Genomic DNA, 119,612 nt, shown 5'->3' on the forward strand with positions numbered 1-119,612 from the left:
GTATTGTCATACACAAGTAGATGAATGAAGCCCTTTAAACAGACCAATTCATTTCATTGCATGTATAGGTGCAGACAGATTTGGAAAAATTCCATAACAGAACCAACTACATGTTTCCAGTGAATGTTCTATTAGAGTAGTTAGCTGACTGCTCTATTAGAGTATTTCGATCTTGTAAACCTCCAATGCTGATTCGGGTCCTTGTTGCATAAATTTTAGCATAAATCCACTGATAATACCTTGGAAAGACGTTTATAAGGTGCTTTTATGAGTATTTGTATTATTAGTGATCATATAATTATGCTAAGACAAAATTTCATTATAATACTCAGCATATTGATCAAGTAAGGCCTAAATATGAAGGGGGGGAGGCTTCAGCCCCCAAAGCCCCCCCTCCCCTCTGGATCCGCCCCTGAGGTTTTTACAAGAAGTACATAACCTGGATCACGTAATACAGGATTATTTCACATTCATAATGAACTTTGCACCATAACTTCCGCATATTACATCGTACCACAAAAATTTTAGCAAGGGGGTGTCACTCAGGCTCTTGCTGTAGGTAGATCTGCGACCGCGGTCAAACTCTAAGTCAACGGTCAAGGCCACAAAATAGCTCTTACAGTGGGTCAAGGGTCAAGACGATACAGAAGGTTCGAAACCCACAATCGAAAAGTATACTTAGCTATTATCAAGTTTACGGAATTATACGTAACTTACAAGAAGTAAGGATCTCCAAGAAGATGTTTTAAAGCTCCAACAGGCATTTCTCCGTAATTATAATGATTTTCTCTCACAGCTGCTGGTAGCACGCACTAAGAAAATATTATACTAGGTTACAAGCGCAGGTGCGTATAGGAAAATAGAGAAATAAGTGGAGGTCAAAAGTTCGACAAGAAACGCTCAAGTCACAGGTCAAAGACGATAAACGCTGCAAGTCAAGGGTCAAGGTGAAATTTTCCCCGGTCAAGACCTTGACCGCGGTCGCAGATCTACCTACAGCGTAAGCCGACGTGACACCCCCTTGTTTTAGCGCCATTCAACTCAGCTCGTAAATCCGCTTAGTGTGGTACCAATGTTTTGCGATACGATTATTTCGTCATCATTGCCATGGTAACCGTCGTGTGAACTAACTGAGATTATCCAGTAAGTCACCTTAACAGTTTGTAATAACTTTCTGATTGTATGGATAAGTTTTATAAATTTGTACAGCAGCTTTTTTCTGAGGCTGAACACTGTTTTGGTTGATATCTAATTAATGCTCACCACCTAGATTTTTTGTGCTTATTTGTCCACAATGAGTGAAGCAAAGACTTGGAAAAGAAAACAGAGGTATTCAGCAAGTGTTTCTGCAGCAAGAGCGGCTAAACAACGAAAATTGCAACTTGATTCTGATGCAATGTCAGCCTCATCATCTGGTGATGTGCCGCTTTATGAATCTTTGGTTTTACCAAGGGTTGAACCTGAGATTGATGAACAGGTGGACAGTGAAAATGAAGAATTTTCTGAGAACACTGCTCAAGAATTCTACAAGGAATGGATTGAATGTCAGCCTAAATACACCATTAAAATAATGGCTGTTGTTTTAATGGACACTTTTAGAATACGCTGTTGCTGCTGCTAAGGAAGCTGGTCTGGTGGTTGGGTTCAATGAGAAAACTATTCGTATGTAGCGTAATAACTTTTATGAATGCAAAGGTGGATTCTCTGACTCAGTTCAAGGGAAACATAACCGTCCATATGTATTGGATGATGAAGACTGCCGGAAAAAAGCACTAGTCTGGTTGCGTGATAATGCATACAAGAAGAACCAACCTAACTTGACTGCAGCCACATTTGCAGCTTGGGTAAATGAAGATCTGCTTCCTAACTCCCATCTTCCTCCAGGTTTTCCACGGTGGATTACCCCACGTACAGCAAGAAAATGGCTTCACGATTTAGGCTTCCACCCCCAATCCTACAAAAAAGGTATGTACTTTGATGGCCATGAAAGGGAGGATGTAGTGGAATATCGTAAAATTTACCTCCGTAAACTTGAGATACTTCAATTATCTCACTTACCACCACCCAGTTGTGCTAATGGGGAAACGCAGGAAGTTTTGGGAAATGCTGATGCACAAAAGCGACTTGTTTTGATATACCATGACGAATCAAGTTTTCATGCAAATGAAAGCCAGTCATGGCAGTGGGCTGAAGAAGATAAATTAGCACTTCGCCCTAAAAGTCAGGGTCGAGGATTGATGGTGAGTGACTTTATTGATGAACATAGTGGATTCTTATGCCTAACCTCTGAAGAGCATGAACTGGCGAAGTTATCCCAGCCTAACCTTTCACGAAATGCTAGGATTTTGTTCAAATTTGGTGCTCAAGGTGATGGATATTGGAACAATGAGCATTTTATAGCCCAGGTTGAGACTGCTATCAAAATTGCTGAGTTTAAATATCCACCATCAGATAATACTCTGGTTTTTCTATTTGATAAAAGTCCTGGGCACTGTGCTTTTGCCGACAATGCACTTCTTGCACACAAGATGAATGTGTCAGATGGTGGAAAGCAACCATTTCAAAGAGATACTGTGTGGGATGGCTAGCCCCAAAAAATGGTGACAGCCAGTGGTATGCAAAAAGGCCTAAAAACTGTATTGGAAGAGCGAGGAGTGAATGTGACGAATAAGCAGCATAAGGGTGATATGATAAAGATACTCCAGGAAATGAGAGATTTTAAGTTTCAGAAGACAAGAGTAGAGGAGTTAATTTTGAAGAGGGGTCACAGAGTCATGTTTATTCCTAAATTTCATTGCGAAATTAACCCTATAGAACGTGTATGGTGTCATGCCAAACGATACACTTGGGCTCATTGTGATTATTCTTTCGCAGGACTTGAAAAGATCATTGATATAGCCCCTGACTCTGTCACTGTGGAAATGATGAGAAAATTTTACATAGATGTAACAATAATATATATTTCCTGCTACAATATATAGCTATATTTGGGGATTTGAACTCTTCTCAGAGTATGGATGTTCAATAGAATAACCACGCATAAAAATGTTGGCTTAAGCTTGACAATGAAGAAAGACAGTAGCATAACAATGAAGACGGTAACCATAACAATTAACAAAGAGTATATACAGTAAGCCAAACCATCAACCTCTTTTGTTTTCTGTAAACAAACAGTGAGATTACATAATAATGATGATAGTGAAATATGCCACAGTATAAATATTCGATGTTACATCATTTGTCCCACTAGTGGCTGTGAATACAGGGACTGGGAATCTTAAAAGTAATGTGTATAGATTATCTTTTGTTTCACTACTATTTATTGCTAGAACCCTACTTCCATTTTTAAATTTCACTAGCGCCATTAATAATTGCTGTCTCACTTCCTCTGGTAACTTCTTCTTACACAACTACCACAGTATGAGAGCACATAAAGTCTATTCACTACCATAATTTTTCTGCATACAAATGAATGTACTTGCATAAACTAAAGAAAACTATTCATACACACACTACAGTTTGTATGTAGAAGTTTAGATATTACATGCAAAAGTTATGCAGCTGCTGCTATCGCAATCCATATTATCCAGATGACAACCCAAGAAACGATAGCACCAATGTTGAGGTAGAGAGCTATCCTTGCGTGTTGAAGAGCTATGTCCTGTTCACCACGTGCTGCTTCGTCCTTAGCCTGTAGAGAAAAGAAATCACAAATAATCCAGATAGAAAGCACACTTTACGTCACACACACTCTACTCCACACATGCAGAATTATGATAATACACCATTCTCTTATCTTGAATTTTCACACAACTTTAATACAATTATCATCATCATAAATGCCCTGCAACCAAATTCTGGGCACAATAGTATTGAGCACAACTCTAGCATAACAGCCTCAGATGGAGACTTTACATTCCCGAGTCAGCAACATATCACATTTGTATGACAAAGACTAAAATACAATACCGCTCAAATGCAACGTCGTCTCGCAAGAGTGCAAGCAACTAAAAAACTTGCTAATTAACGGGTATGGCACCCATTTCACTCACAAATCTTCATCTCGAATGAAACAGGATGAATACTCATAAGCGAAATGGGTGTCACGCCCTTTAACTAGCAAGTTTTTTTTATTTACTTGCACTCTCATGAGACGACGTTGTGTTTGAGCGCAGTACTGTACTCCAACAGTCAATGCATAATGAAAATGTCATATTATAGTCTGTTCATATCCCTTGTTTTTTTGTAAATAACTCAATTTTATCAAAAAGCGCATTGATACCAGCAAGGTGGAGGCATGCAAACATGTTTACAACATAAAAACATGCTTGTTCCAGTACAAAACCATTGTGAATGCAAATTGACTATGAACAATCACTCAAAACCAACTTGGTACAGTGGAACTTCTCTTATGTGAGTACCTCCATTGTCTAGATAAGGTCCTGTACACCTTCTTTTAAAACAGCAAAGGGAAAAGGAAACAAACACAACCCTAGAAAAAGTTATATCAAGCCAAGAAATTGCTGCAATTATATTAATGATTTAACAATGGCTGTGCACTAGTTACCATCTTTGAGTTCATAATAACAATCATGTATTGAATTTGGTAACAATGAGAGAAAAGCTTCTTTTTGTATCTTTAATAAATTCTTCAGGTATTACATTGACTTTTACTTAACATTTTTGTAACACTCTAATAGAGCACACATTTTGAAGACTTTGAATACAACACATAGAATGTTCTAGAACAATTATTGGTAGATCAGTGTAATCCAGATTTAACTAGAGCTTTCATTTACAAGGTAGAAACTTAAGTGAGGTGAACAGCTGTGACAACAGTGGCTCAGTGATTAAGGATATGGGAGTTAGGTATGAAGGTCCCTGGTTTAAATTTAAGACTGGGCAGATCATTTATTTGACATTTTTGTACACTTTTTAACTGTCGTTCTGCTACAACATAGCTATGTACAAAAGTACCTATTTATGCATTGAACCAGAGCCGGAGCCCACGGTCCAGTCGGTCTGGCATTGGCCGGACCACTTTTCAGCTACTTAAATTTGTAAAATATCAAGATACTCTAATAGAGCAGTCATCATAATATACTCTAATAGAACAGTCACCGCAATACTCTAATAGAGTATTTGGTATAGAATATAGCCACTGTTCTATTTAGTCTAAGCCATTACATCTATATTAATTGTTGTCAAATCACTCAAAAGTTCCAGCAAGTCATCTGCATGGCACTGCATTGGGCTAATTGATCATGCATATCATGCATGCATTAGCAATTACAATCCCAATGGCTTCTGTATCTCAAGAACTAAGCTTTCACTGAAATTTTGAAAGTAAAAGTAGATATGAAATTGAATTAATTGGTACTGTAGTACAAAATTACCTGGATACGTATATCCTAATCAATATTAACAAAAAAAGAGAAAGGAGCTTTGCAAGTAAAATAGCTTCCAGATGCCATTTCAGAGTATCTATTTTCAAAAATTTTCCTGGGGGAGCATGCCTCTAGCTTGGCATGCTGTGTGTGCTTAGCACATGCAATCGAGTATCACATGAAAGCAGATAATCTAAAAATCACATCAGATCAATAAAAAGTAGTGTGCATGACTATGACCTCCATTGCAGTTCATGAGTGGCTTGATTTTTTCACTGGTTGACATTGCTTCATCCCTTTTTACCATACACAGTACATACAATACACACATCACGGACTTACCTTTGTCCTCCTCTGTGTCTTGCTGACAATGAAAGGTGTCAGTCGATATGGCTTCCCTATGGCTGCGGTGGTAGCTATTATGCTTATCACCTGTATTTTCCATAGTGATTGCAGAGACACTTCTTGTACTGTTCTTCATTTGTATCATTGTGTAACAGGTGGAACAGGTGGAACAGAGCTGAAGATGAAGCATAATGGCCATTCCACTTTCAGTAATTGATTTTTGGGGTGCATGTTTTGTGGCATGTCTGTGCCATTCTTTCTTTAGATGCAGTATGCACGGGTTCATTATCATAAGTAAATAAACAAGTATAGGTATAGAATGATTAGAAATGTTATGTTGGATTAGGGATCAAAGAATAAAAAGTAGTGAAACAAGGGAATGGCAAACTTGTAGTGAAACAAGAGAGGTTCCCAATACCTGCAGATACTAATGGACATTTATTCTCTAATTCAGTCATGGTTTATATAAACAGAAGTATAGGGATTAAATGTTCATTAGTATATCTGCATGTATAGACAACTTCTCTTGTTATTCCCTTGTTTCACTTTTTTTATATTCTTTGATCACTAAAATTTCTAAATTTGTATTAATTATAAATACATTATAGAGCTATGTACATAATCAAACATCCTAATAACTACAATGTACCTGAGCAGCAAGGAAAATGGCAGGAATGGTGCAGGCGAGGGCAAAAATGTTACAGAAGACGCACAATATGGTCAACACAATTGATAGGATAGTGTAGTCAGGAACATTGGATGAGACATGGACAACTGTCGAGGCCACCTGGGGCTGGTCTGTCACAACAACAACATTGTTCTAATGAAAGGAAAAAGATAACACAATACAATGACAAGATACATGTTGAATTCTCATACACAAGGAAGAAAAGAGATATGGTTTAATACCTTGCAAACTATCAGTCACATGACAGTGCATGCATGGGTGTGTGAGCATGTAATCTATATCCATGTGTGTGATTTATACTGTAGTGCATTCATGTGTGCACGCGCATGTGTGTGTGTGTGTGTTGTACGTGCACACATAACATAAGTAATTAACATTTTATACTTAGGCCATGTCTTAATTAGTTGTTTCACAAATGCAACTGACCCACCTTTTCCATAGAATGGAAAATTAAATAAATTTTCATAAGTAAAAATTAAGCAAAAATATCCTGACCATGAGCCTCATATTCTTTCCTATGCATACAACTACTGTTCCAGCTGTTCACTTGCAAATATCTGTGAACAAGTTTCATCAAGCTAGTGCAGACCATGCCCCCAGATTTCTGTTAATATTGTTATTTATATGCCGACCCTACATATTCTACGTATACTAGCTCACTTGAGCCTGTTGCTGTGGTGGTGGTCCTTTGTTATCAAAGTAAGGAGGTGGCTGTTGGGCATACCCCTGGGGTGGTGGCGGCTGAGGATACCCTCCCTGTGGTGGATATCCTGCTGCATCTGGTGGAGGGTACCCTGCCTGGGGTGGGGGATATCCTGCATCCCCTTGAGGGGGATATCCCACATCTCCTTGAGGGGGATATCCCCCAGTTGGTGGAGGGTATCCTTCTTGAGCTGGAGGATATGCAACATCTTGAGGGGGATACCCTGTTCCTGGTGGTGGATATTGCTGGTCTAGATAATGAAATGTTAACATAAATACATTCTGTGTATACATTCTCACATTCATACATTCTTAATTCTGTGTATATATGAACTACCATTTCACTGAACAACAAAATAATAGTGTCTTAAATTTCTATATGTATGTATGTATGTATGTATGTATGTATGTATGTATGTATGTATGTATGTATGTATGTATGTATGTATGTATGTATGTATGTATGTATGTATGTATGTATGTATGTATGTATGTATGTATGTATGTATGTATGTATGTATGTATGTATGTATGTATGTATGTATGTATGTATGTATGTATGTATGTATGTATGTATGTATGTATGTATGTATGTATGTATGTATGTATGTATGTATGTATGTATGTATGTATGTATGTATGTATGTATGTATGTATGTATGTATGTATGTATGTATGTATGTATGTATGTATGTATGTATGTATGTATGTATGCATGTATGTATGTATTTATGACATGCAAATGCACAATAATGCTAATAATACCTCATTTTGCATGCTTGCACAAATTTAGTGTATTTTTGTTGTGAATGTGTAGTGTGTATGTGTGTGTATCAGCTGGGTCTTGCATAGCCAGATTGATTTTTCTTGGAGGGGAGAACAGGGGCATAGCCAAGGGTGGGCATGGGCGGGCATTTGCCCAACCATCACAAGTAGCTTAAGATTAACGCAAGGATTCACAGCAGCACACACAACAACCCTACTTTAATACTGTATAGTGTAAATGTGTACCTCATTATGTAGAATTTAAATGGAGTCGAAGCGTGGTGTATCTCTAAGTCACAATGAGTGATAATCGTCAGTAGGATTCAGTGTGGATGGTGCTGGCAGCAAACAATTTCATTTCAGTGGACTTGTCAAGCATATTTTTTGATAAGGAAAGTACTGTATAGCCTAACTTACTGCTGATGAAAGAAAACGGGAAAACGTACTCTTCTAGATAACAATAATGGCATGTGCAAATGGAGCTGGAAATTGAGAAAAGGTCAAGTGTCATGTGCACAATTTGTACTGATTAGTTTGTACTGATTAATTTGTACTGATTAATTTGTACTGATTAACCGAGTTCACCGTTTACACCACTACACCAGATTCATGCAAAATGTACATTGGCTGCTATAGGTCTGGGATGAAGCTTTCTTGGCATGGTGATATTTATGATATTCATAAATTAGCACCCCCAGCCTTCATTTGGGGTCATGTGGCATTTCAAATACTTGAAAAAGCATTACATTTACATATCGCTGTGGTGTTTGTAGGCACATAGCTGCTATAGGTCTATCGCTGGCTGCTATAGGTCTACAGTCTGTAAGCTATATTGCCAGTTGATTGTAGTAAATATGTGATGAACTGTTTACACTGTTGGTTCTTGTAGGTTCAGCAGTTTGATATCACGTGAGGCTCGGCTACGACTAGGCCCCGGCCGATTATGCCGGCATAATTTAAAGCATAATAGGAGACCAAAAGCATCAAGCATAATGCCAGCATAATAGGGATGATATTTGAAGTTTTAATTAAAATGTGGAATACTCGCACCTGAAAGAATGCAAATAATCACTGCCAATAGTATTATTAGTGCATTTCACATTTAAAAACACTTAATATAACTTATTAAACTGTTTCTTTGTTGGTTATTCACACTTTGCAGAAATAAGATAGAAATACTCTAATACAGCAGTCACTTACTCTAATACAGCAGTCAGAAGACAATAATATACTCTAATAAAACAGTCAGTTCTAGAACATAATCTTGATTTTGAAAGCATAATTTTGAGTATAATAGGCTTAATTTTTGAGCAATGCTCAAAAGCATAATAGGTAAAATTTTGGGCATAATAGGCCGGGGCCTAGCTACGACAATCGTCAGTGGATGTCTGCCCTACAAGTTTAATAGAATAGCATATAGCTAGTAAATGTTTGCATGCATGCAAGCAGCATTTGTTTACACTATACCATAGGTAGCTGTAGGCCTTGTGTGCATACACTTTCATATTTTTCTTTGATAATGTCTCACATAAAAGTGAGCATATTTCTTGTGTGTGTATATAATTAAGTTGATGTTATGCCCAACCATCAAATATTGGCTGGTTACGCCCCTAGGGGAGAAAGATTTAGGGGATTCTCAATAGCTGATGCCATTCTGATGACGATTTGTACAAACTTTTACAAAGGCTTTGTTAACAGATGACATTAACTTACATCTGCTATGATTGCTGAGTAGATAGCTGGCTTGCACAGTCAGCGCTGTTCAGAATGGCTTTATCACGTACCAATCAACGAAATCAGATTTTGGATATAAAATAAATACTGCACAAGTGAACACACCAGAACAAAACTGCAGCAAAAAGCAGTCTGGTCGGTGTAGGCATCTCTCAGTGTATGCAGATGTTTGTGCATGACAAACTCTAAATCCACAGTCGGTACTGACTAACCTTATTTGCATATTAACTGTTAAGCTAGTGAATCACTTCCTTTTCCATCTTAGACTTGAACCGATCTGGTTCAATGTGTATAATGTCCTTCATTTCTGTTAATATGAACACCTTCAGGTCCTGCTTCTGCACTTCAGGTCTTCTCAAACACGCAAGTATTTAACAAACTATTGATTGTGGGTTGTAATTAACACTATTCAATTAATTGTGGGTTTGAGTTTCTGCAAGAGACTAGCTGCAAGTCCATTCTAGCCAAGACTCTAGCCATAGATAGTGGTGAAGATTCAAGATTGAGCATTAATAATGCTGTCATAAATGACGTTATTTTTGCACCTATTAAAAAACTTTGTGGTTGGTATTGCTGCACCAAGAGTCAGATGAAGTCACTGTGTTAGCAGAAATAGGGGTACCTTCAATGTGTGCGAAGTGGGCAGTGGACCTGCAGGATTCTACACCACCTACAAGCTACTTAAGGTAATGCTGTAAGTCTTGTTCAGCCAAGGTTGCTTCAGATGTCACAGTGCATCTACCAGTGTTTAGGCCAACAGTTGTAAATTCCTTGTTTCCCGTATTAGTCAAACAAAAAAAACCATGCAGGCGGGCGGAAAGCTATTATTATTGTTAAAATCTGTTATCTAGGACCGGGTCACATACAACCAAGTACATACACCAATGCGACAACCCCTGGTGAGGCTATGCATGCAACTAGGTGATGAAGGCACAAACAAAATAATTATGATCTCAATATGTCACAATAGTGACAGATATAGCACAATAGTGGCATCATAACTAGAGGCCACCAGTAGCCAAGTACCGGTACATCAATGGCACAGTGATGTGTACACAGTATATAGGCATACAAAACATAGAGGAGAGATACATTATATACATTATTGGCAACATCACCAAAGATGAATATGTAGCCAATATACAGCACAGTATCAACATCAACTAGAGGTCACCAGTAGCTAAATATGGTTCATCAGTGGCGTGGCAATGGGCGCAGGGATTGGTACACACTATATGCATACAAAACTTGCAGGAGATACACAATATGTATACTGTAGGAGTATGCAAGCCAGGTGAACAGATAAAGACAGCCAAACCAGCCAGAGCCTAGTAAGCCAGGAAAAGGCATAAATACAATACAAGTAAACAATACAAGAAAACACACCACGCTCTTTGCAATACGTTAGTTACAGCCAGCCAAGCCAACCAGAGCCTAGAAATATACAAAATACAAGTAAACAATGGAAACAAACATACCGCTTTAATCCTGTTATTATGCAGCTGGCATGGCAAACTTCCTTCGTTGGTGTCGGGCGTGGCTGCCTTAATTAGCTACCTGCTTCACAGAGGACATCCACTGGCAGCTGGCATGGCAACTTGACACTTAGTGTGCCAACTGGCAACACTTTCAAAACCAAAGGAACAGTAGTTCGCTCATCTAAATAGGTAATTGAATCCGCCTACTTTGTAGTGGGTGTCACGTACTAACTGTTTTGATCAGCATTAAATATAACCATCGTATCATTTCTATCACCTCCACGAAAACACCCGCCCACTATACAATTGTCTCTTCATACACTATTCCCGGTGAGTGCGAAGCCTTAGGCCATGTACTTTTCTCAAACATTATTTATACATTTTTATTTTATGACGTAATTTTAACCGCATTTCTTATTATTCCTAGTATTTGGTTGTATAATTATTGTTAATGTTATTATTGTTACAAGGAAAGACAAAGTCTTATAAAAACCAAACTCAGAAAAGTAAAGTACAAATAGCATTAGCTAACTATATACCTAAATAAAACAAGTATAAGAAAAAATTAGGAATTTTAAACTTGAGTAGGGACAAAGTAGTACCACAATAAAAAGTACTGAAACAAGCTGGACTGGAGTAGTATGTAATGTCCAATTGTTGTAAAACAATAAGAAGCAAATATCCCTACTGTGCATTTCATCTCTACAGCACAGTAGGGATATTTGCTTCTTAATGTTTTACAAAAATTGGACATTACATACTATAATACTCCAGTCCAGCTTGTTTCAGTACTTTTTACCGTGGTACTACTCTAGTTTAAAATTCCTAATACTAGTTTGTGAACTTTTTCTGCAAGCTCTTGACCACTAAACACACTGTACAATAATCTAACTGGATTTCTGAAATAGATCTTTAACCATATTAGGAGAGGTATATAGCTATCCCTATGAAACTTTTCATCCATTTAGCAATGTCGGTGCTAACTATTGACCAGATTTGAAGTCATTAGTTTCCTTCAATCTGTCTGAAGTTAGCTATGAATCGTTAAAGTTTGCAAATTGGATGTGAGCATGGAAAGACTGCTTTTCACAAAACCACACAACTATAGTTAATGACAGCACCAATTATACAAGTATATGTGAGTAGTCAGCAAATCTTTGCTAATTAGTTACAACTATACAGCACACCACAATTATTGCTTAACTGTATTCACTTAGAAGTAACTTAACACAAGGTCCACTCACTAAAATAATTTGTTTACATGGTATTAGTAGCACTTATGTAGCTATAGCTATATGTGACCTAATTTTAGAAAACGCACATTTATCAAAATTCATTTTATTGGTTCTTTGTTGTCTACAGGGACAGAGGAATGGACTAGCTAAGTTTCAGCTTCATAAGTTAAGCAGTGCGGGTAATGCAGCAGTAGACAGCCAGACGAGCAAATAAATCAATATGTACAAAAGATATCAAAAAATAATCTACAGACGCTTACATAAACCATCATAACTTACTAATACAATGGCGTACAGAGTTGAATCTTTAGTAATTGTATTTGCCATGAATTTGTGAATCCATCAAGGTATAGTTTTTGCCAAAGGTATTCTTCTGTGATCCGGAAGGAAGGAAAATTCATTGAAGAAAGATCATCGTAAATTCTTTCGTCACCACAACATAAACAAACGTCTGTAACTCAGAAACCCACCTGTGTATGAAGGACTTTTGAACTCCTTATGAATAGGGGAGCACGATGATGTCCAGGATTTAACCACTGGAGTGTCAATTCACTGACCAGCAAGGCGATGTAAATTTTTTTCCGGAGCTTGCATTTTTACCCATTGTTTTTAAATACAAAAGTACTATTGTGCATAGATCAACAGTTTTCTAAAATTAGGTCACATATGTGGTTTGCTTGACACACCATGTGAAGAAACGCAAAGAAAGTTATGAAGGAAAGCATGCTACCAGTCTGGATAATGATGAAGCAAAGAAGAGAAGCAGCAAGTGCAGGGGCGGATCTGATGGGGGAGAGGGGGAGGGGGGCTCAAAGGATTCCATGGAACCCCTCTTTAACTGAAAAATCAGTGTATCAGTCAAAGAAACACTTATTACAATGACAAAACAGTGAAAACACTTACTGTTTACAGCAACAATACTTCAAATATCACTTGAAACCGCTATCTTTCTGTGATAGGCGCCTCTAAAAATAATTATCGTCTTAATCTACAGCTATTACAGCAACTGTTAAAGATTTCAGTTGCATTTCTACAGGCCTAAGGTAAGATTTAACAGTGAAACATTGCTGGGGAGTTTACCATTAAGAGTGGAACTTCTCCTTTTAGAAGCCTGGATCTGTGCCTGTAGTGAACAGTGTTGGTCACAGCAAACGTTCAGAAATGCAAGTAGTTAACACTTTGCTAAAAACAAACACTTAACTCTAGATATTGGACAGCTCACTCAGCACTGCAACATCTACAACATGTGTCCATGGGTGTACACATTATGCAATACTATATTGTATAATGTGTAGCTGCGCCCGTGGATGGAAGCCCTACTACCAATGAAAAACTTTCACTGGTATAGAAGGATAAAAGGCAATGCAATAGCGCACACGTTGTATGTTTACCAATATGCCAAAGGTTTCTTCTTAAGTGAATTTGAAACATTTTCGTGAAAGAAGTAGGGCTGTAGCTGTACACAGTTTTCTGCTATGCTTGACTGAATGCATTGGGCAGGCAGTAGAAAATTCCATCAAATAAAAAAAAAATTAAATTCTGTAGCAACTTGACAAAATGTTTGTGGCCAATCTGAAGGTACATTTGGGCTTGATTTTACCCAACCAATGCTGTCATGTCATTGTGAGGAAAATTGAGGCTGGTTTTATAGGTGATATTTTATCACTGGCCAATTCATTGTCCCTACTATACAGCATTATCGTACTGTATGATAAAATCGGTGGTCATACAAAACAAATCTTAAAAATAAGTACATTAGGTGCGAATACAATATATCAGGAGGTAAAGTGTTCCAACCGTTAATGATTCTCTGTGAAAATAAGTCATCTAACAGTAGCATTAGAATTATTTTTGTAAATTTTGAGTCCACTTGATCAGGTAGGGTTGGTATTTAAAGTAAAAAAGAATCGTTGTCCACTGATACTAAGTTATTAAGAATTTTAAAAGTCATAATCAGGTCCAATCTAGTGTGGCGGCAAAGTGAACTGGGTAGGTTAAATTATTGGAGTCTTTGGGAATAAGTCATATCATGCAAGGAAGGTATAAGTTTTGTGGCTCTTCTTTGAACTGCTTCTAATTTACGAATGTCTTTCATAAAATAAGGATTCCAAACTAACACTCTATTGGCTTTTAGTACTGGCAATTTGATTAGCATGAGATGTAAAGGTGTAAATTTCAAATTCTTATCAAATACAACACCCCTTCAGTAACCATAGAAATAATGTTTGCTTCATTTTCAGAAGGAAAATAATACTCTCTACTTGATGAGGAACAACCAATTGTGTTGTAATGGCATTTAGGAAAGTTGAGAAAAGATAGCCAAGTATCACACCACTGCAGAACAGAGTAAATGTCATTTTGCAAAGTCAAAGAGTCATCAGGGGAGCAAATGGGACGATAAGGTTTTGTGTCATCAGCAAAGATACCCGCGTAGCTTTGTGTATAGTCAGGTAAATCATTAATATAATATGAATAAGGTGGGACCAAGCACACTACCTTGTGGGACCCAACTAGTAACAGTAGACCACTCAGAAAATATCCCACAAACAACAACTCATTGCTTCCTGTTTGATAAAAATGTAGCATGCCATTCACTCCATATGCCTGTAACTTAGTCAACAGACATCCGATTAGTGCAGAACTTTATCAAAAGTTTTTTGGAAATCAAGGTACACTACATCAATACTAGTGCCGTCATCAATACACCTGGTTCAATGTTCCATAACAGTTAAAAGCTGTGTCTCACAAGATCTCACGCTTTGAAATCCATGTTGCTCATTACAAAAAAGGTCATTTGCTTGAAAGTAAGACATAATTCTATTTTTAATAATGGATTCAACCATTCTGCAAAATATTGAAATGAGGCTGATAGGATAATAATTGCTAGGAAGTTCTATATCACAATGGCAGTGACAGCTGCTAGTTTGTTTAAGCATGATTGTGCGATAAAAATCTTGCAACATAATATCCATGCAAAAACATCTACGCTGTAAAAAAGGGTGCATCCTTCAAAACCCTGGGTGAATAAAGTTGTGAAATCAAAGATGGCGACCAAGAAATGCCTGCGATGATGTTAATTTTAATAATGCACTGATCACTGTTAACATTGACAGGCATTTCTTGGCCGCCACTTGTGCAATTTTAAAAAATTGTAATTCCCTTTATGTTGATGTCTTCTTCCTATATATCCATTGAGCAAAAACCCAACTATGCATTCTTAAAAAGAAATAACGGTTTGAAATTTTTTGGTGACTGTAACTCTCTACTGGATTAAACTAATGCATGCACACAAGAATTATACAAGCTATATACTAACCGGTTATTTGTACACCAAGAGTCACCTTGCATGCAGTAGGCTGCTTATGTGTGTCCAGAGTAGACAGTATAAGGCACCCACAAATATTTAAGTGATAAATGTCATATGAGCCAATGTAGCGTGAAATCATCCATAGCTAAAATATTTTCGTGGGCAGGAAGGTTCACAACAATTGATCACACAAAAAATTTTTAAAGTAACTACTGTGTTTACACTCTGCACCAGTAAGTATTGAAGTGCAAGTGTTACTACATCACAAGCCTCTGTTAGTGCTTGTGGTATCTTGTTTCACTGTAAAGTCATCATTGTGTTTCAATTGAAGCTTAATTCAGAGTGATAGCAATTCAACTGATGCGTTCTCGCAAGTTTCTTGTCCAATGTAAGATGTGTGTTCAGCACAATTTCAGGAAACTAAGCACACACTTGGTTTTAAAATTGTTCAGAAAGTTTTTACAGTCCAACTACAAAAATATTTAAACACTTGCATGTGTGCGTGCATGCGTGTGTGTGTGTGTGTGTGTGTGTGTGTGTGTGTGTGTGTGTGTGTGTGTGTGTGTGTGCACACATGCATGTGCATGTCACTCTGTGTGAGGCAGCAAAGACAAGTAGTTAGAACACCGGCCTAGTAATTGTATAGTTCCAGGTTTGATGCTCTGTGCATTTCTAAGCATTACCATCAATTAACAGGTATGCACTAATGATGATTCAAAGTTACAGGTTATTTTATATTTTATTGCTACTAGGCAGACAGTGCAGCTGGAAAAAAGAATTTACAGAATTTAGCTGAGAGATGCCATTTATATATTAAGGATGCAAACACACGCAAAAGAACTCTCACTTTCAAATGATCCAACAGGGAATAATGATCAGTTTTCGTCCACTCAAATTAAAGTATGCAGTAACCATGCGCTGTGCTTCACTAAGACATGCAACAGATTCTGGTGTCCCTGATGCATGCTAACTCCTGTACCAAGACTTGAGAAACTTTCAATTGTGCCACACTCATAATATACACACAGCAGAAGGTAGATATCATGATTGTAATCGTAGACAAGGATTCTATACAGTTTGAGGATGGATACAGTTGGCCTAAAACCTAGTTAGTAGACCAGGCACATGTGGAATGACTGGCTATGTAGCTTTATTCCAAAAAGCAGACAGATTTCCTATAGGAAAGACAACAATAACTATACAATCTGAAAAAATATGGACATGCAAAATAATACCATTTTGTACCAAGAAGTTCCTTGTATAATAACAATCATCTAAAGGTTGCTTTAAAGTCAAGGATGCTTATTATGAATGTTCTCTATTAGGATTTTGATCAATATAAGTAATTCAATCTGCTAAACATATTGGCAGGTCTTATTATCATTCATGTAGGTTCTCTTTGAAGAGCTGATAAGTGATAATTATCTTGAGTTTCCTAGGCACATAGCCCAAATGTAGTGAAGTATAGGTATACACAGAGAAGTGCTTTGCTCAAGTTAGCTATATATATACATATATATGATTATCAACAATTTACTTTTCACTGATTGTACAAAGAACAAAGACTTATTACTACTTACTACATATGTGTTGATACTTAATACAAAAGTGCTAATTGCAAAAAAATAACTGAAACATCTGTTACAGTAATATTACATAAGCCTCTATACAAAGCACTTTATAACAACTACTTCTTTAGCTCAGGTTATGTTGGGGATTGAAAATGTAAGTGCCAGGTGTTTCATGGATGATCAAACAAGTCATGGTAATGATCTCACTCAAAAAGGAAGTTCCTGTGGTTCACTGAATAATCCCCTGTAACCTCTTTCCCAGTCATGCATATATAATAGATTACATGCAAAGAAAAGGATTTTTGTACTGCTTGTTAATGGTATCAAGAGTCCATAATAAAGAAGAGAGTGTCTAACTCAGTATTGGTCCATCAAAAATGAGCCCGGTAAGTACATAGTGGTAATTGTCCCTTGTGACCATATTTTAGCCATATTCATATTAAAGAAGCCTAGTGAGTTTTGATAGAAGCCCTTTAAACACTTTGACACCCATTCATAGAGAGGCTTCTTTGAAATGAATTTGGATATAATGTGGCCAAACAGGAACAATTATCACTATGTACTTACCGGGCTCATTTTTGATGGTACAATACTGAGTTGGACACTCTCCTCTTTATTATGGACTCTTGATGGTATGGTATAGCTTTCAGGCCCTAATTGCAGTGCTCAAAAAGTAATAGGGTAGGGTCAAGAGATTAATAATGTGGGAAAAGAGAGTAGGCGACAATTAATCATGTATAGTTAAATGGCTTCCTTTCCATTATGTTAAAGGTGACAATTAATTATGAGGAGTAAATAGCTTTTGGCCAAATGCATCAGTTTTAGAGACAAGACAAGACTCCAGAGATAATAATTATGTACACAAAGTACTTAACAATATATCTAGTGGTTTTCAAGATGCTAGCTACCAATAGTTTTCCAAAATTTGTCCAGTTTTCCATAAAATATTGTGGCCATTCACATGATGTCGTGGCATCACGTAAATATACACACTTTCAGATTTTCTGAAGATCTCTATACAGCATTGGTACTTTTCGCATATTTATTAACTCTTAGTAGCATTTTTAGACAACACATATGTAAGTGCTTATTGCATGTTTATTAAGTGCTTATTGTAAGTGCTTATTGTTGGTATTAAAATACAAGAAGAAATATAGGATGTTGTGACATCAATATAAACTGCACGTTAGCTGAGTGCAAACATTTTTCATCTTACAACTTACTATTCTCTTTTCCACATTATTTGTGATCAATGTTTTTTGTAATTAAAATTCCATGCTCAATGTTACGGACTCTTTTCTCATACTCATGCTTTTTTCTCTCTCTCTCATTCTTTTTGTATAACTCTTTGCCAGGGGTTAAAAACTGTCACATTAAAATGCCAATTCATGATAATAGTAGCTAAGTATCCCTTACCAGAGATATCCTATATAATGTGGATTTTATGTGACTCAGAGCATTAAATGTCATAAAGCATTCCACTTTATATTGAGCAAACTGGTGCAGCTGTGCTGGGTAAATATTTGTATAAATTCTGACAAGCTGCACTATAAACAAAATTAATGGTCATGCATTACTGATTCAAAACACAAAAGCATGCACTATTATATACAAGCCTATACGGAAATGTTTTCATTTTACTGTAAGCTGATCATGTGTATAGGTGTGACATATGGGTAATAATTTGTAAAGCAATAATAATTATAAACAGCATCATGTATGTGCACATAAATGTCAAGTCAGCAAAAGGGGGCTATTATATAGTTTTCCCAGGGCAGGGACAATCTGCAATAGCTATAGACAAAGCTATAGTAAGTGAGATTTGTAACACGCACTTGTAACTTGATCAGAACTTGTCACAGGGCTAGTTTTCGCCACCTCAGTCTGCTCAAGGTGGCCTGGGACAGGACAGTTGCATAATTATAAATCGAGTAGTCTATAAGTACGCGCCAAAGACATTTCTTCTCTTTTCGGCAAAGCCTGCCACGCAGTTAGTTCATGCAGTAGTGATCTTCCTATACGTACACTGTATAACACAAGCAAGCTGATTGCGTGGCTACGAAGGTTTTGAAAATGAAGGAACGCGCACAGTACGGAAGTAGCTAGCTAGTATAGCTACCTATACCGCAACATATAGCTAACCGTATAAGCATACAGCTAATATAAACTAGTAAGCTAACCTGTCATCCTTCACGTTCGCATACAGAATCAACCGCGCTCAACCAACACTCAACCAACACTGCAAGAGGGTGCCACACAAATTCTGATCTGCGTCTTAGGTCAAAGTCGAAGACAAAACACTTACATCCTGTTGAATGCGGTTGAGTCAGGTGATCTTGTATTCTACAAGTATCGGTAAGGTTTGCGGAATGTTTGCAACAAAACCGTAAAGCCCCAACCGAAAAACGTGATCCATATAGGTCACGTTTCTGGTGACTTCCTGTCCACTGTACCATGATATCATGGGACACTCAGAATAGCCTTGTGGGGGGAAGTCCAGAGATTCATCGAGAGCATACTGTAATTTGATTATAAAGTTTGTAAGGTTTCCGTCTGCCGGTCGCCCACCAGCTAATATGAATAGAATTAAATAAATAGCTAAATAATAAAAAACAAAACAGTATAGCCTATGATGCTATTTTAGCATCAAAATTATAGCATATAGCCATAAAATTTTTGTGACTATATATATATTTGAAACTATATAATTCCTGATTTGATTTGATTATTTGTTTAACCTCGTGCATGATAGTCAGCAAAAGCCGTTCTCCCCTACCTATCTATTTTAGTGTCAAAATTATAGCATAATTATATAAAAATTTTGTAACTATAATTCCAATTTTGTGTTTAGTTTAAAATCGTGCTAATACTTTTACTTTAAGTATATAGATCTACTCATAAAATTTATTACTGCATTTTATTTTTGAGTGGTAATTATTTTTATTTCTCTGAATTCATACAAGTGCCTAATGGAATGTGCAATCATGCACTTCCTCAATGACTATATTCTATTGGCATCTCAATTAAAAGTCTGTTGTGTCCACTGTTCTGCTGTATCCTCTGTATCTGTGATTGTCAGTGTTAGGAGTAACGCGTTACTTATGTAACGCATATGTAACGCGTTACTTATGTAACGCGTTACGTAATATTATTACTTTTGTGGTAACTAAGTAATATAACGAAATACGCTATAAAAACAGGTTATATAACTCAAGTTACTTTACTTACTAATGTAACGCGTTACCTAAGTAATATAGTTACTGTAACGAATCTAATATTATAGTCCAGGCTATACCTCAGATGACCTTGTTTTAGAGTATAAAGTAATTTTGTAAACATTTTCTAAACCAAAGGTTTGTGCTGGTTCCAAATCTGGTGAGTGCCAGATGTCAAAAATTGAGCATCTTGAGAAAATCTAATGTGGCACTCAAAAATCTATAGATGCATCGGTATTTTAAACATTACAAAGGTAATGCAGAAGCCGAGATGATTACATCACAAATAAAAATATAGGTATCCCATGGTTTGCATGCTCAGTTCTTCCTTGCTTGGCTATGCAGATCCTTCATTGCCACTGTCATAACTGTCTGGTATTACTGCTTAACCTTTCATTGGGTTTTGGCAGCTAGCTTGTCCCATACATTTGCAAAACACTGAGCAGGTAAGGGTGAATGACAAGAGCAGAGTGCCACTTTGCATCCAGTTTTGCAGCCACAACTGAAGAGGTTGAGTATCTCATCCAGTGCAGCTAACTATCCTGGTAGGGAAAAAACTGTTCAAAGTTCTGACCCATTCATCTCCCAATCATACTGCAATTGGTCCAAATCTCAGGGGAAAAGACATGCCTGCAGCCTTCCACAATGCTGTTTGCAGTGGAATTTGAATGTGGCCATAGTGGGTGGTGGGCAGCTCAGCTTGGGTGGTATATGGCACTAGCCGCAGTTTCCCTTTTGAAGATGTCTGCATGCATGCTGTTCAATGATGTCCCTTGTTCCTTGGTGGCTACAAATCTGAGACATGAGTCTGTGACCTCATCTAGTGATGCAGATAGGTCACCTAGACTGAGATTATCTGTGAATGTCATCAGCCTTTTCAGTACAGTTGCCTTGCCTATACCAATGACATTGTCACATCCACTCAAAGCGTGTGCTCCAAGGGAATTCAGAAATACTGCATGGCTTCCAGAACATCCTTCCATTGTCACTTTAATGCGATGTGGCAAGCTATTGACATGAGAGCATGCAGGTGATGAACTAGAATGAGGAGCACATCCATATCATCAGATACCACGCTAATGAAATGTCCCGCTGCAACTTCTTGGATCAAGTGGTATGTCCTAGCTTCTTCATGAATTATTGGTGTTTGCCATTCACTTATGCCAACTTGTACCAGATGTGGCTCAGACAAGATGCTTTGCATGTGGGATCCGACAATCGATCAACAATTATTTTTCTTTTTGTTGACACTCACATTCAACAACATGGTTTGCTTGGGTAGAATCAACTCTTCTGTTAGCTTGTAAACACAACTAAATCATGTTGTCTGACACCCTGACTTGTACTCATGTTGTAGTATCTGTCAAAAACCACATGTAAAATTGTCAGGTTTCTATTCTTTCCATGATACTAGTCACTGATAACCCTTGATTTCCCACCAATAGTTTTTTCCACGCATTTTTTGACTTTGTGATAATGTTTATTTTTAGATGAATGACAGCTTCAATATAGGCATACACTTTTATTGGATCAGTAACCTCTAAGCAAACTTTAGAAATAAAAATTTCCTTATAAGGATCTAATACAGCAAGGCATTGATATATATTCCCACATCTACATCATGACAGTATTTCCTTTGTAAAACCATCATACAATAATGTTTTGTCCTGAAATTTTTCTGCTTGTGCCTAAATGATAGCTACCCAGCAAACTTCTAAAAGTTGTAAATAAACAGACTGAATCTATTGTAATGAAATCTTACACATTTATTAACCCATTTTGCAACTTTAATTACATCATACTTCTAATTAGATTTTTCAATGACCATCCCATTGATATCACTGGTGCATAGCTATGTAGAGAAATGCTGCTAAAAAATTTGTGTTGCTATCTGCAAGAATACTAGAGTTATAAGGTTATAAAGCAAAGAGTGTAATTGTTTGGTTAAAGGAATTTGGGATATTTGGGATACCAAAGGATAAGGCAGACACTTTTGCTGGTAAAGCTGGCCAATAAACAGTCCAAAGCAAAGCACAGCCATCCAGGATAACTACCTTGGGAAGTTTCCTGTTCCACACTCCACACATGAGAGAATAAGTCTCTACAGAAACAGTCTCTCTCGACGACGCCATAATTCCAATGACACGTGCATAAATGAATTCAGTATCCACAATATGCATGTCCTTGCCACGTTCAGTAGCCTTATAAGGGAAAACTGAAACTGATTCTTCATTTTAGGAGTTAGTAGGTCCTATTCTATCTATTCATAGCTACAAATACTACTGTGAAAGGATTGATGTAGATGGCTTGCTCTACAGCTATGAAAAAATCGGTACGGTCATATTTGATTCTATTTATAGAAAAATGCTCAAGGTTTAGCAACTGGCACTCATCAGATTTGGATTCAGCAGGTACAAATTGACTTAGAACAGCTTAAACAATTACTTTATCTTGAAAAACAAGGATGACCTGAAAATCTAAGTTTCTAGCCTGGACTATTACGTTATATTATTACTACAAGTAATGAAGTTACTAATCTCGTTAGTAATCCACTGAGTAACGCCTAGATAATGCAGCCTACTGAATGAAACTTATTCACCAGCTTCTTACTTATAACCAGGATTTGAATATTGTCCAACAACGCAATCATGTCACGTGATAAGGTGGTAGTTTCACATGTGACAGCTTAAGGCTGTGGACACAAAGTAATATAATATGTAATATAATATGTAATATTATTATAGTTTATTTTATGGGTAATATGTAACTGTAACTAAATAGTTCAGTTGCAAGTAATATGTAATATATAACTAGTTACTTTTAAAAAGTAACTTGCCCAACACTGGTGACTGTTGATTGATTGATTGATTGTTAATTATACTCGCAGCATTTGGACTAGCCATTCTTCCATGCTGGAGTGTTACATATACAACATACACAACAACAACAACAACAATTACATACACATAGTACAATACACTGACCACACCCACAAAAAAAAGAAAAAATATAATTAGTAAACAAACATACAAAATTATCCAAAAAAAACTAATTAACCAGCAATCAAAGAAACAAACAAACGGTTCATGAAATCGGATAGGGTAGACTCTAGCCAGGACAGTGTTGAGTGCCAAACTGGATATTTGGATTTAATAATAAGTAGTGATCATCCTGATGCATTGCTAATAAAATTCAGTACTGAACAGTAGATTCAAATGGTATAGTTGTGTCCACTGTTCTGCTGTCTCCTCTGTATCTCTTGTGTCCACATCCTCTGTGTCTGTTGGCTTGTGTCCACCATTCTGCTGTATCCTCTGTGTCTGTTGTGTCCACTGTTCTGCTGTATCCTCTTTGTCTGTTGTCAGTTTCCACTGTTCTGCTGTATCCTCTATATCTTGTATCCAGTGTTCTGCTGTATCCTCTGTATCTGTTATGTCTTCTGGTACTCTGCATCTACTGTGTCCATGCATTGTGTCCAGTATCTACTGTGTCCACTGCATATGTTACATTTGTGTGTTTGGGGTGTGTCCAGCATGTCTGTCGTGTCCTCTACATGTGTTGATTGTGTCTGCTGCATTCCTGTGTCTGCCATGTCTATGTTGGCAGACTGAACACACTGATAGGCATGAGGCTATTATGCTCCAAAAATTGAGCATTATGCTTTTGAGCAGTGCTCAAAAAATCACCTATTATGCTTTTGAGAATTTCCCATTATTCTCAAAATAATGCCACCATTATTGGCTAATTATGCCAGTTTATTGTTGTATCAGGCCATTTTCATTGATGTTTAAGCTTCAAATAGTCTTGAATTCTTTAGCTGGTTGCTGTATTAGAGTATTTTATTTCAATGCGACTGCTTTATTAGAGTAAATAATATTCTGTGACTGCTTTTTATTAAATGCTATCCTACTAGGGACCTGCGAGAAGGCTAAAGCCTGTGAATACAGGGAGTCTGAAACATGTAACTGAAATGTTGAAGAATGCTCTATTAGTAATTAGAGTATCTTGATCTTTTTTAACAGAATTGTGTAATCTGCAGATTTTCCTATGGTATAATCACCTCAAAATGCTAGCATGATTCCTGATTCCCACACATACCTATTATGCCTGAAATTATGCTGGCATAATTGCCGCATCCCTACACACTGAACACATCAGATACACAGGACACTAAAGACACTAAAGCACAGTAGATACAAAAGATACACTGGACACACCAGATATGGTGGACACAACAGATACAGAGTAACACTAGATGATACAACAGACACAGAGGATACCAGCAGAACTCTGGACACAACAGACACAGAGAATACCAGCAGAACAGTGGACACAACAGACACATATAGGATACAGCAGCAGAACAGTGGACACAACGGACACAAAGGATACAGCAGCAGAACAGTGGACACAACAGACACAGAGAATACCAGCAGAACAGTAGACACAACAGACACATATAGGATACCAGCAGAACAGTGGACACAACAGACACAGAGGATACAGCAGCAGAACAGTGGACACAACAGACACAGAGAATACCAGCAGAACAGTAGACACAACAGACACATATAGGATACCAGCAGAACAGTGGACACAACAGACACAAAGGATACAGCAGCAGAACACTGAACACAACAGACACAGAGAATACCAGCAGAACAGTAGACACAACAGACACATATAGGATACCAGCAGAACAGTGGACACAACAGACACAGAGGATACAGCAGCAGAACAGTGGACACAACAGACACATATAGGATACCAGCAGAACAGTGGACACAACAGACACAAAGGATACAGCAGCAGAACACTGAACACAACAGACACAGAGAATACCAGCAGAACAGTAGACACAACAGACACATATAGGATACCAGCAGAACAGTGGACACAACAGACACAGAGGATACAGCAGCAGAACAGTGGACACAACAGACACAGCAGCAGAACACTGAACACAACAGACACAGAGAATACAGCAGAACAGTGGACACAACAGACACAGAGGATACAGCAGCAGAACATTGGACACAACAGACACAGAGAATACAGCAGAACAGTGGACACAACAGACACAGAGGATACAGCAGAACAGTGGACACAACAAACACAGAGGATACAGCAGCAGAACATTGGACACAACAGACACAGAGAATACAGCAGAACAGTGGACACAACAGACACATATAGGATACAGCAGCAGAACAGTGGACACAACAGACACAGAGGATACAGCAGCAGAACATTGGACACAACAGACACAGAGAATACAGCAGAACAGTGGACACAACAGACACAGAGGATACAGCAGCAGAACATTGGACACAACAGACACAGAGAATACAGCAGAACAGTGGACACAACAGACACATATAGGATACAGCAGCAGAACAGTGGACACAACAGACACAGAGGATACAGCAGCAGGACACTGAACACAACAGACACAGAGAATACAGCAGAACAGTGGACACAACAGACACAGAGGATACAGCAGCAGAACATTGGACACAACAGACACAGAGAATACAGCAGAACAGTGGACACAACAGACACAGAGGATACAGCAGCAGAACATTGGACACAACAGACAAAGAGGATACAGCAGAACAGTGGACACAACAGACACAGAGGATACAGCAGAACAGTGGACACAACAAACACAGAGGATACTAGCAGAACAGTGGACACAACAGACACAGAGGATACAGCAGAGCAGTGGACACAACAGATAACAGACTTTTAATTTAGATGCCATTGAAGAAGTGGTTGATCATGTGAGCTACATGCACATTCCATTAGGCACTTGTATGAATTCAGAGAATTAAAATACAATAATAAATTTTATGAGTATTTTTTTTTTATTATTAATGCTTTACAGTACAAGTGCTGAAAGTCTGTAGGACATCTGGTCCTACAGCCTGCTCAAAGACTTTAGCTACATAAGGTGTGTTTGTAAAGTTGGAGTAAAAATCCATGACTGGACCTAGGTATAGCCTCGAACCTGCAGCCATCCGATTTACGTTCGAACACTTACAGGAGTCTACCAGGTGGTCAGGATGTTTTCTCCTTGTTATTTTCATGCAATTATATACATAGGAATCCTAGAGAGTAACTCATTATCTCTAAGTACCCCAAGTAGAACCAAATGGAAACTAGTTTATTTATTAATGCTATACTAGTCTACATGATACTTAAAGTAAGCACGATTTTCAACAAATAGGAACTACTTTCAATGTATATCAACACACGGTATAGTGTGTCATGCGGCCCAAGAAGCCGGCGCGCAACACCCGTGAGCAAGCCCGTGAGTGTACTGACAGGAAGAACGAAAACACAATTTTCTCACCTCAGTAGCTCTGTGCTGCCTTGATGAAACAAGACGATTTTTTCTGTGTACACGCCCGCCAACTTCAGTACTCCACATACCAAATTTGAGCGAAATCGCTTCAAGCGTTCCCGAGATATGCGACTTCAAAAATTGGCTTAGTCTCTTCGTTTTTTTCTTCGTCTTATTTTTCTTCCTCTTTTTGCACACTTACAAAAACTGCTATAAAACGCGAACGCCTGATCCAATTTCCTTGAAATTTGGAACACAGAAGGGGGGTATAAAGGCGCATCTTAATACCAACTTTGGCTGGAATACGATAAATAGGTAAAGAGTTATGAGCGATTATTCACGAAAAATAACACCAATATGTTGTCACGCCTACAGGGTAAACTGCTTATGGGAAGAAGCTGAAAATCGGTGAGTGAATAGGTTAACTATTGAACCTCAAACTTTTTGTGGTTTGAAAGAAATCGAGCTAAAAACCAGGAAGATACAATGAAAAAACCAACAGTGTGTAACAATTATGCAATCAAGATTAGCTAATAAAAGATTATTATTATTATTATCATTATTACTGCTTTACATGCAGTGACCAGCACTGAAGGTCTGACAGCAACTTGTGCTGCAGCCTGAAATGACTACTTGCCACACCTACCAGATGAACCGCTTGGGGTAATGCTTTGAAAATCGCTGTACAGATGGAGTAATCATCTTAGAAAGGTTCTTCAATGGTGTAGAAGAATCAGACTTAAAGCCACGGAGTGATAACACGAAATCCAACTTGGTGTAGCAAGTGCAAGATCGAGATACTCTAATAGAGCAGTCATCCTAATAGAGCAGTCACCCTGAAGAGAATTTAAGAGATCAGCTAGAAACAAGTGACCTGTATAGAGATCAGCTACAAACAAATCATCCTGTAGAGAGTTCAGCTACAAAAAATTCACCCTGTAGAGAGTTCAGCTAGAAGAAGTTACCTTATAGGGAGTTCAACTACGGAAAGAGATAGTTCAGTTAGAATTAGTCACCTTGTAGAAAGTTCAGCTACAAAGAAACCACCATGTAGAGAGTTCAGCTACAAACAAATTGCCCTATAGAGAGATCAGCTAGAAGAAGTTACCTTGTAGAGAGTTCATGCAGCTACAAAGAAATCATCATGTAAACAGTTCAGCTGCAAACAAATCACCTGTATAGAGAGTTCAGCTACAAACTAATTTCCCTGTAGAGAAATCGGCTAGAAGAAGTTACCTTGTAGATAGTTCAGCTACAAACAATTCATCCTGTAGAGAGATCAACTAGAAGAAGTCACCTTGTAGAGAGTTCAGCTACAAAGAATCCATCATGTAGAGAGTTCAGCTGCAAAAAAATAACCTGTAGAGAGTTCAGCTACAAGCAAATCACCCTGTAGAGAGATCAGCTAGAAGAAGTTTCCTTGTAGAGAGTTCAGCTACAATTAACAATTCACTCCGTACAGAGATCAGTTAGAAGAAGTTTCCTTGTAGGGAGTTCAGATACAAACAAATCACCCTGTAGAAAGATCAGCTAGAAGAAGTCACCTTGTAGAGAGTTCAGTTACAAAGAAACCACCATGTAGAGAGTTCAGCTACAAACTAGTGACCCTGTATAGAGACATCAGTTAGAAGAAGTTACCTTGTAGAGAGTTCAGCTACAAAGAAACCACCATGTAGAGAGTTCAGCTGCAAACAAATCACCCTGCAAAGAATTCAGCTACAAGACATCTCACACCTACAATGTAAAAAAAACAATTGTGGGGTTACATGTTGCATGTGTCTCATCCTTCACCCGGCTTGCTACGTAGCTTAACAATTTCCATCTTTGGTGTTGCCAATAATGTATCGGCTACATACAATACTACAATAATGTACGTGGCAGTACATCAGTGGTGTGGCACAGTGATGTGTCACAGTATAACATATGCATACAAAACATATAGGAGAGAGCTTTACACTGGTGGCCTATTAATTGTTTCTTGTCCCCACCCAGATCACTCTTCACCCCACTGCCTCAAATCATTTAAAGTAGACTATAGTATAGCTGCTATCAATCACATGGGCCTGTGTTTTGATGCTGAAAAGACAGACGTCAGTTACAACACAGAAAGTGTCTCAATTCTTTTGTCAAATTCCTCTATATTTGGGACAATAACTATTAAAGTAACTTGTCATATCCCCAGGGCCGCCCACAGGGGGGGCAACTGGGGCATTTTGCCCCGGGCCTCAGCCTGAAAGGGGCCCCCTGAATACCTGTTTAAAAGATCGATATACTCTAATAGAGCAGTCACAGTATTCTTCAGAGGAGCAGTGTAGTAAGCTTATAGATAAGGAGATATGGTTGGTGATGGGTAGTTATTGTCATTGCCAGCAGGTTGCGACCTTTTTTTTTTTTTTTTTTTTTTTTGGTCTTCACCTTACAACTTGGGTGAATGCCACTATTTATAGCTGGTCAATGATCATGCTATAGTGCAAACAATAACAAAAAGACCTATTCATGAATTTGAAGTTTTCTCACAGTATGGAATATTCAATACGAGAAAGACAAAAATGTCATAGTATATATGCCAGTTTTGCAAGGCTATAAAAATGCTAACTGAAAAACATGAGAAAGTTCACTAGCAGATTAACAGCCTGAAAATATAAGAATTGTATACCATTATTACCATATATTATATATGTCACTACTACTGGAATCTGCTCAGGCCAAGCATAAATTTGGAATAGGATCTATCATGGCACAATCATCTTCACCTGACAGTTTCACAGCAAGTTGTGCAACTTGTTTGTGAGGGTACTACAAATGTACAAGAAGTAAATAATGGAATAGATAATTATGTAAATTAAAAAATTGTCCTCAGTAATCAATTATATTTTCTACCATAATATTATTATATGCAACCATACTTACTTGATTAGAGCTTTCAAAATTTGATCAGGACAAAAATGAAGAAATCAAGATAGCTATGCTTCACTGTTTTCGCCCTTAGGTAAGTAGGTGCTGTTAATGCATGGTAGCATAAACTAGCTCCCCAAATTTTACTGCTGGTATCAAGAAAAACAGCAGCAGCAAACATGATATGGAAATTGTTGTCACTCTGAATGGTTGTGTCACAAATACAACACTGTATAATTTATACTGCGATGTAACAGAGTTTGTACCCAAACTCTTAACAGGTGAAACATGCAGAGCTAGCTATGTGTACGAGAAGTGTTTGAAGCTATCATTTTCAATAACACAATACAATTATTTTGAAGCAGAGTTTAAGGTTATATAGAGACTTTTCCTGCAACATCTGCATTTCTGCTAGTGTGATGACAAGAGTGGGACAAGATGGGCCAGCACTATATGGCCTATTAATAGGTCAGCACTATATATATGGTTCTATTAATAGATAAGGCACATCTGGCTACTCTATAACCTAGTAAAATACCCAGCAACTCCTAAATGGCCACCTGTAAGAGACACTACACAATACAGTAGTAGCTACTGTGAACCAGTTACGTTAATGCCTGTCAGACATCCATATGGCATGCAGTAATCTGGATCATGCAATGGTAGCTATACTGCTGGAGAATGGTTGTGGGCCAGTATCATGTTGCAATTGATAGCATTGTTGTTAGGGAATTCGCAGAGTATACCAATAACCAGTCAATAAAGGCTCATTATAGTTAACATGCAATGATAAAACAGCAGCAACTAATTATATATCACGATTACAGTTTACAGCTACAGTCATGATATCTCTGTTATTCTTAGTGGTAGCAAATACCATTTAACCTTGCTAAATGTGAGCACCTGAGGATCGCTAATATAATGCAGTTATACAATTCAAACAGTTAAGTCAGCCAAATATAACCATACATATCTTATAACTTGACATGATCTGATCATAGGCAATTCTAAGTGGGGGGGAATATAAATCTTGGAGAGAAGTTACAGTATAATATATATAGATTGGCATTGCTATTTTAGCATTTTTCATGTTTTAGCATAAATTTTAGGCTGTTTTCAAGCCTTCAAATTGGGGGTTTCACCCCCAGACCCTTCTGAAATTCTACTGTATATTACAGCCATGCAACAATAGTCATGCTGTGCCCTACTTGGCCCCTCCTGTAGGTCAGGTCTAGAATTGCCACTGGTTCTGATCATATCTCCAGAATTACTGTCGAAGTCAACTCAGCATCCAGTGTGTTCCTCATGTTACTTATCTAGGTGATATATAACTGTAAACCAACACCTCTCCTCAATCAGAGGTATCCTCCAATGAAATGTGAGTTCATGCCCAATATCAGTCAAAGAAATGTGCTACAAGATGATGGTAAGATCTATTCTTGAATATTCCTCACCTGTATGGTCTCCATCTACTGGAAAAGAAGAGCTGCAAGATTGAATGATTTTTTTAAGATACTCAAAATGATAGAACAACTAGGATGGCCAACTCTAAAACAGCAAAGAGCTAAAGCTAAAGTTGTAATGATGTATAAGATACTGGACAACTTTGTATTTGACAATAATTATTATACTTGGGGCCACTCACTTAAACTAGACAGTGACACACATGCATTACCAACCATGCACATGTTGCTGTCAGACCTTCAGTGCTGGTCACTGTAAAGTGCTAATAATAAATAATAATAATGCAGAATAAATGCTTTCCATGATCTATTTTTCCCTTCAACCATCATTTTATGGAACAGTCTGCCAGAGGAGGTTGTCACTTCTAGTAATTTAGAAACTAATAGAATTGTAACGGTTTATTTTTACTGACTATATAATTTATCATGTTGTACATTAACAAATACAATATAGTATTTAGTTAGAAGGAACCTGTATCATTGTTTGTAAGATTTAAAATCCTAACATGTGTCCACCGAATTTAATATTTTTCTGTCATTTGGTCTCCACGTACACAGAATCAGTTGAAATGGTCCAAAGAAGAGCAGAAGCCAACCCGACTGGCCATCTCTCCAACTATATACAGAAATCAATCCTCTTTAATTGTGTTCTTTAAAATTGTTAATGATATGTAGACTTTTTGATGCTCTGCCCCACACTCTACTCATGGCCAGAATAAATTTATTCATTTACAATTAAGAACTAAACCTTTCAATAACTCCTTTTTTCCCATAGCAAAAAGCCAGCTATATATGAAATTGCTGTGATTAAATCAGACAGTTCAAAAAACTTTGAACAATCAATAAATAATATAACTATTTAATCATATACTTTAATACTTGTGTATATGATGTCTGTACATTACAAAATAATTTATAACTTGCTAATTAGGTATGTGACCAACATTATTTCATTTGACAAGGTTGCTATTTCTAGGTGATTTTTATATGCTGTATTATGTGACTGCCATACAAATAGCAACTGCTATAAAGTTTATAGCCTTGACCTGCTGCTAGGATGTTTATAATATTCCGTAGTGTACACCATCAATGCAATCAAATTTGCTACTGAATGCTTACAACAGCTCAAAGCACACAAGAAATAACTGTGTAATGCATAGTTTATGCTATAATGCCACAAACATTATCATGAATAATGTAAAAATATCTTATCTGTGCACATGCATACAATTAGTACAACTCTGTATTTGCATAAAGATATGAAATTACACTGCTACATTTAAATTGCTTTAGTTCGCTCTTGAAAAGCGTTCCCTGCAGAGTTGTGACATTTTGTTTGTAAAAGTGAAGGTAATCATAATTACACATTGCTGTATTAGTATAAGGGCTCCAGTGAGGGACTTCAATGCTTTTGAGTGGTCTGAATTACTAAGTTCAGCTATTAACCAGAGGAATCGAGAGATGTCAATAGTTGCTCCCATCGCTATTGCAATGACTGAAAGCTTTTTACTATAGTCTCTGTTGGTGATTGCAGTGGTACGAAACCTGTTACTTAGCTTGTAATAGTAAAAGAGGTATGCCACAAACATCACAATCTGACAAGATTTACTGAGAACAGTGTAAACTTCACCAATGTAAGATGTCCTGTTAAACCCATTACAATGGCCATCTGTTTGTAGAAGGTATTTGTTATTGCCAGTTATTGCATAATAAATCATTGTGATGGTCACAAGTAGTACCACTGAGCCAATTGCATAAGAAATGTAACATCGGAATAAAAACTTGGATCTTTTTGCGGACAGCTTTGGTTGAAGGTTATAGCAGCGATACATGACATAGGCGTAATGAGTAAGTATGCAGGTGGCAAAGCTGTCAATAAGCACAACTGTGATGACAGCAGTGGTGGTAATAATCTGACAGATTGCTAGTGAGTTTACCTTGATCCTGTAGTGTGTTAGTAATATAACAATAATGACAACACAAACTAGTACTATAGAAGAACTGTACATCATCAGTAGCTTCCCCATTGTAGTGCGCAGCTCTTTGAATAACAAGTGCACTGTAACAATGTAGCCACTCACTATCATTATCAGCATGGTAGTCGCAATTGATCGAGGTACATTATCATCCACCACCTCAGTGTAACAAGGCTGCTCATCTTCTAGTTTAGCAATCACCATAGAAGTGTGGCCATCTGTTGGGATAGTAACAATGAGAATATCAGTAGTGTAGACAATGTCCAGTTTCTCTCCAGTTTCAATCATCATGATGGTACAGTCATCAACCAGGCAGTATTGTAGGGTAGTGACTTGTTGGAGGTCATCATCACCACTAGCTGGTAGTTGTTGATCAGAACAGTGAAGTGATGTTACCTTACTGGCAGTAACAATGAAGAGCAGACTAACCCAAGCCATCACAACCTCTCTCGTTCTCCAGCAAACATTTATATTACAAATAGCAGTGATTGTGAAGTATGACTGCATGTAAACTACAAAGGGTCACAAATGATTACATCATCACAAACATACGTATGCTGTATTACATACAAATGCATGTGCATTACTTACAGAAATGAATGAATTGTTCATACTCAATTGCAACAGAGGTTGGTGGCAATGGTAGGAATTTATAAACTTTTTTTTTGTCAATAACGGAAACAATAATATTATGGCATATAGAGCTCTATAAGTCAGTAAAACAAATAGTAATATATACTTCTTCATGTGTTTCCTATTTTATTGAAATCAACTGACTGCAAATGCATACATGCAATTCTGATTCAGGTACACACATTAAAGCTGCAATATCATAACTATTTAGCAACCACATGACTTAGTACTCAGCACGAACTATGAATGAATCACTGTAAAGTGCTGTATAATATGGTATGTGCTATATAGCCAGTGCATTATGTAGAGGACTCTTAACCTTCTAGAATTTCTGCATAGGGTTTCTAGAAACACTTCTTTTGACACTGTATATGCTAGTGCCCATAAAAGTATGTTACTGTATCATCTAAATTCTTTAGTGCTATATAATACATAAAGTATTTTAAAGATGCAAACACTTATTGCATGATAACTAGACAGATGTTAACATCGTCATTGCATGATAATTACATGCTAATTAAAAGTCCCTGGATACAGGGATAGCTATATAACTATACATCATAAAATTGCAACTAAACTTGGTATAAAGTATAGCATTTCATTATAGTTTATGATCAGTAATAGGTTGATGTGAGAGTTGAGCCAAAAACATTTCATGAAATTTCTACTACTATCATTTCACTTCTGGGTGATTTATTTACACAATTAACCAGTACTATAGTAAAATTTGCATATTCAGGCTCTGGGACCAACCAAAAGTGCTCTGATCAAGGGTGGATTAAGAGGTTGGAGTGCTGAAGCACTCCCACACCACCGAATTATTACTATGTGCTAGCTAAAAGATGCTACTAGAAGCTACAGGTGTAATTGCATGTTAAGCATAGACAATGAAAAGGTAGAAAGAGAAAGGGAAAGGGCTATAATCTAAGAATCACTGAGAGGTGATCAGACTCTAATTATACTATTGAGTAAACTTGAAGTTTTTAAAAATGAAATACTCTAATAGAACAGTCAACTACTCAATAAAACATCCAAAAATTATTTTATAGCCAGTATGTGAGCTTAGCTATGTCTCCCAATTGTACCAAACACCCTGCCACAAATTTTACACCTTTTATGTACTAAACCAATTATATGATACTTTTGAAAGACTATTCTGAAAAGGTAATATGCATTGCACAGGACCTCAAAGATATTTTATTTTTATATTTCACCAGAAGAGGACAATGCCCTCTCTTTACAATCACTTAATGCATGGGAATGGAATTATTGTGTAATGTGGGAATGGAGTTGTGTGTTAAAATTGTAACCATGATATGGTAGGGAATTTCTGATCTGATACATTCATACTCTGGAATATTTTTTTTGGAATTTAAAGGATGGTGTATTTTATATTTATGTTGATAAAGAACTCTCGTAAACGATGTGCACTCACTTAACATTATACAAGTAGTATAGGGACATATATACAGTAGCCAAGTTTTGTTTGTATCATTAAAAAAAGAGGAATAATACATACGTGCAGCTTGATCAAAATTATAGAAACCCTGCACCCCTAAATGCTGTAGCCCTGTTTACTTAAAAGCTTAAGATACACAACAAAGATTGATATTGCCCACCATGAACACATGTTTTGGTGCTTTTAGCATCAATTTAAGTTAATAAGCTCATATTAGATCCTGAAGGTTGTGTAGCATCTAGACCCCTTGAAATTTGACTTCAAAAGTAAACCACATATACTAGACTGCAGCCACTGATTGCACTGGCTTCTCCACGAAATGAGACCAATTGTGGCCTTACAAGAATTACATTATCTTTTCTACCAAAATCACCCATGCATGTAATAATTAACTCAGTATACAAATGTACATGTTTCTCATACGTAATTAAAATGATTGTTTTACAACATTAACTACACCACGCATAATCAAACTACACACCTGCAGTCCACATAACAAAGTCAATGCACACATTTCAGTAGCAATGACTATAGTCAAAGTATTATCACAGTCTCTCTATGGCTTCACAAAAACATTACAATTACTACATCTCTATGGCATCCCCATTATGTAAACTACCACTAGTTATGATGCAGTAATGTACTATACATGTTATCAAAATAAGTTATGCTGGACCAAGAAATGTCGATACAAACACACATGTGTCAACGTTAATTGTCGCATGCCACCATCTGTCTGGAATGAACAGGACCTAACAGTAGGGAAAGAGACATCCATGAATATATGTTTTAAAAATTTCATTAATAGGATCTACCAACAGGACCAAACACATGACCTCCATATACTTGACATGGGTATTACATATAACAAGTTAGTCTAATAAGGGTTGTTGCTAGTAAATTGTAGAATATAGTACACACCAACTATTCACACATCCATGCATGTATATGTACCTCTCCTGGTAACAGAGTGCATTCAAATGGCTTTACATCATCTGGTAGTGATGGGTACACGTGATGTAACCAATGTAGTGTTGTATTGTTGGGATCAAAGTTTGGCTGCACTTGAGGTGAGTACAGGAACCATCTCTACACACAAAGTGAAGTGATAATAATAATAATTCTGTTATCCCATATAGTCTCTACCTTTCTTCCATAAATAGTCTCAGCAAATGTGGGTCCATGAAAGTGAAAAGCAACACCACTACTTGGACCTGCGAAAGACCAGAATAAATAACACTGTACATAAGACAAGGTGGGTGTATTGTAGTAGAGTCCTGAATAACTAATTTTCTTTCTACATGAAGTTTTGTTGTAGTAATGGAAACTTGCAGAGCTTAAAGCGCTACTGGTATTGTGCTCTCTGCTTTCAGAGCAAGTACCTACATTCTATAGTTGATGAGTGTCATGTAAACAGAAATGGTCTGGCAATGCAAGACAAAATCATGGCTATTTAAGTAACTAAACTAACCACCGTAGACTCTAGTTATCAGGCAAATGCACTTGTCACTTTCAGAGGAATTATTTATGATAAGCACATGTGCTAATAAATAACTGCAATGAGTTTCTGGGAGAGCATTATTTGTGCCTTCCACATTTTTCAAGAGATTTGGATACTAGTGTTCAGTCAAACGGTTTGCTTTAGTCAAGAAAACAGAGAAGTCAGGTGTAGCTATTGTTGTTACATGCAGTAGTATCTGATAGACACGTGCCTGGCGAGGTATCAAGTGTACCGTGATACTCCTGGTTTGTTCTAACGGTCTTCTGCTACTATTCTAGGTAGCATGAACTTGCAGCAGTTTCAACTGTATGTGATTAACAAACAGGTGTCTAGTGCAAGTATGCCATGTGCACTTAGTGGGCAATAACTATGTGACCTAATAACAGGATTTTATGGTATATTAGTACTACTTATTGCTCAATACTGTACAGTACATACCTGCCATTCCAAAGCTGATCTCTGGCTTTAGGTTAGGAATTTCATAAAACGGAAACTTGTATATATTAAACAATTCCTTCCAACCTTCTCTGTCATTGTCTCCAAAATAGTACAAGGTTTCTGTAAGAGACACTCCTTGCTTATAAATGTTCCAAAGCAAAAAAAATTTTAAAAAAAAGGCTGCAGTGCAACCATCTTACTCGTGCTGGCGGTCCACTGGTTTGGGAAGCCCAGTGATATTTGTTGGGAAATTTCCCAATTTAGCCAACCACACAATGTAGTCAAGTTAGACATCACATCATTGTTCTGAAGAGATGAAGTTAATAGATGAATAATTATAAGGAAAAGCATGTGGCTGATTCAAAGAAGGATAACTTCCAAGGATGTGCCACAGCTATACTAACTGGTAGTTGTACTTGTAATTCTTGAACTGATAAACCAAGTCACGTCTATAAGAGCACATGCATGTATGGATCACTGAACTATTTTCAAGCCCATACACTATATATAGATTACTATTGATATTGGAATGCATCACACGTACGTACACACGTACAAATATGATTATTACAACTAGAGCAGTTGTAATAATCATCATGTGTGTACGTGTACATGCGATGTAATGGATTGGTTCAAACATAATAGCATATTCTTTAAATATTCTTTTTATCTTAACCTGTATAACTAGGCAAAGTTTCGGGTTCTATATTTGGAAAAACAGCAAGTACAAACAGAAAATTGAATTGTACAAAGATGAAAGGAAAAATAAATTACAGGTACTTGATATAATGCTAAAAATGCAGTGTAACTTGAAAACAGTGAAGAAATATCAACAACATTCTCTCTTTTCAACAAATATCTGAATATCCGTGTATTACAGTTTCTTTAGTGTACTGCAATGAACCGCTCCTCTTACAATGATGAACATTGCAATACCAATGTTGTTGTTGTTGTTGGCACCTTTCTATACTAGAACCAGGCATTTAACCCACTGTAATGATTGTTTTTTATGCATATTCAGCTATTATGTTAGATGGGTGTTCACAGATCTGGTAACTATTATTCGTTCCCTTCTTGTGTGTTTCAACACACACACACACACACACACACACACACACACACACACACACACACACACACACACACACACACACGCATGCATACACACACACACGCATGCATGCACACACACACGCATGCATGCACACACACACGCATGCATGCACACACACACACGCATGCATGCACACACACACACAAATGCACTACAAATAAATGTATACACTTCACTTATTGCAAGTACATATCAAACTCACTGTTGGCTCTAGTTCCTAGAGTCTGAGGGAACATATACTGGTTGATGTATTCTTGAACTGACATCCTAACTAGAAATACAACTCACATTAAAGTCTAGACACTATGAAATTTCTTTCAAAGTCATTAAGCAACAAGTTAATAATTTAAATCTTTCTTCTAAACAAGAAGTATCTTGCTACCAAACCCCCCAGCACATTGCCATTACTCGTGCATTTTACTATTTGGAAAAAATTTACTGTCTCCAAGCAACAAATGGATAGCCATTAATGCTAGTAATAAGGCACACAAGTACACCACAACCCTTATTAGGATATGGGGCTACCTCCTGCATATTGTTGGGGAATAAGGAAAGGTAGTTAAGAGAAATTGTTTTAGCATAAATATTTATGGTCACAAATGTTAATGTATATCAACCATTAATGACGTATAAAAAGTCCGTTGTTTAAGATGGAAAAGAAATTCTGGATCCTGCACTTTGTGGTTGCTTAGGCACTTGTCTACACTGAAAACAGATAAATTCACCACCTGGTCTGGGATTGTTCAGAAACAATCAAATAGTTTACCTGCTTCATAGGCATTAATGTGATTGCTTGTAGAAGGTCTGCAGCCTGCGGGAACAAGCTTTTTAATGGATGCCTAAACTGGATGTGTACAGTTTCATACAATTGTCGCATGTAACATAAAATAGTTATGGTATACCCATGACATAAAATTGTTATGTGATACACTACTTGGTGAGTCAGAAACTACCTGTAGCAAGGGATATAACTAACATGGTCTGTTATCACTGATCAAACAATAAGCCATTTGATTTGATAAGGAAATTAGCACATGCCAAACTAATATAGAAAAAATATAATTGAACATCGCGATTTTACACAAATCTTTAGTAGATAGAACATTCTGATCACTGAGGACAAAGTCATTGCACAATCACAAATTTTAAACTGCTCTATTCTACCAAGAGTATCCCATACTACATGATGCTTAGAATGATACACTACACACAGTACAAAGAGACACACCACATTGAAAAATTCATATGCTGACCTCGTGTGTATGAGTATGTATTGGCTGTACTGAGTATTATTTCTTCATTTGAATATTTCTCTAATAGCCTGGCTCTGGTTGAGTGATATTTAAATTCCTGCACAAGTAGTACAAAAACATTATGGTAATGAAACATCACATGAAGCGATCAGTGATGGCAAACACTTAATATCAAAATATTAAAGTGGAATTAAAAATCACCGAAGATACGTACGTATTACAACCCAAAAAAAAGCTTTTGTGACACAGATAAATTTATCGGATACTGCAAATGTGACTAATCTAATTTCTTGCTGCTTTATACACAGAACAGTTGAAGTCTATTACAGATGATGAATACATGTGTGTAGTGATAGTATAGCTCCTGCATTAATAATGAAGCACTATTATACCCTCAGGGAAATAATTGAATAAACATATGGATGTACTATCTCTAGATCTGTAGTGCCAGGTAACAATACATTAATCGGCTTTGCTGCTGTGTCCTGTTTTCTATAACAGGGCCACAATTACCACCTCGATTAGCACACAAACTAGGTATAAAAATGTAATTTGTAGCTACCTATTTAAATGAATAACTAGTTTTGGCTCCAATTTGCACAAAACAAGCAGCAGCGAATAGTGTAGTAACCTGGTTTTGTGTGATAACACCTCAGACAACATGTGGACTGTAGTCCATCAGGCATTAGTCTTTTATAGCACACTCTATTTTTACCATAAAGGGTTACTGACCATGTGATCCATGAAGGCTTGTTAATTTAAAGAGCCAAGAAGCTGCTAGTCTAAATTCAAGGGACCTGCAAGAAGCCTAGCCTGAAATGTTGTAGATCACTGGTAAAATCTGGACTAGTAGTAGTTAACAATAATTTAAAAGATCGTACAGAAATCTTGAAATCTCGTCCCTGGTTTTGTCGAATTTGCCGATCCCTCGTCTGAATCAGTGGAGTATTGCTAGATGTAATACACTACTATGGTTGAAAAGAATTTATTGCTATCACTTTTATACATCAAGAGTTCATCAAGAAGCGAGGAAAGCCAAGACAAACAGAAAATATTACCATAATTTTAAATAAAGCACTTGCGGAACAATCCACACGTTTTATTTGTTAAACTAATCAAGAGAAGCCTAATGGCACCTTGTTTTAACCTATGAATGAAGTACGCAGCAGATAAAGTGGTAATTAACAACAAATTTGCACAGTTACACAAGACAACTACAGTAACCCTCATACGCCAAGGGTTTCATAAAGTGCTGAACACATATTCAAGGCTAACAGACAAACCACTCTTCACACAGTCACCCGTCCAACTAAGACACCAGTAAGACCCTTTAACTACTCTAATAGAACAATCATTTTGGGTACACCTTGATATGGATAACATAATTAAGGTTCCAGTTCTTAATCTTTACATTATAGGAACATACAACTGAGAATATATGTGTTTATCATTTAGTACAACACCGTACTTACTGATTGATCAGATCCACCAGTGATAATAACAGGCTTTGTACGTACATATCTATGGGATGAAAAGTAATACGTACATGTAACAGTAGTAGCTATTTCAGGTGTCAAAATGTATGTGCAGTAATAAAAATGGACCACGAACAATTGTAAAGGTTATCAAGGTACCCAGAGATAAGGTTTCATTGTACATACATAATTTCACAATACAACACATTTAGGCATGGAATGCTTATATTCCAAATAAACATGCATCAGTTTTATCAGTCACTAACTATAAAGATCACATTTGAAAGCAATGCTTGTTTGTAAAGGCATGCATATGTTAATGTTTATTTGCAGTTTGCAGAAAGAATTCCAGCACATTTGCACTGCAAACAACAAACAATAGCAGTTGGAAGCTTTATTTAAAAGCTATAGTACTTAGATGATGAGTGCTTTGTTAGGTGCAAAAACCACTTCGATAATTATGTGCATCAGCTGGTGAGAAAATTGTTGGACACCATCAGAATTGTAGACAGTCACATGAATGGCGTTTCAGCTATACACATACAGATCACCCTATGCCTTGCTCTAAGAAATAAATGACCGGGCCTGAATAAACACCAGGCTTGTTTAAATGCCAAGTCTAAAACTGATTTACAGCAAATCAAATTCCGGGCTTCTATATGGATAAATACAATAGGTAGTTTGAGCACTAAAGTTACTTTACATTATGAAATACTCTCTTTAGTGATAAACTGATCTTGACTTCAAAATCTTCAGCCAAAAAGTGGTCAAGTCCCTTCCCAAATGGGAGTTCCACGGAACCTTTCTATATGCTTAACATGAAAAAAAATGGAATCCTTGGAAGCCTCCCTGAATCTGCCCCTGCTATTCAACATGGCACAGCACTATTATCCCTTGCTGCATGTGTAGCTAGCGTATCACTTACTCTGATATAAACTCTGTAACACTCAGAGTGGATGCTGATCTTCTCTCAATAGTGCATGGTCCAGTCAACTGTAGATCATGTGCAGTGTACCTATAGAAACAGAAATTACAACGTTACTATTTTAAATCACTCTAGCATAAGAATCTTTTTAATTGTCAAGCATTAAAAGACTACTTTTGACAAACAGTAAACGATAAGAACAATGATAAAATTCAGTGGACCATGGTACATACAAGCATCACGTATATGGACACTTAAAGATGAACGATAAAATGTGAATATCAATGGTACATATGAGCATCACGTACACGATCATGAGAATGTAGTTGTCCAAGGTACCACACGTATATGGACACTTAAAGATGAACAATAAAATGTGAATATCAATGGTACGTACGAGCGTCATGTATACAGATGATGAACAAGAATGTAGAATATGTAAGTCTTCTCTGTCATTATCTTGGAGGAGAAAACACAAAAGACAACTAATCAACTGCTACGAGTACTCCATGGTGCCTCTAACCAGGCACCAGGGAATTGGAACATAGCTTGCAGTGCCATGTAGAAGCACATTGATAACAGCTACAAGTGCACATGCATATAAAACCATAACTAATTCCAAGGTGACTGCTTAGTCAGAGTACTTTGTAGTCAGTGTGCCTTCTATTAGAGTAACAGTTAGATTTTAGATGGGTTAGTGAAAGGCTTACAAAGATTGAGTATATTTTTGTGCAGTTCATATCTTAAACAAGAAACATTTATTGCAGGCCATTTATCTGTTGCCACAACGCTATTAATTAGCAGCTCACCAAAAATTAAATTAGATTGTCATAGCGTATATACTGTTTTTTTATAAAAACTTACATACATACCTTCCAAGTCAGTTACCGTATGTGTAATTGTTCTATTTCAATTTTTTTAATACAACTCTGATCAGTTGCATAACACTTACGAAAATGATAATGGCATGAGTGGTTATTACTTGGTATTGGAGTCTTAATGACCAATGCCGACCGATACCAAAACTGCATCAGCTCTGATTCAATACCATTCTGGAACACTGATCTGTAGTACTAAAGGTAGCACACTGTAAGTTCTTTATACCATCACGATATATGGCTGTTCCATGAAACTAATGTTACCAACATGCTCAAATGCTATGACCAAAGGCACTTTACAAGACCAGCTAATATCTTAACAGCTAATCCCAGTAATTCCATAAATCTAATTACCACTGACCATATATGCTACAGTTGAAGTTCTGCATGCTACATGCATATACCAAATAGCACACACTGAGGGGTATGACACCTCTAGCAATCATGTATGTCAGCAATCAAACATCAAGAAATCACTGCCATGCAGTGACGAGCAATTTCCACCTACGCAAACTATAGTCTCGCAAACATATTATTGAAGAATGCAAGCTCACAGTGACATAAAACTAGTCTTAATCATGACTTGTTGTCCTGCATAACCCAGTAATAACTTCACAAATCACACTACAGTAACCATGCATGAATTTTCAAATCAAGTTTCAAATCACACAAATTGGGTTTCAAGATTTCAAATCACATACAGATTGCAAAGGTGTCACACGTACATACCCCTTGCACATACACAGTATTGCATACATAAATACACTAAATGCATGTAGCTGACTGCACACTGACAGTTCATGAGAAATTTTTTGAATCAGACACATGCCCACTACTGTCCAAAGGATGGCTGTGGGCGCACGCCTGGCTTACTTAAATTGTTTTCGTAAGAAAGTGTGTGTTACCTATGATCGTCTGTACACTTAAACAAAACCATTAAATGATAATAGCAACCAGTAAAGGCTGACTGTATTATACTTCTGCACAGGCAAACTTTGCTGTGAGGTCTCATAGGCTAATAGTGTATCCCTTTGAGTTGAAAGAGAATGTATCCCATACTTAATGAGGGCAGCCTCAAGGCTTTCTTAAAAGAATATACGTGAGATAACACGATATACAACAATTGGAAGAAAAGTGGTTTGTTTTAGTTCATAATAGCAGTGCATAACAACGTAATTAACTAATTACTAAATAATTAGTGAATTATGAAATACAAAATCTGTAGCTGTTATTACAAAATAGTTAGTTGCATGTTGTTTGCAAATAGTTGATTAATTCCCCTATTTAGCCGCATGGGTGTCTGGTTTTTAGAAGTAGCACATCAACTTGTTTCATACAGCATATGAAACTTGTGTATGCACTTAGCACGTTAGCAGGCTTTACGCCTTTTGTGTATATACCCTTGTCTTTGACAAAAATGGATAATCTAATCTATTATAATAATGAAAGCTTAGAATTAGCCGCATTCCAGGAGTATATAGCTAGCTACACATCCGGATTTGTGTACACTGTGCAACCATATACGTGCAACCATAAACATACAACAGCCTTAGCTTTAATTAGTGCATGTATGTTTGCAGCAAAAGCATTCCGACCCAACTGCAAACTGTAGCTTGCTTACCATCCAGCGGACTTCAGTTCGCACAAGTACCATTCGTCCTCACAGTTAGTTTCTGCTGTATCCATACCGAATTCGCTCGATATAGAGTACACAGAAGAGCTATTGTGTCTATCAGAATTTGCCACTGCTACTATCAGCAGTAGTAACCAACGCGGTAACATCTGGATACCTAGTCTTGCACCAAATAATTAGAATACAACCACATCATCTTGGTGGGTTACCATCCATCCGCCAAGGAAGTGGCAGTATCAGTCTTATAACCAAACAACGTATAGTTTTAATATTTGTAAAATTTGAAATGAGCTTTTTAAAAAAAGAAGTCTATGTCTGATACAGGTGAAGGTACAATAACTTATTGGTTTGCAAATTCTTGAGTTTTTATCTTTCAGATTTTCCCACTCTAGCTTCGATGTAGTCTACTTGTCTTTCTAGAGTCGTCAGCTTCTCATTTAGCCCGGCCAGTCGCGATCTCGCCGACAGATCAAAGGCGTTAAGGAATTCAACAATTCTTTTAATACTACTCGAAATAACTTCAGCGAATTCTCTGTTCGCCCAGTCCTGTTGGATCTGGCCTTGTATGGACGACATTGTAGTAAAATGACACCTCGTAAACAAAGAACGGCTTTAATTAGAAGACAGCAAATGTGGTTCCAATAAATGCACATCGTGATGTATCGCTTGCTTTTTGCAGCTCTTGTCCTAACTTTGTTGTCGACTGCAACCTGCACTCTTAGTAAAAGGGACAGGAAATCTAAATCATCAAAAGTAGACAAGGTTTGGTGCGTGTAATAGTTGGCTTACATTTTATGCATATTGCAATGGCAATGCAAATAGCACTCTTATTTATACTGGACGGGATAGGGGATGTAATTACCTCGATGTCACTGAATCACAAGTTCAATGTAAATTAATGCTTGAAAATGGCTGTGTACTTATAGTCATCCACAAATGCAAAACCTATCATTGCAAAAAAGTATACTGTTATGAGCTCGAGGCTCCTGTGTATTGATCAGTTAATATGTCTTTCTTGTGTAGGAGGTTGCACTGCCCAGCACTACTGTAGTGGACAGAGGGCTGATCAGTGAGAAGCCAAAATGGAAGGAGATCGTAAACAATCATCAGTTATACTCCTTGACTCATACTGACGTGTCTCACTTTACTACTGGACCAGTTCTGGGATATGTGACTCCTGTGGGTCTGTTTGTGCGTGTGTGTGTGTGTGAGAGAGAGAGAACGTACTATATTTAGGTGCACCCATATTTGTGATATATTGTGTGGTGTCTGAATGGCATACATGCACACAGTATTGCTATCGTATAGATACAAACAAAATAATTTTAAGTTGGATTAGCAAAAAGTAGTGAAACAAGGGAAAGGCTAAAATAGTGAAACAAGGGAAAGGCTAAAATAGTGAAACAAGAGGGGTTGCCTATATACATACCAGTAGACATCCCAATGGGCATTTAGTCCCAGTCTATAACCATGACTGAATTACTATACCACTTTTAGTTTCTCCATTGCTAATCCAACTTAAAATTCCTAATTTGTGACCGGGCCTGTGAAAACAGGGTATGTGACCACAAACTACACTCCATCACAGAACAGATCATATCTCAGCACTGGAATAGAATATTTGCATTTGTACGATATAGCAAATGCAATGCTTAAACTGGACTGAAAATTTCATGGCAGTAGTGCAAAGGCATTTAAAGTTAAGAGTCATGACAGTTTTAAGAAGTATGTAAATTTTATGTGCCCACATGTCCTGTTTTCGCAGGCCCAGTCACATTTTCTTTTGCTTGTTTGTTTACTTTTTAAACACCACACATACTACATCAAAAAAGAAAGAATGGCAACAGCCATGCAATAAGTGCATTTCAACTCCAACAATCAATTAATATGGCCATTACGCTTCATTTTCAGCTATGTTCCACTTGCTACACAGCGTTACAAATGAAGAACAGTACAAGAAATATTTCTGCAATCAATCCAGTTGCTATGGAAAATACAGGCTAGCTATTTAACACAGCCACAGGGAAACCGTATCACTAATCGACACCTTGCATTATCAGCAAAAGAGCTGTGATACAAAGGAGGACAATTAAACAGAAGTCATGATATGTGTATTGTACATATTGTACGTGATAGGCAAAAAGGGGGGAAAGTGACATCAGTGAAGAATTCAAGCCCGTAGCCTTATCCATTGTCAAGTTATGCTTGGCTGGAAGCATCAGTTAGTTAGTCTGCATAACATTCTGTTAAATGGTAAAATTTCATAGAAGTTTTTTGAAAGGGTTTATGGTTGCTGGAGATTATATCGATTGTGGGATTAGTCAGGATTGTCTTTGAACATCATGATGTTGATATGTATTACAAATAATCGTGATGCTGTGACATCACATGCAAATGTATAATAATTCAAATGGTGGCACGTACTTTTGTGGAAGAACATGATCCAGAAAACAAGCCTACACTTTGAGACAGTTCATTATGTGAACAATTCTTAATGCGCAGTTAAAAGCTTACTCTAAGGATACTATTATTCATTATGCTGTTTGTATTAAACTGTAACTGCCTATGGCCTTAATTGTGTTGAGCGGTTGTACACAATTTCACCTTGTATTGTTATTTGTTAAAATGAATAATTCATACAAAGTTGTGCATTCACAATGCTATTGATGCATGCGAGTTATAACATCATGATATGTTGCATCTTACAATCGTGAAAGTAGCAAAATGTCACAATTGCTCAGCGCTCTAGTTGCTCTGAAGACATTTATGGGCTTGGCTATGCCTAACCAATACTACCAACAGTACCAAGCTGTTATAAAGGAAAGTTGAGGCTGTTTTTTGGGCAATATTGTTGGACAAGAAAGCCCAAACCACCATGATCAGTACTACTGTATTGTATAATACCAGTTCAAAATTTAAATGTATGTGTAGATTCATGGTTGTCCCTCTTGCAGGCTATAAATGGATTGTTAGAAAACTAAAGGAAGTGTGTATGGTCCTATGGTGTAATGGTTAGCACTTCAGACTCTGAATCTGGAAATCTGAGTTCAAATCTCAGTAGGACCTTTATTTTATTTTGTTTCATTTAGTAATAAATAGTGAAATAGTATGCCTCTTTTTCTCATGGTAAATACCAGGTGAACAAAACTGAACGATCAAACGAGGTCCTACCAATTGCAAGATTTGAACCTCCATTTCCAAATTCAAAGCCTGAAGTACCCAGCACAGCAATCTACTTTTAAATTGTTGATTAGTAACAATATCCCAACAGCAGTACAGGTATCATAGTACGATTGTACTGTATATTAGGGGTTTGGGCTTTTTCTGGCCAAAACAATCATACTAAAACCAGCATCACAATACCTTCATGGCATCTTGGCAGTATTGGTTAGGTATAACCAAGCCCAAAAGTGCCGCCTGAAATAAAGAAACACTTCAAAAAGTTGCTACGGTTTTTTTTATAAAAGATTTAATTTAGTGGAATTTTCTACTGACTGACTGCCTGACTGATTGATGCCTCCAGACAAGCATATATTAACTCAATAATGGCTAAGGCTACAGACTAGTACTGAAATGAATAGCAATTTTTACTATTCGAATAGTTGTGAACAAAACGACCAAATATTATATTATTCTTTAATCTTATACTTCTATTAAACAAGTACTGAAACCTTTTGTTAGGGAGCAAGGTAAAGCCTAAGAGCTATTTCTGTCTTTTCTAAAATAGAATTTTTACAGCATAGACACATCACTTATTCACAATCTTAAGTTTCAAGGCTGGCTTTTCCATCTGAATACAGTGTACAATTAATTATTTCACTGTTTGACTTCGCTTCAACCTGACTGGTGCCTGCAGTATGTACAATGTATGCTTCATGTACTTACCTGCGTCCTCCTCTGTGTCCCATTTACCTTTGCTGGCAGTAATCTTTATACATTCATACATCATTACTTCAAATATCAGAGTCTTATCCCATGGCTCAGGTATCAAATTTCACCATATATTTTGTTTATACATGTTTCATCCCATGATTCCATGAGTGCATCAAATCCTATGGACAAAGGAGCATGCAACTCCCATCATTACGGGCAATATTCAAACATGTTGTCTTGTGTTAGTAACCGTATACCATTAGTTACATCATTCTTATGCACAACAGGGATACAAAATGAGCTGCTACTCCATTGTTTTGTGTAAAGGCAACGAAGCTGCTTCAATAGGAAGGCCATCAGCTAGGAACCGCTTGGAATAATCCACCGGAGTAATTTTGTGTCACTAACAAATGTAGAAAGGCTGTCCTGCCCTATCATTCTTCTGTCATGCCATTCAACTTCATTTCCATAGCTTCACTTCATTGTGCCAGTAACGTGATGTACTCAAACATTCGCCTCCATATAATTTAAAAGTTACTTTTATAGTACACGGCAGCCATGTTTGAATTTTGCTGTTTACGGAGTTACATGCTCCCTTGTTTATAGCACTCCTGACGATTCCTCTTGACAAATTATCTTGCCCTACATTAACACAAATACTGTGAACACTGTATGAAGAATGCATGGTTGTTGGTAGCCATTTGGTGTTTGTGAGTGACGATCACGGTACTAAAGTATATAATCTATGCACATTTTATGTATGTGTTCTCTATTGAAATTGCTAGTTTTTGCATGCATGTGCACATAATTACAGCTACATAATATGTAGATGTGCATATTTATATTGTTACAATGACTATTCTTTTCTTGTTTTCTACAGTGGAATAGTCATGGTTATGACACAGCTAAGACATTTGGCTCCAAATTCACTCACATCTCTCCTGTCTGGTTACAGTTAAGGCGAAAGTATGTGACACACACTATATAGTGGAATCTTAGACTAGTGCTACACTCTAAACCACCAAAATGATTGCTCTATTAGAGTACTTAATTGTTCTGTTGACAAGGTGTTCTATTACATGTCATTAGTCCACACTTTGTTTCAGTTATCTGAACACCAGGTAATGGTTCCCTGGGGGCTCCAATGATTGAAGGTCCACTGTGACAATTTGTTGCATGCGCAATCCATTAATTTTGATGGTCAGAATTTTTATTACAAAGGTTTATCATCCTTAAAATGCTATAATGGAGTCAGACCTTTTAATACAGATTATCTGACCTTAGTGTAAGGGGAAGGGTAGCCTCCACTGTACAATAGTACCGACAGTGATTAGTTACCGACAGCAATTAGTGATTTATAGTGAGTATTTCAGACTGATAAAACACCCATGATAAAGACAAAGGGTTCTTTCCTTTACTAAGTCTAGACAATATTGCTATAAAGATAGTAGCTGCCACATAATGGAAATTCTTGGCCCCAGACTGCTTGTTATAAGATGAACTTCTGAAATCTTACATCGTACAATCTTGTAAGAATATCCATCCAAAACACTGTCAAGCTGTAAAAAAGGGTGCAGCCTTCAAAAGCCAGGGTGAAAAAAGTTGTCAGATTTGAACTAGAATTTTAACTAAGGTGAACAACTAACATAGCAGTGGCTTAGTGGTTATAAGGATCTGGGTGTTGGGTGTAGAGAATCCTGGTTCGAACTCTAGTAGCAACTTTTTGTGAACTTTTTTACCCTGTGGCAATTGCTCCATCAGAGTATCTCAACCCTGCGATTTTATAGTTGTTTGATTTTAACTCTGTAGATGTAACTCCATTGTTTTTCAAACCATTGAAAACACTGCTACGATGATCAGCCAATGTACACACCAAATTTCAATTATTTCCATATGCGATTTACCCTGTAGCCATGACAAAAATTTGATCTTTTTAGGCAATTGAGTTACATGTTTACATTTTTATAGCAATTTTTGCAAAGTGTGCTAAAATAATTCTAAGCCCCTGTAGAATATCAAAAATTTGAATGCCCAATATCTCGCAAATGGCTGGTGTGAATTTAATCAAATTTACTGTGTTCCCTACCCTACCTGACAGATAGCAAAGCGGTGTGCTTTGGAGAAGGGCCTTATACGTACATAATATGAAATAACTCTCACAGTGAAATGCTGAACAGTCAGTTACTGTATGCTGTGCTCAGGTCATTGTTCACGTTGTGTTTTTATTGCTACTACAGAGCTGGTGCTACTTATGGCATTGAAGGTACTCATGATATTGACCAAGGTGTGTTGACCCTGTATGTGTGCGTGTGTGTGTGTGTGCGTGCGTGCGTGTGTGTGTTTGTGTGTGTGTGTGTGTGTGTAGAGTGTGTGGTATGTGTGCATGGTATGATGCGGGTGCTTGCCACACACCACTCACAAATGAAGCATGATGCTTGAAACACATACGTATTATAGATATTTACTCAAGTATGTTCATACGTATGCTTAATGTCGCTGGAAGATTTAGTCACCAATTGTTGCCCACCATAATATCTATAAACTATGAAGGAGAGGAAACCCTACCTGTACAAGAAATAGAAACAGCTATTACATGTTCAAAACTAAGTTGTGCAACAAGTCTGAGCACAAACTGTCTCCATTTAATTGTATTACTGTTGTTTTGTACACAGGCTGGGTGGACAGTGTGAGAGCTGCTAGCTCCAGCAAGGTCAAGATTGTCCCCCGAGTAATGTTTGAAGGATGGAGTATGAGTGACTACAGTATGCTGTTTTCCAATCGTGACATGGCACTAGATGTTGCCAAAACTATCAAACATGTTTTACTGGTAATGCTGGTGATTTATCAAGTGTTTTGTGTTATCAGTAAGTCTCTTTAACTGCAGCTCAATCACTTTGATGGGGCAGTGTTAGAGTTGTGGGGTCAAATACACCACAGAAGCAGGTAAGTAAGCAGTGAGAACAACACCTGCCATCTCAGATTGGTCGTGGATTAATAAAATGCTTTACATAAATTGAAAATTAATTACCTGATGAAATGAATGGTGGCATCTATTTAATTTGTTTATTAAGGCTTACAGCACAAGTGTTGAGGTCTTCAGGACTCAGCAGTCCTGCAGCCTGTTTAAATATGATGTGATGTATGCATCCAATAGTCAGGTGGTTTTGTAATAAGGTGGCCACTAAATAAGGCTGTGCTGGTATTACTGAAAAATCTAGAGGACACTATGCACATTGTTGCTGTGCAAATGCATGCATGCATGCACGCACGCACGCACGCACACACACACACACACATTTACTCATGTCATTTATTACCTATAGTGAACTGACTCAACTAGTGATTACAATAGGAGAAGTACTACATGAAGCTAGTCTAGTCCTAGTACTAGTTATACCTGCCCAAGCTGAAACCACTGGGTAAGTTGTCCACCAACAAGTTACTGACTACTACTCTTCTATTATCCATTTATTCAGTGGCGGCAGTTTTGGTCCAGAGGAGTTCAAAGCCCTACTACCTTATGTTGACTTGTTCAGCTACAACACATATGATTATTCAGTAACCCAGCAACGGTAAGTTTCCATTCATATGGCGTGTTCTTTATGAACACAAAGTGGTTAATATGGAGCAGGAAAACATGTAGGGTCCTATGGTGTAATGGTTAGCACTTCAGACTTTGAATCTGGAAATCCGAGTTCAAGTCTCGGTAGGACCTTACATTGTTTTACGTAGGCTTTATCTTTCTTTTTTGTTTATTGTTTGAAAACTCTTTTTTGCATTGTTTGAAAACATTGTTGTCTCACTACAGAAGATGTTTTTAGTGTCATTTTATGTATTTTGGGTCCTACGGTGTAATTCATGGTTAGCACTCAGACTCACTTCGGACTCTGAATCTGGAAATCTGAATTCAAATCTCAGTAGGACCTTTTTGTTACTATATTTTTCTTGTCTACCTTAGCATAGCAATAACACCAATTTTCAGACTGTGCTAGCAGCAAACAAAGCATTTCACGTATTGGTTTTTAACCAGGTTCTTGTCTGCAGGCCAGCAGTGGGGGTGTATCTGGCCAGTGCGTGATTTTCTGATAGTAGTCACTTTATGCGTGAATCCCGATTAGATAAGTTTCACTGTATACTTTGGTATTCTTTGTTAGATGTGTACCAAATTGCAGCACTGTAATGCAAAGCTTATTAAATACATTTTTGGGGATGATGTCACAGGCTACAGAATGAGAGAAGAAACAACCTTACAATGTGATTATATACAATTAAAGTGCAGTATACTCTAATAGAACAGCTTTCAAGATTATCTATTATCATATGGGTGTAACCTCTTATGCAACTTTTTGCTCTAAGGGACTAGATGGTAGGCTTGTTATAGATACTTGTAATGTTTTACTGACACTATGACACTATAGGATAGTTGTAAACAAACAGATTTGAACTAATAGCATCGAAGATCAGAGAAGCCAACCAATGACTCAAAAAACTCAGAGTTGTAGTCCTTAAGGTATCTGAGTTGTAGTCCTTAAGGTATCTGTTCATAGGTGTAGCCGTTACCATGCCACCCACAGACTTTATGATAGAAATTTTGTGGCATGCATCTTCAATAAATTCGAGCACTTGCTCAATAATAAGTAAGTATTGGCAGTTTTTATCAACCAGGGTTCTATGGTGTAATGGTTAGCACTTCAGACTTTGAATCTGGAAATCCGAGTTCAAATCTCGGTAGGACCTGCTTTTACTCTCCTTTCTTTTTTATGCACTTTTTCTGTACCTGCTCGCATGCTCGCATTTCTCTAAAGGAAATAAAAACAGGTGTTTTGGTTGTATTTGATGTAATGGTTAGCACTTCAAACTTTCAATCTGGAAATGTGAGTCAAAATCTCGGTTGAGCTGGGTTTTTTTGATAACAATAGCAAACATTCAGATCTAAGCTAGAATTTTGTTTATATTTGTATACTTGACTGTGGAAATATAAGGCTCTGTTATTCATACTTCACCATCACTCCTAATATGTAGGATCCTAGGGTGTAATTGTAGTTCAGGTCTGAGGGGTATGTAACATTGCTGGCTGATATGCAGCATGTGCAATATGTACTAGATATCTCACTATTGCATTGCCCTCCCCCCATTCCTCAATACTGCAGCAGTATCTAAAATATATTCACTTGTTGCTCTGTTGTGTTCACCTCTCAATAATAAGTATATGTTGACAGCCATTAGCAACTGAGGTCCTATGGTGTAATGGTTTAGTTCAGACTTTGAATCTGGAAATCTGAGTTCAAATCTCGGTAAGACCTTTGTTTTTTTTTGTTTTTTTTGCTTGCTATGGTGTCTTCCTAAAATCCAAGTTTTAATCATGGTTGGACCTTCCTTAAACCAGGTGTATGCCTGGTTTCCTGAATGAAATTTTTTTTTATTTTTATTCATTAATGCTTTACAGCACAAGTGCTGAAGGTCTGTAGGACACCTGGTCCTACAGCCTGCTCAAAGACTTTAGCTACAGAAGGTGTGTTTGAAAAGTTGGAGAAAGAATCCATGACTGGACCTAGGTAGCCTCGAGCCTGCAGCCATCTGATTTACGCTCGAACGCTTACAGGAGTCTACCAGGCAGTCAGGATGTTTTCTCCTTGTTATTTTCATGTAATCATATCCATAGGAATTCTAGAGAGTAACTCATTATCTCTAAGTACCCCAAGTAGAACCAAATGGACACTAGTTTATTTAATTGCTTTACAGCACAAGTGCTGAAGGTCTGTAGGACACCTAGTCCTACAGCCTGCTCAAAGACTTTAGCTACAGAAGGTGTGTTTGAAAAGTTGGAGAAAGGAGAAAAAATCCATGACTGGACCTAGGTAGCCTCGAACCTGCAGCCATCCGATTTACGCTCGAACGCTTACAGGAGTCATTTGTCTCTGTATGTCTATATCCACTACCACATGACCAAAGAACTGTTAGAGCTATTTGCAAACCACAATGAAGACCAACTTTCTTATACAGCATTTTTGTCATGCCTGAAATGAATGCCATGCGTTTTGTTGTACCCCATAGTGCCCTAAATTTTTAGGTCAAATTACTGTAAAAAGTATGGTGCATATTCATTTTTGAGTATCCACATTAACAGGTTCTGCCATACTTCTTAACCTCTATAACACATATTACATAGCGATGCTACCTTCCTTGCCAATCACGTGTACAGCAGCCTGTGGCCTGAACTGGGTAATCACCACCATAGATAAATAGCGCACACACACACACACACACACAAATTTCATACATGTCATATGAATTTCACAACTGTATTAACCAATAAAAAAAAATTTTCCCCATGCATGATAATAAATATTATGTATTTAGGATTGGTCCCAACTCTCCAATTGAGTGGATCAGGGAGAACATAAAAATAATCACTCCAGAGGATTCAGAGGATCGCAATAAGATACTACTCGGTATCAATTTCTATGGTTACAATTTTGGTGGTACTAGTGGTGTACAGGGTAAGTCTCATACAGTACTGAGAAACCTCCTAGTGACCCTTCAAGTAGAGAAAACTATTGTAGCTTCATTTTAAATGGAAAGCATAATACAAGTATGTCCTAAAATTGAATGCAGGTTCTATATAACTTGCTGGTAATGAAATTCGATATTTCAATGGTTTGAATTTCCTTCTTCATAGCTAGAGGCTCCACTGTATTATATTACGTAAATAAGTAATTTCCACTATATATTACCTTGTATTACTATGTACAACACTACTTACTGATTTGTTCCAGCTATTCTTGGCAGCAGGTTAGTGGAAGTACAGTTTTGTGTGAGGTGTTTATGGTTAGGTTATTCCGTATGTTTAGTTACGTTGAGATATTATCAAAACACAAGCCCAAGTTGAAATGGGAGGAACAGTCAATGGAACATAAAGTAGAATACAAGTATGTTACTTGTTGTGTTATGTCAATACTGCATGTGTACTGAGACAGTGTGAGGGTTGCTATTAAAACAAATTTGAGCCCAGAACTTTAGTAGTCTCATTTAGAAGTGCTCTTTCTTTAGTTATACCATACACTTACATGTGTGTATTTTTTTTTATCCCATGCCAGAGCACAATCTCAACCACATGTAGTGTACTATCCAACACTAAAGGTCAGTGGCCTATGTAGCCTGTCACATGTCCACATGTACATTACCCTACAGTCCATCCAGGCTAGACTACAGCTAGCTGAAGAACTAGGGACTGGAATATGTATATGGGAAATAGGACAAGGATTAGACTACTTCTTTGATTTACTGTAATTCAGTAACTCCATTTTTTTGAATTCAAATCCATGATGTTAAAATAACACTAACTACATAGTTGTTGGTTTTCCAGCTTCTTTAGATGTTTTCTTTTCCTCTGTTTCTTCAAAAGCCTCCAAAAGGCGTAACAACTGCTCCTCTGTCAAGTTATCTTCTTCTGGTTTAGCAAAGAAGAACATGTACATTAAGTAAGTAAGAAAGGTGATACTCAATGGTAAGATGAGGTATTTGTAAATTCTTTGTCTACGACTCCAATCTTTGGTGTCTACTTCATTTATCCTGTAAGTAGCTGCCTTGCTTTGTAGAAAGGATACTGGTTGATCTCTGTTATCACTTTCATTGGAGCTAGATGAGTCATTTGAAGTAGCTAGATGACGCAACCAGAGTCTAGTTGGAATAACACTATGAAGTGGATTTTGTAGTTTCACTGGAAGCCTACATCTTCCCAAAGCAGCTCGAAGTGCCTGGTATATCAATGACATTATATTACTAATACAATTTATGGTGCAGTGGAACCTGTCTTACTGGCCACCTCTCTAAAAGTGAAAAATTTTATTAATCCACACTATGGAGGTCAAAAAATTCCATCTTGAAAATGACTGGCCTAGACAGGTTACACTAGTACCACACATTTTTATACCACAAAATGTTAGTGATAAAGATATCGATGAATCCTAAGTGTATTAATATATTATATGCACTCAGTATTAGATTTTTTTATTGTATACTCCAGTAGGTCCCAAACACAGCTAAGATGTGATAAGGCCACCTTATCAGCTCATCGAGTCCAGAGGATGGACTCCATGAGCTCCATCATTAACTACCCTGTATTTCACTGCAAGTGCTTTTAATGCAAAAACTACTGGTGTGTAGCAGCTGTAACTAAACAGATAATATACATTTATCAAGGCCAGAAGAATGGGTCTGACAAATACGCTACTTGCAGACTAATTATCATAGGATACTCGTGATAAGGTCACCTACTAGTGATGCCACGATAATTATATCGTATATCATGATAGAAGTATTTCATGATAATTGTGATAGAGAAAAAGCTATATCGTGATATATATAAAAAACACAACAAATTATTTAGTGCAAATGACTTGACAATTGTAAAATATGAGGATATTTCTCTGGCAACATGTGGTGATGCATAAAAAACAAGTGTCAACTTTGTCACATCATTGTTATAAGCATAATGAATGGTTGACTGAATAAAACTTGTTCTGTGAAAACATTAACATACTCAATTCATTTAATATATCGTGACTCGTGGTATACGTCCCATGATATCGTGACATTAAAAATTTCATATCGTGGCATCACTATCACCTACATACTGCTATTCCAATACATGTACACTGTATATGTACAAATTTTTGAAGCACACAATTTTCATGGTTGCTTCGCTGTTTTATCCTAGTGAAAAATGAGTGATCCTCAAAAATCCTGAAATTGGTTAGCCCACGAAAATTGCGTATCTTCAAAAATTTGTAGATACACAGTAGTTACAAAAGGAGAATAAGAAATTTTCAGTTGTCAAAGGTCAATATTATCCCTAAACACTAAAATCCACACAGAAAATAAAACATTCAGACTATATTGCATTCAAAGACAATTGTACTACAAACTTTGCATGAGTATTGAGTCTATCAACATTAACAATACATTATGCTATGGGTAGGAGGGATTAGTCTCACATAGCCAGACCCATTTGTGTGGGAGTGGGGAAAGAAAAGGGTCTGGTGAACATAGTATAGCACCGTCGTTGGCCTATCCCAAGATTGTGGGGATTCTACTGCACAGCTTCCGGATTATTTGTGGATGCAAATGACGTGTTTTGCTAACCGTTACATCATTTACAACCTGTTGCCATAGATATAAAAGCAGTAGCTATGGTAATAGAATGCAAATTATGCAAAGATCAGCAGATCACGCTTTATATCTATGGTAACAGGATGCAAATGATGCAACAGTTAACAAAACACGTCATTCGCACCCACAAACAATCCGTAAACTGTGCAGTAGAACCCCCACAATCTAGGGATAGGCCAACGACGATGCTATACCATGTTCACCAGACCCTTTTCTTTCACCGCCCCCACACAAAAGAAAGAAAAAGGTCTGGCTACGCAAGACTAAAGAGGGATGGGGTTAGAAAAAAAGTACTATCATAGAATTCAATATCATATGGTTACCATTAAACAATGTTTGGGATACAAAGTACATAATACATAAAGCAGTGAGTATGCTCTTATTGAGGGAAGACTTTCCAAGAAAAGTATGATTACCACTAACCTAGGAGCCCAAACAAAAATCTTTGGGGTCAGCGCTTATACATGCCACATTATAGGCAAATAAATTTCCTGTTTCCCGTCCACCGCCCACATCTGGTTACTGCCAGCTCTAAACTGCATGTTCTTCCATTATTTTCCGGTTATTCTTGCATGCTGACAGGCTTAGTAAAAACAGTGTCAGCAGTGCCATCAAGTCAGCACAAACTTCACCTTTGTTATTTTTGCAACTTGAAAAGGAAGGAACATGCATTTGTGCAGCTTTTTATAGCTGTGCCAGGCAAATAATGGCTTGAAAAGCTGCCAATCTTATATCAGATAATGGAAATGGACCACCCGCCCGCACGCATGCAAATATGCCTGAGGTCAGGATGGAAAACAGGAAATTTATTTGGACTAGCCTTATCTAGCCTTAAGTCAAACATGGGACCACCAATCAACAAATCACACCCACCATAGAGGTTCCTCTCAAGAATACGTCAATAAATGTGAGATCACATGACTATAAAATTTCCACATTGGCACCACTGCACGCAGAACAACAATAACGCACTCAGTATACCACTCACCATCGTGAGACCACTCAAGAGCACTTGGCTCTTACTTGAAACAAAATCTCGAATCGCAGTTTTCGCGCACGCGCACAAAGCAACTGAAACACGTGTGGACTTCTCTTATTATTGCCCTCCAATTGGCGTTGTTGTAAGGTGAGTCTGCTGCCTTTCGTGTTAGTGTTTTCGTAATATTTTATGCATATATTGCAAGAAAACGATTGTAACAATGTATACGTCACTTTGTCTTGGTAGCGTGTTCGCCGTTACTCTTACAAGAACGTGCTCACGATGTCCGGAGGATTAGACATTTTGTCTTTGAAGGAAGATGACATCACGAAGATGTTGGCAGCCGAGACCCATATCGGCGAAGTAAATGGACCTAATTTTCAAATGGCTCAATATGTTTTCAAGATGAAATCAGATGGTAGGTACTGAGCATGCGTGCACAGCATATTATGAGAATTTCATTGTTCAGGAACCTCTATTATAAACCTGAAAAAAACATGGGAAAAAATCTTGGTGGCAGCTCGAGTGATTGCAGCTATAGAAAACCCTGCTGATGTGTGTGTGCTCTCTAACCGTACCTTTGGCCAGGTGTGTTGGTGTAGCTTTTAGTTTGAAAAGAAATGGCTGTTTGTTTTTCCACGTTAGCGTGCTATTTTGAAGTTTGCTGCCCACACTGGATCTGTGGCTGTAGCTGGCAGATTTACACCAGGAACTTTCACTAACCAAATCCAAGCTGCATTCAAAGAGCCACGACTATTGGTTGTGTCAGACCCTCGTACAGACCACCAGGTGTGTTGTGTGTTACTCACTTAGTGTAAGTGCTTGTTTGTGTATGGCATGCTACTGTTTGTATAGTTGCATATTGACTATAGTCATTATGTATGTTTTCCCCTTCCATTAGTCTATCACAGAAGCATCATATGTGAATATCCCAGTAATTGCCTTCTGTAACACCAACTCTCCGCTAAGATACATTGACATCGCCATCCCATGCAACAACAATGTGAGTTACTGTGTGTCTAGCTATGTGTAGAAGTACACTGAACCCCTCATGAAGCATGTGCCTAAATTTGGACAATCAGGGTATTTGTCAACTTTTAGCCTTATTAATGGCAGAAGATGTGCACACATTGAATTAGGGCACCTTAGTAGACAATTCAGTATTGCCCTGTGTCTACAGATTTGCTCAAATACTTTGTAATGTTAAGTTGGTCATTATACTTAACCCTTAAACCTGCATCCAGAAAACTAGATTTAAAATTAATAAATACGCATGCCTTGCACAAAGTGATGTAACTTTCGTCTGTAAATCTCGTAAAGTACACTTTCAGTGCTTTATTGCCCAGAGTGCTCTTTGTGGGCAATAAAGCACAGTTGCCTACGTACTCTAGTGCAAACGCTGTGCTCATGCCAGTATGACTAATCATACAAGTCGGTGAAGGCTGATGGTCAATCATCCCAGCCTTCATAGCTAAGTGGTCAGTCACCCCAGCCAACACGAGTGTCACTACTGGATTACTTTATAGACATAGCTAAATGCTTCAATGATGGGTGGGAGAAGGTAATTTGCTGTTATGTTTGTTAATGTAAACGGACAAGTCCTGGAGATATCACGGAAATATTTCACCATGTGCCACAATAGAATTGATCATGGGTTGTGACCAAAACCTGCAAAAATACATAGTGAATGTCTACCATGCCAAACTATAGTGAACTATGTTTGAGTTACTTTGTTAAACCAGTTTGTGTGCATTCAGGCTGCTAATAATTTGTGCAATGCGTGTAATTACGAGTCCTAGTGTATGGTGAAGCTACACGACTAGAAAGTTCCATAAATCATTTAAAGCATTGTCTATCGAAAAATAAAGCACTTGGCTTCACCTCTTGTCACTTTGCAACAACTTCCATTCAATTTGCCATTAAGTTTCCTATCAGGCCACATGAGTAAACCCACAATCAAAATCAAGAATTTTGAAACAGATGCAACTTGCTACTGTTTATTACTTCATAACAAGTAAGCTACTGTAGTTGCAGTGGTCAATTTAACCTTCTCCAAGTAGCCCAGTAAACAGGCTTTCAAATGATGTGTAGTTGTAAGCTGTAAGTTATCCCACCTATAGTGTCACCATATTATGTAATGCATTCCCCAAAAGTTAATTAAACATCAAACTTGCATGTTGTTAGGGTGAGCATTCATTGGGACTAATGTGGTGGATGCTGGCAAGGGAGGTACTACGCCTGCGGGGTACAATCAGCCGGGAGGTAGCCTGGGAAGTCATGCCAGATCTCTACTTCTACCGTGACCCTGAAGAAGCAGAACGAGAAGAGGAAGTTGACCTGAAGGATGAAATACCACCAGACCAGTGGGTAGGTGATAAGCCACTTGAGGACACCTGGGGAGATAAGGTAGATACTAGCAAGGGTACTAGCAGCGACAACCGAATAATGGTATGATTCAATCTATATAACTCTATTTTCTGATATTTACTGTATATATGCCATATTGTAACCTCTATTAACAGACAGGCCTACATTTGTGGGGGCAGACCTGTTGGGACAAAGTCTTCCGTAGAAGTTATTTAATGATTTGGGGAGTTTGTTGAAATAGTTCCACTGTACAAGCAGTTTCACAACACCATCCAATAATTGATACTATCAAATGAAAATAAAGTGTTAACTTTTGTTCCATTGTTGTTTATTATTGTAAAGGTTACTTTGGTATCATTTTTATTTCTAGTGGCAAGGTGAAACTACTACTACTACTACTACTGGGTTGCCTGGACAACCTCCATTACCAACAACTGCCTCACCCACACCATTCACTCATGGAACTACAGCAGAACAAGATTGGAATGTTGGGACAAAGACTGAAGACTGGGGTGCTGAAGACACTGGTGGTGACTGGGGTAGCACTGATCCTACCACTACAACTGGGGAATGGTAGATGTACCAAACTAATAGAAGCAACCGTTAGGACAGTTTTTCTACAATGCTTCAATTTGTTGAAAAATTAAATATTAAACAATTTTTGGTGGTGCTATGAAGGGAGGACTGTTTAGTTTTCTAATGTCATCATCTTCACTAACGTCATACTCTTTGATGTTATAGATTATCGTCATCTTGGATAATGCTGGTTCCCTGTCAAGGAGGTCACTGATCCACAATTGTAGGTGATCCCTGGTGTTTGGTCGACACATACAAATACTCAATAGTGTACCTATAGTGATAAAGGTGTTAAGTTACAACTGATTATAGTGACACACCAGAGATTTTGTCAATGCAGAAAAAGTTAATTCTTAGTTCGTCATCACCCTGTCACTGTTGCTATGTTTACACAAACTAGACCTCATTTTCAGCTAAGGAAAATGTTTCTTAACTGCTTCAGTAAGGTGGTAAAGTGCAAGCCTTTCGATAATCCCATATGACAAATAGCCTTCTGTTGCTATGGTTTTGGGTGCTACCTTCAATAAACAATAAAAATTTGATCAGTTCAGTAATATAGAATAGCACATGAACAGCGGCTTTTGTCACAACACTAAGTAGTATGTATTATAAAGGTGAAGCTCGGTTCAACCAGGAGCTCATACACGCAGCCTTAATGCTTATAAGCTCTTGGCTCAATTACCCAGCTATCCAAAAACCATGTATTTTCTGGCATTTGAACAAAGTGAATTAGCAAGAAAATAAGCTCCCACATGAATATGTTAGTGTCACGTGATGCATGGTATATAAGGATGTGTGGTGTGCATTAAATTCATTCTAGGCCACGTGTGTGATCAGGTTGGCTCCCATCCCATTAGAATTTTTCTCCTTAATGATGTAGATGAATGACCTGCAGCAGCTCCAGGACTTGAATGACATTGTATGCATACATAGCAGAGTGAGTCATTTTTGGTTTTTTCCTGAGTGAAAAAAAAAATCCACCAGGTTTTCCCAGAGTGAAACTGGATGGCTCTGATTTTTTTTCAGCTTATTTTGTTTGGCTAGCCCTCACTCTGCTTTTTTTGTGATCTTTGTAGTTATGATGGTGAAGGAATTAATAGTTGTAACATGCTAATTGTGTTTTTTGTCTTTTACAAGTGTTATAAGTTATAGCCAATCAGCTTGTGGTGGCACAAACCCTAAGTGTGTTATTAGTTATAGCCAACCACCTTGTGGTGGAAGTGGTAATGGGTGATAGTTTTGCATGCATCACGTGTAAAAGTAGTAGTACAGTGTGGGAGTTACAAATTCTCTCCAAACCAGTTTATAGGCTTAATTCAAACTGGTTTGAGGGTGATATCACTACCCAGTTTAAAGGTGATGTTAGACCGGCTTGGCTGAACCACATCAGTATGTGGTTTCAAACCAGTTTTGTAACAAAGTGATTTCAGGTTTAGCAAGTTTAGTGAGCTAGGTAATGCAATACCTATACTATTTCATACATATATGACTTTGTCTGATTGCACGATATATATATATATATGCCTCAAAGGGTGGGAGTATTTGCCTCCACCTGACAAGAGCAATCTTGGCATTTTAAATACAAAATATGTTCATACTGTATAATGCAAATGCTTCACTGCGAAAAAGTTTTAGTGATCTTACTCTAGTAATTTGTGGGAAAACTTGATAACTACCTGTGGTCACGTACATGTTTGCAGCTCCTAAGTGATAGAAGAGTATGTATGGCAATAGCAACAGTCACCTTACCATAGATAGTAAATGGGTAAATATTTCCCTGTGGTGACACAACCCAGACAGTAATAGACTAGTCAGCAGTCAAATACATGGTACCTACATGCATGTGTAATGTAAGGGTGTTTGTTGTGGGATTAATAATGATTATAACGCAATGATTAATCGGAAATCAGCTTATCGGCCAAATTTCAGCAATATCACATAAGTTTTAAAATGGAAAATGGTAATTTTAACACATGTGGAATTATAAACATTTTATCGGTATCAGCCATTATGTGAATTATCAGATAATCGGCAAAATCTCTTATCGGAGCAACACTAGTAATGATTGCATTGTGTATTCATGCAGATCACCATCATGTGTCTGGGACTATATAGTAGTCATGACAGATGAGCATTAGGCATGTAACTAGTGGTAACTAACCAGTGTGAGATACAAGAGTGTTGGTAATGATGCACTTCTTACAATGAGTATATAGTAAGCAACTTACAGGGGAGCATAAGCATACAGTGGTGTTGTGAAACCTTACCGGGTAAACCAAATAACTGGTCAGTTATCAGTTAGGTTTGTATAACCGAATATTGGCAAAAAAACCTATCTCTAAGATATTCTTTCGTTTAGGATACTTTTCTTGTGCTACAACATTGATGTCACACTTGTAGTAGGATTCTGATAGTTATAACAGTAGGTACAATCACTTGCTGCCTATTACTTTGACCACTATAAGGACTATCTGACAAACTGTACTAGGTATGTATAGCTTACATGTTGAGTGCAGCATGAAAATGCAAAAAATGTCATTCAATTCAGTTAACCGGATAACCGACAGTTATGATCTGCTCAGTAACTGGTTATGATATTCTGTCCAGTTTCACAGCTCTAGTGAACAGTTTGGTCAAATGAGAAGACATTTGTACTGTGAAATAAATGCTTTAGTGTGCAGTAGTGATATTTATTTACTGATGGAAATTTACTTATCCACAAATACACGGGTCTGTCACATGAAGTGGTCTTAGCATAATAGCAAGAGTTCATAATATATATACTAAGGAGAGTATCCTACTCTCACATACCCCTGTAGAAAGGCGTATCGTGAAGTTATGACATAACACTTGAGTTCGCCCGTTTTTCTTCGTATAATTAATGATGTCATTAGTTGAACATGGTATCGATTGAACGCGTGCCTAACAACGTCGCTAGCAACCAAATTAACTCCAGCTTTCTCACCCAACTACAATCGTTCCTTCATGGGTTAAGACCGCTTCGTAGGCGTTTCTTACTAGGCCATTCGCGAATACGGCTGTCCTGAGCGTCGCAAGTGTGAAACGGTTCTAACGATTCTTGCACTTTTACTGCTTCCTGTACGTCACAAACCACAACATCTTGTCATTACGTCATAACTTCACGATACGCCTTTCTACAGGGGTATATGAGAGTAGGATACTCTGCTTAGTATATATATTATGATCTCTTGATAATAGTGATTTTCCTTTGTTTGAAAATTTGCATTTTGTTATTTAGGGGTAGGCTTAACCACAATTACCTTCCTGATCAGACTGAGTAGCAGTTAAAGTGAAGTAGCGATAGAATAACTTCTGTAGCCACAGGTTATATGGCCCCTCCACTTGAAGTAGAGATGACCCTGCTTGAGTGAGCAGGGGAACAGTAGCAATGTGTCCTGAGCTCAACACATACTCTGAACTAGTCACCTAATGTAGAACATCAATGAAATTAGCCAGCAAAATGTTGTTTAAGTTAAATATCTCACACAACATAAGGTTGGCATGACAATATGAACTGGCATAAAATGTGCATATCATGCATATCTTGTTGAGTTTAGCACTGAGAAAAGAAAGATACATACAAAATGGATAACCTTATGTTGCAAGACAGACCCATCTTTGTCCATTCTCCTCAACGCAATCTTACACAACTCTACGGGATCACTGGGCTGCGGTGAAGGCAACTTGTATGGATCCACATTTTTGTACCTGTCAAACCAATAACCCATTCTCTGACACTTCTGCAAAGGGAAGCTGGCTTTACCAAAAGTTTCAAGTAGTATTGTATATGTAGTATTGTCAGGTCTTATTCCCTCTAATTCCATCTTATCCAGAATATTTAATGCCAATTCCATCTGAGGTGTTGGCCTAGGCCAAACGGCATCAAAAAATGTTCTATTCACAAAACGACCCTTCGGAAATAAATCCAATATTCGGTTGTAGGTAAGAAGATCTTTCTGCAATCCAAATTCATCAATCTTTTGCAGTGCTGCAGTGATGAATCTTAAGTGAGTTCTGCGGTGCTTGTCCCTGTCCATAAATTCCAAACAGGCTACCCTAAATTGGTCTTGATAATGAAGATGGGTAAGGTTTTTAGCTTGATCTATAATCTCTGCAGACGACAGAATGGCTGGAGTTTCCTTGCGGTCTTCATTTGAGAAAGTCCGACACAAAACAGCCTTGTCTAAATGTAACATCCTTCCACAAACCCGGGGAATCAACAAGCTGTGGTACTGACGAAGTATACTGCGTATACATAAATGTTGCATGACGAAAAAACGTGTAGATCGTGAGTGAACGGATTTATTAGAATACATACAACAATCAACCCGACTAGAACTTTAGCCTACATGTTAAACAACAGCATACAAACACTATTTGCACAAAAGGAGTGCTTCTTTTTCGGAAAGTGATCGATCTAAACGATGCTATAAGGTTGAAGCACAAACGCTCTACCAACTAACCGGATCAATCGACTAAACTACAATTAGCCAATGAAATTGAGCTAAATTGTAGCCAATGAAATTGACGCATTTTGGAACCATAAAAGTTTTGTAGCCCATAAACGGTAATATTTTTGTGAAAACATCGATAGTGGAGTTTTCTATTTTCAGTTTCTATAAAGCGTGGTCATTAGTCAAGAATTCAAACTTTAGCGTGTGGGATTGTAAAGTGAGTAAACCATGGCCCGTACGAAGCAGACAGCAAGGAAGTCAACCGGAGGAAAGGCCCCAAGAAAACAGTTGGCAACAAAAGCCGCCCGAAAGAGCGCTCCTTCAACTGGTGGTGTTAAGAAACCTCATAGGTATAGGCCGGGTACTGTCGCTCTGAGAGAAATTAGAAGATACCAAAAGTCAACTGAACTTCTAATCAGAAAACTGCCCTTTCAAAGACTAGTGAGAGAAATCGCACAGGACTTTAAAACTGATTTGAGATTTCAAAGTGCAGCTATTGGCGCTCTTCAGGTAAGAAAGTCCTTGGGGGTAGTGATGTAAAGCGTTATCGCTTTATTGTGTTATAGGAAGCTTCAGAAGCCTATTTGGTTGGACTTTTTGAGGATACAAACTTGTGTGCAATTCATGCGAAACGTGTGACGATAATGCCAAAAGATATTCAACTTGCCAGGAGAATAAGAGGAGAGAGGGCTTAAATGACTCAGCAACATTAACTATGTTAAACTATATGTATTTTATTATGAGTAAAGATGTGGTGTGATTTGTTGTACCCATTACTAAACATGAATAAAACAATGTGTGAACTGTAGACCACATGGTAACTTACACTGTGATTTGCATAATCAGCATTGTGTCATTCAATAGGTTTGAGTGGGCTTCAAATAGAAATGCATTACAATTCAGTGAATGTAATAGGACCTTACATGAAACATCCTATCTTGCTAATCTGTAAACACTACAGTGAGCAACACCAAGTCAGCTATGGCTGCAAGAGTTTTATAATTTGTTCAATATACTGTACAAAGTGTGCATATATTCATATACTATATTATAGTTGGGTGTAAGTAAGTGAACTACATGAGAATAAGAAAAACATTTTGTCACATTCCCCTATAAGATGCATGTGCATCTCTGTTCTACATAGCTTGGCATGCATAGTAGTTGACTAAGGCCACTTCAACTAACTCTTGTTTCTTGAACTGAAACTAGTTGAAAAGTGGGTCAGTAGGTAGGTATAAATAAAATAATAATAGGTGGTAATAATTTTTTTAAACTGAAGTTATGGCAACACGTGTAACTACGTCATTCGATAACAAACTATTAGCTATGGTTAGTACATCTAAGTGACCAAACGTCCATCCATAGTCTGCTTTTACAACTCTTCTTGTAATAACCAAGCTCGCCCCACGCAAAGCAGATATGGATAGCCAATAATACATCGACGCCACAAACTCACGTGATCAAACATGTGATGTTTAACAATGAACAAAAACATTTCATTTACAAATTTTATAGGTCAGTCGGGCCCAAGAAGTGTCCCTAATATAACAATCATGTATTTTATCAATCTGCATTATATTTAGTACACAAGAGTGCAAGAGTCACCAGTTATAGTGCAATTAAGTTTTAACCACTGCATGACAGCTAGGAGCAGATTTAGGAGTGAGGTTTTGTTATAATAACTGGTTGAGCAGTTCTTTTTGTAAAAGTTAATTAAAGGAACACTAACACAGTGACTATACTCTAATAGAACAATCGGTTTAGTACTATTACAATAATCACTACATTCACCATTTAGTAGGGCTGTGTAGTGAAAGGAAAAGTTACCGTCAACCATCTAGACCTGCAACCACCTAACTACATAGGTTGTAAGTTTGCACTATTCACAGAACGCCTATAAACCAATTATTGTATAATCATTCTCCACATCAGTATTTCAAGAAGTTGAAAACTATGACGGTCGACAGAGTTTCAGTTTATGATATGGTCTTTTAAAATTATACGGTGATATTGAAGGGAGGTATCATATATCAAATCTAGAGTCTCTGGTTGAGCGGTATGACAATTCCATAGTGATAGCTTGAATTGGGTGTATGGGCATAAGTTGAGCTGACCTACCTGACTATTCACACTTGAACTTCAGGTTGACATATCAGGGCTTGAACATTCAAATTGCAGGCAAGCATCAGATTTATTTCTTGTAGTGTCATTGTTGCCATACCAGCTCATTGTTAATTGACATGTCATTTGCTGACTGGCTATATACATATTTGGAGCGTCAAATTCCAGTTCAGAAGATTGCTATCAGCAGCATTCATCTTTGCAGCTCTCCATACACCAATTAACACAGTTAAATTCAGAGAGTATTGAACTCACACAGCATCATACAAATTTTGCCAACTCATAATCACTAGCTGTTCTTACACGTGCACATACGTATATAGCAGCAGCACAAGTATAAATCAAGTGAATTTAAGCTATAAAGCAGGAACACTGCTTGAAGCCTCTTACATTACTGTACAGTAAATTTAGCATACTTACAAAAAGCAATGGCCAGTCTTAGACTAGCTCAAGATCCCCACACTTCTACCTGATTTGGTTGTCTATGCTCATGCTCCTGTATACTGCTTCCTAATGGCCAGTAAACTATATGAGCAGTTCTAGAGTGTTTTCAGAAACCCTTTGGCCTTTAAAGTAGCACTCTTCTAAAGCAGCTTTATCCACTTATTCTATAGCAAATATTTAGAGCCTATCAAAAACTGAAGAATTATTGGATTGCATTATAGTCTGCTCTTTGGTATTCCTATTACTGCATGTAATCTTCCTATGATCTCTTTAGTATGTTTCAACTCTGTAGCTATTTGTGCTGTGTAAGTGTGTGCATATATTATATATATTTGTGGAAGTACAATTGCAGGCTATGAACCTTCTATGTACCCACATCTTTTGACAAAATTTATAATTGAATACAAGATGTATAGGCATCCATGATAATTACTTTTGCTATTGAGGAGTTTAGTGCATCAAAGCTGATAGTTGTAGGATGGATTTGTAAGATAAAACAGTGCTTCTATAACCGACCAAATTGTAGTATAGTTTCATCCAGTAACTGAAATTTCTTTACATCCTGCATGCTCGCTATTGTTAACTGTCATTTCATTTTTCTGGATGGAGTGAAGTGCACTTTCCGCTTCTGTATGACATTGGTATCTGAAGGCTCTGAGCTAGTTACAACTGGGTACAGAGTAACACAGATAGGCCAGCTAATATAAAGGGCAGATGCAAAAGTTGGAAAAAAGGAGAGATTGGCGCAATCCCTGATGTAAGCGGCTGAGTGCTTTTTGTCACAGAATAGGTGCATAACAAGAGTGGATTTAGGGGGATCTGAAGCTCTCTCTCTCTGTCTGTATTTCTTGGCCAGGCAAAATTAATTCACATACAGCAATCAAATATGTATATACGTAGGTACAAATTGTGTACATGCATGGTAATACAATTAGCTATTGTATTTTTAAAGTTATAGTCTAGGTTGTAACTCATGATTTACTCTACTGACAGCCACAGAGAGCTAATCTGCATGGCTTCATCTGAGATATATGAATTCCAGGTATACTTTATGGCTTCTCAGATAGACAAATACTCTAATAGAACAGTCAATTACTCTAATAGAACATCTAATGTGATTTTCGCTAAAACTCCATATAACAATAAAAAAACCAGTATTTAAACATCTCCTTCATGACCTGTGCACTGCTACTCACCACTGTGTCAAATATTTTAATTTGCCATAACAATTGATTAAAAATTTTATGCTTTTAATGTAGTGAACCACAAAAAGCATTCTGAATGTACAGTGGGTATATTTAGTTATAGTTACAAACTTGATGCTTGAGTTTAAATGCTTCCTTTTCGTTAATTCTTTAAAGTCAACAGGGCTACAGCATCTGCGGACTGTGCCCATACACAGATTCATATACCACCTGATCAACCTCCACGCTTGCATCTACTTAACCATTCTGTTTAGGTAAACAAAATGTGACCACTGTTTTAGTTTCTAGTACATTGCATTTGAAGGGATGTAGATTTTTTAAAGTACACCATTCCAAACTCCAAAGGAGATGTTCTTAGTGGTATGAAAGATTAATGACGTAGACCTGGTTACTATAAATGATTCTAGAAATGGCACTTTCCTCTCTCCTGATTGATAAATTATTGAGAACACGGGACAACATATAGGCTGGCCATGATTACATTTTCAGTGTTTTCAGCATCGAAATGTTCTGTAAATGCTGCCTTCTCACAGGTCACCATTGGGATAGCGTTCACAGAATTCAAAGAATAACTATAAAATTTCAATATGTTTCAGATTCTGGAGGTTACAACATCAGCTGCTTCAAAATCAAACTGTTTACAGACCCCTTGAAAGTCAGCTTTACACTTAAACCATAAAGGCTGTGCCCCTTGCTTCAGTATTACTATTGCTAGAGACTGGGAGAACAGTTATCTACTAAAACAAAATCACCAAAATACTCTAATAGAGTAGTCAATTAACAATAGGATGGTCATTGTAATAATTTTATGTGTTTGATTGAGCCAGAAGCCACTCAAACACTTGATATTTTCTGTTTACTACTGTTACGTATTTTCCTGCTGCTTGTTCAGTGCTCAGTGTTGCTGTTAAATTCTGCTGCTAAATTCTGCTGCTACTCACCTCTGCTGTAGATGCATATACTGATGCTATTGCTGTTTAAACTTATATAACCGGCTGCTGCTGCTGCTGCTGCTGCTGCTGCTGCTGCTGCTGCTGCTGCTGCTGCTGCTGCTGCTGCTGCTGCTGCTGCTGCTGCTGCTGCTGCTGCTGCTGCTGCTGCTGCTGCTGCTGCTGCTGCTGCTGCTGCTGCTGCTGCTGCTGCTGCTGCTGCTGCTGCTGCTGCTGCTGCTGCTGCTGCTGCTGCTGCTGCTGCTGCTGCTGCTGCTGCTGATGCTGTCACTATTGCTTACTGCTGCTAAATTTTGTTGCTACTCTGCTGCTACCTCTTACTACTTTCCTTGATGTTGCATGTTATTGCTCCTGTTACAGTTACTGCTAGGCTGCTGCTAGGCTGCTGCTAGGCTGGCTAACTGCTGTACTTTGAATCAACTATATATAACATCACTCAATCAAATATTCTTATACACAATATAATTCCTTAATAAACCTGAATTCATTTATCACAAAATACCATCTTGTATAAACAGAACTGAAATACCATGATACACAATTATCACCACACATGTTCTTAATTAAATAGTTGATATGTTTCCCGATAGCCTTCAGGGTTAATGTATATAGTCAGAAACTGGTTCCTAATCATGGCAGCATGATAAAATGTATCTCTGCTTAGCTACTATATAATTGTGTGCTAATGAAATTTGATGAGGTGTCATTGATACACAAGTTCATCTAGTAATATAAAATAATGCCAGCATATGTTCATTACATAATTAATAGAATAGTTAATATTCATGTTCCCAATAATATCACTAACTGGGCTAATGCGATGACATGAGGCTCCAATGATGCAGAATCATACAATACGGTAGTACTGTATATTAGGAATCATGGAGGTTTGGCCAAAAATATCAGTTAAAAAACAGTTTCACAATATCATCCTGGTGCCTTGGTAGTATTAGTTAGGGTATAACCAACACCAAAAGTGCCTTCAGTACAACCCTAATGCTTCCAATAGATTGTCACAAAATTTTAAATTTTTGGAATTTTCTGCCTGCTGGCCAGCCAGCCCACCCGCCTGCCTTCAGGCAAACGTAACTCAATAATGGCTAAGGCTACACTGATTTTTCAGTTTGATGTTGCTTTGTCCAAGACGTGCCTTTTAGCATACTGCAGTACGCACAATGCACACATCATGGACTTACTCCTTTGTGTCCCATTTCTTTTTGCTGACAGCCCAGAGTGTCAAGTTGCATTAGCACAATGCATGGCTTCCCTACATTTGTAAATGGGAATCATCCATGTTGATTGCAGAGGCACTTCGTTTGTAAAGCTGTGTAATGTGCTGAAAATAGCTGAAAGTAAAGCATAATGGTCACTTCACTTTCGAGTCAGTAATTGATAGCTGGGACGCACGTTCAAATGAAAACATTAACTCTGGTGCCATCCTTTCTTTTTTGATGCAGTATGTGTGGGTTCACCAGTCATAATAATGTTACATATATTAATTTTAAGAAACATAGAAGGAAAACAAGGGAGACCTCCTACATCTACAAATATACTAGTGAACATTCAATCCCTAATTCAGTTATGGGTGTATATAGACTGAATCAGGGATTAAATGTTCACTAATATGTCTGCAGATGTAGACGACCTCCCTTGTTTCCCCTTTTTTTCTATGATCCCTAAATCGAACTAATTTTTCCTTTACTAAAGTTTCATATGACGAGAACATCAACATGTCTAGTTATACGCTGCCACAGCGTATCAAGGAAGAGGAAGTATGGATTTAGTGCACTAACTAGATTGCAGAGAGTCCCCACTTCTTAGCTGATGGACTACTGGTTGGCAGCATAAATTTTGCAGCGATACACATGTCTCTCATATATACATAGATAGTTAATTATGTTGATACAGTATAATAATAATAATAATAATATAATAATTACGTTACAGAAAGGGAGGTGGGCATTACGCTTGGTGTGTCTTCAGCTATGCTCCACCCATTACACAGCAAGAACAGTATGAGAAGTGTCTCTGCAATCAATCCGGTCAATATACAGGCCAGCAATAAGCATAATAGCCAACACAGCCAAAGGGAAGCCACATAGCGCTATTGCGAATTGACATCTTGCATTGTCAGCAAAAGAACTGGAACACAAAGGAGGACAAAACCATGATATTGATGCGTGTATTGTACGTATTACGGTGGGCAAAAAGGTGCATCTCGGGATGAGGCGATGTTGAATAGTGAAGAAATCAAGCCCGTTGCCTAATTCATTGTTGAGTCGATCAATACTTTTAGCCCATTGCCTTCATTTTTTCTTGTAAAACAGCATAAAATCTGAAGGCGTAACAACTTTTCACTAGACTACATTCAACATCACACATGGTCTATATGAAAACACCTTCAAATTTTGGCAAACATTAAGTTCAAGAAATTTTGAAAAGCAACAAGGAGTGATGTATATTAGATGTCTGTGGATGACGATGGTGCATGTCAGTGCAATGGAAATGGAACAAGTTCTAGTTATATCACGGTATGAGTATGATATCGTAGTTATTACACGAGTCCGAGGCGAAGCCGAGGATGAGTGTTAATAACTATGATATCATATGAGTAAACGTGATATAACTGGCTTGTACCATGACTCACCACACTGGCAGACTGGACTCACGGGTTGTGCTGAAAATAGCTTCTTAAACCCATTCTCTCTTGTATTACTGCTGCTACTCCTCTTCCTTACAAGTCACAAGTCGTGCATGCACTAATTTATTAGAATAAAGTTACGCAAACACGTGTATCCATGTGTACTAGTCTACCCGGTACTAGCAGTGCGCTGTAGCAATAGAAGCTAGTTAAAGCTATGGTTGAAGTATAGATTCATTCCTTTGCTCCTGCAGTACTTGGCATGAAGCCAACTATATTTGCTTACCTGGCGCTGTGTCATTGACACCACCTCACTTTGACTCGTATTCAAACTGCCAGCTAAGCATGGCCTAACTAACAACCAGTGGTGTATCTTAGTTATACCATGGCAGCACACTTTGATCTGCCCACGCACCATGATACAAGTAGCAATATAGTGCACCATTTATTATTTTGGTGTCCTTGGCTCTTACACAAGTCTTACACAAGAGGGGTGGCATTAGTTTAAACCCTGCACCATATAACTGAGCGTGCCAAAATATAGCAATCTACCAGCAACAGAGATCATGATAGTGTGTTGTCAATGTTTCCAGGGGCTCAGGTATCTAGATTGGTGCATTGATTCAGGTACTGTGTGTGTGCGTGCGTGCGTGCGTGCGTGCGTGCGTGCGTGCGTGCGTGCGTGCGTGCGTGCGTGCGTGTGTGTGTGTGTGAAATCTCACCTTGATGATTTTGGTCATCACAGCCATGTGTTTATGTATGAGGTGGACAGGCTAAGTAGCTACAGCAACTGCAGTCCTAGTAACATCGCTGACTCCGTAGAGCATGAATAGCTTTGTGCACATGGCACAAGTACGCATAAAGTAGTTTCCGGTATAACGTCATTTTGTGGTTAAAATACTGATCACATGATCCGTAGGATGTCTGTACATAACGAAACGTGAGTAGGTACAGCAGATTGCATTTCTGTTTGAAAATCGTGTCACATATGTGCTGCATTAATACACACGGTTGTACAGAGGTTTTGAGGTTGCTTGATACACTACTACGTGGTGCATGTGCAGCAACTAGCCAATGAAATTTAAGCAGCATATTTGAATTTCACGAAGAGTAAATTTCATTGGCTATATCTGATGCACATGCGTAATACGATCGTGCCACTTGAATCAAGCAACCTCAAAACCTCTGTAAGTACAATCCTTCACGGAACTACCTTTACAGAGTAGAAATCTTAGTCCTCGACATCAGCAACTTGTTCCGTGAAACAATACACCTTCATTCTTGTGTACACACACACTCACATGCATTACAAAATTTTTAAACGGAAATGCAATCTGCTGTGTCTAAACTGGTTAGATAATACCCGTGACAAATTTTTTGTCACATGCGTCACGTGTTTAGCTGGATTCCAGTCACAACAGCCATCAGAAATCATCACTACAGTGTGAAGAAAACATTGAGAGATAATCGTATTCATCTAGAAAACCTACCAGCAAGGGGTATGACACCTCTACAAATCATGTATGCCCTTCAGTTCCAAATCACAAATCTCCAGCGATTCGCCCACGCAAATAATTAATGCTGCTTGAAAACTAGTCTCAAAAACATATTTATAAACAATACAAGCTTACAGTGATACAATACTAGTTCTTAATCAAGAACCAATGTCCAGAAATAGCCTTAGAAATCACACTATGGCAATCACGCGTGACGATTCAAATCAAGTTTCAAATCACAAATCCAATTTCAAATCACAAATCAAGTTTCAAATCACGTACAGATTTGCAAAGGTGTCGCACCCCTTGCCTACCAGTGAGTTGTTATAACACTAATTCGATCAGGAAGCCGCCATTATTGGCAGTGACTAGAGCCGTACGAGCCATAGTCTGTTGGTTATCGTCCAAATCCACGGTATCTTTGCTATTTTAGATTATTGTGCCATTCCTCAGGTCTCTAAAATAGCTAAGATACCTTGATTTGTGCGATAACCTACACTTAGTTACCATTGTAACTTAGTTACTTTCAGACAATTACTCCTAGTTATAAGTTACTAGTTACATTACTAGTTACTTTAAAAGTAATCCGTTACATAACTTAGTTACAAAAGTAACTAGTTACCCCCAACTCTGCCTGCAGATATACTAGTGGAAATTTAGATGTTCACTAGTATATCTGCAGGTATAGGTAACCTTCCTTGTTTCACTACTTTTTCTTTCTTTGATCCCTAATCCAACTTAACATTCCTAATTTTTCCTTCTACTTGTAGTACATAAATACCATATGCCAAAATCTTGTGCCAGTGATGGAAGTAGCGTAGTTAATGGAACTCCAGTAATGGAACTTGGAAGTACTGAACTATTGAACTCCAGTGATGGAAGCATCGTGGTTAATGATTAAACTGAATTAAGTCCAGTGATGGAAGTATTGAACTATTAATTAAATTGATGGAAGTATCATAGTTAATGTGCAAGTCAGTAGATCATTCAACTTCTTAGCAAACCCTAGAGCTAAACGACAGTTTCAACGTGTACTGCTTTGACAGTATGCTATATGTATATAGTGGCACCTCACTGAAATATAGCTATATGTATTTTATGTAAAACAATACTTTTGTCAGTTTCCAAGATTGTTGGAACTTTGCTAGACTGACGATTTAGGTACTATGATTGTGTATGTTACAATCACACAAGCACATTTTTGTTTGAAGTTTGATTTATTTATAGATCAAGGTGTTTAGTCCGTGCAGTATGAAGGAAGTATATTGGCGAAGTTGATTCTTACAAAGATGATTAAATGAAGTAACCCCCTCACAATAACAGTGCAAATGGTGACCATGACACTACTTGTGAACTTCATGATCATGATCACCAATTAAGGATACCAAGTCAACTGTGCAATGTACCACTGAGATCACTTGGTACACAGCGCAAATTGAGTGCAGGATGAGAACATTACTGGTAGTCATGACAACATAATCACTTTGTGACATGATGTTACACAACAGACCAGACTAATGACATCCCATATTAGCTATAGTGCAGCCACAACATTTTGTCATGGTTGTGCATCTAATTCAACAATCATCTAGTTTACAAAAATAAAATCAGTCATCAGAAGACCACTGGGTTTGCAAAGTAAAAGCAAGTTGTGAATACATAAAGTGCTTAGAAGACAATTATCACTCAATGAATTTTTATTTATTAAGGCTTTACAGTACAAGTGCTGAAGGTCTGTAGGACACCTGGTCCTATAGCCTGTAGAAAGTGTGTTTCAAAAGGTAGACAAAATAGAAAAATCCATGACTGGACCTGGGCAGCCTCGAACCTGCAGCCATCCAATTAACGCTTGAACGCTTACAAGAGTCTGCCAGGCGTTCAGGATGTTTTCTCCTTGTCAATTTCATGTAAATGTATCCATAGGAACTCTAGTGAGTGACTTATTATCTCAAAGTACCCCATGTGGAACCAAATGGATATTAGTTTATTTATTAAGGCTTTACAGCGCAAGTGCTGGAGGTCTAATAACTACTATCACAATTGCTTGTGAACAGAAACTGGATTGAATGTGGGTTACTCAACTCGATTTTCATTTGGGAGTCCATGTGAAACAGAATTGTAAGTGCAGTATTGCTGCTGCACTAAACAATTTCAAAGAATTATAGAATAGTATGGGGTCACCAAATTCAGCTCGATGATAGCATTGAGCTAAAGAATATGATGCATAAGAATCATCCCAGCAAAGGGTTAAAAACATGTTTCTGACTTGCTGTGAATCCTTTAAGCCTTCTCACAGGTCCCTAGTGGGATACCATTCATAGAATCAAGCTTTTACATAAAAAAGGCCATCTTCCTATCCTGTACTCAAAAACTCTCTGCATTCACAACAAGCTGGGAACCATATTCAATGTTAGATTGGTAGTGGAATTTTTCTCCTGACAAAGGCTGTATAATGGTGGTTCAGTGCGAACATTGTGGCAAATTTCTGACTGCCCGACATCCTGCAATTTACGCCTTAGTAAGGAAAGCAGTCAAAGGAACAGCTAAAGGCATGCTCAACAGTCATTGGTTTCCCACAAACACAACTTGGATGTAGGCTAAGGTTTGTGCATATAGATCTGAGTTCTGCAAGTGAATAATTATTAAATGTATATGAGCAAGCACTCTAGATCTCTCTCCATTGGTGTTTTTGTGTTCTGGTGCCCCATGGGTCCAACTGCTAATATCGTTTACAAAAAGGCTTGCAACACCTATTTCCGACATCCACTGTTTTGGATTAGATGCAAACTATTTGCTTCATTCTGCAGTGATGTCATAGCCCATCACAGATGCAATTTTAATACAAGATCCATGCAGCTATTGGCTCCATTGGCCTGTTCCCACTCGATGCAATAGTTTTATAATGTAATAGCTACTTAATTTTCTGCTGAGTTCTTTGTTCAGTAGACTGGGTACCAAATGAAGAACCCCTCAAATGAATTAAACACATCACCACATAGCTACGTACCTGTCAAACACACGATGATTACTTTTGTGGTGTTGTCCACGACAGCAAAACCTTATCTATGGCAAATTGGTGTATGCCCAAGAGACTGTAATTCATGTGACTGTAAAGTGGCACGTGCATATGGTGGGCGTGTGATCACATTATAAAAGCTGAGCTGTGATCATTGGGATGGTCAGACTTGAAACCTCACTTGAAACATGGGGATCACGAACGTAGCAGTGACCGTATCTTGCAGTAATCTAACAGACAAGACGGCACTGTCCAACGGTGCGGTCATGTGCTGCCTGTTTCTGAAGGACGATTCCAAAGTTTGGAAGAACGTAGGCGTCACTGAAGTTGTCTGGAACACAGATAGTCCTCGAGTAAGTAATCCTCTATGTTTCTGCATGTGTAGTTAAATCTGGAGCGTTTTCTAACATACTTTCTGATTCGTACCTGGCTTGTCAGTCCATAGTCAGTCTCAAGCGGTCTCAAGCCTACACAGAGCGCAGAATCAACTCCAGTTAGGCATTGGAGGGCGATCACAGAAGCAGATCGTTGCTGAGAATGAGTTTAGCGGAGTAAATACCGGCACTGCCTGGCTACCGATTCACGAAATTGGTGTACAATCAAAAATGTCGTTAGAAGTGACCTCATCGCATCATTGCAGTGGTGTAGCTAACTTTCTCACCACTAATTACAACTACACTAAATGGCCAAGGTAAACGCTGTAAAACTGCAGTAATGTGATATATTATTAGAGTATAAAAAGCAAGACGTCTATTCTCATTTAATATGTACCTCACATTTATAACTAAGTACCGTATATCCTTTGTTAAATGCACCTTCAATAGTAGCCACACTTGAGTAGTGCCACGATCGATTTTGAAAATAAGGGCGTAAATATCATTTTCAAGTGTTGGCTAATTTTGAATAGTCGCAGCATCGATTTTAGGAACTAAGGTAAGCTGTGTTTAGCCAAGTACATATGGTATTTGCCATCTAAGTTTGCATTTGAAGAACAAAGCTTATAACACTGTAGAAGAACTACGTACCAGCATAACCATATATGCAAAACTTATTGTAACAGTTAGGCACTTCAATGAACAACTACTGGGCAGACAAGTACCTTACAAGTAGTTTAGCTGACAGGCAACTATGTATATTCCCTACATTGATATTGCATTCACCCATCTGGTTTACCACTAATGTACTTACTGTAAAATTATATTGCAGTTTGCAAATGGTTTTACCATTTTACATCACCCAAGAGGACAAGGTGATTACAAGCTAGTGGTGTATGTAGCTAAGAATGAATCACTTGTTGGAACACTGTTGGAAAAATTTGCAATTGGAGAGGCAGAGTTCACTGTTGAAGAGTTGATCACTTCGGAATATTTGGAAGTGGATCTGACCCATCATGGTAAGTAGTAGATATAGCTCTTGTCCATGGGGTATTGGCTTACACTTAAGCACTGGGTGTAAAATTTCCCCTGTTCTGTAAAAATGCTATTATCACTTAATTGTAGAATAACAACACCAAACCTAAGTTTGTTTGTGGTTTATTTGTGCCAAGCATTATGTTGTGCCTGTGACCCCATTGTAGGTAAAGTGGTTCCTAAAGCATCTCTCTGTATATGGGGTGAGGTTTATGATAACTCAAAATATGACATTACCATGCAACTGTTCTGCACCAAACTGAACAAGAAAGGAATTTTCAATAAGGTAAGTATTCAGTGTGTACATGCTTGCTCTTATAGTGTTTACACTCTTGAAACTAATTGTTAATGGTGTGTTGTTTTGTGTTGTTAGATTGACACATTTCTGGAGATTTCTAAGCTGCAAAGAAATGGCATGTTCACTTTGGTACATCGAACTGATGTGGCCTATAACACATCTAACCCTCGGTAAGTTCATAGTTCATGTATTAGAAGACTTACAAAACACAATGGCTTCATAGTGTAATTTGTTATTGTGCTAACTGATAGCACCTTACTTTGCCAAGGTTGCTTGGTTACCGTATCAACTTGTTTGTGTCCATGCCATTCAGGTGGTCTACATTTTCTGAGCCTGTTTCAAAGTTGTGTAGCAACCAGTGGGACCGGCAACTCCTTTTTAGTGTATACCAGTATAACAGGTCTGTCATCATCTTAATCACTATAGCTGCAGTATAATCAAATTATTGTGTTCTCTTATAGAAATGGTAACCATGATATGTTGGGGTACTTTTACACTTCGCTAGAAGAAATTTGTTCACCTGAGTAAGTGCTGTTATATTTTATACTGCCCTCACCACAAACACAATTAGTATATAATTCTGTTAAGCATGTCATGCTCAGTTTCATAACATGGCGCAGTATTGTGAATGATCTAAACTAGATAGGATGTCATTATCTGATAATTACACTTTTATAGGGAATATGGTGATGTTTACATTAAAGAAATCAAGTTGATGTCCAAAGGAAGAAAAAAATATGAAACAGTTGGAACGCTTCACTTTGGTTCAATCAGGTATTGCTTAAAGTTTTCGTGTGCTGTGTAATCACTAGATGATCTTCTTAGGGCTGTTCCGATTTATTCCATGCACGATTATTTTAAGAATGGATTCAGTGTCAAACTAACAGTGGCTATGGACTTTACAGTAAGTCCTGCATAAGTTCATGGCTGTTTAGTAATGTTATGGTTACCCTGACATTAATTGCAGTCTTTGTAAAGGCTGTATCAGGTAATTAGGATTACCACAAACTCTAAGCAAACATTATAAACAATGACCATATACATATACGTAGTTTATTTGATTCAGTGTAAGATTGTAACTACACACATAACTCTCATAGTTGCTACTGAATATATATTTTAATTCCAATAGGCATCAAATGGCAAACAAACTTCACCAGATTCCCTCCACTATTTCACAGAATATCAGGTACTATCACACTGAACATTGTGTTGAAACTGAAGTGTGATTGACACCCACCACAGGATAATAATGAATACATATACTGTCTGAAGACTTTAAGGTTGTTGATGGATGAATGTAACTATAATTCTTCTATTGCTGCTTATGGATTTGGAGGCCATTCATGTGACAGTAAGACCACATCATCCTGTACTGCATTAAATGAAAACCCTGATAATCCTAACATTGATGGAATTGAAGTAAGTCTTAGGGACTGACATTTTGTGATGTCAAAATCGAGCACAAAAATACGTGCCCCAACATAGGAAGATTATTAATAAATCTCACTATAGTTTTCTCCTGCTTTCTTCACGGGGAACATCAGAAGTTAAGCCTTTAATACCCACTGTTAAAGCTTGTCACTCCTACATAATTGTAGGCCGTGCTTGCTAACCTGTGCATTGCAAACCTTAGCAGTTTGTTATATTGTGTATATAACTTTTATGGCTCTAATATAAATATGGTGGGTTTGTACATGCAGGAATAATCATGTGTTATTTGATTCCTCATGTATCATATTACACAATTTTGTGTTAGAATGTGATCAAAGCATACAAAGATCATCTGAAGTCAATTGAGTTGGATGGACCTGCGGATTGTTCTGCCATCTTGGACAAGGCAATAGAGCAAGCATTGATATCAGTTAGCAGAGAAGACAAGATTTATCACCATCTAGTGATATTGACTGTAAGAAAAAAATAAAATAATTCACAACATACCTATTGATTCCTGATTACACTTTATACAGTTAAGCTAATCTGTTTGCTTTTTGGTATGCACAACCGGGGCTAACTGTTAGTATGGGATAATCTTCATGTATTATGTGATCTCTCCTACAAAATTACCGCAATAGCCTTAACTGATCATCCATTGAAGACATGTTTGATATACTTAAAATAATTAACTCTTGTATGTTTGTCTGTTTTCTCATCACAAGTATTTGATGTATTCCCATTTGCTACAGAACAATGTCATGACCGACAAGTCACTACCTGTTGAAAAACTTGTGCTGACATCTGGCTTACCACTGTTTATCACCATTGTTGGAATTGGTGGATCAGATTTTTCTAAAGTAAGTTGTTCCTTGTTTGTTGTGTACAATGTATCATCATTACATGCTGATAACACAGATGAGTGAACTCAATGATAGTGTGATAGTCCAGGATGTAGCCAAGTTTGTACCTCTAAGACTGTGCATTCACAGGACAGGAACATACTTTTCATTGGTAAGAATTGTATCAATTCTATATAATTATAGACTTGTTCATTCTTTGGAGTTTAGAAGTAATTATATTCAAATTATTTAGCATCAATTACAGTATGTAATAAGTAGCTGATCACTTTTTGTTTACAGTCTCATGAACTTCAAGAATCACTATCAAGTCATTTTCTAAAATATATGAAAAAACATGTCATAAAGCCAAGAACTTTCCGAGCATCATTATCATCACTATCATCTGCAGTATCACAGTGCTCAGAGTTGGAACCTTATCTTCAACGAAGCAGCATCTCATCTGTAATATCTTCAATATCAACTTCATAATTATACATTCTATTTGTGTGTTAGTGTTTGTAATGTATTGTTAATTTCTGTATGTGAGTGTGATTTTTAACAAAATCCGAGTTGGAATTTTAGAAGACTAACTTCATAATGTTTTTGTAATTTTTATTTGACTATAATTATTAACAAATTCTGGGTTGGAATTTACTTCACAATTGTACTTGATTTTTTTTGTATGTGAATGATTTTTAACAAATTCTGAATGATGACTTTACACATGGATATTCACCACTGCAGTGTACACTGCCCTAATGTAATGGAGCTATATGCACTATGTTCTGTATTGCCATGTAATGTACAGAAGGAGGAAGCTTAAGGTGTAATAAATTTGAGACCAAGTTAACATATCATAATTCAAGCAGTATAGTGTTTACAGCATGTTACAGCACTATGTGACTGTCACAACATGTGGTACATAATATTTCTGCTGCCGACAGTGCCAAGAGAACATCTGATGTTTATATTTACCTATTATGCGATTATATATCCCTATATGCATATGTAGGGACTTATAAAGCAATAACTGGTGAACATATTGGTGCTTGCAACAGACATATTTTTTTGGTGCTACTAGCTATGTAGTGACAGGAACTCAAAAGTGCCACAAGATCAAGCCTGGTAATGTATAGCATAAAAATTTGGAAGGAAGACAAGTTTGGTGAATTAGAGTATTTTGTTAAACTGGCTCAGTAATGCAAGCAATTGTCATAACTATGTCAATTCCTTTTATCCAATAAAATGCTGTTTGCAAATTCACTCAACACCACCACTCACTGTTGACACCTGTCAACTATCAAAACATGTGTGGTCAAAACATGTGTGGTCACAACATGTATCACAGGTTTGTGTAACATCAAGTTGGCCTCACTGAGGATGTTGTCTTGTACTAATTAATTGTGAACATATCAGCTTCTGCCTTTAATAGGAAATATGGTGATGTGGTAATACCCAAAGAAAGAGAAAACATGGCATGAAATGATTTTAACACCTCAACTTGATATTGCATAATCCGGTGATAATGTTTAAACTCCATAGTAATAGTGGCCATTGAACTTTACCATAACCAAGTCCTGAGCTACATACGTATATAAAAACATACCCATTTAAACTGAACATTTGCACAAATGATTAAATAGTGGTTTGTTTCAGTACACTAATGTGTGGTTCAACCAAAACAGTATCTCCAAATGTATTTACATAGCTACAAACATAAAACAGTATCATATCAACTGCAATAATTTATATTTAGCCTGGCCACACCAATTATGAAAAGTTAGGGCTCCTGGTATACGCACACACCCAACACACAAGGGCTCAAGCATCTTAGACAGTAAACTCGCCATGTTGTTTATGAGACATAAGCTTGAAGTGTACACATACATCTAGCCACTGTATTCATTGTACTTATATGGATTACTATAGAGTATCAGGTGTGTATATCATGCACAACATTTTGTAATAACATAAAAAGCCCCTTTAGCAAGTATCAGATAATCTATGATGTTGTAGTTCTTCTATTGCTGCTTATGTATCAGTGTAATGACAGCAAAACCTGTTCTTTTTTGTGTTGTCTCTATATTTAATCCCATTGATGGAGTCTTAAGAGTTGACATACCTCACTCAATTTCTTTATTGATTGTTAACTGCATTAGGAGCCATACAGACAATGGCTTACCCCCCTTGAAGAACTCTGCATAACGTGTGTGGTATCAACATTTACAATGTCAAAGCCTGTTCTTCTACATATGCAATTGTAGGGTGTGATCTATTTTATTGCCAAACTTAGTGACAATTTTTGTACCTGTAGCCTTTGCATGGCTCAAATGTAAATTATCAGTTGTGCAGAAACAATTGCTATATATGTATGTGTATACTTATCAACTTTGTGCAGCACATACAAATACCATTAAAGTTGGTCGGTTTGACCTGCAAATTGCAGCCATCTTGGACGGATATCAGTTAGTAGTGTTTGTCACTTCACATGTATCTACTACCTACAGTGCCCACATTGTGTTTCCTGAGGCCATACATGCTGAACCAGACTTCTTCGATTTTAAGAATACTGTAAAGGTAATCTGCAGCTGTTTGTGATTCACGATCACATACAACAGATACTATGGGGGAAGTCTTAACAATCATCACATATATGATGTCTCCGATCCTGCATAACTTAAAATAATTGACTGACCATTCATTGAAGACGTGTTATCTAATGATTTTATTATAGCATCAGCTAATGGCTGTAATTAGCTAATATATGTTAATCTGCTTTCACTGAATGTTTGTAATCATATGCTACAAAACAATGGCATGGACGACAAGACATTGCCTTTAGAACATATTGCACTAACATCTGGTTTGCCATTATCACTGTTGTTGGAATCGTGGAGCAGATTTTAAAGTAATTTTCCACTTGTTATTGTGCACCATAATACCATTATTACACGCTGATAACATAGATGACTGAACTCTGTGATTATATGAGAGTCCAGGATGTGGTCAAGTTTTACTAAAATTAATTTTGTCCATGCATTTGCAAGACAGAAGCATATAGTCATTTGTAAGAATAATGTATCAGTTCTACTTGTTTGTTTTTGGACTATAGAACTCTATGAGTTACCCATTGTAACTATTTATTTATTATAATTTATTTATTAAGGCTTTACAGCACAAGTGCTGAAGGTCTATAGGACACCTGGCTGGTCCTACAGCCTGTTTAAAGTTGTTACACAAGTGTGTTTGAAAAGGTGGAGAAAGGAGAAAAAAATCCACTACTGGACCTGGGCGGCCTTGAACCTGCAGCCATCCCATTAACGTTCAACTGCTTACAGGAGTCTGCCAGGTGGTCATGTCAGGATGTTTTCTCCTTGTCAATTTCAAGTATATATATATATCCATAGGAACTCTAGAGAGTGACTTATTATCTCAAAGTACCCCATGTGGAACCAAATGGACATCAGTTTATTTATTAAGGCTTCACAGCACAAGTGCTGAAGGTCTGTAGGACACCTGGTCCTACAGCCTATTTAAAGTGTCAGTTATGGCATTCACAGTAGAAGATAAGTGGCGGCATTCTCATGCTATACCTCTTTGCAGACTCACAAACTTTAGCAGAACTATCAAGTCAACTTTGCTAACTAAATATGTACTGTACCAGTCTCCAGCAAGAAAGGAATTTGAGTAAGGTGGATGTGCTCTATATATTGTGATTGATAGTGACTGGCATGCATGCTTGCATGTTGTTATGATCTGCACACACCTTGCTAAACCAAATTTTATTGTTTAATGATGCATTATTTTCCATCAGGCATTGTAAGATTCACAAAATTTAAAACCATGAAAAATAGCCTTTACTATAGTTGGTATGATAAAATAACGTGCCCTATGACAAACCTAACTATGGCTATAACTCCAAAGTCATCTCTAATCTTGTGCACTTGCATATCTAGTGCTATATATATACAACAATGGGATTGGTTAGAAGATTTCTATATGTAAGTTGTACAATAGTTTCCTCTATAATTTTCTTTGCTATCCATGTTTTGCAGGCAGTCTACGTTTCTGTGGGGCCTGAAACTCCTGTTATGTGTACAAAATCTGTCACTGTATTTACCACAGCAGCAAACACACATATATGCAGTAAAACTGATTATGCAGAAATGGCAAGGATGATGATTGTTGAGGTATAGTATATACAAGTTCACTACACCAATAATATTTGTTCGCTAGAGAAGCACTGATACTTAAAAGCCATTCACTGCAGACAATTTGTAAATCAACAAATACCATGTGCTCCTACATCATGTGACGTGTTACAGTTTTGTAAATAGTTATGTTCCATATAGGAAGTATCAATTACCTAGTTATATATCATACAGTATATATATGGTGATGTGGACAAAAAAGGAAATCGAGTTGATGCCCAAAGGGGTGATCACATTTTAATTGACACATTAACTCATCTCATACCAGCTGCAGTTGGCCATGACTTGACTTCCTAGACATCTTGCAGCAAATGCCTGTCCCAAGATGTGATACTGACTCTCTGCGCTTTAGTCCTACTATAGCTACAACCTTCTTGCAGCGGGACATTGGTTTACATGCATCTTTGTAGCATTATCACAAACTCTTAGCAAGCAAGCATCGTAAACAATAAATACGTAACTGTATACATATAAATTTTAGGCAATTGATTAATGCATCACTACAACGTGCACATTTCCTAGTATATAGCTACGTACATATTCCAGTGAAATGATGGAAAACAAACTTGATGGGAATCCCTGCACTATAAAACATTTCACATATATAAAAGCCATCAAGCATCACACACAACATCCTGTTGTAACTAAAGTATTATTAACACCCACTGTAGCATACATATCAAGACTACGATGTTGTTGATGGGCAATACATAGTGGTCCTCAGTGTTGGGACAGTTACTTTTAAAAAGTAACTATAGTTACATATTACATATTACTTGCAACTGAACTATTTAGATACAGTTACATATTACCCATAAAATAAAGTAACTATAATATTATTACATATTATATTACTTTGTGTCCACAGCCTTAAGCTGTCACGTGTGAAACTGCCACCTTATCACGTGACATGATTGTGTTGTTGGGCAATGTGCAAATCTTGGTTATAAGTAAGAAGCTGGTGAATAAGCTTCATTCAGTAGGCTTCGTTACTTCGCTGCGGCTAGGCATTACTCAGTGGATTACTAATGAGATTAGTAACTTCGGTACTTGTAGTAATAATATTACATAATATTAGACTCGTTACAGTATCTATATTACTTAGGTAACACGTTATATTTGTAAGTAAAGTAACTTAAGTTATATTACCTGTTTTATAGCGTATTTCATTATATTACTTAGTTACCACAAAAGTAATAATTATTACATAACGCGTTACCCCCAACACTGGTGGTCCTTCTGTTTCTGCTTGTGGCTTAGAGACCATCATCCTGTTCTGAATTGAATGGAAAGCTGATATTACCATATTCCTATCTTTATGTATTTACTTTATATTGAAGGTTAGGGCCATGATACACTCTATTATGGACACTTAGGGAACCAATTAATTTTTTGCCTCTAATACAGAGGCTTTTCTTTCAGAAATAAAATTGTGTTGGATTGGACCTATTGGGACCAAAATTGTTGTGGAGGTTGTTTCTATTGTGTCCTTGAATTAAGGAAGTTCCACTGTACGGACAATGACTCACCTTCTTGAAGAGCTCTGTAATGTACCACTCATGAGTGTCCACAGTGTTAAAGCCTGTTGTTACTCCTACAACAAAATTTTCCTGTTTTCAGTATTGCTAACACATAAACTTAGTTTCTCATCCCCTGCATGTACCATTTGGTTTTTTGTGCTATCGGTGGCTGAGTTCAGCCATCCAGCATCTTTTAAAGTTGATAACTAGCTAGGGCAGTCTAAGGAAATTTTAGCTAGTTATCCAATTAAAATTGAAATTTGCCTCTTTTAAAGACTATTTTTAGGAAATGTAAAGGCAATTATAGAGTAGCATTAGCATAGTACATTCAAGCATTGCCCAGTGAAAATGTGTTGGGGGACCTCCCCCTGCTTATGATTAAGTTACTAATAATTAAGACCTTAGTGACAGCTTTTGAATATTTGCATAACTCTACTGATATAATTGCCAAGTAACATTGTATACTATCATCACTAGCATGCAGAGGATGCATGTACATAAACAATTATTATGCATTAATTTTGATGATGTCTCATGGGTCATATTATATACACGAACATTTAAAGCCAATTTAAGTTGAATGAGTCTACAAATTTAAACATGGCCATATCGACTGATAGCTATCAGCTAACAGAAAAGCAAATAGTATTTGAATTCACTTTCATTACGTACCCACATTGTGATTCCTATAAGTAAAGTACATCTTCTGATTTCTAGGAATCTATTAGGCTAGTCTGATTGCATAATATTATAACAAAAAGTGGACGCACCAATATTTCATGACTTCTGCGTATTAGAATTACCACTATACATGACTTTATTCCCAGACAGCTTGTAATCTATAGGTGAGTGCACACAGCCATGGAATTACCTTTGTCATGTGAAAAATATTGGTCTTGTTCTGCATCTTTTAAATATATAATGCATATCGCGGCTTGCATACTAGGAGCCATGCTACATTATTACATAGCTACATAGCTCAGAACTTACTATAAAGCACAATGTTCCAGCTCTATTGTGGTTTAATTTTTGTACTAATAAAGTTTGAAACATGTTGCCATAGCAGCCATAAAATATCACAAGATAACATGCCACACCCATATTGAACAAAAAGTGAAAGCATCCCAACTGTTTTCTTCCTTTCAACATTAACTTATAAATTCTCTAGAATGAATACTTACCAGGTAACAAGGTACTGTCTGGTACATAGCTACATGAATACTTGAAAAGTCATTAACATGTAACAAACATATTGGTTGATTGTCTGCAGTGGGTGGCTTCTGAATAACAGAACTTCTAAGTCTTGTGGTGAAATACTATACTTCAACATACATATCATGCATGTCATTTCTGTATCAACAGTTATGTAGCATATAGTACAGCAGATTTATGAAAAAATTTCTTTTGATGACTATGATAAAAGTACAAAAGTTGGCACAAAACTTGTTATAAACTTGAAACAGTTTGGTTTTTATTTAAGGTGAATTCATCCAAAATATACTAAGACTACTTTGCCATTCATCATTTACTCATTTAAACATGGTATGGCTAAGGTACGTAGGAATACACTGCACCCATAGATGTTTATCTGTTACCGTAGAAACCAAACAGTACTAAAGAAATAAAATTACAGTAGGCTATGGTACTTTGTTGATTATTACTATTTAAACAATATTTAGTTTGCTAAAACACCTCCAAACTCTTGTGCCAGTAATTATATTAGCCATGTCCATTTAGCTCTAAACTTATCACCATTTGGACTTGTCACACAACCCAGAAAGATGGTACCAGTCCCAATTAGCAGGGGCGGATCTAGGATTTATAAAAGGGGGGGGCTAACTCAAGGTACTAATCTCTTGGGTAGAGGTGTGCAAAGCACACTTCCCAGCATGCGAAGCATGCTGGAACTAGGGGGGTCTGGGGGCATGCCCCCCCAGGAAATTTTGAAAAATAGATGTTAAAATACTGCAATTTGGAGACATTTCCACATAAAATTCATACCTGTAGATATTTTATATACTGCCTTTAAATTATAGGTATGGCTCTCTGAAGCATTTTGCTAATGGAAAAGTTTGGGTAGGTACAGACAACCAAGTACACGATGCACCCCTCTCACAATTGTACAACACTGAATAGGTGCATGTTAGAATAATAATGTTGAAAGTGGAAAATTTTGAAATTTGAACAATACAAGATTGAATCTGAGAGCATTTTCAATGGAAATTGTGTACCTGAATTAAGTATTGCCATACATAATAGCTACACAAGTAGATGCATGAATGAAGCCCTTTAAACAGACTAATGCACTTCATTGTATGTATAAGTGCAGGCAGATTTGGAAAAATTCCATAACAGAACCAACTACATGTTTCCAGTGAATGCTCTATTAGAGTAGTTAGCTGACTGCTCTATTAGAGTATCTCGATCTTGTACACCTCCAATGCTGATCCGGGTCCTTGTTGCATAAACTTTAGCATAAATCCACTGATAATACCTTGGAAAGATGTTTATAAGGTGGTTTTATGAGTATTTGTATTATTAGTGATCATATAATTATGCTAAGACAAAATTTCATTATAATACTCAGCATATTGATCAAGTAAAGCCTAAAATATGAAGGGGGGGGCTTCAGCCCCCAAAGCCCCCCCCCTGGATCCGCCCCTGATTAGTATGGGTAAACAAGGAAAGGTATATGTGTAATGCAAGTGGTGTACAAGGCAGGTTTAGGGAGGGCTGAAGTACAAATTTTTACTATGTACATACTTACTAGCTAGAGCTAGTGGAAGCTACACTACAGGTGCAATCACATCTTAAGCACATGTGGGAAATAAAAAGATGGAAAGAGTAAGAAGGGAAGAGCTAATCTTTTTAAGAATATCAGAGGTTAAAAAGTTGAAATACTCTAATACCACTACCCTCGTTCACTTAGTTAAAGTGGCTTACAATGCTTGTGCTCATTCAACAAAATTCTGTCGAAACTATTTCTATATTCAATCTCATTAGGCTAAATTTGTAAAAAAATTCCTGTGGGCAATGCTTTAAGGCCTGACTTGGAAACATCCATTGCATATAGGTTAGTTACATGCTATCATTACACAACATTTAAAAACTGTGTACTTCCATAAATGAATATTAAGGTCACAAAAATTATTAACATGATACATATTCAGTAATGGAGTCTATGAAGCCCCCTCTCCCACTTTACTAAGCAGAATTTCATTCAAGATCAAAAAATACTCACTCTAATAGAACAGTAGCTGTTGAGAGTGACACTATCCAGCTAATTGATGTATAGTATAACTGTCACTCTATGAATATATAAATTAATGGTAAAATTAAATTGAACGTTTAGGAAATATTTGTAAAACCACATTGTCCATAATGTATAGGTAATTTGTGGTCCTGAAATAATATAGTTGTTATGATTTACAACCCCAAACATCTTGCAGACATCTTCAAATTACACGTGCAGACACGTGTAGATATCTTCAAAAGGAAAATTGCTGACCAATACTATATACCACCCAAGCTGAGCAGCCTTCCACTCACTGTAGCGGCATTCAAACTCCACTTCCAACATGCCCACTTCCAAACAGCATTGTGGAAGGCTGCAGGCACGTCCTCGCTCCCAAATTTGGACCCACTGGATCAGAACTTCTACCAGTTTTTAACCCACCAGGGCAGTTACCTGCACCGGATGAGGTGCTCAACCTCATCAGTTGTGAAAACTGGACACTTTGCTCTTGTGTTAAATTCACCCTTATACCTGCTTAGTTTATTTCAAATGTATGCATGGGACAAGCTAGCTGCCAAAACCCAAAGAAAGCAGACAGTGATGACAGTGGCAATGAAGAATCTGCATAGCCAAGCAAGAAAGAACTGAGCATGTAAACCATGGGATACCTCAGTTTTCTGAATTTCAGTATATTTTTTGTTCGTAATGTAATCATCTTGGCTTCTGCATTACCTTTGCAAGCATAAAATTGTTTAAAATTCCGATGTATCTATAATTGCATAGACTTTCAGTATTAGTATTATTAATGGTCATTACATAATAGCAACAGTTATAGGCTCAAGGCCTTTGAATTTGTCCATATCCTGTTATACATAGTCCAATAATTATCAAGTCTATTCTTAAATGGCTGTCACTACATAATTTGGGAGGTTGTTCCAAGGGTTAATCACATGGTTCGAAAAGTACTCTGCCTTATTTGTAAATATGAGACAGTAAAAAATGTGTCCTCTGGTTGGTAAGTCTTTGTTTAGAGTAAAGAAGGAAGTGCAATTAACATCACTCACATCATTCACTTTTTGAATGCTACATCAAAATGCTCAATGTTTCACATCTGGCACTCTCCAGATTTAGAATCAACACAAAAAATTAGTCTAGAAAAAGGTAAAAACTTATGTTATACTCTAAAACAAGGTCATCTGAGGCCGGTATAGCCTGGACCATATAAGGAAGTTAAATGTAAAAATGAAAATACTGCAAGGCAAGTTTTGGTCCAAACTGTTTGTTGCTATCACAAATCTATGAGTATAAAACTGGACTCACCAAAACAATTTTATCACAATTCCCTAATAACATGAGCCACAAGTGATAATAATGATGCTCAAGATGTTCTTAGCTCTATATGAGATGTCTCTTTATAAAATCACTTGATAGTACTGCTGAGTCTTCAATATAAGGCTAACACATTATTTACTTTCCTTCTACATATATGCTGCAAAATGACTGTTCAATTAGAGTGGTTTACAGTGGAATCTGACACTCAGGACACTTGAAAATGTGGACAACTGCATAATCTGGACAGTTTGTAATGATCCTAAAGCATCCTACTGATAATCAGGACACCTTGATAATCAGGACACCTTGATAATCAGGACACTTTTGGTTGGTCTCAAGGTGTCCTTAATATACAAGTTACTATACAAACAAGATTTAGTTATACTAAATACTTCACAAAATCTGCCCTGGCAAAATCAAATCAATAATTACTGTAATGTCTGTCCAGCTGCATTTTAAATTCATTTACAGAAGGAATATACAATAGATTGGGGTAGTGATTTCCAGTCATTGATTACTGTTACTATAGAAATTAGATTTTGTGTATGAATTAGTATGAGACTTGAACAATTTCTTTGTGTGACCACTTATTGCAAGTTAAAAAAATAATGATTATGAGTTTAATGCAAGTACATACATCAAATCATTCCTTTGTTGACAGTGTTGTAAAGATGGTATAGGTTTAGAGATGTCTTGATCTGTTATAAATTAATGTATATATAGATGCTGGGGCTTTTATGCTGTATTCTTTCAAGTTTATGATTGTATATAATTATTTCAAACATTTCAGTGCACAAGTTAAAATAGTCTAATGGTTCATGTAGTATATCATGATGAAGAAAAGAAATGTTCAATTTTTAAGAAGATTATGTTCAAAAGATCTTCAAAAAGTTGACTAATGTGCATGAAGGGTGCTCCTGACAACTGTTTAACATAAAACTTTCTCAATTAGAATGATACTGAAAGGGGAAATATGCTAGTCATTCGAAGGTAAACTATCTATCCACTCCATTTGTAGTGTCTGTCCCATATACACTGAGGATATATGACTTGTGATAATTCACCAACAATTTCCCACCTGTTGTGGGGTAGGTGGGGCAGGGCATATTATAAACACTGATTTTTAATTGTACAATTAATTGGGATTTGCATAGCATGAAATTGCTCCCAGGAGTTTGGTTAAATCACGGGGTGGTAGACATTGTGCTAACAGTGCTGTTGTACAAAGTTGTGCTTGTATATTGTCTTTTTAGACCAGTATCTCTCTATATAGTTAAGCATGCATACATGTATCTTACTGGTGCAATAGGGTTGGGTGGTATGTTAATCGTCTAATAGTGTTGTGAAGTATAATGGCTCTTACATCATCCTGGGGCTCGTGAAGGGTAGTATATACAGTGCTTTGAGGGACCATTTTTTTGTTTGATGTCTTTTAAAGATTGTCCAAAGCAAATTACAGATGGTATATACTGCTTTGATGTTCTGGTTTCACATTGAATGTGTTGTGGAATACAAACAAATTTGGATATCTTGTCTTCATCCTGGATACATTATCATACAAAACGGTAGTACTGTATATTAGGGATCATGTAGGTTTGCATTTTCTGACAAAACAATACAATACTGACCTGAGACTAGCCTTGCAATACTTTCGTGGTGCCTTGGCAGTATTGGATAGGCATACCCAAGCCCAAAAGTGCCTTCAGAAACTCTTCCAATGAGTTGCTACAAATTTTTTTAAAAAAATTATAGAATTTTCTACTGATTGACTTACTAATGCCTTCAACCAAGTAACTGCTAAGGCTATGGGCTTGAAATTTTCACTGTTAAACGTCACTTCAGCCTGACAGGTACCTTTTGGCATATGTATGCACAATGGGCTTTATCTTTGTCCTCCTTTATGTCCCATTCATAGCTCAAGGTGTTGATTTGTGGTAGCACATAGCTAGTCGATTCACTATTTTTGTAATGGAACTATTCATCTTTTCAGTAGTAACTATAGATCTAGATCGATTGCAGAGGCGCTTCTCAAACTGCTCTTCATTTGTAACGCTGTGTAACAGACTGAACATATAGCTAAAAACGAAGTGTAATGGTCACTTCACTTTAATTTTTAACCAGTAATCATGATTTAATGCTGACCTATATCTAAATGTCAATTTGACTTATCTACACATATTTTTGTAGTGTCTGAGGATTTCAAAGAATGGTCAACTCTATCTTATATGTCTAGTCAGACTGGGACCCTGTGTTGCTGGTGCCAGAGCCAGTGTCTAGTCACTATAGTATCTACAACTTCTATGCGCATACATTAGTGGTACTATACCAAATCAAGACACATGGTAGTGTGTCGTGTGGCCAAGAAAGCCAGCACACCACACCATGAGTATATTGACAGGAAGAAAGAAAACAGCCTTTTCATGCGTGCATAGCTCCATGACCCCTTCTCCAAAGCACACCATTTTTGCATTATAACTGTCTGCCGCCATACAGTAAATTTGATTAAATTCGCAACAGCCATTTGCGAGATAAGGACATTCAAAGTTCCGTTTTAATTTTTTTGTTTTTTTCTTCTTATGCCGTATTGGGGCTATGGGGCTTCAATTTATTTTTGCACACTTTGCTAAAATTACTATAAAACTCAAACATGTAACTTGATTGCCTCGATCTTTGGCACAAATAAAGAGCGTGTAATGGTGGATTCATGTACCAAGTTTGCTGTGAATCTGAGGAATATTCAAGGAGTTATGAGCGTTTATTCATGTAAAAAAAAATCTAACTTCTGTCGCGGCTACAGGGTAAACTGAGTATAGGAATAACTTTAATATCGGTGTGTAGATAGGCTGATCATTGTAGCAGTGCCTTTCACAACGGGGTAAAAACGGTGTACAAAAAGTGTCGGAAAAAAAATCTCACCAGGGGCCTCCATACCTAACACCTGCATCCTTAACTACTGAACCATTGCTACCTTGGCCGATCACCTCACTTAATTTTTGCTTTATAAATGAAATTTCTAGTTGAAATCTGCTTATAATCAAACATTTGTAATGTCATAGATCTACCAATAGAAGTACTAGATTGTGTTTCAGAATATTCTATGTATGTTCTATTGAAGTCTTCAAAAAAATGTGCACTCTATTAGAGTATTACAATAACATTATCAAATATTGAATTAAATCATGCAATGAAAAACGTGTATAAGTCTGTCTTCAATAACCATCATTGTATCTGCATAGAAAAGAAGAAATGTGAGTAAAAACAAACCTCAAAGTCAGCAAAGCCTGGATGAAAAAAGTTGTAAATCAAAGGTGGCAGCCAAGAAATGGCTGCAATGATGTTAATGATAATTTTTTTTAATAATGGCTGTGTGCATTGTTAAAATTTATTAGCATTAACATCATTGCAGCTATTTCTTGGCCGCCACCTTTGATTTCACAACTTTTTTTGTGTGGATTATCAGTTACATGCCTGTATGAAGGCATTGGACAAACTGCAAATGTCCGTAATATTGGTACCAATTTCATATGTCATGTTGTACTGCTCCAAAGAACCATCATAACATATTTGGCATTACGAAACAATCCACATCTCACTTGGCTAGTTATCCCAATCAGTCTTCATACCAAACAACCTCAGCTCACAAACTGGACCTGATTGTGTGTGAAAACTACACAGCCATTGACCATGGCCGGACAGCAAACTTGGGATGCAGGCTGGTACATATGCTATACACTCAGTTGGATGACCAGTACCACCAGTAAGAACTCATGTGTCACTACAAACTTCTACTAGTCACTTCTTCCTAACAGCCAGTAACTGTTCTGTCGAACCCCTAGCCTGCAGTACTCAGTAGCCTCTTTCAATATTCTTCTGCTATTATCTTAGTAAGGCCAACAATTGTAAATGCCTTGTTTCCTGTCCTAATCAGACAAAAAATACCATGCTGGCGGGCAGTTATATTGTTAAAATAATATCAAGAATATTAAAGGAAGCCCATTAACTCCAAATAGCTTCTCTTTTTTTTTGTCTTAAATTCAGGAGACTAAATTCAAGGTTAGCTGTAATTTGAAAGATTTTACTAAGATTCAAACCTCTAAAAAGTTAGATTTGAAGTGTTGCAGTGTTTCCTGAGCAGCCAGAAAGGCGGCATTTACATAGAGAGCTGCTGGGTTTGCCATGCTCGTGGTGACACATGCTATATAGCTACAGTACTGTACTTACTAGCCTGACTCTATACCATCAACTTCAACAGTATGAATTTTTCAAATGTTTTACACATTACAGTACTAAGCTAATAACAGATTGAGAATGGGACTCGTGTTCAGTTTACCAATGGCTACTTGAAGGATTCACTGCTAGTATTAGGCCGGATGCAATGCACTAAATAACATCAGAAACTCACATCAGAGTCCACCTATCCAATAACTTAGTCTTCATCCCAATAACATGACCACACAACTGAACTCCCTGCCAGTATTAACTGTTTCTCATCCAGATTTAGTTCCATGCAGGCAGGTGGCCATTTATTATTAAAGAAAATACTCAAATTGAAAAATAAATTTTTAAAACTCCAAATCAAGCTGTCTAATACTTTTCTCACGTCAAAGATAGACCACTTCCATACTGCCAGTTGATACACTTGCGACCAGGATCAGGAAGTTTGATCGTCGAAATCTCGCCTTGATCGCTTGATTTCATCTATAAAAGAGCCTTGATTCTTGATCGTCTACCGTAAAATCTCGTGTTTGGTAAAAGTTAGCTTTCAAAGGTGCTTGGTCGTCACTTTTAGTTTTACGGACATCTTGATTGCTTGAGTCACTGTACAAAAAAGCCTTTTGATCGCTTGATTGAATCTTGATCCCGGTGTTTCAACAGACAGTATTGAAGCATAGAATTGAAGTGACTACCCCTTGATAGACGACTTGCTCAAGTCTGTGCTAGCACAGACGAGAGCACAGACTTGAGCAAGCCGTCTATCTTTGACGTGAGAAACCCGTCGATACTTTTAATTAATAAGGGAACGACTCTCCTCTACGCATGGTATCAGAGTTGTTCACCCTTTAGATAGCTACTTACTGGTCATGCTCACCCTTCATGAACTGCATCCGAGTCCTCTATTAGAGATTACGTGCTGAAAACTGTCCGCGCTCCGTAATCTAGATAATGCGGCGAGATCACGCCACAACAAAGTAAATAGGATGTAGGCGAGTAATAAATGACGGTGTAAATAAATATTTATCAAGGCCTATCTTCGACAATGGATGTTACTAAAGTTGAACTATCTGTATCATGTATTGATCTACCGAAAATGGACAAGTTGTCAAAGAGTGATCCTATGTGCGTCCTTTACCAGCGGACTGAGAAACAAGGAAAATGGAATTGGGAAAAAGAGGACCACACCGAAGTTATCAAAGATTCACAAAATCCAACGGTAATTTGTAGCCGTGTTTACTTTAGTTGTGACCCATGAGGACTTCACTCAGTTGAGAGCTCAGTTGTGTACATTAATTTACCCGTGGTGGTCACTTGCAAACGACAAATATTATTTGCAGGCTGAGAATTGCTGAAGCGTGTATATTATTCAGCAAGTCTCCGTACCCTGAGGACTACTTCAGGTAGCATATCCCCCCACCTAGCAAGAGTTGGGATAGTGACTACAGTGACTAATAAACCCATGGTAGTGGTATGCAGGATTATTCTGTGAATGCTACAGTTGATTTCTGGTTGGTTGACTAGGGAAAACAAAGCGTTAAAAGTCACGTGCTTGAAAGTAGCCAATGAGATCAGTAGCCTTCAGTTTTAACTAGCGTTGTCCACCTGGCGTGAAATTTCATTGGTTATTTCTATTCACGTGATATTTTTGCATTTGGCCTATGTGGACAATCAACCTGAAATCATTATGATATACACAGGATTTTGCTGTATGTGCACCACCTGCCTGTTTTCTCATTCAGAGAAGTCTCACTTCCAGTTTCTTTGCTGTATTATTATGAGTACCTGATTTACTGCCTGTTTGACACAAAGTGCTAACGAAAGCCTCTCACATAATGTTATTAACTTATTGATAACACCAAAGTGTTAATATTGATACCATTGGCCTTTGCTGTATCTTGCAACGATTGGTATAAAAGGCTGGTGTTGTATAGTTAAAGTGCTGATAAAATCACTAACAGAAAGAAGTAAAACATGCTAATGTTTTCCTAATTATAAAATCTCTTCAAGCTTCACAGAGTTTGTGTTTATATTAAGAGCCTGTCAAAAAGAATTATATGCACTTATATTTCATTTGTATAGTTTGCGAAGACGTTTTTGGTGGAGTATCATTTTGAAGAGCAGCAACATCTCAAGTTCATTTTATATGACATTGATGATGACTATCATCTTGATGAACTGTATAAACAAGACTATATGGGTGAAGCCGAGTTTTATCTGGTCGATGTGTTTACATCCAGAACTTCCCTTGAGCTACCTTTGATAAAAGAAGGTACTAGTGGGTGTATTTCTTTTTGAGATAAAGAAGTGTTGAAACTGTGAGAGAAATTTGTTAATGATTTCTTCCTGGCCTATATATGTAATGTATACGATGACACTGGGTCCACTTCTAAAAGTGTGGTCATAATAGCAATGACATACTGTGCAATGAGATTTTTAGAGGTTTTTTTAATGCAAATTGCCACCATCCAAAATTTTGAGGGAGTAGAGGAATTTTGGATCTTTAATGTGTTCATAATACTCAAACAATATGCCATTTTGATTGAGCTGCAAATTTCGAGGGGAAACTTTCGCGAATAGCTGCCAATCAGCAAAAATCCCCCTGGTAATAATTTAACTTATACCAAAGCTGTGTTTGCAACCTGCTTGACGTGGTCACTATAACAAGGTACTAGTGCTATGTGGTTGATATTCTATAAAAGATTGAATGACGTTGGGACCAAATGTTGACAATGTAACATTTTAGTAGGATATCACATACTCACATAATACTCTCATACACTTCAATTGTTGTCCTGTGTTTTACTTGTGGCTGTGTTAACTATATTTAGCGCCAAGGTAGTAGATTTCATGTAACAAAATATGCTCGTGCTTTTTTAAAAAAAAACTGATTGTAACCACATTACAGTTTAGTAGTAAGCAGTAAACACCAATGGACTACCAAAGGTTTGGGCTCAAAGGAAACAAACAGATTTCACTGTGCTATTAGTTATAGTTATATCCCGGTATGAGGGTGATATCATTGTTATTACACGAGTCCGAGGCGGAGCCGAGGACGAGTGTAATAACAATGATATCATCCGAGCATACGGGATATAACTGTTTTATATCCCAGTGCGCGGGAGTGCGCAGAAGTTTACGGATAGTAAATTAAGTTCCGGTTTGAGTTCCTGTCACTGTGCTCAAGATTTCGTCCGAATTGTGTGGAGATTCTACTTCGTAGCCACAAGAGAGACCTTACATACTGCCTACAAACTGTAGCGAAGGGCGGTGTTATGAAGCAGCGGTTCCAGGTACTATTCGCCTTCGTCAGAAATTGGTATGGTGGTGTCGTGTGGTGTGCAAGAGAAAAATAAAAACCAACAAGTGGCTACCATAGTCCAAGATAGAACGATGAAGCTAGAGGAAGTTAGTTCTTCACCATAGTGACCGTTGGGAGTGATTGCTGGAGCGAAAATCATCACGTACTATTCTTGACATTTGTTAAACTATCGTATTGGTAACTTGTAGTGTTATTGTGTAAAGGATTAACAGTTTTCTTGTAAGATTTAGGTAGTTTTAAGTGCTGTATTGGTGTGTTTTGTATCAATATTTCCTTATTTGGCTCTTTGTTCCATTGGTAAACAATGCCATTCGCGGTTATTATGATGTCACGAAAGACACTGAGTGGCTCCGCAACAGGGTGATAAGTTAGTTATCACTGGGTGATAACTAATATATCGTACAGTAGCAGCGCTGCAGCGTGGCGCTTTGATACTCCCACGCACTGGGATTTAAGTGTATTTTGTACCTGTTATATCATATATCATCTCCATAACAAGTTGAAAATATTAACACTGTCAGCAAAAACTTGCTTATCAGCCACCTTGTTAATAAGGACACCTCCATACAATAACCATGCCAACCACATTCCAAACATAGAATCTATACAAACTAGCAATATTTAGGGTAACATGTTCTTGTACAATGTAACAAATAGACTCCTGCCTTACACGTGTACTTCTCTTAACCTGATGTGCTCAAGTGTGTTATCACTATATCCTCACATATGTCGGTCCTTTTGTCCAGATTACACAGGCATTCTCATTTTCAGGTTCTACTGTATGCCTCAATTTACAAAATAATTAGCAAATTGCATTGGCACTAAAATTAACAAGCACATCACTTTTGAGGAAAATTCCCAACTAACAAGAAACCAATTCTTGTTAATGTCCCCCACCTACAGAAGCTCTCTATGGTAATAGCATCCTTACCTAGTGATCAGAAGCTCTGTAAATTTGGCAACTCACTAATGACTGTAATATTAATTTTACCTTTGGTAAAAGCAAAGCTATGGTTTGTCATTTGAAGTTGTAGACAACCCACTACGTTTCACTTATGGGACGTTGTCCGTATGTATATTCACAGGTGAGGTGGTACATAAGGCAAAGGTGTTCGTGCAAGCTGAAGAGGTACAGGAGTCAAACTACACCATCACCATGCAGCTCTACTGTACTAACTTAGAGAAGAAAGATTTCTTTGGGAAAGTAAGTTGTTATGTCACAAAGAGTACACACCCCTGTAGCAAGAGTCCATAATTATGGACTCTTACCTGTAGTTATATATACCACATATAACAACAAAAATTTCTCCAGGCCTCAGTTTTTTTGCGTGCATGGTTTTTTTTGTGTGGGCTGTCTTTATCAATTTGATAAAACAAGTTAGGCCATATTCCTACTGCTATGTAGTACTAACATGTATGTTGTTTATATGTTGCTACAATGTAGTCTGACCCATACCTGGAGATCAGTAAGGGTCAGGAGAATGGAACACTTACACTAGCCCACAGAACATCAGTAATTCAGAAGACACTTAACCCCAGGTCAGTGGTGCTGCTTGTATACTACTATGCATACATGGCAACTAGGGCAGTATTGATCACAAATAAATGGGAAGATATTTAGTATGTGGCAAGGCAATAAAGACATTTGTACTCAGCTGCCCCTACTGTAAACACACAGTTTATTTTGCTATAGGGTTATCACTGTTTGGTTTAGGGCTTCTTGTGGTTTTGTTAATACCTTCGTGTGACTATATATGGGTATATTGCAGAGCCCTAATTGTGTATTTTCTGTCTATTCACAGGTGGCCAATATTTGAGATATCCATTCAGAAATTGTGTAGTGGTGACTGGGATAGACAACTAAAATTTGCTTGTTTTGACTGGAATAGGTGTGTGTGTGTGTGTGTGTGTATTTTGTGTAGTATGTGTTTTGTGTGGTGCGTTTGTGTGTGCGTGTGTGTGTGCGTGTGTGTGTGCGTGTGTATCATTTTGCCATTTTTGGCTTGCTTACCCATTCAATAGCAGCAACAGAGCAAGCATAGCCAAGTGGCTAGAGCATCGGCCTAGTAATTGAAAGGTTCCAGGTTCGAAACCTGGTTTTGCCCAGTTACTAATGTTGTGCTTCCTTGATCAAGAAACTTTACTCGCATTGTTCAAGTCTACCCGGCTGGGACCTGGTGACCTGGAGTCAACTGGGAAAGCAGCCCACATAGTTGTAACATCAGTGGGTGCCTGGTATTAACTGGGGAAGCAAATGCCAACTGTCCATGTCTCACACAGTAAAAGAAGGTCCAGGTGGGACTTTGGGTGCCCTCACCTTCTCCTATGGGACATGATGCAGCCTCCTGCAGGTTGCTAGTCCTGCCCCAGGAGGATTTGGCTGCACTGACTCTTAGCACCTGAGTAGCACACAGGTGGATCTATTAGGCTTGACCATGCTAGCATGGTAACCAAACGCATTGCTGTTGTTTGTTTGTGTGTGTGTGTGTGTGTGTGCGTGCGTGCGTGCGCACGTGGGTATGTGTGTTTTGTGTGTACTACAAGCGATCATTTCACCAATGATAGTTTACAATCTTTATTTACAGATCCGGTGTTCCAGACCTGATCGGAGAAGGTGTCACTACCCTAAGACAAATATGCCGGTTAGCCATCTTGAAGTCATGTCAGTTCATATAAGCAACTAATTGTGTTGTACCAACGTCTGTGTGAAATATGGAAACACTAGGTTAAGATGACCATAGTTTTGTGTATTTGCAGACTGCAGTCACTATCACTGCAAAATGGAAGTTCAAAAGTGTCCTCAAAATGACTATAATGATCCCACACTTGTTTCTATGAATTCAAGGCTTGGTATTTTAGCAAATTGATTTTATACTTAATAGCATGTGACTCACTCACTCACTCACTCAACTCACTCACCTATTCACTCAGTGACAGCCAACTAATTTGTGTTCACCCAAGTATAAAGGAAAGTAGATTCCCCAATCCCTGCTTTGCCTATAGATGCTGTATTGTTTGTTATTGCCTAGCTAGTACAGTAATTAAGATGAAAGCTCATCATCGGTATTCAATGAGCTGTGACTGTTTATGTCACCATTTAATGATGGGTGTGTCACTATACTCATAGTGGAAATGTGGCACAGCTGCCATTGAAGAGTAAGATTAAGAAGAAACATCGAGAAGAAGAGAAGAATTCAGGCACATTACATTTTGGATCTGTGAGGTGTGTGTACATGGTGTACATCTGTGACTATAAGTGTAATGTGATTTGATCACTGGAATTTGTGTATGTATATGTACACATGTGTGACTGCACGTATGGTCACTAATCAATCCACACCTTTCAAAGTGCATGCATGTGTGTGGATGCGCGTGTGTGTGTAATTAGCCCTTGAAGTCTGTATAGTGTAACCAAAATGGGACACACACACACACACACGCACACACACTACTAATACTTAGCTTGAAAATTGTGTTTATGTTAATACAAACAACACAAATGTACACATGACAGATGTGTAATATGCTAGCTTTCATAGGCTATTTTCTTCTCCCTATTTTGATACAAAAATTGAGGAAGAGTTTGCACTTAAACAAGACCTGGCCTACAGATATTCACATATGTGTGGTCTGTATACATCATCATGTACTGTTTTCTCAGCATTAAATAGGGTCTGCTCTATTAGAGTATTTTCCAAATTATTGTGTAGTGTGAGTGTACAGTTTGTTATGTAACTATGAGATATTGAACATTGCAACAGTACTCATCTTAGGCACAGTATTAAGTTATATGGATAATAAAGATGCACTTTCTTTCAACTATAATTATAGTATGGATAATTCGAGGTTCTACTGAGCAATATAATTGTAATTACATGTTTGAGATGTCAATAAATTTACCTGTTACTATTAGGGCTATTCCAGTAGACACATTTTTAGACTACATTAAGGAAGGGTGTAAGATTACGTTGATGATTGCTATTGACTTCACTGTAAGTGAGACTGTGTGTCAGGGTACATTGTTTATATTACAATTCATCTCTGCAGGCTTCAAATGGAGCTCCTAGTAAACCAACATCTCTGCATTATTGTGATCAGCACTTGGTATAGTGTTTGTGTCTGTGTCTGTCTGTCTGTCTGTGTGTCTGTCTATATTTGTGTACATTTGGTATTACACTCTGCATTCCCTCACCACAGGATAATCCTTATGTAGTGGCAATCAAGTCAGTGGCCAGTGTACTAGCTTCATATGATAGTGATCAAAAGTTTCCAGTGTTTGGGTTTGGTGCAAAGGCCCCCCAGATTGGTGGAGTCTCTCACTGCTTCCCTCTCAATGGAAACCCAGACCATCCAGAAGTGGAGGGAATTGAAGTATGTGCATTCACTCACGTTAACGTATGTACAGTAAATCCTTGATTAACATGGCTCCTAGAATTGAATTTGTTTGTTTGGATGGATGAATGTAACTAAAAGCAAGGGAGTTCATCTACACATGCAGATATATTAGTGGAATTTAATTCCTACTCCAGTGATTAGCTACGGAGTATAGCCATGACTGTAGTGGGATTAAGAGAAGCACTAGATAGAATGCACAACAACGACAAAATACTCTAATTGAACAGTCACCATTTATATTTTGTATTCAGATACTAGAGGTCTGCTCTGCACTGTATGTAATTGTGTTCTGGAAGTTGAGACAACAAGTATATACCAGATCTAGAGTCCTTAGTTAATCTGGTCCAATATAGTGCTGAACTGTTAGTAAGTAGGTCTCTGAATACTTTGCCATGTAATCCTCGGTAACATGCTGAGATGTATAAAATTTTGAAGGAAAGTGTGGGGGAATTGTATAATACAGTCTGGGACTGTTTTCATGTGACCAGACCACTATCTCACTTCAGTAGTTGGCAAGATAAGGTCTGATGAAGTTCTGTTGTGCATTTCCTTTACATTCAAACATACTTATGTTACCTACTTAACTCACTAGCAAGAATTTCCTGATCATGTAAATACATAGATATTTGTAGGATACAGTGAAATATGTCCAGTACTAGCAGTCTATAAAATTTTGGTATATCGTGACAATAATTGTGATAGGATTCCCTACATTGTGATTATTGTACATGTATGTGGCAATAAAATTGTAATGGAGTATTTAGTATTTACTGTATACTCCCTTTTTGAGCCATGGCCTTGCATGCACACGTATTTTAATCCATTAATATTCAACTGATCTGGCTGACCATTTGAACAAGTTTGTGTGTATTTGTGTGTGATAGTGTGTACCCTAGTTCTCCTGTGTGCACTATTAGGGTATTCTGGATGTATACCAGATCACTCTTAATTCAGTCGATCTACATGGACCGACCAACTTCAGCATGTTCCTGGATAAGGCAATAGAGTTAGCCTCCAGTCCTGTCAGCCAAGGAAGCCAACGCTATTATCTCTTGTTGATCATAACGGTTGGTAATTATTGTGTGATGATGAATGCATGACCAAGGTATAGTAATGGCACCATTATTCTGTTCCTACATACGGTGGAGTCTGGTATTGAGGACAGTAAAAACAGAGCCTCTCTGAAGAATCGTAGTACATAAACTGGCCTGGAAACCCAGGACACCTTGATAATCAGGCTATTGTTGGTTGCCTGGTTGCACAGGTTCTTTGTTTACACTGTCACTATTTGTAGAGATATGTATTGTGAGCAAACTGATCCCTTCTTCAGTTTTATATACTCTATTTGCAGTTTTTATTGCTGATATTATATCACAAAGAAAGCAAAATGTTTTCCCCTGTCAATATTGTGAATTTCATGTGGTTTAAGGGCTTGTAATCCTACAGTACAGTAGTACTGTAGAGTCAGGTTGTTAAGCGCATGCGCTTATAATTTTCGGAGAAAACTTTTTTTTTTGTAAAAATCATACTATTTGTTAGGCGCATATGCCTAATAAATAATTATGTTGTGTGTAACATGGAAGCGCTACGTTGTAATAGAGTAGTTGGTAGTCCGTGCCGGTCACTACTCCATTTCTGGGTGAAATCCTTTGTGATGAACAAGAATGTAATCCAGATGACTGATTTGTTGCATACATAGCGAAGGGAGATGTAAGCGCTCAAGGAGACATTAAGTTTTCAGCTATTCTTCCCGTGTGTAGCTTTGTCATCCGAGTTGTCATTGCATTTGGCCATGTGCGCTTATCAGCCATGGCCAGTCTCAAGAAATGTTTATGCACTTAACAAACAATACCCAACTCTACGGTATTAGGGATCATGGAGGTTTGGGTCTTTCTGATTAAAAAAAAAATCATCCAAAACTAGCTTCGCAATACCATCCTGGAGCCTTGACAGTATTGGTTAGGTGTAACCAAGCCCAAAAATGCCTTCAGTACGACCCTAAATGCTTCCAATAGATAGTTACAAAATGTTATGGAATTTTCTACTTGATCTTTATACTTGTACTAGCTATTTAAAAAAATTAAAAAGGAAGTAGGGATACACATGCTACAAAAAGTAAGGAAACCAAAAGTAGGGGGATTAAAGTGTGTCTCATTTTAGCAAGTAGTCTCCTAATCTTGTTTCCTTACTTTTTACTGCTGGACCATTTCTCATTTCAGCTGTAACATTTTTGAGCTTGTTTCCTTACTTTTTGTAGCATGTATATTATACCAATCCTTACTTCCTTTTTAATTTTTTTTTTACATAGCTAGTTTGTTTGCTTTTTGTCTAGCTAGCTAGCTATATTATAAATGTCACCTGAAGCAGCTATCTTTTACCTTTGTACGCAATAAGCGCCTCTCAAAATAATTATCGTCTTGTCTTTTAAAGCTATTACAACAGCTGTTAAAGGCCTAAATATTGATGATTTTACAGTAAAACATTGCACCACTAAGAGTGGAATCCTCGCTTTTAGAAGTCTGGATCCTGAGGTGGACCTGCCCCTCAAGGACATTATTAGCTAGCTACCTCAGAAAAAAAGCTAAACTGGTAGTTTAGACTAAGTAAAACAACTACCCAGCGTTAATAAATGCTAGAGACAACTCCTTGGGTACTACTTACACACACACGTGCTCACACTTCGTTAAAATCACATGTTTGAGTTGTGGCGTTCCGCAACTATTAAGTGCTGTAATTATTACTTATCCTTCGAGAAGAGCAAAGAAGCGAATGAATGATGAAAGCAAACAGCATGGTGCAGTGGACAGAGCGTAATCGGAACAACAGATTCGTGAATCCGCTGTCATTACCTTAGCTGTCTGAAATTTCTGGAGCCGTACACCTAGCGCAACCAGGTCTTACAGCAGGCAGGCAGGCAGGCAGGCAGGCAGGCAGGCAGGCAGGCAGGCAGGCAGGCAGGCAGGCAGGCAGGCAGGCAGGCAGGCAGGCAGGCAGGCAGGCAGGCAGGCAGGCAGGCAGGCAGGCAGGCAGGCAGGCAGGCAGGCAGGCAGGCAGGCAGGCAGGCAGGCAGGCAGGCAGGCAGGCAGGCAGGCAGGCAGGCAGGCAGGCAGGCAGGCAGGCAGGCAGGCAGGCAGGCAGGCAGGCAGGCAGGCAGGCAGGCAGGCAGGCAGGCAGGCAGGCAGGCAGGCAGGCAGGCAGGCAGGCAGGCAGGCAGGCAGGCAGGCAGGCAGGCAGGCAGGCAGATAAAATCCAGGTGAATTTTGAAATTTTTAAAACTCACTGTACATTGAAACGTTCGACTTTTCACTTCGTTTAACCAAGGTACAGTATCATTACAGCAGTACTAATGTATTCCAGGTGGTTTTTTCGGGTAAAACTTATTGCAAGGCCATTTTTTAAGGTGCAAAAATCCACGAAGCCATATGACTTCTTACCAACCCCTACTATACAGTACTATCGTACTGTATGATAGAAAAGTCCGAATGTTCTGTGTTACAGTTAATATATAACACTTCTGATCTGTAGCGGGCAGTTATCAATCATCCAGGCCAATACGAGTGCAACCACTGGATATACATGCAGAGATATTATGGAGAATTTCAGTTATATGAGTTTAATGTTTTAATCAGTGCTGTTGAATTATTTATGGCATAATTACAGAGTTTACTAAAGGCCTAGATGGGCAAGCTTACTTGTAGAGTTGTTACTTCGTGTAGAGTGGTAATTTTGTGTTATCAGTAATGTGGGTGTAGCCGTGTTCAAAAACATGTGGAAATGCTTGCTATATGACACTACGTAGTTCTCACCTTAGCCCAACATTTTTGATAACGAGGATATCAAAATGCTTTCCATGTCTATTACAATCGCTAGCCTCAGATGTAGCTTGGGCAGGTCTCCAACTGGGCCACATTGTGAATGTAGCTGTGGCGGCTCCTTTGATCTGAGGTGTGAAAGGGGTAATTACACATGTTGAGAATATAATCAATACATAAGGATTTATTGTCAATGTTATCACATAGGATGGAGTTATTACTGATATGCAGAACACGGTGGACAGAATTGTAGCAGCATCATACAAACCATTATCCATTGTAATAGTAGGTGTGGGCAATGCTAACTTCTCTGCTATGGTGAGCTTGTACTAGTACCTGTTATTGTATTTACAGTGTGTGTCTAGTGTAGTGTGTGTTGTATATCTGTGTGTAGTTTGTACTGTACTTCACTATATACAGTTCATATGCAATAGTTACACCACGGCTGCAAAGAATTTTGCTGATATTTATACCTCAAGTACAAGGGCCACAGGCCTGAGGACAAAGTGTGTACGTATGTATCAACAAATCCATCATGGCTATGGTATAACTATTAAATAGCATTCAATGCACATGCAAGAATTAACAAGCACCCTGTTTGTTTTATATACTAGTATCTGTTGATCAATATTTAATAGAGTGGGCTAATAGCTCTCAGAACGTTATTCCTATGTCATTTTGCTTACACAATATCAAACAGTACAGTAGTACTGTTGAAGTAGGGATCCCCCCCCTCCCCGAAAATGATGTCCGCCTCCTAAAATCTGCTTTTAAAAATCATCCTAGAAAATCTTACGCAACGAAAAATCACCTTTACAGCCAGATATAGAATTTTAAAAATCACCAAAACTTGAATTTTCATCTGCCTGCCTGTCTGACCACAGTTGCAAGACTGGAGGCCAAACAAAGCAGCGTACAGTCACCATTTTACACCACAATAGCAAACTTACCAGTGGGAAGTGGTGAGTGCCCTATGCACCTTGTCTTTCCTTTTATCTTCAATCAGGCTGGTCTTCATCCCTCTTCATGCAATGAAACCATATTGAGGTGTTAATTTTCCATGTCAACACTTTCCTTGAGCAGCATATTTTTACACTCAGTAGATACCAGTAACTTCACCATAAGGTTCTATACCACACCTATTTACACAATCTTGGTTGATTAATAATGATTAAACACTGAGACCACACTTCTTAACAATCTATTTACTTGATCATGATGACACACCCTGTCATTATTGGTCTAGCTGTATTCATAATGTTAGCACAGTGAAAATATGAAATAGTGACACACCCTTGGTAAGGTGAAAGGCAGACTCAAGATATTCTAATACAGCAGTCATTCTAACAGAACAGTCACACATGTATAGCTGTATGCTACAACAAAAAAACTAAACAAACTAGTATATTAAAATTTTTTAAATGAAGTAGGGATCCAAGCGATAAAAAGCAGTGAAACAAGAGATGAATGACGGTATTACAGCATAGCTTGGTGGGAAAATCCCTACTTTGGCATTGAACAAGTAAGTCAAGTCATTAGGTCTAAGTCCTTGAAATTAGGTTAGGTGATCCTAAGACTGCAGCACATGTTACTGTCAGACCTTCAGTGCTGGTCACTGTAAAGTGCTAATAATAATAATAAAATCATTGTGTATGCCAATGTAAGGATTTCCCACCGAGCTATCCTGTATTACCATCATTCATCGCTTGTTTCACTATTTTTTATCCTACTTTATTTTTAAACCAATCATTTTTAATATACTAGTTACCACTACATTTTAGGCCTACTATAGCTTCTATTGGGACAGAAAGTTACTACGTTAGGTTATGTACTTAGGACTATAAGCTACCAACCTATTTCGATGTAACAGGCTTATAATGTGTTGATTTGTGGTGAGTCAAAGCGCATCGTATCTTTGAAATGGAAGCCATGAGCTAACCATTCCCTGCCCAGGCAATTTCGAAATGTTTCCCAGACAATATATGAGTTAAACCTTTGAACTCCCACACTAATATATGTTGTGTGTTGTACTCATTATCCAGGGTCCTGTGGTGTAATGGAGTTTGCACATCAGACTTTGAATCTGGAAATCTGAGTTTAAATCTTGGTAGGACCTGCTTGCTTTCCCCCCCCCCTGTTTCCATTGTTCTAAGTTATTTACTGAGTGGGATCCTATGGTGTAATGGTTGGCACTTCAGACTCTGAATCTGGAATGACCTGCTTCTTTATCTTTATGTTTTTGTATCAAAGACTATCACTCATTTTTTAGTTACAGGTTTGGTATGGCAAAGGGTGGTTACACAAATGAATTTCTATGGCTCCTACACGTACACACAAAGTGAATAAGAATTAATACATGGATACTGTATATTGTTACAATGACTCATCATTTAAACTGCAACTAGAACTGTATTGGTTATTATATCATATCCTATTGTGGTGGTATTCAGTGGTTAACTGCAATTGTGTAGCAGTTTATATAAGGTATTTTGGAGTATGCTGCTGCAACTGTGCACATACGTTCTACCATATGACAATTACTTTAAGAGCCTGTATTCATCATGCTAGTCTCTTTGTTTGAAACCATAAATTTCTTACTGAATAGTTTAGTCATAGCCACTCTTAATAAACTCTAATTTGTATTCCTTCTTTCACTGTTCAGGAGACACTAGATGCAGACGGTGCACCATTAGTGGATCGAAATGGAACAGTGATGAAACGAGACATCGTCCAATTTGTACAACTTCAGAAATACCAAACTCTCAGTGGTAGCTTTTCATTGGTAAGTCTTTAATATTGTATGCAGGTATTTGTACTATATTGACAGGCCAGAGAAACTCTAGCCGAAATTCCAATGCAATTCTTGTCATACATGAAGATGAATCGTATCAAACCCAGCAACACAGCTGACACAGCTGGCCGTCAAAAAAAGCTATCTAGAGACCAGGATAGTGACACACGTGCATCCTCAACTTCTAGTGAGGGAGCAACTGCATTCACCACAAAATATCATAGCTAGCTGGCTGTATACCAATCAGTGTATGTCTGTAAATTTTGTGTTATTTTTGTATACAATTTTTATTATCACAATTATTTTTCTATAATTATGTTACATGTCACGTAAGTATACGGATAAATCATTATTAAAGGTGTGTGCGTGTGCAGGCGGTACAAAAATTATGGCGAGTAGTGCTCTGGAGAATTATCGACAATTAACAAAAGTCGAACTATCGCTGTCGTGTTCAAAACTACTTGATTTGGACACATTTTCTAAGAGCGACCCGTTTGTCGTTCTGTACAAAGCCAGTCAAGAATCGCAGAAGAAGAAAGGATGGATAAAGCTGGGAAGGACCGAAGTAATTTTCGATAATCTTGACCCAAAGGTTGGTAGCGCACTCAATTAGCATTATAAACCGTCCCAATTGTCTGCTCACTCGGCACTTTCCGACTTACTCTGTTACTATTCTAGTCTAGATCTGTTTCTTGGAAATCACAAGGTTTGTATAGCGGAGTTATTATTTGGTGTTAGAAGTTTCTCTGCTCACAGTGGCAATGGTTACTTAATTATTATTTGAAGCCATAGAGTGCATAATCTAAATGCATTAGATGTATGTTATAACTTATCTAGTTTGCAAAGACGTTTGTACTTGATTACCACTTTGAAGAGGTTCAGACTTTCAGGGTGGCAGTGTATGATGCTGATGATCAAAGACATTTAGATGACCTCTCAAAACAAGAATTTATTGGAGAGGCTGAGTTCAAACTTGCTGACGTGGTCACTGCTGGAAAGGTGCTCACCAAAACATTGGCATCTTCAAGTGAGTATGAAGGTATTCATAATGTAATGTATAGTTAATATCATTCTTGGCCAGACATGTGAGAACTGGTGCATGTTGGCACATAAAATTGCCTACATATTGAAACACCCATACAGTTATATTTTGGGATATAGTCTGTTGTGTGATCATGATTTTTGTAGTACCTATAGCTGTCAGTAGTCGATGGGTTATTATTGTGTAAAGTAAGTTACATGAGGTTTTAAGAGGGATATAGATTTTGTAATTACGTAATGTGTGCGGCTACATAATTACTAATTTTAGTCTAGACTCAGAAATCTGCATGAAAATATCTCAGTGTTGTCATGTAGTTTAGGAATATCAAATGTTGAAGCTGTTTCATTGGTCAATGCTTTCTTTATTTGTATAGAGTGTGTGTTATCTCAGTGTTTGGTTACGTAGTAATGTGGTTTGCATGTTGTTTTTATTACAGTTCAGAAATCATGTGGTTTTGTGAACATTTCTGGAGAAGAAGTGGAGGAGTCCAAATTTGACATCACCATGCAGATGTATGCTAAGAAACTGGACAAGAAAGATTTCTTTGGGAAGGTATACAAATGCACCATTATTATTTTTCATGTTCTTCTGTAATATATAACACATCGAATGTCATATGTTTCCCATTGACAAGTGCTTAAGGTAATTGTACACAAGTGATGTGCTGTGTGGGTGTCTACAGTATTTGAAGTATGATCATAAAGTCACTGGAGGTCTTGTAGTGTATTTGTGTTTTTCACATGTTGTATATACCATATGTCTGTTGTATTTTAAGAACTGTTTGATGGTTGTCCAGTATCCAGCTGCCCTTGTGTTCATGGCACTTCTGCCAATACTAGAAGTGGTGCTTTAGTGGTGACTAACTTGTAATGTACTTGACCTCATTTTGGGAAAACTAAAGTTTGGTCTGTGGGTACTTTTATGGTATTAGGAAAATTGAATGCTACAATATGTGTAACTATGCAATGAACAAAGTTGTTAGTGTGATTTGAATATGAATTGAGCATTTTAGTAGTCCCTGTGCTTATCCTGTAGTGGACATGCCCTTAAGTGAACAGGAACAGTGATAACCTGTCTCTTGCACACTATTGCGTAGTTAGATAACGTAATCACCTACTTTCAGAATGTTGCTAACAAGCATTGTAGATGATTCCTCGAAGTTGTAATGGTGCTAATGAAGAGAAACAGTAAGGAGAGGTTGGAGTGGCGTGTTGCTACTTTTGTATGCCTTGAAACAGTGACCTTGTGCCTGTATGTCAGTGTTGCCAGATGATTTGCTCCAAATGTTCGTGTGAAAAAATAAATTTGTTCATAAAAAATTCATAAATTCATAGTCACTTTCTGAAAACTAGCCTACACATTATAAATAAGTGGATCTCTGGGTTAGTAGGGCACTGAAGAGCAACAAAAAAAAAAAGTTACCACCTAAAATTGCCAAAAGTTCATAAAAAGTTCACAGATTACTCCAGGTTCATAAAAAAGTTCATAGATTATTTCAGGTTCACAAACCAGCCAAAAGTTCATAAAAAGTTCATAGATTATTTCAGGTTCACAAACAAGACAAAAAGTTCATAAACCTATGAACTTTATTCACAGCATGGCAACACTGCTGTATGTGCATGCACATCAAATGTCAGAAAACCAGACTTGGAGATAATCACTTCAACTGTAAACATGTTAGCACATGTTTATTATAAACAGTGCTAGCCTGTAAAGTTGTGAAATTTCAATTCACTAAGACTGATTTGACTGATTTTTGCACTTTAAAGTTATATAATGGCTTTGTGGTTGCTCTTGTGTAAACAACAACTTAATGATCGAATTGTTTGTTCTATAGTGAGTAAATAGATGTAGTTGTATAGGATTATATGGTATGTGTGTAAGTTATAAAGCAGTTTAGAAGCAGTTTAGAAGCAGTAGATTGGAGCCTTTATTTTTGGCAGTGATGGGGTTAATTAATTAAGTAGATGTGTTTAGTGCTAGCAAGAGATGTGCTAGTAATAACACACTATCTCATCCACAGTCTGATCCGTTTGTGGAGATAGCTAAGGCACAAGAAGGAGGAGTGTTCACTGTTGTCTATCGGAGCCAACCTATCATGAAGACACTGGACCCCAAGTATGTTGAAAATTCATTGCTAGACTTTACATGTGCACATGCAGAGTCTGTAGTTTGTATGTATCTACTTGTGTATACATACACTAGCTTATGTGTATTTATTATTGTTTTGCAGTTGGAAAGAGTTTGTTATACCAATGCAGAAGTTATGTAGTGGGGACTGGGACAGGACATTGAAGTTTAGTGTGTATGACTGGAACAGGTTAGTAATACTTAAACTCTTTGCCCATAAAATTGCATCCACTTACATATTACATATTGTATATGTAAATTCAGTGTTGTTGTATAATTGTCTTGCAGCAGTGCCATTTTCACTGTTGTTTACAGTATGTTAATTTTTTTTCCCAGGTCAGGAGAGCACGAGCTGATTGGCCAGGCTACATGCAGTCTCCGCGACATAACCATGGAAAGGTGAACTGTAGTTCTATAAAATCTTATCAGTAGAGCCACCAAATATTTAATGAGTGCACCTGACATTTATGACCTATTTGAAATGGTCACTATAATGAAGCAGTTGAAGTCATGGAGTACACCTGAGCTATATTTGTTATGCATGAATACAGTACTGTGTGTATTTCAAATAGCCACTACTTAGTAGATCTTACTATTGCATTTCACAGAGGTGGATCTGTGACTCAACTTGACTTGATCAATCAAACAATCAAGGCAAAGAAAGGCCGCAAGTATCATAACTCTGGAATACTGTACTTTCATCATGTGAGGTCAGTATTAATAGACAATATTCAAATAGGGTGTGTGCTAATGGCATAGTGGTACCTCAGTTACTTATCTGGGGACCACCTGTTGTTTAGATAACTGTCATTAACTGGTATATTGTCATCATGTGGAAATAATATCTGACATGTTCTGCACTCTTGAGGACTCTAATAGAACATATAGCTGCTGTACCATAGCAGACTTTGATACTCAGCTAATTGGAAGTTTTGGATTACACTGTAATGTAGGCATCAGCAATGATTCCATATCATACCACTTCAGGTATTCTAGAAAGTTTCCTTTTTCTGTAGAAAATTTACTTGCTCGTTGAATCACCTCATGTATTAATTTAATATGCAGTATGTTAAATTTGCGTATTCATACATGTTGGTGGCTATTTGTATTATGTATGTGTGTGTGTTAGTATGTGCTACTCCTTGATACAGAGCAACTCCCACACACACCTTTGTAGACTATTTGAGAGGTGGGTGTGAAATCAACTTGGTGATAGCTGTTGACTTTACGGTAAGAGTACCAGTAGTTGTCTCTGTATGTTTCAGTGTGTTTATTGTGTAGGGTTCCAATGGTAAACCTTCCAATCCTAACTCATTACACTACAACAACCCTTATAAGGTATGTGATGTATAGTTTTGGACCATGTCGTGTGCCTCTGTGAATAGATGGCTAAATGAGGTAGTGACTTTAATGCCATATTCGATTTATGAGCTTTTAGCATGTAAGGGGTGGTCCACAATTTTCAGCGCCATATACGCATCACGGAAATAACTTGAGCTTGTTCTTGGCTATCTTCAATGTGTTCAAAACCATCCCACCACTGGCAGTAACAGCAGTGCTAGTTTGTTGGGCACCCACCATAGTCTGAGGTGGACTGGAGTCAGGAGATGTGGGTACGTACCTCTGCAGAGACAGGTTTTTTCTGTGGGCAACCCATAACTACCACAACTATGTAGTGTCAACAAATCAGTACCCACATAATCCTACCTCCCATTCCTAAACCCACAATAACACCTTCTGCTGGTAGCAAAAGCAAGAAGCAGTGTAGCTACATATTATTCAATGTGATCGTTTATCAGTGTTAATTGCTAGTCTAAGACTAAAGAGAAAGAAAGTAAGTGCTGTTATAAAAGTATATAAAGCCTATAGTGTTATCATGCTGATATCTGTCTTACCTGTAGTTTGAAACATGATTCAATGGGCTTTCAGTATCTTTATCTTTCCTTCAGCTTATAAAGCCTCATTTCATTGGTGGCCCTACATTGTTCTCCAGAGTTCGCCGAAGCACACCATTTCCAATCATTCTGGCTTGGACCTATACAATAATAGCATCAGCTCGCTTTAGTCCACCATTTAAATGGACACTGAATTAAGTAGCAGTAGCAGTTTACTAGAGCCTTTTGGACTGCATTTGGATTTCTCGCTGACTCATGTGATCGGAATTTTTAACCTCCTCCCCCTAGCGTACAGTTTGTACACTCGCAAAAAGGCTGAAAATTGTGGACCACCCGTAAAGTGATTACAGCAGTTAGTTAATCCAAAATTGAAAGCGACTGTTCTATTAGAGAATTTTTGTGTATGTTCTATTAGAGTGTTTCAACAGAACTCTGTGGGCTTCAGTTGTCTAAACACTTTACCATTGGCTGAGACCACTGGGATTCTGATACCCAAGGGTCCACTGTAATGTCTAATTGTAAAATAAGTTTGTTTATGCACAATTTCAAATACATTCTGACTTGTAATTATAGTTGTAGCATATTATGTGTGCATGCACTACACTCTAGCAATCCATGCACTTATTTGCAAGACAATTACACAATTACACTTATCATACATTACTTAACAGGCTTTCTCACAGGTCTCTGATGAATGCATAAGCACAAAACAATTCTTCTTACAGTAGCATACATACTGTCAAAACACTCTAATAGAACACACACTTGTTTTACAGGAAAATGACTATGTGTCAGCCATCAAGTCAGTGGCCACCATATTGGCTGATTATGATTCTGATCAAATGTTCCCTACGTTTGGATTTGGTGCCAGAGCCCCCCAATTTGGAGGTGTGTCTCACTGCTTTCCTCTCAACTTCAATTTTGAACAACCAGAAGTGAGAGGTGTCCAGGTAATGAGTGAACAATGTTGTATTGACATCATATGATAACAAGAAGAATGAAAGACTATTAGTTAACTGCCAGTATGTATTGAGTATGAAGATGGTAACTTTTACTGCCAGTATGCAACAGGCACACACTTGTGTTGATTAAATGTTTACGATTAAACATCATTACAATCTGAAGGAACAAATAGATGTTTCTAGTAATCCAGCTTGGGATACTTTCTAGGGCCATAGCTGGAAAAATTGTTCATTATATTCTCAGCTATTTTAGTGTTCATGGAAATCCAATGCTTGTTCTATTTGTCAGTGCTATGGAAAGCCCTATACTACTTAGCTCAGTGTGTTTGTGAGTCTGTCAACTTTGTTTCTGTTATAATATGCCCTGGAGAATCAATTTAAAAATGATGTATATTTCTGGCAAGTTTACTGTTGAGGGTGTGCAATGTAGAATTGGTATTCTTTTATCAAAAGTTTTTGTGTCCTACATTCAGATGATGGGATATAGATTTGATGTGGTGACAGATGCTATGTGTTTATTGTTGTTTAGGGCATACTAGATGCCTACCACTACACAGTCAGTGCAGTGGAGTTTTATGGACCAACAAACTTCTCTACAATAATGGACAAGACTATGGAGTATGCTACACACCCTACACAAAATTCTCAACACTATCAAATACTATTGATCATCACTGTAAGCTGATATGCATGCACACACACTGCACGCACACACACACACACGCACACACACACACACACACACACACACACACACACACACACACACACACACAAACACGGGTGCAAATGCATACATGCGCCACACACAAATTCTTCTGAAACAGTATCCATAGTTCTTTGCATATATTTTTCCAGGATGGTGTGATTACAGACATGGAACCAACAGTTGACAGGATAGTAAAAGCCTCCACCCTACCGTTGTCTATTGTGATTGTGGGAGTTGGGGGAGCCGACTTCTCTGCTATGGTAAGTGTCCATAGGTTACCATAGGTTACTGTGTGTTTTGTGCATGTGCATGAATTCCACCTACACAGTAGCTATGATACTGATTGTTCAATTAGAGTATTTTGCTAAAGTGTATGTTCTGTGTGCAGTTTCATCATGAATGGTTTTATGGACATGCCATTTCCTCATAGGAAATACTTGATGCTGATGACACCCCACTGGTAGACAGACGTGGTGTTAGGATGGCCAGGGATATTGTCCAGTTTGTGCCACTAAGAGAGTTCAAGACTCAGGGAGTAGACTTCTCCTTGGTAAGCTTTGTTGCCCTAGTGGTGCTAAGTAGGTGTCTGTTGTTGTTTAGGCACGAGAAACTTTGGCAGAGATTCCTGGCCAGTTTCTATCTTACATGAAGTCAAAAAACATTAAACCTAATCCTCCAGTGACGAGACCACCACCTCAATTAGGAGGACAGTCACAAGCTCCATATCCTCTTCCACCATCAGGGACTACACCATACCCTCAACCACCTTATCCTACTACTGGTACTGCTGGGAGTTCTCCTCCTTACCCAACTCAACAACAACAACCTCCTTACCCAACTCAACAACAGCCTCCTTATCCAACTCAACAACAACCTCCTTATCCAATCCCTTCTGGTGGGAGTGTTCCTTATCCATCACAAGCACCACCTTATCCAGTCAGTGGTCAACACCAACCTTATCCTCAAACCACAACTCACTGATTTTAAAGCAGCTAGTTTATTGTGTTGTGTGTATGTGCATAGAATTTTAAAATATAGTTGTTAATCATTTATCCTTAAGTCTATTAGTGAGTGAATACAACCAACCAATATAGATTTAATATTCAAAGCTTACCACTCTCTAGAACCACAAGTTTGAAATTCCATACATTTCCGGTGACAGTTGGTCAGTGTTACATATGGAAAATGGTGGTAATTATGCATTCATTGCTTTCCACTCTTCGATGTGTTTGTGGTAAAATTATCTGTTGTACTGACTTGTTGGTTTACTTTTTAAGCCAAAAAAGAAATTTACACAGTCTAGTTTTAATCTAACTCCATAGTTGTAATTCTATGCATAGTCTTCAAATTTTGTAAACAAGATATTCCATACTTCTGTTATACACTTGCAAGTGTATTCTATGGAAGTAATTATCTTCCTTAAATGAGTGCAGGGGGAGGAGTATTCACTTAATTTCTAAGATAAATTGCAGCAATTTTGGTCTGCAGGCATATAGCAACATCATCTTCAAATCTGTTTCCATTGTTTTTGAAGATACACTGTGCAACAATCCATTGCAAGAGGAGTTCACAAAATTGCTGTGCATGCAAGAAGACTATAATATTTAATGTACAATGACAAAAGCTTTGTAATAGCACCAAAATTTGTGCATGCATGGTTTTCACTGAGATTAATACCAAACAAGTTCAATATCACAACAACTACAATGTATACATATATTATATTATACGTTTTTGTCATTGGCTACATGAGAGGAAGCAGTACTTTATGGCAGTAACTATGTGTACTGTGATTAACAGATTCTCAGTTGTGCTAGAGGTCAAGCACTATCTACTGTAGTGGTCAAGTCCATGCAAAGCCACTATATAGTCAGAGTTTGGAACAGTTTTCCAAACCAGTTAAGTATCTGCATAATACACATTGATTAATGTTTAGCTTATTATATTGAACTCGTATAGTGCATGTTGTACAGTGTCATAACAAGTTAGTAAAAGATTCAACAGTTCCTACAACTGCAGCTGATAAATTGTTCCATTTTGAAACGATGTCTGGAAAGAATCAAAGCTGTGTTTGTAAGTATTAATTCTTGAAAATGGAATGGATCAACAGAAACACAATACCGTGCATGCTGGAAAATAAACCTGTAGTGTGCCACATGTTAGAACTAATGTTCTTCCAGCACACATAATAGCTCTCCAATTTTCTGCTTGATAGCTATCTTCTTTATGATTATGCACTGGTGTATTATGTCATGAACTTGAAGATCTAGAGAAATGAAAATTTAGTAAGGATATGTCAACTTGATTAGTTGTTTCACAGGCCACCCTTTT

At 37.6% G+C, this 119,612-nt stretch overlaps 10 protein-coding genes, 2 long non-coding RNA genes and 3 other non-coding genes across 16 annotated transcripts; 10 read left to right on the forward strand and 5 right to left on the reverse strand.

Annotated features, from left to right (window-relative positions):
• Positions 1–3,431: 3,431 nt before the first annotated feature.
• LOC136250469 (uncharacterized) lies at positions 3,432–19,553 on the reverse strand. Its single transcript, XM_066042675.1, has 4 exons — positions 19,393–19,553; positions 7,081–7,373; positions 6,382–6,552; positions 3,432–3,691 (listed from the first exon to the last, which is right to left on the reverse strand). Exons 1-4 carry the CDS (start codon positions 19,397–19,399, stop codon positions 3,554–3,556), a joined length of 609 nt encoding a protein of 202 aa, XP_065898747.1. The 5' UTR covers positions 19,400–19,553; the 3' UTR covers positions 3,432–3,553.
• A 5,129-nt stretch (positions 19,554–24,682) lies between these two features.
• Positions 24,683–26,179, forward strand: LOC136248437 (uncharacterized). The gene is made up of 3 exons (XM_066040219.1): positions 24,683–24,867; positions 24,919–25,091; positions 25,143–26,179. The coding sequence occupies exons 1-3, from the start codon at positions 24,683–24,685 to the stop codon at positions 26,177–26,179; spliced, it is 1,395 nt and encodes a 464-aa protein (XP_065896291.1).
• Positions 26,180–35,728: 9,549 nt separating this feature from the next.
• LOC136250484 (jmjC domain-containing protein 8-like) lies at positions 35,729–44,786 on the reverse strand. Of its 2 annotated transcripts, XM_066042691.1 has the most exons (9): positions 44,405–44,786; positions 41,906–41,995; positions 40,978–41,026; positions 39,506–39,602; positions 38,455–38,523; positions 37,139–37,258; positions 36,346–36,413; positions 36,154–36,288; positions 35,729–35,951 (listed from the first exon to the last, which is right to left on the reverse strand). In XM_066042691.1, the coding sequence occupies exons 1-9, from the start codon at positions 44,563–44,565 to the stop codon at positions 35,865–35,867; spliced, it is 876 nt and encodes a 291-aa protein (XP_065898763.1). In that variant the 5' UTR covers positions 44,566–44,786; the 3' UTR covers positions 35,729–35,864. The 2 variants fall into 2 exon arrangements, with proteins under 2 accessions (XP_065898763.1, XP_065898764.1); XM_066042692.1 differs by lacking the exon at positions 37,139–37,258.
• LOC136250480 (chitinase domain-containing protein 1-like) lies at positions 44,594–55,632 on the forward strand. The gene is made up of 13 exons (XM_066042687.1): positions 44,594–45,178; positions 45,440–45,595; positions 49,170–49,255; positions 50,527–50,573; positions 50,962–51,116; positions 51,174–51,232; positions 51,613–51,708; positions 51,766–51,861; positions 54,650–54,789; positions 55,066–55,081; positions 55,141–55,218; positions 55,387–55,429; positions 55,481–55,632. Exons 1-13 carry the CDS (start codon positions 45,062–45,064, stop codon positions 55,577–55,579), a joined length of 1,188 nt encoding a protein of 395 aa, XP_065898759.1. The 5' UTR covers positions 44,594–45,061; the 3' UTR covers positions 55,580–55,632.
• Trnaq-cug (transfer RNA glutamine (anticodon CUG)) lies at positions 47,411–47,482 on the forward strand. The gene has a single exon. It is a non-coding gene; the product is annotated as a tRNA-Gln (tRNA).
• On the forward strand, positions 51,933–52,004 carry Trnaq-uug (transfer RNA glutamine (anticodon UUG)). Its single transcript has one exon. It is a non-coding gene; the product is annotated as a tRNA-Gln (tRNA).
• On the forward strand, positions 52,955–53,026 carry Trnaq-uug (transfer RNA glutamine (anticodon UUG)). Its single transcript has one exon. It is a non-coding gene; the product is annotated as a tRNA-Gln (tRNA).
• Positions 55,580–58,903, reverse strand: LOC136250487 (uncharacterized). The gene is made up of 2 exons (XR_010698558.1): positions 58,449–58,903; positions 55,580–56,046 (listed from the first exon to the last, which is right to left on the reverse strand). It is a non-coding gene; the product is annotated as an uncharacterized lncRNA (long non-coding RNA).
• On the forward strand, positions 58,439–61,456 carry LOC136250483 (small ribosomal subunit protein uS2-like). Its single transcript, XM_066042690.1, has 7 exons — positions 58,439–58,586; positions 58,686–58,857; positions 58,909–59,027; positions 59,085–59,228; positions 59,341–59,442; positions 60,624–60,887; positions 61,177–61,456. The coding sequence occupies exons 2-7, from the start codon at positions 58,722–58,724 to the stop codon at positions 61,381–61,383; spliced, it is 972 nt and encodes a 323-aa protein (XP_065898762.1). The 5' UTR covers positions 58,439–58,586; positions 58,686–58,721; the 3' UTR covers positions 61,384–61,456.
• On the reverse strand, positions 61,433–65,903 carry LOC136250481 (evolutionarily conserved signaling intermediate in Toll pathway, mitochondrial-like). Its single transcript, XM_066042688.1, has 3 exons — positions 64,997–65,903; positions 64,664–64,829; positions 61,433–61,656 (listed from the first exon to the last, which is right to left on the reverse strand). The coding sequence occupies exons 1-3, from the start codon at positions 65,717–65,719 to the stop codon at positions 61,457–61,459; spliced, it is 1,089 nt and encodes a 362-aa protein (XP_065898760.1). The 5' UTR covers positions 65,720–65,903; the 3' UTR covers positions 61,433–61,456.
• A 93-nt stretch (positions 65,904–65,996) lies between these two features.
• Positions 65,997–66,665, forward strand: LOC136250486 (histone H3.3A). The gene is made up of 2 exons (XM_066042693.1): positions 65,997–66,367; positions 66,424–66,665. Exons 1-2 carry the CDS (start codon positions 66,086–66,088, stop codon positions 66,550–66,552), a joined length of 411 nt encoding a protein of 136 aa, XP_065898765.1. The 5' UTR covers positions 65,997–66,085; the 3' UTR covers positions 66,553–66,665.
• Positions 66,666–77,872: 11,207 nt separating this feature from the next.
• On the forward strand, positions 77,873–82,434 carry LOC136250479 (copine-8-like). The gene is made up of 14 exons (XM_066042686.1): positions 77,873–78,083; positions 78,937–79,123; positions 79,307–79,425; positions 79,513–79,607; positions 79,751–79,837; positions 79,899–79,961; positions 80,116–80,211; positions 80,263–80,341; positions 80,570–80,626; positions 80,683–80,859; positions 81,197–81,346; positions 81,624–81,731; positions 81,790–81,885; positions 82,014–82,434. Exons 1-14 carry the CDS (start codon positions 77,919–77,921, stop codon positions 82,200–82,202), a joined length of 1,668 nt encoding a protein of 555 aa, XP_065898758.1. The 5' UTR covers positions 77,873–77,918; the 3' UTR covers positions 82,203–82,434.
• Positions 82,013–97,201, reverse strand: LOC136250488 (uncharacterized). Its single transcript, XR_010698559.1, has 4 exons — positions 97,101–97,201; positions 87,454–87,518; positions 87,144–87,200; positions 82,013–86,508 (listed from the first exon to the last, which is right to left on the reverse strand). It is a non-coding gene; the product is annotated as an uncharacterized lncRNA (long non-coding RNA).
• LOC136250478 (copine-3-like) lies at positions 97,171–110,856 on the forward strand. Its single transcript, XM_066042685.1, has 14 exons — positions 97,171–97,442; positions 98,306–98,495; positions 100,631–100,749; positions 100,990–101,084; positions 101,348–101,434; positions 102,131–102,187; positions 102,673–102,768; positions 103,459–103,537; positions 103,593–103,649; positions 103,743–103,916; positions 104,858–105,007; positions 107,960–108,070; positions 110,415–110,534; positions 110,580–110,856. Exons 1-14 carry the CDS (start codon positions 97,269–97,271, stop codon positions 110,769–110,771), a joined length of 1,701 nt encoding a protein of 566 aa, XP_065898757.1. The 5' UTR covers positions 97,171–97,268; the 3' UTR covers positions 110,772–110,856.
• A 9-nt stretch (positions 110,857–110,865) lies between these two features.
• On the forward strand, positions 110,866–118,345 carry LOC136250472 (copine-9-like). Its single transcript, XM_066042679.1, has 14 exons — positions 110,866–111,135; positions 111,381–111,570; positions 112,022–112,137; positions 113,609–113,703; positions 113,819–113,905; positions 114,052–114,114; positions 114,324–114,425; positions 114,867–114,945; positions 114,997–115,053; positions 116,387–116,560; positions 117,102–117,248; positions 117,431–117,541; positions 117,712–117,831; positions 117,882–118,345. The coding sequence occupies exons 1-14, from the start codon at positions 110,866–110,868 to the stop codon at positions 118,260–118,262; spliced, it is 1,992 nt and encodes a 663-aa protein (XP_065898751.1). The 3' UTR covers positions 118,263–118,345.
• The last annotated feature ends 1,267 nt before the right edge of the window (positions 118,346–119,612 follow it).

The sequence above is a fragment of the Dysidea avara genome, chromosome 3 (genome assembly GCF_963678975.1).
Source record: "Dysidea avara chromosome 3, odDysAvar1.4, whole genome shotgun sequence".
In the NCBI taxonomy this organism is placed as follows: domain Eukaryota; kingdom Metazoa; phylum Porifera; class Demospongiae; order Dictyoceratida; family Dysideidae; genus Dysidea; species Dysidea avara.

Bases quoted from the DNA above. Each gene is read 5' to 3' on its own strand.
- LOC136250481 (XM_066042688.1), bottom strand. From the start codon at position 65,719: ATGTATTCTAATAAATCCGTTCACTCACGATCTACACGTTTTTTCGTC. The intron at 64,830-64,996 runs GTTATCCATTTT...GTTCTACATTAG, and splicing joins GGTCTGTCTTGCAACATAAG to GTGACTAGTTCAGAGTATGT. The intron at 61,657-64,663 runs GTAATTGTGGTT...TTATCACTATAG, and splicing joins TACTCAGTCTGATCAGGAAG to GTACACTATTGAGTATTTGT.
- LOC136250472 (XM_066042679.1), top strand. From the start codon at position 110,866: ATGTCACGTAAGTATACGGATAAATCATTATTAAAGGTGTGTGCGTGT. The intron at 111,136-111,380 runs GTTGGTAGCGCA...TAACTTATCTAG, and splicing joins TCGATAATCTTGACCCAAAG to TTTGCAAAGACGTTTGTACT. The intron at 114,426-114,866 runs GTCAGTATTAAT...TCCTTGATACAG, and splicing joins CTGTACTTTCATCATGTGAG to AGCAACTCCCACACACACCT.
- LOC136250486 (XM_066042693.1), top strand. From the start codon at position 66,086: ATGGCCCGTACGAAGCAGACAGCAAGGAAGTCAACCGGAGGAAAGGCC. The intron at 66,368-66,423 runs GTAAGAAAGTCC...ATTGTGTTATAG, and splicing joins CAGCTATTGGCGCTCTTCAG to GAAGCTTCAGAAGCCTATTT.
- LOC136250478 (XM_066042685.1), top strand. From the start codon at position 97,269: ATGGATGTTACTAAAGTTGAACTATCTGTATCATGTATTGATCTACCG. The intron at 97,443-98,305 runs GTAATTTGTAGC...TCATTTGTATAG, and splicing joins AAGATTCACAAAATCCAACG to TTTGCGAAGACGTTTTTGGT. The intron at 98,496-100,630 runs GTACTAGTGGGT...GTATATTCACAG, and splicing joins GCTACCTTTGATAAAAGAAG to GTGAGGTGGTACATAAGGCA.
- LOC136248437 (XM_066040219.1), top strand. From the start codon at position 24,683: ATGATACAACAGACACAGAGGATACCAGCAGAACTCTGGACACAACAG. The intron at 24,868-24,918 runs GTAGACACAACA...TGGACACAACAG, and splicing joins CAGAGAATACCAGCAGAACA to ACACAGAGGATACAGCAGCA. The intron at 25,092-25,142 runs GTAGACACAACA...TGGACACAACAG, and splicing joins CAGAGAATACCAGCAGAACA to ACACAGAGGATACAGCAGCA.
- LOC136250483 (XM_066042690.1), top strand. From the start codon at position 58,722: ATGTCCGGAGGATTAGACATTTTGTCTTTGAAGGAAGATGACATCACG. The intron at 59,028-59,084 runs GTGTGTTGGTGT...TTTCCACGTTAG, and splicing joins CTAACCGTACCTTTGGCCAG to CGTGCTATTTTGAAGTTTGC. The intron at 59,443-60,623 runs GTGAGTTACTGT...GCATGTTGTTAG, and splicing joins CCATCCCATGCAACAACAAT to GGTGAGCATTCATTGGGACT.
- LOC136250469 (XM_066042675.1), bottom strand. The intron at 6,553-7,080 runs GTGAGCTAGTAT...TCCTTTCATTAG, and splicing joins CACCACAGCAACAGGCTCAA to AACAATGTTGTTGTTGTGAC. The intron at 3,692-6,381 runs GTACATTGTAGT...TTTTCTCTACAG, and splicing joins CCATTTTCCTTGCTGCTCAG to GCTAAGGACGAAGCAGCACG.
- LOC136250480 (XM_066042687.1), top strand. From the start codon at position 45,062: ATGCACATCGTGATGTATCGCTTGCTTTTTGCAGCTCTTGTCCTAACT. The intron at 51,117-51,173 runs GTAATGCTGGTG...CTTTAACTGCAG, and splicing joins CTATCAAACATGTTTTACTG to CTCAATCACTTTGATGGGGC. The intron at 51,233-51,612 runs GTAAGTAAGCAG...TATTACCTATAG, and splicing joins CAAATACACCACAGAAGCAG to TGAACTGACTCAACTAGTGA.
- LOC136250479 (XM_066042686.1), top strand. From the start codon at position 77,919: ATGGGGATCACGAACGTAGCAGTGACCGTATCTTGCAGTAATCTAACA. The intron at 79,608-79,750 runs GTAAGTTCATAG...CATGCCATTCAG, and splicing joins TATAACACATCTAACCCTCG to GTGGTCTACATTTTCTGAGC. The intron at 80,212-80,262 runs GTATTGCTTAAA...TGATCTTCTTAG, and splicing joins CTTCACTTTGGTTCAATCAG to GGCTGTTCCGATTTATTCCA.
- LOC136250484 (XM_066042691.1), bottom strand. From the start codon at position 44,565: ATGTTACCGCGTTGGTTACTACTGCTGATAGTAGCAGTGGCAAATTCT. The intron at 39,603-40,977 runs GTAAGTACGGTG...CTACTTGTGCAG, and splicing joins CTGGTGGATCTGATCAATCA to GAATTTAAATATCACTCAAC. The intron at 38,524-39,505 runs GTCAGCATATGA...TTGTATTTCTAG, and splicing joins TACATACTCATACACACGAG to TTAGGATGTCAGTTCAAGAA.